We start from the raw sequence: 121,896 nt of genomic DNA on the forward strand, positions 1-121,896 counted from the left end.
ATCGTTGGAGAAATTAAGCGCCTCCATTACGGGCCTATACCCCATTTTGTCCTCGAAGAAGAAGAGACTGTCCGCTTGGTGCATCTTGTTTTGCCCTTGGGATTTCCATATCGACCTCACCTCGTAACTCCTCATCCACATTCGCGCCAATACCTGCCTAATGATTTGCCGTTCTGCACGACCGATCTTCAACCAGCGTGGAGCCTGTGCACAGATTTTGGGGAATGCTCACGCGCTTGGAAACATCTCACTCACGTTTGGCGTATCGTGAATTTATTGCTTTGAGAGCATTGGGGAATTATGGTGCCATCATATGTATTGTTCATTTGATGCAAGTGACATTTTCATTGTACTTTCTTTAATAGGGTTATGATTGTGTATGTGAGAGTTGTTAATACTGTTATGAATTTTGGGTAGGGCATATATAGATCCAGGTAGATCTGCATTAGTATTGTGCTCCAGCTGTCGTGATAGGGTACCTCACCTGTAATAAGTTTGTTTAGGTGGTTTGTCGGATTAAGTGTATATCTGTGATCATACAAGGATGATCGTGTGATAGGTAGAGTAGGGATTATGCTAATTCCCCGGTGCGTCAATCCTGTGATCATTCCGGTGTCCCTTATGGCAACACACCCATAGACATAGCTCGGCCCATGAGTGCACCACACCCTACTTAACTTCCCCCTCCGCCACAATAACCGTACGACTCACAGGAAGCCAGTTCGGGGCACCGCCAATGGAGCCACAGCCAGCCGCATCGCCAGCTGGCATGGCAACACACATCGAGCAGGCAGGCAATGGACACGCTCAGAGGGGCAGCAATTGGTCAAGGCAAAAGGGCGAGTAAGAAGCAGGCCGCCGATTGGTAGAGACGGTAGAAGACAGCGAGATACTGATTGGCCACCAACCGATGGGATGACACCAAAGGACGAAGCACCCGGCCAATGGGAAGGGGCGGACACAAGCAGAAGATTCGAGAAGGCAAGAAGCGACGCACTGGTTGGAGAGGAAGAGGGCTGACGTCACGAGACGGCCAGTAAAACCACGCGCTGGCTGACATTTCCCTCTCTCGTCTTTGGATTCCTTCCTGCCCGGACCTCTCTTCCCTTCTTGCCTTCTCTTCCGTTGGATCTCGTTCCGTTTGGACCCTTGCTTGTTGGGCATTGACGAACGGCGGAGAGACGGTGGAACGCCGATGATCATCCTCCCCTGTTGTTCACGTATGGATCTCGCATGCAAGTGACGACCGTGCAAGCGAGGCCTGCCGTGGCGGCGTACGTCGGCCTGGTGGAGTACGAACGAGGGCGCATCGAGGCCTAATTCCCGCCAACCGGAGCCGCGTCGACTGCTCGCTTGGGGCCCGGACAACGTGCTCGGACCTGACAATCCCGGACACACTGCAGACAGAGCTACGCCGCACACACAGAACACAACGATTGCTTTAATTTAATTCTTCCTTTGTCCGTTGTTGAAGTGGTGTGTGGGATCCCAACATAGGTTGTAGTATTTATCGTCACGCTCTTTGTTATCGGGTTCCGTTTAATAAATATTATTTTTGTACATTTTACATCCGTCTCGGATTGAATTGATTTGCAGGTGAAGACGCCTGCGTGCGGCAGCCGTCCAGGTGAGTCGGTATTCTTCATTGTCTCGCGTATCATTTGCCATCAATTGGATAACGCCTTCATCAACCCTTTGAGTACGGATGACGTCCAGTGCCGCAACCCGCGAAAAAGTTTTGTGTACAGATGACGTTACTACACGTCATCGACTATACCTATAAATAGATCGTCAGTACGTGGTTGCATTCCGGTACCAAAATGCCAAATTAATCCCATACCGGGGGTAGTTTAATCAAAAAAAATCCCGTACTCAAAGGGTTAAGCTCGATTGCCATCCGTGGCATACTCTCGGTGTTAATTGAGAGCCAGCCACAGGACAATGCAATTACTTGTTTTGTTCTACAATTGCATTTGTGTGGTTTTACCATGGTTTATTAGAAAACGCAAAAGGACAAATTTTTCTGCCGTGTTCCCGCTCCAGACCCTGGAGTGCACCGTAAACTGGGTTTGGGGGGGTAATATGTAACGCACAGACACACACACGTACACACAGACAGACACAGAGACACAGAGAGAGAGAGAGACACACACACACACACACACACACACACACACACACACACACACACACACACACACACACACACACACACACACAGAGACACACACACACACACACACACACACACACACACACAAAAAGACACACACACACACACAAAAAGACACACACACACACACACACACACACACACATTGACACACATAAGCACACAGAGACACACACACACACACACAGAGACTGACTTTTGTGTCCTTTTATTATAAAAGTAAAAAACCAAAGTATTCCAACTCCACTTTACGTATGTCACAACCTCATTTCCAATGCATTTGCACAAAACACCCCCCCTCCGCCACAGCCTCTGTGGAACGCCTGCGTTTTTTTGAAACAAAGCAAGTCCATATTTTAATTGAACGCAAGCCCCATAACTCTTCAAACACAAGAAGGTTCCCCATGTTTACATGATAAGCATTTTCAACCTTTATACGTGCTGACACCATCCCTATGAAACAATAAAGTGCATTTTCATTTTTTCCACTACCTAATCTGCCTTTTCTGGTTTTATAAGTTGCAAGCTTAGCAATTCCAAGCAAAAAATTCAAAAGCAAAATCACAGAGTTTTTCCTAGTATTACATGCAAGTCCGTAAACTAGTATTACTCCCCCCAAGTATCCTAGTATTACTCCCCCCAAGCCCTCTCCCTTCCACACATCTCCCTGCTCTCAAATGTTGTGTTTGTGTGCTTCACCTTCTCTCCCCATCTTGTTTTCCGCTCCCGCTTTTTATATATTTTGTTTGTCTGGTTGATTTGTTTGTGAAGTAAATGTTAGCTCTTTCACGAGCCTCGATTCAGTATACAAAAAAAAAAAAAAAAGAAAAAAAAAAAGATTGTAACAGAAAAAACAATTTTGAATTTACAAAAGATTCGGCTCAGATACAGAAACAGAGATGACAATCTCTTGCACTCAATAAACGCATGATACAAATGTTCAACATTACCACAAAAAGGACATAAATTAGACACAGCAGGGTTAAACTTCTGAACTAACACCTGTGTGGCCAGGGCGTGATGGACCAGTCTCCAATTTAGGTCTCCTGTACGTCCGACAGTAGGACCCCTGTACATTTCATCCCAATTTGGAGTGAGAAATGCTCCTGCAGGTAAAAACTCTTGCCACTTGTTCCTTAAGGGTGCTGCACAGCCCGGTAAGCACACATCCAGACAAATTCTATACATTTTTTTTTTTTTTTTTTTTTTTTTGTATACAAGATCGAGGCTCGTGAAAGAGCGAACATTAATCACACAGAAAGACAAACAAACACACAAAACAAATAACATCGGGAGCGGTAGACAAGATGGGGAGAGAGGGGGAAGGACACAAACACAACATTTGAGAGCAGGGACCGAGAGACATGGAGACATCGAGAGAACTGTGGGAGGGAGAGGGCTTTGGGGGGGAGGCATGGGAAGGGGGGGGGGGGGTGGGAGAGGTATAAAACATATGGACACTGCCAAGACTTCCAGGAAAGAAGTTGGAATTTCAAACAAGGTGGATCTGGGGTGAATTAGTGGGGGTAGAAAAGATCAAGGTTTTGGATGGGGGAAGATAAGAGATGGTGGTGAACAGCTGTTTTGAAGACCTGGAGGGAGGAGTGTGATTGAAGTGAGTGTGGGAGTTTGTTCCAGAGGTGGGAGAAAAGAGGAATGAAAGAGTGAAGGTGAGCAGAGAGCCGAGATTTCGGCAGTTTAACCATCAAGAGGGTGGCTGGCAGATCTTGTGCGACCTGTAGGAATATTTGGGGGACAGAGCACAGAGAGAGCTGGGGGAGCAAGGCCGGAGAGGAGTCGGTAGAAGACAGAAAGACCACCTACCTGCCTGCGGTGAGTGAGTGAAAGGCCCTCAGAGATAGCTTCATCGCGGGAGATTCCAATGATTCTGAAAGCTTTGGATTCAACAGCGTGAAGCCGAGCCAGGTGTGAGGCAGGAGCACCAGCCCATAGGGGAGAACAGTATTCCATTGAGCTGCGGATGAAAGCCTTGTATGTGGTGAGGAGCTCAGGTGTGCCTAGGAAGGACTTCGCACGACGGAGGATGCCCAGTCGGCGACTGGCTTTGGAGGCCAGCTTGGAAATGTGGTTTTCCCAAGAAAGATCATGGCAGATGGTGAGACCCAAAAGCTTGAGCGACAAAACTTCTTGGAGAGGATTGTTGAGAAAGTAGATGGGAGGGTTGTCCAGTCGATCTTTTCGGAGAGACATAGTAAGAGTGTGAGATTTGTCAGGATTGAAAGACATATTCCACATGTTTGACCAGTCTGTGATTTTGTCCAGGTCTTCAGAGAGTGAGGAGGCTGCAGACTGCCGATCTGAGGGAAGAGGAATGGAGCGGCAGAGAGTGGAGTCATCAGCAAAGACATACAGAGGATTTTCCAGAGAGTCGGAGAGATCATTGATAAAGACCAGAAAAAGCACAGGGCCCAGCACACTGCCTTGGGGAACTCCAGCCTGAACGGGAAGGGGAGATGAGAGAAATCCATTCAGGGCCACACGTTGACTACGACCAGAGAGGAAGTCCGCAAGCCATGCATGGAGATTTCCATGGATACCATAGGAGGAGAGTTTGGTGAGCAGAGCTGGGTGCCAGACCGTATCGAAGGCACGTGATATGTCAAGGGAGACAGCTCTGATTTCCTGTTTGGCATTGAGGACCTCCATCCATTGTTGAGACAGCAGAAGCAGCATGTCCAGAGTAGAGTGACCTGGTCTGAAACCAAATTGATGATCAGAGATCAAGCCATTGGAGAAGAGGAAAGATTTCATATCCGAAGCAATGATGGATTCCATGACTTTGCTGATAATTGGGAGCAGGCTGATTGGTCTGTAGTTGCAAGGATCTGTTTTTGCACCTTTTTTGTGTAAAGCGGTAAATGTTTGCTGATTTCCAGGATGCTGGCAGATGACCTTGAGCAAAAGATAGGGTGAAAAGAACAGAGAGAGGGTGAGATAGAGCGGCAGAGCAGGATTTTAGGACCCGTGGGCTGATGCCATCTGGTCCAGTTGCAGAATCAGAGTCGAGGTTTGACAAAAACTCCCCCACCTTGTCAGGAGAGAAGGTCACAGAGTCCAGGAGCAGTTTGGTTCGACTGGGAAAGGTGGTAACAGAGAGAGATGGGTTTGGGACTAAGGATTTTGAGGCAAACACAGAGTTGAGGCATTCGGCTTTGTCACGTGCGATGTCAACTGTGTGGCCATTTGAGGTAAGGGAGGGGATGGAGGGGGAACAAACATCAGAAACGGATTTGACCAGACGCGACCAGGATTTGGAGGAAGGAGACAGGTTTGAGAGTTCATTCTTGAGTGAGGAGAGATAGTGCTTCCTGGCACTCCTGAGGGTAGACACACACTTGTTCCGAGCTTGGTGGAAGGAACTGAGATTTCCTTCAGTTGGATTAGCCTTCCAAGAGGCAAAGGCAAGTTGTTTCAGGGCAACTGCCTCACCACAAGATTCAGTGTACCATGGACGGGAGGAAGGGTAAGACAACTGAAGGCGAGATGGGATAAATCTGTGCATGAGAGAGATCAGTTTGCTTTGGAAGAATTCCCAGGAAGAATTGATGTCAGAGGCAGTGGAGATGGGAGACCAATCCAGACGATTGATGGCTGCTTGAAGACCGTCCCAGTCGGCCTGAGTGAAATGCCAGACTCGTCGACGCTGAGGAGGCTCTCTGAGAATGGCCAGAGAGATGTCCACTTTGACAAGCACATGATCAGAAGAACCGATTGGAGCAGAAGAAGAGCAGCAGACATTAGCAGGGAAGTTAGTCATAACCAAGTCTAGAAGAGAAGATACTCCATTGGCTGAGATCCGGGTCGGGAAATTGACAGATTGTGTCAATCCCAGTGAGTCACAGAAGTCCTTTGCTGAGGTGCCATGACTGGTGAGAGAGGAACCCACACCCAACCAGGTGGCATGATGACAATTGAAGTCACCACATATGAGGAAGAGAGAGTTGGGATGAGTGGATAGAAGTTGGTCCATGTTGTCAGACAGTGAAATGTAGATGGAGTCATCACTGTTTGGGGGACGGTACAGAACACATATGAACAAAAGGTGGGAGCGGAGAGGAAGCCGTAGCCAGAGGTACTCCTGGGGGTGAGGAGGAGAGAGGGCAGTGCAAGGAGAGTGAGGAAGAGAGTTTTTGATAAAGATAGCCACCCCACCACCAGGCCGAGGCTCAGGTCTATCATACCGGAGGAGGGAGTAACCAGGAAGAGATATTAAGGAATCAGAGACATCTTGAAGGAGGAAAGTCTCTGTTAAGCAGATCAAGTCTGGATTGTCAGAAGCAACCTGTATGGAGAGATCAGTCAGGTTTGAGCGAAGGCCCTGGATGTTTGAGGTCCATACCGTTAATGAAGAGAGAGGGGGAGCATCGGGTACAGGACAGGGGAGGGGAGGAGTAGGATAAGATGAAGGATGAGAGGGGGAGGTAGGGAGAGCAGTTGTTAGTGTGTCAGCGATTGCAGAAGAGTTCCAAGAAAAGGAAGGATGAGGAGGATGAAAGGTTTGAAGGTGAAGGGATGAGGCACAGAGAGGGGTTGTTTGAGGGGGGGCAGAGGAAAGAAGAAGGTTGGGGAGGGTGGAGGTATGAGATAGAAGGGAGACGAAGTGGGGAGGAGGCAGCTTTGAGGAGGAGGGGGGAGGAGGGAGAATTGGAGAGGAATGGTATGGGGGGAGATTTGAATGGGAGGGGTTGGGGGGGAGTTTTGAAGGGGAGGAGTGAGGGGGAATTTAGGAGGGGAAGGGCAAGGGGGGAGTTCAGGAGTGGAAGGGCAAGGGGGGAGTTCAGGAGTGGAGGGGTAGGGGGGGAGTTTAAGAGTGGCGGGGCAAGGGGGGAGTTTAGGAGTGTAGGTGCAAGGGGAGGGATTTGGATGGGAGGGGCAAGAGGGGAGTTTAGAAAGTGGATGATTAATGAAAGACGAACATAGAAAACAAATTGGGTTTGTTGTGATTTTCAAGTTAGCAATCGGGTTCAGAATGATGGAGGAGGGATGGAATGAATGTGAATTTAGACCATGTAGTGAGGGAGACGTATAAGATATTGAATTTCTTTTTTTTGAGGTGGAATGAGTTGGAGAGGAAATTGAGAAAAGCCTTTTAAATAGGAAGAAAAACAGCGTGTTGTAAAATACCACTGAGTAAAACACTGAAGGGGAAAGGTTATACATATTTAAATAATATTTAAACAGAACCGTGAACAATCTTATGTGCACAAAAATACCAATGGGGGGAGAGCCGAGAGGGACCATTGCCCTTTTTCCCATGATGTGGAACACACCGGATTCTTCGCTGTTAGAGGAAAACACACCATGTTGTTCCTGGGCAGTGACTGAGAGTTCAGGGAAGGTTAAACGAAAATTTACTTCTTCATTTACCCCATTCTACCCAATATTTAAATCTAAAAAAGTCTGGGATACAATCTTTATGACCCTGCTCACTATTCTAATTGAACGCAAGCCAATTTTTCCAGAAACAGCGCTGGCAGACAACCATCGCTTCAATGATAGCTCCATAAGGTCTCGCACTTTATTAATCCCATTGTTCGTAAAATGTTCCATAAAAGCTCGGCTGGTAGATATTTCAGCGAATAGTGAGTTTTGGAACAATGGCTCATGCACAAACCTCCTGGGATCATAAGAGATCTCCAACCGCTGCACTCCTAGAGCTTGCCAGGCATTCAGGAGAGACTGATGAAATGCAGGGAGCCGAGCTCTGTCGACCTGCTTCAAGTCCATAAGGAAAAGTTCCCGGTCATAGTCCATTCCACCTACTTGCCTGAGCAAGGTATTCGTGAGAGGACACCAGGGCACAACCTCGCTGTACAGCAGACGTTTTATTGTCATTAGCCGAAAAGCCATTATTCGACTAGGGATGTGCACCAGGTTTTGACCACCTGAATTACGTGGTCTGCACAACACATCTGGCTTAAGCCAGTGGTGGCCTCCCCAGAAGAAGTCAACTAGACCCCTCTGAATGTTGTTGATCAGAGCTTGAGGAGGCTGGAGTGCTATGATCTTATGCCATACGATTGGAAGCACCAGGTTGTTTATTATCGTTACCCGTGCCTTAAGTGCCAAGATATGGAGCATCCCTTTCCACTTTGATAGTTTCTGCTTAATGTTATCTAGGAAACCATCCCAGTTTTTCTTCATATAGCTTGTAGTTCCCAAATGGATGCCTAAGTATTTAAACCCATCCGTTTTCCATAACATTCCTCCTGGAAGAGTTGGGGGAACCATATGTGAAGCCTGTGACCCAGATATGGTATCGGTACAGAGAAAGAGCTACACTCTTGTTCCAATTTACTCTTGCTGATGAAGCAAGTTCAAATTTGGCAAAACACCCGGATAGCTCAAAAACATCTTCCTGGTTTTTAACCACAACACACAGGTCGTCTGCATATGCTGACATAACAATTTTGGAATTGTTTGACAAGGTCAAACCAGATAAGGTGGTACGAAGGAGAGCCAGTAAGGGTTTGATGGACAGTGTGTACAACATTCCTGACAGTGGACAGCCCTGACGGATGCCACGCTGAAAGGGGAAAGGACGACACAGACTGTTATTTACTTTTAACAGGCATGATACATTGTTGTATAAAAGTTTTATGCAAGAAATGAATTTTTCTCCAAATCCTGCTTTAGTAAGAACTGCAAACAAAAATGAGTGATCCACAGTCAAAAGCTTTCTCCTGATCAAGGAGTAATAACCCAAAAGCGTGCGACGCAGTTTGACCGATAGTAATCAAGTCTCGAACCAAGAAAATACTGTCATACATGGATCGTTCAGGTATGCAATACGTTTGGTCATTCCCAGCTAAGAACGAGATGACCTTTTTAAGACGCATTGCAAGCATTTTTGACACAATCTTATAGTCAGTATTTAACAATGACACAGGCCGCCAGTTTGTAATCTGCTGCAAATCCCCTTTCTTGGGAAGAAGACATGACAGCTCTTCTGCAGCTCAGGGGCAATTCCCCCTGATTTAGGCTCTCGTGAAACATCTCAATTAAAGCAGGGCCCAGCACATTCCAAAAAACTTTGTAAAATTCAGCAGGAAGTCCGTCAATTCCGGGGGCCTTGCCGTCTTCGAGTTGTTTCACTGCTGTTGTGAGCTCCTCCAGAGAAATGTCACATTCCAGTTGGAGTTGCTGCTCTTCAGAAAGAGATGGGAGAAGTTCAATCATCTCATTTGCCGTCGTTTTATCCACCGTTCTTGGAGTAAACAAGTTTGAGTAAAACTCTTGCAGTGAATGTTTAATGTCATTCTGGCGAGTCAGAACACCGTCGGAAGAGCGTAGACTCTGAATCTGCCGAGAAGTGTTGGCAGCCTTCTGCATTTTGAAGAAATCTTTGTTTGGAGTCGAGGTGTATTATGCTCATCCGCAGGTGAATCGTTGCTCCCGCCGCACGCTCTTTGACCAGTTCGGCCAGCAGGGTCTTTTTTCTATCAGCTGCTGATATTGGTCACTTCCCCACGATGTTCCAGCTTCTTGTTCATATTTAAGTACATCTGCTTTTAGAGCACTTATCAACCCAGACGTATTACTAGTGGCATACGAGCAATATTCTTGGCAGAAAATCCGAATTTGTGACTTGGTACAGTCCCACCACTGTCGCATATTGACATAGGAACACTTTTTCTTTTCTAATCCTTCCCATACCAGTCTGAAGGCATTTTTAAAATGTTCATCTTGTAACAATTTCACATTGAAATTCCAGTGTACACTCTTACAGCAATGATAGGGTAACATACAATCCATTGCAATCATATGGTGATCAGAAAAGCCAGATGGAGTTATGCATGTTCTCTTAACCAGATTCACCATTCCTTGGTTCACGTACAATCTGTCCAGTCGACCCATGGTTAACTGGTTTTTTGCACAGCACACCCATGTCTATTGACGGGTGTTTGGATTTTGTAATCGCCATACATCTCTAAGTTTGTATTTTTTCACAAGTTGTGCCAAGGACTTTGCACTGGGTGGATGTGGCTCAGGGGTGTTCCTGTCCAGTCGAGGGTTCAGTGTGCAATTATAGTCTCCCCCCCCCCCCCCCCCATACAGATTAAACAAGTCAAATCAACAGTGCTTAAACAATCCGCTACTTTTGGAAGAAATAGAGCCCTTTCAGCGCTGTCACTGGGGCAATACACATTAATAATGCTAACCTTTTGATTGCTGCTAATAAAATCCACCACCATCAAGAAACCCTTACAAATCTCTCTATAGTGAATCTCGGATGGTTGAAGGCGAGGATGCAAGATTATTGCCACCCCCGCTTTAGCTTCTTCAACCGCACTGGAGAAAACATGGCACCCTTTAAACATTCTGCGCCACTCGTCTTCACAAGATTGGTTGATGTGTGTCTCTTGTAACATGAAAATATCAATCTTTTCTTTCTCAAATAGTTGTAACACCTCCAGACGCCGCATACAGCTGCGGCCTCCGTTTATGTTGAGACGTTACCTTCATTTATTCTTTATTAATTTTCCTCCTCTTGGAGTTCTTTTCCTGCCTTAGTGGCACACTTCCTCAACCGCTGAAATTGAGGTTCTGAGATCCCAACTTGCTGGGGTTCACGATTCATATTTCTAGTAGTTTTTAGAAAAGCATGTAGGTTTGGGAAATAATCCTGAATTCTGACATTCCTTTTCCTGAAGGATTCATTGAGGAATTTTTAAACTTCATCTTCTGTAACTACAGTGTCCCCATCCTCATCCTCTTGGGCACAAAACCCACTACCTGATGGGGTAGAATAGGGTTCATCAAAATCAAATGCATCATCTTTGTCATTCTCTTCCTGATGCAAACTTATTTCTGAGGCACAAACCTCCCCAGGATCAGAAACATGGGTATCTTTTTCATTCATGTTTGGCTGCTCATCGTCATATGCAGCTTCCTTCTTATCATCCCCTTTATTTTGTTCGAAACGTGTAGGCTTACAGGTTTCCTCTGAGGGGCTGTCTGACTTATCTGTTTTATCATTACACCTGGTCATCCCTGCGCCCACCTTTGTGACCATTACATTAATGTCATGTACGACATCAGGGTTATCAATATCACCACTTGTGTCCACCTGAGATGCACGAGGATTCTCGATGTCTATATCACACTCAGAACCCTCAAACAGTTCGGCAAGTGGTGCAAACGAATTGCTTAGATTTAAACCCGGTGCCGGTTCAGTTTGCAATCCCAAACAGGGATTCTCGACACGAGCTCCATCTTGCAAACTCGGCGACACATTTGACAAAACCAGTACCTTACTTTGCACTGTGCTTGCATCCTTCACGACGGGACATGAACGTTTATGTCCTTTTTTACGAGCCACTGTTACGAACCCTTCCATATTGTCATCCGTACAGTCCTGTACAGTAGGAGAGGGATCAACCACTTTTGTCACACCAGCAGGTAGGGAGGCGTGGTCTACTGTTTCCTGTTCACCCATTGGTTGTGGGGAGGAGTCTACCATTCCACGTATCTCAGTTGGTGAGGGGGAGGAGTCAACTGTTTCCCGATCTCCATTAGGTCGTGGGGAGGAGTCTACAATATAATCCGCCCCATTAGGTGGGGAGGGAGGAGAATCTGCAATCACCTGGTCTCGATTTTCTCATGGTCTCACCAAACCGGGACAGGAACTCTTTACGTGTCTGTAAGCTCCACACCCATAGCTCGTCATGACGTCCGTGGAGGCATTCATTCTATAAGTATGGCCCTTAATCTTTGCATGCAAAACTACATTGAGCTTTTGCACATTTTCGGGCAATATCATGTAAACGACTCTTTTAAAAGTCATCAGTCATCACGTATCGAAGTTCACCCCTTGCCGAGTGTATCGGCACCATTGTCACTTTTGATACGATCGTACCGAACTTGCTCAATTGAGCACACAAGTCCTCACCTTTAACAAAGGGAGGGGCATTAGACACATTGACCCTCACCGCAGGTGTATCTAATGGGGAAACCATGAGAAACAGGTCGGGTTATATGAGAAGGCCTTGCTCCACAACGGAGTTCACCATGTGCACCTTCGATACAAACACAACAACCTTCTTGTTCATTCGAGAGGCTGCACGGATATTATGCGAGCCGACGCCTTTTCCGATTGCTAGAAGCACTTGCTCCATCTTTACCTCTCAGAGGGTCGCACACCAGCCCATGCTTGCGAGTGAGCGACTCGTACATGCTATTCCTCAAACAATCGTTTTCCATAGCGAACGTAAATTAAATAAATAAAAGGTGAGAAATCAACAAAACGATACCAACCACAAGCAACACAGGCAAGTAGAGGTAAAACCAAAACTAATGGACTAGGTCCAAGAACCGTTTAGAGCAGCGAAACACCGCTGCCTGGACTAGGAAAACACGGCAAAATGGAGGCCAGGCCTCAAAACCTGAGGTTCGAAAAAAAGGCAACCGAACACCACCTACCGTGTGCGCTCTCTCCCTCTCTCTTGTCTCAACAATGAAAGGACCCACAGGGGAGACTTTACAAGCGTAAACAAGGACACAAGGGAGGGAAATGGGGGATAGGAGAACCAACCAACATGACAGAGAACTCACAGCTCAACATGCACAGCCACCATGATGCCACACCCACGCACATCCAGCAGGGGGGGGGGGGGAGAGAGAGAGAGAGAGAGAGAGAGAGAGAGAGAGAGAGAGAGAGAGAGAGAGAGAGACACACAGAGACAGAGAGAGAGACTTTGACTTTTTATTACAAAAATATAAAAATACATGCCAGCCGGTGAAGATACTATTCAATACAGGCACAATAATCAAAAACACAGAAAAAAAAAGGAAAAGATAATGACAGGAAGGAAAGGAATTCAAAACAGTACAATGAACTAGAAAAGAAAAACAACAACAGAAAAACCGACCACACACTGATTCAATCCAAACAAACCTATAAATATATCATTAATTCATTCTCCTACACCATGCAGATCCCATCAAAACACCAAATGTTCATAAACTCATCAATACATTTCTTTCTTTCAGAAACACAAAATTCAAGTTTGAGTCTTGCAGATATCAAGGCATTAAAAAAGAACAAGACATCAGATTGCCCAATCGGCTTTCCTTTGAGTTTTTCCTTCCTCGATAAATAAATTGCCATTTTCGCCGTGGCCACTAAAAACAAAAACAACGTATGTACATGTTCTTTCATATCATTGAAACCAAAAATAAATGATCGCAGAGAAAGAAGTGATCTTCATTTTTCCAGCCATGTAGTTCAGCCATTGAAATAAAGGCACAAGCCTTGCACAATCAACGTACGCATGGAACACATCCTCTGTGCAAACACAGAATGGGAAACACGTAGATGTGGGCGCGAAATGACTCACTAATTTATTAGACGGAATGATCCAGTGTATCATTCGCCACTGGAGATCACCTGTCCTTTTGCTTACCAGCTTACTGTATATTGATTCCCATGCAGGCTCAGATGGGAGTCCTTCCGGCATTAGCCCTTTCCACCTGGCCACTCCATTTAACGGTGAGTTCCCAAGCAGAACTGCAGTACATAAACGATACAGGTCTTTCCTACTGCATTTTTGAAAAATGTTTTATCCCTCACTAATTGGGGGCAAGTCTCTGTGACTAGGCTGTATCAATAAACCAGGAAATTGCCAGTCATTGGATGTCACCAAAACTTCCTGGGTCCATCTTAGTCCAAGTTGGAAGCTTTTCTTTACTATTTCCTTTAGGACTCTTCCGATTATTCTGTTTGACCATATTCCAGTCATATCAGCTATCTCTTGCACCGACTTCCACCCCCAACCAGAATCATGGTGGAGGTCCAACACTTTGATTATGCCTGCTGTAATAAAGTGTTGATAAAAGTCTCGGCCTCTTGGAATTGCAGGAAAAAGCGGGTTGTAAAAAAGGGGTTCTTCCACAAACATGTTTGTAGCATAGGTTTCTTGCTGGCGACTAGTCGAAAGGCTTTGCCAGGCATTCAGAAGGCTCTGATAGAATGATGGTAGATGAGATGTGTCGACATGTTGGAGTTGGACTAAGAAAAGTTCAAGGCCGTATCCATGTCCACTTGCTTTTCGCAGCACGTGATAGGCCAGAAGTCGGCTTGGCAGTCGTTCCTTGTACAGCAACTGCTGTATGGTACACAGCCGAAAAGCCATGATATGACTTTTTATGTCGATCAGTCCCTGGCCACCTTCAGACATGGGGCTACATATGACATTTGGTAGTAACCAATGGTGACCACTCCAAAAATAAATCCACCAGTAGCCTCTGCACTGCCTTTAGTAGTGCCTCCGGCGGCTGAAGGCAGATAAACCTATGCCACAGGGAAGAAGCCACCAAATTATTAACCACTAGAACCCTGCCTTTGTAGGAAAGGTGGGGCAGAGCTCATTTCCACAGTCCCAGTCTTTTTTTGACATGTCCCCTATGCAAATACAATTATTGAGATCTATCGACTGCATGTGTCGAATTAAAGATGAAAAGAAAGCTCTTCGTTCCACACTCTCACATGGTGCATAAACGTTGAATAGTGAAAACCGAAAATTATTAATGACCAGTTCCAATGAAATAAACTGGCCTTTAATCACCTCCTGGAAGAGGCATGACTCAGGTACTAGGCCTGGTCTGAGTAAAAAGGCTACACCAGCACAAGAAGACATGTTACTAAAAAAACATTGTCCCTTAAAGAGGCAACACCAGTCATACTCCACATTTTGAATTATATGGGTTTCCTGGAGTAAGAGTACATCAATTTTCTTGCGCTCAAATAAACATTTCACCTGAACCTGACGGTTTTGGCTTGCACCTCCGCCGTTCATATTTAAGGTTCCAAAGGTGATTTTTTTCATGGATTATCAAAAGGCTTGAGCACTTTTTGGGAAATCTCGCTCCCTGCTTTTGTAACAGCCTTTCTAAGCCGATGAAACAGCGACCTTGTTACATGAAATTCATCCGGCCTCCTAATTATGTCCTTTGCAGCCTGGATGAATGAAATTAAATCAGGAAAATGATCTTTTACAATCACATTTCGCTGTCGGTAGGTGTCATTCAGAAAAGAAATAATAAGTTGAGGGGCTATGGATGACTGATCTGATGAAGATTGAGACAACTCAGTCATCTCAACTTCATCCTCCGATTCTGACAGATCAGAAATAGCTCCGCCCGCGTCACATATATCAGTCTGCGCCGTCCCCATTTTGATTCCAGCCAAGTCCGAAGATTTGCTGGAATGTTCTATGGTAGAGTCATCTTCACTCTGGTACCTGGGACATTCAGCAGGAGCTGAAATCTCGGCTTCACACTCCTGTGCGGAGATGTTCACTGGCTCAGTTGACGAACCAGTATCATGATTTAGATCTTGCATTGGTAAAAAGGAGCTTGGGGCTGAAACATACCCATTCCGCTCGGTTTCAGCAGGTAGTGAAGGTGGCGGCTCACTAATGAGCTCACCATCATCTTTAGTCTCACCATCTACTTTTTCTCCCAAGTTTTCGTTGCTGCCCGATAATGTTTCAGAATTAATTAATTCAGGTTCCTTCTCCCTGGTGTCAATACAGCTTGTGGACACCTGAGAAAGACGTTTCATGGCGTCTTCACCCACACTCTCTTTATCCAACACTACCTTTTTCAAAGTGATGTTGGAGTTACAAGCACCGGGTGCTCTTCGTTTTTTTGTCACCACAATGGGATCTTCTTCCATCTCCTCACAGCACGTAGCATCTGCCACAACAGGTGGGTTATCTGGGATTATTTCATTATTTACCGAATCAGCGGTGTTGTCGTTTTCACCAACACGAACAGGAGTATTATCCCTACCCCTCATGTGCGAGGGAGCGGCGGGAGGAACCGTTCGGGTATTTCGGTTTACCTTGTTCCGTACCTTAGAGACCGGGGTGTTATCTCTTTTACAATCAGCGTCACTATGACCTGCTTCACCACACCTTACACACGATACCTTCGGACAAAACCTTTTCACATGGCCAAAAGCTCCGCAATGGAAACATGTTAATGAGGCCGATGACGCATACATCTGGTACTCATGGTTGTTCACCTTTACCTTGAACGTGATGTTTAACCCCGTGTCATCGCCTCGATCCGGAAGCACCATCTACACCTGCCGTCTAAAGCTCATCACGTGTTTAACACGTTCATCGTGAGACCGGAGCGGAATCATTGTGATTTTCGACACCACTGTTCCGTATCGGGACATCAGCTGATCGCAGGTTATAAATGGGGGTACATTAGATATGACGACCCTCATCGACGGAGTGTCCATAGGCGACGCCAAGACAAAGAGACCTGTCTCTGTGGTTAATCCCGCACTAACAACATCGTGAACGAATTTTTCATCGGACACAAATACAACAACTTTTTGATTCATTCTCGACCCTGCTCGTACATTCTCACAACCGACTATTTTCCCCACCGACAAAACAATGTCCTCAGTGGAAGTTCCTTTGGGTGGAACACACACAAATGCATGCTTCCTTGTTAAATTGTCGAACGCCTCTAACCGAGAGCGTGTATTCGCCATCCCAGCGAATTAACACCCCCCCCCCCCCCCCCACCCCACTTGTCCGAATCGGACAAGTAGGTACCAAACCGAAATAAATCAAACTAAAGTAAGTAATAAACGCGCATTATAAGCACAAAAAGGCTTACAAAGCGTCGTCGAAGCCGGTAGGCCGCACCCAAAATGGTTCCGCCCTCAATCCTCTCTCTCTCTCGAAGACAAAGGTGTAGAAAGGATGAAAACAAAACACCAAAGCACACAGGATGGAAAAGGAGAGGGAGGGGGGCAGGAGAGGAAGAAATCTCACAATGGACTCACTACAACACAGAGCAGTTGCTCACAGCCGCCATGACGCTACACCCAACACAAACGGCCTGCAGGGGGCGGGAGAGAGGGAGAGAAAGAAAGACACACACACACACACACACACACACACACACACACACACACACACACACACACACACACACACACACACACACACACACACACACACACACACACACACACACACATACACACACACACACACACACACACACACACAGACACAGACACAGACACACACCATCCCATAATATCAAGTGTTTGTTCGTACTGTATAACATTTCATGTCCTTGAACTGGTGGTAGACAAACCAAGGTAACCGATCCCACTGGTAATGGATGTACTGAAGAGGTGAGTGAGTACAACAACAACAACAACAACAACAACAGGCATTTTAAGGCCATTTTCCCTGCTAGAGCGGGGGTTAGCCTTGCGGTCCCCATGACAATCTTCTCCATTTTGCCCTATTTTCTGCATCTCTCCTTGTTAACCCCCTTGCCCGCATTTCTTCTTCCCCCACCTTTAGCCAAGTCTTTCTCGGTCTTCCCCGTCCTCTGCTTCCTTCTACATTCATTTCCATCACTCTTTTCAACCAGTCACTTTCATCCTTCCTCAACACATGACCAAACCATCTCAACCTGTTCCTCTTCACAGCATCAATCACAATCACAGGCTCAATCAGCATCAATCACAATCATCCATCACAGGCTCTATTCCCATCATCTTTCGCAATTCATCATTTGTCTTCCTCTCTCTCAACGATACTCCGCACATCCGTCGAACCATTCGCATTTCCACCCTTTCCAACCTTCGTTGCTGCTCTACGTTCATTACCCATGTCTCGCTCCCATAAATCATAACACTTCTCACACATGCAGCATACACATGCAGCATACACATGCAGCATACACAGCATATACATACATGCAGCATACATGAGTACAATGAATGAATTAATGAAATCCCCCATTCTTAATCTTTCTTACCACCATTAACGAACAAACACAACCCTCTCATTTACAGATTGTAATGTTTCCTTTTCCACCTCTCCCTCATCTTTCATATTTGTTCTGTCCGGGGGTTACCATGTGCTACTTACCCTCTTTCTCTTTTCCTCTCTCGCACATTGCTGTATCTCTCACCTACAACACCTGTGACGCGTTCAGGTGACGTCTCAGGTGACGTCCAGGTAACGTATGACAAGTCAAGAAAACAGGAGAAACATCTATTTATTCTTCTTTTGGAGAAATGTGTTCTGTTCGCGTTTCCTTTTGTGAGATGTTTCCTAGCGCACTGGATATTTGACACGTTTCCAATAAAACGGGAGGAGATGATAATGGATTCCGGGAAAGGGATATATTGATGTAACCAAATGTGTGTCTGTGCATCATCGTTAAATCTGAACTTCCTCAATTGCCGGACGATGTGCAAAAGTTCACCTAGAAAACTCTATTTGGACATCGCATCCTGCTCTCAGGTCAGAGTACCGACACGTTTGACCATCTTGATCCTAGAAGGGAGAAGGTATGGGAGAAGCATTAATGGACTCACTAAGTCGTTAGCATGACAGACTGGATCTTTTTAGGGGATTGGACCCACACAGCCCCATTCAATCCCACAATACATTTTAGTTGGGGGAGAAGGTATTCAAACTAACATTAGCAATGGAAACTAGAATGGTACGACATGGAGAGCGTCCCTCCGCCATGATGAACTCTTTACATTTTGTATCCACTGATGGCGCGGATCTGGATTCGGACCTTCACCAGAATCTAATCGGCTTGTTCTTGTCGCCTGACCAATTCATTTACCAAGTTTTGTCATAAATAATCCACAACATTTTGAAATATCATGATATACTTACTTTTTTGCCCTATCGAGAACAGTACAGGGAGAACAGCCCTCTCCCTCCCACAGATCTCCGGATGTCCCTGCTCTCCATCTTGTTATTCCGCTCCCTTTATCATATGTTTTATGTGTCAGTTTGTTTTTTGTGATCAGTTAGCTCTTACACGAGCCTCGATCTTGTATACAAAAAAAAAATAAAACAATGGTGGAGAATCACTTGGAAAAATGTAAAAATTCTCAGATCCAGATCCGGACCTTCATCAAAATCGAATAAATTCTTCCGTATCCCATACCCAACGTATCCAACAAATTTCGTCGGAATCCGTCCATAGCTTTTTGAGATATCGTGCGATATATCATTTTAGCCAAGTCTCAGTCAGGGCTCATGTATGACCTAACATATAGAACATATAATAAAGGGAGCAGGAGACAAGAGGTGGAGAGAGAGGGAAGCACAACACCAGTAGAGAACAGGGACATCGCGAGATCTCTGGAAGGGAGAGGGCTGGGGCAGGATACATGGGATAAACAAGATGGACACTACAAGGACTTCCAGGAAAGAAAACGGAATCTGAAGGAGGTCGGTTTAGGGTGGATTAATGGGGGTAGAAAAGATCAAGGTTTTGGATGGGGGAAGATAAGAGATGGTGGTGAACAGCTGTTTTGAAGACCGGGAGGGAGAATTGGGATTGAAGAGAGTGAGGGAGTTTGTTCCAGAGGCGAGAGAAAAGAGGAATGAAAGGGTGAAGGTAAGCAGAGAGTCTTGATTTTGGCAGTTTCACCAGAAGGTGGTTGCTGGAAGACCTTGTGGTCCTGCAGCAATGTTTGGGGGACAGAGCATGGACAAAGCAGGGGGTGAAAGGCCGGAGAGGAGTCGGTAGAAGACCGAAAGACCACCAACCTGCCTGCGGTGAGAGAGAGAAAGCAGGAGATTCCAATGATTCGGAAAGCTTTGGTTTCAACAGCGTGAAGCCGTGTTAGGTGTGAGGCAGGAGCACCAGCCCAGAAGGGAGAGCAGTATTCCATTGAGCTGCGGATGAAAGCCTTGTATGTGGTGAGGAGCTCAGGTGTGCCAAGGAAGGACTTCACATGACAGAGAATGTCCAGTCGGCGACTGGCTTTGGAGGCCAGATTTGAAATGTGGTTTTTCCAGGAAAGGTGATGGCAGATAGTGAGACCCAAAAGCTTGAGCGACAGAATTTCTTGGATAGGATTGTTCAGAAATTAGATGGGAGGGTTGTCCAGTCGGTGTTTTCTGAGACATAGTAAGAGTGAGAGATTTGTCAGGATTGAAAGACATGTTCCACTTGTTTGATGATATTTATTATGAATAATGTTGGGAGGGTGTGGATTGTGGAAGCTACGGGAGCTGTGATGGCCTTTATAAATATATGGTTTGTTTGGTTCTGGAGCCACAAGATAAATTATCGTATATTTTTGCATCTGTTGCTAAAAGGAGATACGTTTGTCTGTTTTTTTTATAATCACTGCGACCGCGAATTGTATTAACAGGAAATGATAGGAAATCAACACCTCTGTGTCATCCACAGGAATTTCTTGTATTTCCATGAGTCCAATTTTCATTCAGGAACATAATAATAGTTAACCATTTGGAAATTTCCACTCTTTCATCGACAGTTGTGGCCAAAAATATTGGCACCCTTGCACTTTTTTCAAATAATGCACCAGTTCTTCCAGAAAATTGTTGCAATTAAAAATTATTCTGGTAACCACAAATGTATTTCTTTGGTTTGCAGTGGAACAAAACAAAAAAAGCTGAAAAAAAATTACTAAATCTTCGCTTATTCCACAAAGAAATCCTAAAAAAGCCCCGACAATATTATTGGCACATTTTAGAAGTTGTTAGAAATAATTAATTTCAAGCAGTTGATTCTCCTTTACTTTGGCATTGAACTCACCTGTGGTGAGTTGCAGGTGCCTGCAATATAAAAATCACTCATTCAACCAGTTTGAATCGAGAAAAGGAGTCATTCTGCTGTTTTGTGTCACTGTGTGTACCACAATGAGCATGGAGAAAAGAAAGAAAACCAGAGAATTGTCTGAGATGGTCAGACACACGATTGTAGCCAAGCATGGATAATCTCAAGGCTACAAGTCCATCTCTCGAGACATTGATGTTCCTGTGTCCACCGTACGTGAGGTTATCAGGAGGTTTAAGGCCCATGCCACTGTTGCCAACCTCCCTGGACGTGGCCGCAAGAGAAAACTTCATTGAGGATTGCAGTGAAGGATTGTTCGAGTGGTGGAGAAAGCACCTCGATCAACTGCCAAACAGATTCAAACTGACCTTTAGACACAAGGTACGACAGTTTCAACTCTCACCATCCGTCACCAACTCAATGAAAGGGGGTTCTATGGTAGGAGACCCAGGAGGACCCCACTGCTGAAAAAGCCCAACTGGAGTTTTCCAAACACACCTGAACAAGCCAAAATCCTTCTGGGAGAATGTCCTGTGGACAGATGAGACCAAATTAGAGCTTTTTGGTAAAGCGCTATGTTTACAGAAATCTCTATGTTAACAGAAAACAAAATGAAGCCTTCAAAGAAAAGAACACCTTCCCTACAGTCAATCATGGAGGAGGTTCAGTGATGTTTAGTGGTTGTTGTTCTGCCTCTGGCACTGGGTGCCTTGAATGTGTGCATGGCATCATGAAATCAGGAGATTACCAAGGCATTTTGGAGCACAATGTTCAATCCAGTGTCAGAAAGCTGGGTCTCCGTCGAAGGTCATGGGTCTTGCAGCAGGACAATGACCCCAAATACATTTCAAAAAGCACCCAGGAATGGTTCAAGACAAAATGCTGGAATGTTCTGAAGTCGCCAACAATGAGCCCAGATCTAAATCCCTTTGAACACCTGTGGGGAGATCTGAAAACAGCAGTTGGGAGAAGGCACCCTTCAAATCTGGGAGAACTGGAGCAGGTTGCACAAGAAGAGTGGGTTAAACTTCCAGTAGAGAGGTGGAGGAAGCTCATTCATGGCTAAAGGAAGCGCTTGACTGCAGTTATTTTGTCCAAAGGACATGCTACCAAATATTGAGTCTCGGGTGTCAATAATTTTGTCAATGCCATTTCTTTTTATTTTCTGATTTAACAGGGTATATTAAGTTCTAAATTAAAAGCAAAGATTCTGTCATATTAACAGTAAAATAGAGAATTGTGGAGACCAAATACTTTTGTTAATTTCAACATATCTTTCGTAAAATTGTGAGTTATTTGAAAAACGTGCAAGGGTGCCAATATTTTTGGCCACAACTGTAAATGCTGAAAATTGTGTTTAAAGGATTATATATATCACAGATTTCCCGCTAGTAACGGCAGGTTAAAAGTGATGTTGAGCCGAATTGAGTCGATGTAAACACCCACAGCGCATGCGCAGGAGGCCTCATTTAGCATTTTGAAAGTCCCGTATTGGCGCATTTTGGAATGATTTGTACAACTTCTGGGAGTTTTATGTTTTTGTGACAAGTTGGAGGTGTCCATCTCAGCTTAGTAGAACATTCCCCTGCACACCCTGAGTACAACAACCAAGCTTAAATGTAGTTCGTCCCACAAACAAACAGGCATGTATGCTACTAGTGAATAAAAACATCTACTGTGTACACATATCGATGTGATTATACACATATTATCTGGAAGCCCGTGGTAAAAACATTTTATTGTTGTGCTGGTTGAAAGAGCCAAATTGAGGCAGCATTATAATTTCCCCGTTGGTTTGGAATAATTTGAAGCAATGTTGCATAATTCTTTGCCTCCGAGGAGCATTTCCATGTTTCAGGGGGAGGAACAGACTATTAAACAGCATTAGCCTATTCAATATACTGTATGGAGTGTTGTGAAATTACAACTAGAGCTTCCAGGGAAGCAGAACTCAACTGAACTGACTGGACAACTTTAAAGTAGGTCAGTTGTCTGTACTAGATTTGACTTAAATGAAAAGCCAACAACCTTGTGTAATAATTTTAAGGTCCTTGTATCCTTATACTTGTCCTTGTTTTACAATTGATACAATGCTACACTTTGCAACAATGTTGCAGAAATATAGTTGTGTAGGACATGCGATAGCAACCTACCTTGTGTGGCAAGAGTCTCACACACCAAGTTTGATCAAAATCTGTTAATATTCGTGGACGCTAGTGTTAACGTCGTTTTCATGACCAAAAACAAAATGGTCGCCTAAGTCCGCCATTTTTCAACGGATCGCGCTGAAATGTAATACCAACCTGGTCCTTGGGGTAAGGATGCTGCTTGTCAAGTTTGATCAGAATCAGTTGATATTTGTGGACGCTCGAGTGTTAACGTCGTTTTCATGACCAAAAACAAAATGGTCGTCTAAGTCCGCCATTTTTCAACGGATCGGGCTGAAATGTAATACCAACCTGGTCCTTGGGGTACGGATGCTGCATGTCAAGTTTGATCAGAATCAGTTGATATTTGTGGACGCTGGAGTGTTAACGTCGAAAAGTTAACGGACGACAGACGACAGACGACGACGACGGCAGACGACGGACGCCGGAGGGTTCAGTATGTGATGTAAAAATCAGTTCATTGCATTTCACATTTCACATTTCCAGTGCGTTCAGTAAAAATCATTGCATTTCTTAACAGCAAAAATAAATAAATCAGCCCCGATTGAAGCAGCGATCTGTTGCCTTATACACCACCCATGTTCAATTATTTGTCCAATTGAAAAAAATATAATTTTCCTGTATGTTTGGATTAATTTGAAGCAACCTTTGCTGAATTTTTTTTTTCTCTTCGAGGAGCATTTCTGTGTTTCAGGTTGGATATACCGACAGACAGACGGCATTAGCCTATCAGTATGACATAATATAGAGACTAGCAAAAGTACCCGATGTTTACGGGCAATGCAGTCACTTTGTGACAGAAATATTAAGAGGGGGGAGAGAGGAGGGGGAGCGGAGGAGGTGAGTGGAAGGCAAGAGGGGGGAAGATAAGGCGGGGGGGGGGGGGGGAGGGAGTGGAGAAGAGAGGGGAAAGAGGAGGGGAAACGGTGGGGAAAACGGAAAGGGAGGGGAAAGTGCTGGGGGAGAAACAGGGGTGGGGAGAGAGAGGGATGGGGAAGAGAGAGAGAGGGATGGGGGGAGAGCAAGAGAAAGGGGTGGGGGAAAGACAGATGGGAGGGGGAGGAGGCAGAGAGGGGTGGGGAGAGAGAGAGGGGTGGGGTTGAGTCAAAGAGGAGTGAGGGAGAGACAGAGGGGTGAGGGAGAGACAGAGGGGTGAGGGAGACAGAGAGGGTGGGGGAGAGACAGAGAGGGAGGAGGAGAGAGAGAGAGAGAGAGGGGTGGGGGAGAGACAAAGGGGACAGAGAGACAAAGGGGACAGGGGAGGGGAGATAATTAAAAAAAGAGAAAGTGAGGGGAGGAGGGGGTTAGCAAAGAGAATGATATGTTGTGCTTAATGACTGTGGCTGTGCACACACACACACACACACACACACACACACACACACACACACACACACACACACACACACACACACACACACACACACACACACACACACACTCTGTTCCATCTCCTGACACCCACCCACATGTGGAGATAGCAGCCAACAACAACTTGCGCGCGCGCGCGCACACACACACACACACACACACACACACACACACACACACACACACACACACACACACACACACACACACACACACACACACTATAGAGCTAGTGTTTATGGTGATTTATGGACCATCCTCATCTCCATCGCGTCTGCTCCATCATTTGAACACCTGGCTTTTAAACTCTCTGGTCACACACAGTCAGTCATGGCTGTTGTCTACCACCCTCCCAAACCACACCCATCATTCCTGTCTGACTTCTCCTACTTTCTGACCCAGCTATGTTCCCTCTCCCCCTCAATCCTCCTCCTTGGTGATTTCAATATCCACATGGACTCCACTGACTCCACAATAACCACTGACTTCACTGATTTACTCACCTGCTTTAACCTCACTCAACATGTCAACTTTCCTACCCATAACCGTGGTCACATTTTGGACCTTGTCTGCTCTACTGGATTAATCTTGCACCATCTCTCTGGCTCCGACCTCACCCTCTCTGACCACTTAGCCATCACTATGACCATTAACATCCCCGCCCCAACACCAAGGCATATCGCACTATCAACTTCCGTAAGCTAAACGCTCTTTCACCGACCTCATTCTCATCCACCCTCTCTGAAAAAATGTCCACTTCTCCCTTCGTTGACCTCCACAACCCTTCTGATCTCACTGACTACTACAACCACACTCTCTCCTCCTGCCTTGACCAACTTGCGCCAAAAAAACCAAAACAGTTTCTTTCACCCATTCTGCTCCCTGGTTTACCCCTGAACTCCGCCTGATGAAAACTCGTCCTTGCCAACTTGAAAGACTCCGCAATAAAACAGGTCTCACAATTCACTCCCAAGCCTACAAGGACCACCTACAACACTACAAAGATGCCCTCTCCCGCGCCCGCTCCGCCTACTACTCTCAAATTATCCACTCTGGCTCCGGAAACCCAAAAGCACTCTTCTCTACAATAAACAAACTCCTCAGCCCCCCGAACACCACCACCGAGTCATTCACAGTAGACAACTGCATCTCCTTCCTTTCGTTCTTCCAACGCAAAGTTGAAAACATCTACAACAGCTTGACCACCGCCGCACCCGCTCCCCCTCAAACCACCTGCCCCCCCTTATCCTGCCATCCCCTGTCTCAATTCTCCCCAATCTCCCCTACTGACCTCTCTGAACTCCTCATAGGAATGAAAACTGCCACCTGCACTCTTGACCCCATCCCCTCCAGCTTTGTCAAGGCCTCCCTTCCTGCTCTCTCTCCACTTATCATTGCAACAATAAACTCCTCCCTGTCTACAGGCATCGTCCCACCATCCCTCAAAATTGCTGCTGTTACCCCCATTCTGAAAAAACCTGGACTAAACCCTGACACCCTAAACAACTTCAGACCCATCTCCAACCTACCCTTTCTGTCAAAAGTTTTGGAACGCGCTGTAGCCACTCAACTCAAATATCACCTCTCTGCCAATAACCTGTATGAAACATTCCAATCCGGATTCCGCTCCAACTACAGTACTGAAACTGCTCTCCTCAAAATCACCAACGACCTTCTCCTCTCCTCTGACGCTGGCAACCTCAACATTCTCATCCTCCTCGACCTCAGCGCCGCCTTTGACACCATCGATCACACCATCCTCCTCACCCGACTTGAAACCACCTTTAACGTTACTGGCACTGCCCTCTCTTGGATTAAATCATACCTATCTGACAGCCACCAGTTCATCTCCATCAATAACTGCAAATCCCCCACTGCTCCCCTCCCCCAAGGTGTCCCCCAAGGTTCAGTTCTTGGCCCCCTCCTCTTCATCCTTTACCTGTCCCCCCTCGGTCACTTAATCCACCGTCATGGTCTCCAATTCCACTGCTTCGCCGATGACATCCAGCTTTTCATTTCCACCAAGTCCATCTCCACCGCCACCCACTCTATCCTGACAAACTGCATCACTGAAATAAAATCCTGGCTTCAAATCAACTTCCTCAAACTTAACTATGATAAATCTGAAATAATCATCATTGGCCCAAAAACGCTCATAAAATCCACCAATAACTTTGCCATCAACATCGGCGGTATCCCAGTATCCACCTCCCCTCACATCCGGAATCTTGGCATCATCTTTGACCAAACCCTCTCCTTCGACAAATACACTAAACAGATCACAAAGACAGCCTTCTTTCACCTGAAAAACATCGCCCGTCTCCGTCCATCCCTCTCCTCCATGGCTGCAGAAACCCTCATCCACGCCTTCATCACCTCCCGTCTGGACTACTGCAATAGCCTCCTCTCTGGTTCACCCTCAACAATCACCAATAAACTCCAATACATTCAGAACTCCGCTGCCCGTCTACTCCCCCATTCCCGGACCCGTGACCACATCACCCCCGTCCATGAAAAGCTTCACTGGCTCCCCATCCCCCAGAGAATCCAGTACAAAATCCTCCTCTTGACCTACAAAGCCCTCCATAACCTGGCCCCATCCTACCTGGCTGACCTCCTCTCCAGACACACTCCCAACCGCAAACTCCGCTCTGCTTGTACCAACCTCCTGACCCCCCCATCCGGACCAAATTCAGATCCTGGGGGGACAGGGCCTTCTCCATCGCTGCTCCCACCCTCTGGAACTCACTACCTCACACCATCAGAGACTCCTCCTCACTCACCACATTCAAAACATCACTCAAGACCCACCTGTTCAACACTGCATTCAACATTTAACCCACAGCATTTAACCCATGACTATCTCTTCTCCTTCTCCCTCCTTTTTGCTATGAATATTTCCCTATTGATTCTTGTTTTTTTTTGCAATTGTTTTTATGTTTTGCTATGCATTATGTTTTGCACTCTGTCAAAGCGTCTTTGGGCTCCCTGAAAAGTGCTATATAAAATAAATGCATTATTATTATTATTATTATTATTTTGTGTCATTTGTGGGAATAATCATTTGTCAAGGAGAGATGGAGGCATGGTTCCACATGATAATGTAGTGTGACCTGCATCCCTACCTTGTTTACAGACTTTTTGGCATACCATCGATCCCTATATCCTTTTACATTTTAAAATATGTTTTTTTAATTACTTGTCCCATAATATATATGATTATCTCGGAAATAGTCCCTGGTGAAAGGTCATGCTGCCCATTCATGTATGTATTGTGTGAGTCTCAGCCCATTTTGTGCACACAGTCCAGTCGGGTGACCTTATCCCACTTTGTTTTTCTTCCTTCCACATTGGAAATTGTTATTATCAAGCAACCTTCAAACTGTGATTCTTACTGAAGAAACAAAGAGCGATCAATACACATTGTGAAACTTCACAAAGCCGTTCATACAAAGTCAATTGTTTGTTTGAATATGCTCGGTTTATGAAACCTTCTGCTGCTCTCCTGTATTATTTTCATGTCTGGGGGAGAGAGATGGGGAGAGACAGGGAAGCACGCAAGCACAACAACAGTAGAGAAACAGGGACGTCAGTAGATCTGTGGAAGGGAGAGGGCTGGGGAAGGGGGGGGTCAGGGGGGGTACACGGTATAAAACAAATGGACACTACAAGGAATTTAAAAAAGGTGGATTTGGGGTGTATTAACGGGGTTAGAAAAGATCAAGGTTTTGGATGGGGGAAGATAAAAGATGGTGGTGAACAGCTACTTTAAAGACCTGGAGGGAGGAGAGGGATTGAAGAGAGTGAGGGAGTTTGTTCCAGAGACGAGAGTGAGGGAGTTTGTTCCAGAGACGAGAGTGCGGGAGTTTGTTCAAAAACAATAACATAGTATAAACTATAACAGCATTCAAAGAGTGTAGAGTCTTGCTTTGCACATTCATACTCAACAAAAATACCATCATTATCTGAACACGCTACTATTACGGCGCACTGCTATTATAACCCATATACCCGTATCAGCCTTGCACCCTATTATGTCACATAGTTTCTTGGCATGGGTTATGTACGTCATACATTTAATTCTTCACTCAGATCAGGTTATAGATCAGATATGTATATTAAGTTTCAGATATTTAGATGAGGATTTCAATTCAACCAATTTAAGGCTGGAATACCACTTCACCGATGACATCATCGTTATCACCCTGTATGCTCCATGGTGAGTTGAAGACATATGGCAAGTTTCAATTTTTTTCGTTGAGTGGCTTTGGAGAAAATGATGTCCAAATTTTTCCTTTTAATCCAATATGGTTGCCATATCATGCGACCTATGACATCAGAGTTAACAATAAAATATTCTCCATGGGGAATATCCCTCCTATGTTTAAAGTTTCGCATCGATTGGAGAAGCGGTTTCATAAGGCAATTTTAAAGTTAAAATATTTAGACGTGGACACACACACAGACACACACACACACACACGCGCGCGCGAATCTACCTAGAAAGGCACTCGGTAGATTGCATGCGTCCGCCATGTTGAAGAGTTTACGTTTTGTACCCACTGATAGGGCAGACCTAACCTAACCTAAACTAACCTAAAGAAAATCTAATCGCTTGTTCTCGTCAACGAACCAACTCATCCACCAAGTTTTTGATATATCGTGCTATATATCATTTTTGACCCTAAAACTCAATGGTGAAGGATCACTATTTAAAAAATATATAATTCTCATATCTGGATTCGGATCTTCACAAAAATCGCATTTTTATTTATTTATTTATTTCTTTATTTGTATACAAGGTCGAGGCTCGTGTAAGAGCTAAAATTAATTGATTTGTCCTTTTCTTGCACGATGCAACCTCTCGAACAAATTTCGTCCGAATCCATCCATAATCTTTTGAGATATTACGCCATATATAGTTTTTGACCATATCACTCAATGGTGAAGAATCAATTAAAAATTATATTAGCCATATCCGGATCTTCACCAAAATATAATCAATACTTCCTTGTCACACATCTAACCTGTCGAGCATATCGTCCAAACCCATCCACAACTTTTTTTTCGATATCCAGCTCACAGCCAAACTAGAGGTTCCAGGGAACCTGAACTCAACTGGTCTATATCAATATGGTTAGAATATGCATAATAGAACCACAAACTATATAGTTTATATGTGCTAAAAATATATGACAAAAATTGATTTTCAATATGGCCGCCCTGCCGCGCCTATTTTTGGGCGTACAACGCCCAAATGCAATCCCAAACCAGTTTATGTCTTAAAGATGCTGCATAACAAGTTTCATCGAATTTAATCAATATTTGTGACTTTTAGAGCGTAGACGTCAAATTGTTTACAGACGACAGATAGACAGACAGACAGACAGACAAACAGACGACAGACGGACGACGGACACTGGGTGTCGACAAAAACTCAGCTGGACATAGTCCAGTTGAGTTAACAAACAGACAGACATGGGTGAAAACAACCTCTCACCACCTTCGTTGACTGAAGTAATTAATTACAAAACAGAAAAAAGCAGGTGCATGGGCCACAAAGATGGACATTTGGCTCACCAAGGCTGTGCCTCACTCCATACCCCAACTACTAAAAGAACCCTTAAACAAAAAGTACATGAAAAAGTTTATTAAAGCAAAAGTCAAATACAAAAACTCAATCTCAAATACTTCCTGTTCCAAAAGGTTCAGGTGTACATTAAAAGCTAGAAGTAAAGCTGGTTTAGCTCTGAGGAGCACGTGAGCTATTTGACATATAATTAAAAGTACAAAATATTTTTTATCAATAGCAAAGTCTCTGATGTACTTTTTATCTGATGACGTCACCATGAAGGTGAAGAATTTTCAATGGGAAGCATCTCCGAAGGTAGAGATTAGCAAAAGCCTCGCGAGCGGACGACCCGGAATCTGGAGCGGAAGATAAATATAAAGGTAGGAAAAGGTGAATCTTATGGAAGCTTTGGTGTACAAATAAAATGTTCATCACGTCAAGGTATGTGGTTGGAGTTTTGTTCATTCTTCAGACGTGCAGAACATGGCTGTTCGTTAGATGTGAAACTATTTCTGGTGTCTGTACTTTCATGACCTCTGGAATGACGACGTCTTCTTCACCTGTGGACAACAGAGACGTAAATAAATCAGAGCTTTCCGCGCGGAATATCCAATAGGAATGAGCTTCAAAGGGCACTGAGGCCTAATCTTCCAAAGGTCTCATTACTTTGTGTGAATAAAATAGTGGGAAAGTTGATAAAATCCGGACCCTGTCCAAACATTGCATTTGTCGATAGCGATGATGTCTTTGTGGCCTAAACTAACAAGTGAATTGAATACCGGCAAGGATGGTTGACATTTTTAAAGGTCATCTGCTCAATAAACTCTTAGCTCTTACATGAGCCTTGACTTAATGTCCAAAAAAAACTCGACAATTTAACAAGTTTGCGTGTTGAGTAAATCATTTTCTCTGTTTGTACATCAAATCTATTCATCCGCAGCATCATATCAGACATAGAACTAGAACGGAAATCGGTAGAGAGCACACCTCCACCAGGCTGAACAGTTTGTTTTGTATCCCAATGATAAGCTGAATCTGGATTCAGACCTGAACCCAAATCTAATTGGCTTGTTCTTGTCACCTAACCAGCTCGTCCACCTACTTTAGTCATAACTCGACCATAACTTTTTTTAATATCATGTTATATATTGCTTTTCACCCGATCTCTCAATGGTGCAGAATCACCTAAATATTAAATAATTCTCGTATCCGAATCCATATCCAGATCTTCACCGAAATATAATCGATTCGTCCTTGTCACTCCCAACCGGCCCATCAAGATTTGTCCAAATCTGTCCATAACTTTTTAAGATATCCTGCTATATAAAGGTTTTAGCCCTATTACTCAATGGCGAAGAATTACTTAAAATTAAATAATTATCGTATCCGAATCCATATTCAGATCTTCACCAAAATCGAATATATTTGTCCTTGTCACCCCCAACCGGCCCATCAAGATTTGTCCAAATCCGTCCATAACATTTTAAGATATCCTGCTATATAAAGGTTTTAGCCCAATCACTCAATGGTGAAGAATCAATTAAATTAAATAATTCTCGTATCCGAATCCATATTCAGATCTTCACCAAAATCGAATATATTTGTCCTTGTCACCCCCAACCGGCCCATCAAGATTTGTCCAAATCCGTCCATAACTTTTTGAGATATCCTGCTATATAAAGGTTTTAGCCCTATTACTCAATGGTGAAGAATTACTTAAAATTAAATAATTATCGTATCCGAATCCATATTCAGATCTTCACCAAAATTGAACCAATTCTTCCCTGTCACACACCCTACGTCTCCACCAAGTTTTGCCCAAATCCATCCATAACATCTTAAGATATCCTGCTATATAAAGGTTTTAGTCCAATCACTCAATGGTGAAGAATCAATTAAATTAAATAATTCTCGTATCCGAATCCACATTCAGATCTTCACCAAAATCGAATATATTTGTCCTTGTCACACACCCAACCGGCCCATCAAGATTTATCCAAATTCGTCCATAACTTTTTGAGATATCCTGCTATATAAAGGTTTTATCCCTATTACTCAATGGTGAAGAATTACTTAAAATTAAATAATTCACGTATCCCAATCCATATTCAGATCTTCACCAAAATTGAACCAATTCTTCCCTGTCACACACCCAACGTCTCCACCAAGTTTTGCCCAAATCCATCCATAACTTTTTAAGATATCCTGCTATATAAAGGTTTTAGCCCTATTACTCAATGGTGAAGAATTAATGAAAATTAAATAATTCTCGTATCCGAATCCATATTCAGATCTTCACCAAAATCGAATATATTTGTCCTTGTCACACACCCAACGTCTCCACCAAGTTTTGCCCAAATCCATCCATAACTTTTTAAGATATCCTGCTATATAAAGGTTTTAGCCCTATTACTCAATGGTGAAGAATTAATGAAAATTAAATAATTCTCGTATCCGAATCCATATTCAGATCTTCACCAAAATCGAATATATTTGTCCTTGTCACACACCCAACCGGCCCATCAAGATTTGTCCAAATCCGTCCATAACTTTTTGAGATATCCTGCTATATAAAGGTTTTAGCCCTATTACTCAATGGTGAAGAATCAATTAAATTAAATAATTCTCGTATCCGAATCCATATTCAGATCTTCACCAAAATCGAATATATTTGTCCTTGTCACACACCCAACCGGCCCATCAAGATTTGTCCAAATCCGTGCATAACTTTTTGAGATATCCTGCTATATATCGGTTTTAGCCCGATCACTCAATGGTGAAGAATCCCAAATATTAAATAATTCTCGTATCCGAATCTATATTCAGATCTTCACCAAAATCGAATATATTTGTCCTTGTCACACACCCAACCGGCCCATCAAGATTTGTCCAAATCCGTGCATAACTTTTTGAGATATCCTGCTATATATCGGTTTTAGCCCAATCACTCAATGGTGAAGAATCCCAAATATTAAATAATTCTCGTATCCGAATCCATATTCAGATCTTCACCAAAATCGAATATATTTGTCCTTGTCACACACCCAACCGGCCCATCAAGATTTGTCCAAATCCGTCCATAACTTTTTGAGATATCCTGCTATATAAAGGTTTTATCCCTATCACTCAATGGTGAAGAATCACTTATATTAAATAATTCTCGTATCCGAATCCATATTCAGATCTTCACCAAAATTGAACCAATTCTTCCCTGTCACACACGCAACGTCTCCAACAAGGTTCGTCCGAATTCGTCCACAACCTTTTGAGATATCTTGTTCACAGACAGACAAACAAACAGACAGGGGTGAAAACATAACCTCCATCCATCTTCGGTGGCGGAGGACGGAGGTAATGAGCGTCGTCGCATCACGGAATGGGGAAAAAGGTGGAATGATTATGGAATTTTAATATGCATGGATACAAAAGGAATTGAATAACTAAAATGTAATAATTTTGATTTAAAAATTCTTAAAATGCATTACAATATGCAAATTTACAAGGCCCAAATTGCTAACTACACAGAGTAAGCAGGAATGAAATGGAGAGGGCTGGGATGGTAAAACGTTAATGATCCATCTCTTCAAATCAGGAAAATCAGCAATCAGCAAATTTTGAGGTGAAAAGGTGCGACACCTTTCCACTTGGTGTATGTGTCGCGCTCCAGGAATAATCATGGCGAAAATAGCTCCGAGTTGCACCTTAAATCACTGTAACGTATCTTTCAGCACTAAGCACCGATGAGAGTGCGGGTGTGTGGAGTGCACGGCCTCCCTCATTGTAACAATCACAGGGCAGGTGGATCCATCGAGTAACACACATCGTATTTATGCGCAATGGCACCGACAGCAAAACACCAAACTATATGAGAAATCTCAAACATACCGAGACCAGAAGAAGAGGAGATGCTACCGGTGGTGGAATCTGTCTCGGTGCATTCTGCCGATGGGTGGCATAGCTCAGGTGAGTTGGTAACTTGGTATTCGGTCGATTGGGAGCCTGCATCGTAAATCCCAGAGTCTCGAAGAAGAGCTTGAGGGAAGGATGAAGCTATTTCCATATGGGGCCAAAGCAATGGCTGTGAGGCTGAGGCTTCTTCTTTGGAAACATTTCTGGCTCCTTCATCTCCGCTCTCGTCATCGATGCCAGGCACCGCACCCGATACGTCGCCCGGCATGTGCCGCACGACTGGCACGACGAACATGCTGCCGCCAGACGTCGTGCGGGGTCTGATGTCCCGTGTCCGTTGCTGCTCGAACCAGTCGTCTCCTGCGGCTCCACGTCTCGCTCCGCGACGGCCGCACTGCCGCCTCAGCCAATCGGGGTTCTGCTGGATGTAGTTCCGTGTATCTGCTATAGCAGAACTCAGGGCAAGTCCTGACGGTGAGACCAAGGCCTCGGCCACTTCCGGTTCGGACCATCGGGCCGTTCCGCCGTTGCTTGGAGCTCTAAGGTGAGTCAAAAGACGACGCAGGTCCCCCAGGAGGCTGAAATGTGGTGCGGCATGGATTTCCGAAGGCACCGCTTCTTCAGTTGTGTAGTCGAAGCGTGATGTGACAACATGGTTACCACTTTTCTCAAGCTTCTCGGCCACAAGCGGAACGGCAATGAGGAAAAGCTCACCCAGGCCGCAGCGCGAGCGACTACGTGATGGCACAGGTGCCGTCGCCCCTTCCGCCTCGTGCCTTCGTCGGCGATCCAGATAAACTTTCATGGCCTCTGAACAAATAACGATGACCGAGTCTGCCTCGTCGAGCAACCGTCTCAACCATCCTGCACGTCCCTCAGTGCTAATCATAAGTTGTTCCCATAAGTCAATGCTCACCTGAAAGGACAAGAGCAGCAAAGTGAGGCGTTTATTGTACAGTAGGTAGATATAAAGTTAACACACACTGAGTACACCTTCACTTTGCTAAGTCGCCTCTACCAAACATCTATCTATAATTCCAGCAATCTCTGTGTGTCTGTCTGTGTGTCTGTGTGTCTGTGACCGCTGTTTCTCGACAACCACGGGTCCGATATACTTGAAACTTGCCAGGTATATTGCTGGGGACCCGAGGATGTGCCTTTTCAAGGTTTGTAATTAATCGGACAAGTACCTACCGAGCTATGTCCAAAAAACGCTTCAACCAATCAGAGAGCAGCGAGCTATCACGTGTGCCGAACCGTTAATGCAATGCAAGCGTTAATGCGTTAATGCAAGGCTTTTCTTTTTTTCCCTCTTCTCTTTCTACTTTTCCTTGCGATTAAATTGCAAACAGCCAAAATACGTTGGCGCTAATTGAATAATTGGCCATTAACACTAAAATAATCGTAACTGCGATATGCCAACTTCCGGACAGTGCAGCCTTCCATGTTGTTGTTGTTTGCAGCAGCTGTTTGCAGCAAGGCAAGGCTTTTCTTTTTTTCCCTCTTCTCTTTCTACTTTTCCTTGCGATTAAATTGCAAAAAGCCAAAATACGTTGGCGATAATTGAATAATTGGGCATTAATAGATAGATAGATAGATATGCGATATGCGAACTTCCGGACAGTGTGCGCGTTACGAGCTGACCGCCATTACGGTACGTAATTCGATTTCTTATGCGCATTATTTCTCCCAATTCAGTCAGAGCGAAGGGCGGAAGCGAAGAGCGTTGTTATTTTTTGTTTACGGGCGTACGGGCGGGGTAGAGCGTACGGGTAGCGTTTTTTTTTTTTTTGGGCAAGGAACGGGCACCCACGTACGGGCAATGCCCTAGTATTTACAAATCAGATCATGCGACTAGTCACCTGACGTGACAATCACCTGATGTCTTTTATCATAATAATGAGCGAGAAACAGTTAATAGTTGTGACGTCAACGAAGGGGTCGAGAAAACTTTGATAACATTTCAACTATTTTGGCGGTGTAGTTGACTTCCATAATGTGTTAGGCCCGAGCAGGTGGACTACAACTATACGAGGCCACACACCTTACAACCACCGACGTCCTGCAGGAATCGAGCGAAACAGAGAACGGCGTTCGTGTGTTTTGGGCCATCGCGACCCGAGTAGCACACAAAAACTTTCGGTCTTAGGCGGGTCGATGCTGCACCCGCAAACTGTGAACATCCTTCGGAAGCTTCTTCATCTGTAAACTCCAGGTAACCGCCCTCCACTAGGCCAGGATGAGGCAAACAGCACCACGGTTAGTCATTGGGTTTCTCCACCAACCACTTCCATAACCACCCGCTCCACTTGTTCCTGTATAGAAAGTAGCAGTGGCCGTGACGTTAAGCTGCAGAATGGAAAACGTAATGTGCAGACACACCTGGTTGTCCAGTCCGGCACATAAGAGTCACGATAGTAGCTACAGCTGCCGCAGCAACGATCGGTACCGTGATGGCAATTGCTCGCAGGGGGCCGCTCCATTGGGACAGGACTGTGGAGAGGCAAGGAGAGGGAGAGGCATGTCTGTTTCAATTGGAAGTGATCTTATGGCCTCTATTTTCAGTTGGATCAACACACACTGTGTGAAATCAAGTGCAATGGTAGATGCACACTTAAAGGGCCTTACATGGCGCCACTGTGTAGATTATTCTTTTTCTCTGGGCGTCCACATTGTTCAGACTCACCTGCAAGATAGAGAACATACAGAATCAGGACATTAAATCAAACGTGCATTACGTGCTCACAAAGTCCTCTCAACTTTTGGTCAAGCGCTTGTGTGGGGAAGGCAACACACAAGGATACACAAGGAACCTTTGCACAGGAGGAGGCCATTCGGCCCACCATGCCTGTTGTGCACCAACTGCAGTATCATCACCCATCCACATACAAGCTACCTATCATACACACAAGCCAATATCCCAATACCCATATATCTCCAATGCATCCAGGTACCTATCTAAATCCCATTTAAACCTGTCCACCCTCTCCGCTGTGACTGCCTTTTCAGGAAGACCAATCCATGCATTAACCATTATATATATAGAGAGAAAGAGAGAAAAGACCCCTACCTTACAACCCTCTTAACCTTCTAGCTATGGCCCCTGGTCCTAAACACCATCCACTCTGCTGAAAAAGTCCACTTCATCTATCTTGTCCACACCCTTTATTATCTTAAACATCTCAATCAGACCCACTCACAATCACCTCTGTTCTAGTGTATAAAGCGCTGCCTCTTTCAACCATTCCTCATAGCTTAGACTAGCTAGGCCCCGGAATCAATATAGTAGCGTGATGCTGTACCCTCTCTATGTGTCCTTCCTCAGAAGTGGTGACTAAAATGTATTTGTATACAAGGTGAAGGCTCATGAAAGAGCGAGAACACTGAACGGATCAGGATGCAAAAGGAACAGAAGAAAGAGGATGGAAACACTAACAGCAGAGTTGGAGGATAGAATAGAGAGAAAGAGAAAGAGAAAGAGAAAGAGAAAGAGGAAGAGAAAGAGAAAGAGAGAGAGAGAGAGAGAGAGAGAGAGAGACAGAGAGAGAGACTTGGACAAATAAGGGATGGGGGAAGAAGGAGGGGTATGGGAGGACACATGGGGTGGACAAGATGGATAGAGAAGCAAACTCTCAGGAAGAAAAAACTGGAAATTTGGAAGTAGATGGTCTTGGGGGTAAGGGTGGCAGGGTAAATGAGGTAGAAAAGATCATTGTTTTGGATTGGGGACGATCTGAGATGGTGGGGAACAGCTGTCTTAAAGACCCGGAGGGAAGAATGAGATTGAAGAGAATGAAGAAGAGAATCTCAAACTGAACACAATATTCTAGATGAGGCCTCACTAAATTCCTGTACAGTGTTATATATTTAATAATCCTGCCATCTCACCCTCATCATCCACCAATTCTCCTGTGATATTCCTTGTGGGCCCACACTCCTCTCAACCCTTTCTTACTCCTTATATACATTAAGAATGTCTTGCTGTTGTGTTTAATATTATTGGCTATGTCCCCTACATATGCCCTTTCAACCTGCTGAATTATTTTCTTAACTAGATAGTATTCATAGAATACTTACCCTGCACAGTCAACTTGGTGTGAGCCAACTCTTCTGTTTTTGAACGTTTTTTTTCTTTGATCCAATATGGCTGCCAGACCACGTGAGCGATGACATCATAAGTTTATATTCACTAATATAATTGTTGTATAAATCATACTCAATAAATTTCAAACTGATCAGACTAAGCATTGTCCCTGTCGAATTATGACGTCATAATTATGGCACTAATGACGTCATCATTAATAACACCTATTCCCCATATGGAGTTGTTTACAATGAGCCACGTTTCAAATTTTTCCCACAGAGCGGGTATAGAGATATAGAGGTGAAACGTTTTTCGGTTTTTCCAATATGGTGCCTGTACCACATGACCTATGACATCATGATTATCATTAAAATATACTACAGGAGGAGGTGCTCCTATTGTCAAAATTTCGTGTCCATCAGACCAACAGTTTCTGAGAAAAAAAAATCATAATGATCAGATCAAGCGTTGTACTTGTCGAATTATGACATCATAATGAAGGCACCGACGACATCATCATCAACATATCTTATTCCTGAAGGGGAGTACTTGACAATGAATTCCTCATGGGGAGTTTAAATTTTTTCCATTGAGCGGTTTGGGAGATATGGTGTAACATTTTTCCAAGATGGCGTCCGTACCACGTGACATATGACGTAATAATTATGAATAAAAAATTCTGCAGGCGGAGGCACTCCTATGGTAAAATTTTGGGCCAATTGGACCAATGGTTGCCGAGAAAATGAATTTAAAAAACTAGCAACAGTACCCGCCCTGTGGGCGGGCTTCAATTGGGAGGCCCAAATGAAAAGGCAAAATATCAGAAATTGAAGGGTTTTTTATTTTAAACGATTCACATAAACATCCGTTGAATCATATCACATGCAAATCATCAAAATCTAAACAGTACATGGCGCCCATTTTGAAAAAAGATTGAATTCTGCAAAACGGAAGCAGCTGCTGCACATCTTTCTCAGTCGCACGTTTATGTGTGAAGACTAAGCATTGTGTGAAGCCGAATCTGTAACACGGAAGCGGCCGCTACACCTGTTTCTCAGTCGCTTTGCACACGCTGCCGTGTTACTTCGGAGCCGCACATTTATATAGGAAGAGTTCCTCAGGAGTCTATCTACTCTCTCTTGGTACGTAGAATAAACAGTATCTATCTATAATGCCAGTAATCTCTGTGTGTCTGTCTGTGTGTCTGTGTGTTTGTCTGTGACCGCTGTTTCTCGACAACCACGGGTCCGATATACTTGAAACTTGCCAGGTATATTGCTGGGGACCCGAGGATGTGCCTTTTCAAGGTTTGTAATTAATCGGACAAGTACCTACCGAGCTATGTCCAAAAAACGCTTCAACCAATCAGAGAGCAGCGAGCTATCACGTGTGCCGAACCGTTAATGCAATGCAAGCGTTAATGCGTTAATGCAAGGCTTTTCTTTTTTTCCCTCTTCTCTTTCTACTTTTCCTTGCGATTAAATTGCAAACAGCCAAAATACGTTGGCGCTAATTGAATAATTGGCCATTAACACTAAAATAATCGTAACTGCGATATGCCAACTTCCGGACAGTGCAGCCTTCCATGTTGTTGTTGTTTGCAGCAGCTGTTTGCAGCAAGGCAAGGCTTTTCTTTTTTTCCCTCTTCTCTTTCTACTTTTCCTTGCGATTAAATTGCAAAAAGCCAAAATACGTTGGCGATAATTGAATAAATGGGCATTAATAGATAGATAGATAGATATGCGATATGCGAACTTCCGGACAGTGTGCGCGTTACGAGCTGACCGCCATTACGGTACGTAATTCGATTTCTTATGCGCATTATTTCTCCCAATTCAGTCAGAGCGAAGGGCGGAAGCGAAGAGCGTTGTTATTTTTTGTTTACGGGCGTACGGGCGGGGTAGAGCGTACGGGTAGCGTTTTTTTTTTTTTTTGGCAAGGAACGGGCACCCACGTACGGGCAATGCCCTAGTTTGTAGAATTTCAACAAAAGCCACATCACTGTTCATATCGGTAAATATTATTCCATCGTGTTTGGAAAAACTGGAAAATTGGAAAACTTGGAAAAACAATATAGCCTATTTTACTCCCAGGGTTCCCAGGAATACCCACCCAAAATATCGTTGCGATCGGTTGAGCCGTTTTTGCGGTACCTTCGAATGGACGGACGGACATTTGGTGAATTATAGTAAGATGCAGACACGTATGCACGCACGTACCGCCACACGTACTCAACCAAATGCTTAACCCTGCTTTTCGCTTTGCGAGCGCAGGGTAACTAGTCTCTGCTTCTATATATATGTATGTATATATATATATATATATATATATATATATATATATATATATATATATATATATATATATACATATATATATATATATATATATATATATATATATATATATATATATATATATATATATATATGGCGCGGGATGGCAGCTAAAGGACCTCTGATGCTGCTGTAGTAACCACAGTCACGTGTCTATTTTCCTATTTGGACATCATGTTGGGATTATACCTTTTGCTTACATGCTCCATGCGTTTTTCCATGCACTCCATGACTCTCAACCAGTTTCCCCTAATTTCAGAAATGTTCCCTCCATGCAGAACGCCCAATGTGTCCATGTGATTTTGCAAGTAAAGCTCAATTGGCGTTGTTCATGGAGCTCACTGAACTGGGTGCTGAAGTTTCCTGTTATTTTTGTTGCTGTTCTTTATACTGGTTCTCGTGCTGCACCTACTCTCTTTATTAGTAGCCTAGACCAGTGGGCTCCATGATATAGTCACAGCTTTGGTGTATGTGTGTGTATGTGAGTAATTTCTGGGCTGGTCATAGGCCTACTGGTTACGTTCATTGAAGGACATGGCGGAACCGTTGTAGTATACGGTGCATTACAGTAGGTACCACTTCCCACACGGTAGGTTGCCATTAATACATATCGTTAACCCATGATACATATTGTTACATCACCATGTGATGTCATGCGTGCAACTGCCCTTCCTGGTCTTGCATGAAGTCTAAAACTGTACTGTTTCTTGCATGGAAATAAAAACGACTCCCCGAGCCCTTCCATCAATCATGGAGGTTTGATGTCATTGAGTCAACTCTGTTCACAACACAGAGGTGAAGACACAGCTGTTCCATATTATAATCCACATAATCCACCGCAGGGTTCTCCAGCCTTTGGAGTGATTGTCGATGGTCTTTCAGATCCAATCACGCTCTCACTGTTGGCTGTAATTTTCCACTTCCCGATGACCTTCCCGATGGTCGATTTGGAAATGGCTAAAAAAGATACAAATGGTCCCAATGGAGGTGCACACTCTCTGACAACCAATTTATCAGTCTTCATTGAAACTCCATCGCTTCCTTGCACAAAGACAAAATGTCCTGAAATTGAGCAGCGAAACTGTTCAATGGCTATTTATGTTCTGTTTATGATGTATACAATATGTATACAATATTGTGGCGGACACGAAAGCCCACTGGCGTGGTGACATCATTCCGTGCACCAAGTGGGCGGCGGCCACGCCCGAGAGAGAGGCGTGGCCTCAAGATATACATGGGGCGCGCAGCCCGGAGCAGCTGAGTGCTGCAGTTTGAGTACTTTCAATAAAGACTCTTTTATGAAACGCGTTGTCCGCTTGCTCCTTGCGTAAGCATTAGCGCGCAGCATCGCGCTTCATATGGTGACCTCGACGTTGGATCTGCCGTAGCGATCCTTCCGAACACGACGCCATTGCAATGGCAAACAACAACGCAATGTCGATTAAACTTCCCGAATTTTGGGAGGCCCAGGCCGAAGTCTGGTTCGTCCAAGCCGAAGCCCAATTTCAGCTTCGGCGCCTCACCGGCGATGACACACGCTACTGCCACGTCGTCGCCTCCCTCGGGCCCGGCACGACCGCTCGAGTTGTGTCCGTCCTTCGCCACCCACCGGACGGCCACAAGTACGAGGCACTCAAGCGGCTACTCCTAGCCACGTTCGGCCTCACGGACGACGCACGGGCCGACCGCCTCCTGGATCTCCCCGAGCTCGGCGACACGCGCCCGTCGGTCCGAATGGACCATATGCTGTCACTGTTGGGCGACGAAGCCCCCGGTTCTCTATTCCGGGCGCTTTTCCGTCGCAAACTTCCAGCGCAGGTTCGCCTCGCGTTGGCCGGGTCCGTGCTATCGGAACCCCGAGCATTGGCAGCCGAGGCGGACAGGTACTTCGCGGCTTCGGATACGCGGGCGAGAGTCGGCGCGGCCGTCACGGACCTCGAGGCTGATGCTGCTGATGATGCTGATCCACAGCATCAGCTTACACAGCATACGCAGCATGCTGATATGCACCTCGTGACCGCCGCCACGCCCCGCCCACCGCCGTGGCAAAAACCGCCACCGCGGGGAAAACCGCCAACTCCACCGGCCTGGCGGAGCCAGCCGCACTCCTCCAGCTCCACCACCTGGTGCTGGTTCCACGCCAAGTTCGGCCACGAGGCTCGGCAGTGTCATCCGCCATGCTCCTTCGACAGGTCGGGAAACGCCCGGGCCGGCGCTCAATCGTGGCGATGAGCGCCGGCCATTCGAGTAGCCTGCTGTTCATAACGGACACCTTATCCGGGCGCCGTTACCTGTGCGACACGGGAGCGCAGGTGAGTGTCGTTCCCGCCGGTACGTCAGACAAGCACGCTGCGGGCGGGGGCCCCGCGCTGCTTGCCGCGAACAGGACGCCCATCCGTACGTACGGAAAACGCTGCCTCTCTCTGCGGTTCGGAGGGCAGGTTTTCCGATGGACGTTCGTCACCGCCGACGTGCCCATGGCACTGCTTGGCGCGGACTTCCTGTGCGCTAATGGGCTCCTGGTCGACGTAAAGCGCAGACGTCTTGTCCAGGCCGAGATGTTCAGCTCGCTCGCTTGTGCGCTGCCCAGCTCGTCGAGCAGCTCAACGAGCGGCTCACCGAGCGGCTTGCTAAGCGGCTTGCCGAACGGTTCGGTTCTGGCCACGTTGATCTGTACGCTTCCGGCAGCGGACGAATTCACCCGCCTCCTCGCCGGCTTCCCGGCCCTCACGCGGCCCACCTTCTCGGCGGGGGCTGTCAAGCACGGGGTGGCCCATCACATCCCCACCGTCGGGCGGGTGAATGGTGGGTCTAGACCGGTGGGTCTACGCCCGGGCACGCCGCCTCGAGCCGACGAAGCTGGCGGTGGCAAAAGCGGTGTTCGCTACCCTGGAGCGACTCGGCATCGTTCGGCGCTCGGAGTGCGCTTGGGCGTCGCCGCTGCACATCGTGCCGAAGCCCGGCGGGGGATGGCGACCGTGCGGGGACTATTGCCGTCTCAATGACGCCACCACTCCCGACCGCTACCCCGTCCCCCACATTCAGGACTTTTCCGCCCGTTTGGCGGGCATGTCCTTCTTCTCGAAGGTGGACCTCATACGCGGCTACCATCAGGTCCCCGTCAGGCCGGAGGACGTCCTGAAGACGGCGGTCATCACGCCTTTTGGACTCTTCGAGTTCCTGCGGATGCCCTTCGGTCTGAAGAATGCGGCTCAGGCGTTCCAGCGACTGATGGACAGCGTCCTGCGCGACTTGGATTTTGTCTACGTCTACCTGGACGATATCCTCGTCGCCAGCACGTCCCGCGAAGAGCACCTACGCCACCTCCGCACGCTCTTCGAACGCCTGGGCCAACATGGCCTGATTGTGAACCCCACAAAGTGCCGGTTCGGCGTCGCCATAATCGATTTTCTGGGGCACCGTGTCACCAGGCACGGAGCCGTTCCCCTGCCAGCCAAGGTGGAGGCGGTGAAGGGGTTTCCGCGCTCCCGCACGATCAGAGGGCTGCAGGAGTTCCTGGGCATGGTGAACTTTTACCATCGGTTCCTGCCCCGTATCGCCCAGCTCCTGCTCCCCCTGCACGAAGCTCTCCGAGGTAAGCCGGGCAAAGGCGACGTTACCTGGACCGAGCAGATGGACATGGCGTTCACGGGCGCAAAGCTTGCCTTGGCTAATGCCACCATGCTCGTGCACCCGGCGCCCGATGCACCGATCGCCCTCACCACCGACGCCTCGGACTACGCGGTGGGCGCGGTGCACGAGCAATGGGTGCGTGGAGCTTGGCAACCGCTGGCGTTCTTTAGCCGGCAGCTTCGCCCGCCCGAACGCCGTTACAGTACCTTCGACCGCGAGTTGCTCGGTCTTCACTTGGCGGTCAGGCACTTCCGCCATCTGCTCGAGGGCCGTGCGTTCACGGCCTTCGTCGACCACAAGCCGCTGATCTTCGCGATGGGCAAGGTCACCGAGCCGTGGTCGGCCCGGCAGCAGTGTCACCTCTCGGCCGTGTCCGAGTACACGACGGACATCCGGCACGTCGCGGGGAAGGACAACCTGGTGGCGGATTGCCTTTCCCCGGCCGTCGCCCACGCAGTCCACCTCGGCATCGACTATGCCCGGATGGCAGCGGACCAGGCCGCTGACCCCGACGTCCAGACCTTGCGGACCGCCGTCACAGGCCTCCGCGTCACCGAGGTGCCATTCGACAGCGCGGGCGCGGCCCTCTTGTGCGACGTCTCCCTCGGGCAGCCTCGCTCCATCGTGCCCGCGGGCTGGCAGCGCGAGGTGTTTGACGCCATCCACGGCCTGTCCCACCCAGGCGCGAGGGCCTCTCAAAGGTTGATCGCCAACAAGTTCGTCTGGCATGGCCTCCGGAAGGCCGTCCGCGGCTGGGCCAGGACGTGCCTCGTGTGCCAGCGCGCCAAGGTGCACCGGCACACCCAGGCCCCGTTGGCCCCGTTCACGGTGCCGGAACGCCGGTTTGACCACGTCCACATGGACCTGGTGGGACCTCTGCCTCCCTCGCGGGGTTTCACCCACATCCTCACCATGGTGGACCGCACCACCCGGTGGCCGGAGGCCGTGCCCTTGGCGTCGACGACGGCGGCGGACATCGCGCAGGCTTTCATCGCCACCTGGGTCGCCCGGTTCGGCGCCCCCTCAGACATCTCGTCCGACCGCGGCCCCCAGTTCACCTCGGAGCTCTGGGGGGTGGTCGCACAGGGGCTCGGGGTCCGGCTGCACCGAACCACGGCCTACCACCCCCAGGCTAACGGCCTGTGTGAGCGATTTCACCGCTCATTGAAGGCCGCGCTCTGGGCCACCCTCCGCGACGGCGGCTGGGTCGACAGGCTCCCCTGGGTCCTCCTGGGCCTCCGGATGGCGCCCAAGGAGGACCTGCGCGCATCCGCGGCGGAGTTGGTCTTCGGGCAACCGCTGCGGGTGCCGGGCGAGTTCCTCCCCGACTCCACGGCACCATGGTCCGCGGCACAGCAGCGCTCCGCTCTGCAAGAGACCGCCCAGAGGTTCGCCCCGGTGCCAACGGCATGCCACGGGCACCCACCGACGCACGTCGCCCCGGAGCTTCGCACGGCGGAGTACGTCTTCGTCCGCCACGATGCCCACCGGACACCACTGCGGCCCCCATACGACGGGCCTTTCCGCGTGCTGGAGACCAGGGCGAAGCACTTCACCCTGGACATTGGCGGTACTCCTGACCGCGTTTCTGTAGACCGCCTCAAGCCGGCCCACCTCGACGTGGACCATCCACCGCCAGTGGCCCGACCCCCACGTCGGGGCCGCCCCCCTGCGGGCGGACCCCCGGCACCGCCCAGCCCCGCCGCCACGCCGCCCCCCGGTCCTGCACCCATCCCAGGGGCAGCCAGAGGCATCCCACCTGGCATCCCTGCACCCCGGACGCCGCCGATCGCCATGGGGCGCTTCGGCCGGGTCATCCGTTTGCCCCGCAAACTGGCCCTCCAGGTGCGCGGGAATTCTGGGGGGGCGCGTGTGGCGGACACGAAAGCCCACTGGCGTGGTGACATCATTCCGCGCACCAAGTGGGCGGCGGCCACGCCCCAGAGAGAGGCGTGGCCTCAAGATATACACGGGGCGCGCAGCCCGGAGCAGCCGAGTGCTGCAGTTTGAGTACTTTCAATAAAGACTCTTTTATGAACCGCGTTGTCCGCTTGCTCCTTGCATAAGCATTAGCGCGCGCAGCATCGCGCTTCAATATGATGTATGCAATACAATGGTATGTTTATGATGACTGTTCATGACATCACAATTATGCAAGTCAGATAGGCGTGAGGGAAATTCTTAAAACTGGAAAGGCCCTGTCCCATGAGTTATGGTAGGAACATGTATGTCCTGGTAATGTGCATGTGAGTCTAATTCAGACGAGCCATCAGACATTGTAAGCAATCGGACACGGATTTGCATCCTTACGTAAGCACAAATCGGAATGCCATTGCATGAGCGGCGAACATCAGGTTGAGCTTACATCGATGACGTAGGTGGCACCGGGTTGCATGCCATGCAGGCTGATCCAGCCATGCGTCAAGTTATTGTTCGGCTGCTGGAAAGAAAAGAAAAGGATATAATAAAGTGAATCAATATCAACAAATGCCGGGTCAATCAGCTTTGATTAAAAGGCCGAGATAATCTCATTTCCCTAAATGTTTAATGATGATGTTCATCACCCGCAAGTGCAACTTGTCAACACTATCGATGTTCACATCTTCGCGAGACAAAACCATGGAAGAGAAACAGGAAGTGAGAAGAAAAGCATATATTTCCTGGAGAAGCCAATTGAGGGCGCATTACATGGGGAAGTTTTGAGTAAGACAATTACAGTATATTGTAGAATATTAAACTAGAGCGAAGTCCATCCAAAATCCCCACGCTTCACACCGAAAGCAAAAGTTGAAAGATGGAAAAAAAAGTTGAACCAGGAATGACCCAATATCAAATTTGGAGTTATATATTTTTTATTTCCGTTTTGATCCTTGTAACCATAAGTCCACACCCCCTCTGGCATGAGCCGGGGGTCAAATCCAAAACATCGTTCCATATTTCATGTGTCCTCAATGTTGATTGCATACATACAAGTGAGATCGTTTCAGCTTTAAAATGTTTTTAGTTAATTAAAAAATTTAATGCATTTCAGTTAATTAAAATGCATGAATTTAGTTAATTAAATTAAATTGTTTTATTAAATTAATTTACATTAATTTACATTAATTATTTATTTATTTTACATTTATTTATTTAGTTATTTTAATTATAAATTATTTATTTAATTTATTTATTTAATTTACATTTATTTATCATTATCATTTAATATATTTACATTTATATGTTAATTAAATTAATTTAGTTAATTAAAATGCATTTTTAAAATGATAGTCAGGTTCATTTTAAAATGTTTAAAATGTACCCGTTATTGTATTTTTTGGCATTTGACCTTTTGACCCCACCCCAGGGAGCTGGGTCAAAACTTATACTGCTCTTGCATTGTCATACCATGTGGGGATCATAACTACCAGGTTTGGTGAACTTATGCACAACTGTTTAAGAGGTAGCGTGGCGGACGGACAGACAGACAACCGGACAGACGGAGCTTCCAAAATCCCTCCGTTTTTTTGAAAAGGCGTGGGATAATCAACTTGGCGAACCCAAATCCATTCTTCAGTGGAGTAGAATGAGACATTTCCAACATTGGCTCGTGATTTGGACTTGACAGTTGTCATCGGTCACGGATGAGCCGCGGAAGTTCCATTCCAAAATGAAGAGTTACATGAGGGGGAGTCAAAAAGTATTTTCCCTCTAAAAGTGTATTTTTTCCCTATTACTCTGAAGATGAAGTGAAAGTCCGCACAGATTTTAGTTCTTTTCCACATAGTTCCCAGCGAGTGTCACCCATTTTACCATCTGTGGGTGAGATTCCAGATGCCAACAGAAGAGTCGTGTTTTTAGATCTGAAACATTTTCCATGGGGGGAAAAAACATCCTCGATTCTCCATTATACTCCAAGAAGTGAAGAAATGAATGCCTTGGGAACGATGAATCGATGATTGCAGCGAAAGAATAACTTTGACCCAAATAATGAATGCCACATACAAGTAAGGCAGTTTTAAAATATGGATAATCAGATAAAAGTCAGGAAAGATGTCTCCAGTCGATTACAGAAAAACTTCCTTTGAGAACAGAGAGAGAAAGAGAGAAACGAGGTTTTTAAGAAAAATCTTCATTGAAGCAAATGGGAAGAATTTTTCATTTTGGATGAAAATAATGAGGTGCAAGACCATTTTTAACTGTTGAAAGAAGCAAAAGAACGCTTACCTTTTCTCAAGATACACAAAGAGGAAATAAGGATAACGTCGCAAAAAGAATAACAACAGACATTTCCGAAGATCTTCGTCTTGATATAATTGGGGCACACGCAAGAATACCAGATATGGAGACTCAAAACAATTTATACTCATAGTAAGGGCATTTTATGAGATATTTCACAAATCTGTTAACTAAATTGTTACCAAAAAATTTCTTCACCAATATGTTTGTAAAGGTGTGTAATAACATGTGTTAAAATGTTGAAGGTCAACTCCCGTGGGAAACCCAGAAAAACAGCTGTTGAATTCGGGTACCGAAAAATTATTTTCGAGAATTTTTATTTTTTTAAATCGGCCCTTAAGTAACTTATGAGGGGTCAAATAAGGGTTTTTCATGATTCTGAGTTGATTGTCAACATTTATATTTTCACTTTTACATTTACACACAAAGTAGCTTTTATTTCACATACATATATAATACTCAAGAGTTATTTCTCATTCACAATGGTGTCAAGAGTGCCAGAAGTATCTGGAACATCATCTCCACTCCTACTATTAAGGAAGAAGTATTTGTAGTTTTGTGTCTCCGTGTAAGACTCAGTGTATCCCAGCCGGTGGAACTTGTTGAGCATCCATTTTGACCCAAATCTATGATCAAGTTGTATGGCAAGCCCCATTTGGTGTGGCAATACTGCAGACCGAGGTCGACAGGCCTTAATAAAATTCTGCCCCCAAACGGTAACTCTTTCGTCTGTCTTGACAATCGGTCTCAAGAACATCTGAAGGCTTGCAGGAACAAGTGTCAGCTGACTATCGATGTCAGTCATACTGTGTGTGGTGGGGTATGACTTTGGACCTAAATCAATCAAGGCAATATCATTGGATATGAACTTGAGTGCCGTCTTTATGATCTGAGTCTTCTCATCTCCATGGTCAAGATTAGCATGATGCCCTCGCAGAATATTGTCGGTGCCATCTTTGAGACAGAGTACATCTGCCCTTCTTTCCTGTGTTGTGAAATACAAGGTGTCTTCGTATTTCTCTAGAAGTTTTATCTTTAGCCAATGCTTTGAATAAGAAAGGCTCTTCTCTGGTGACTGATCAAACTCCTGCAGCTTTTCATGGACTTGGTCCATGTTCATTACCCCATGCTCTAATTCTGAGTCTAACCATTCGCAGAATTCAATAAAAACTGCCTCTCGCTCCTCATCAATACTCCTCTGTCCTCTCTTCCTTTTTCCTTCCTCATCAGTCTTGGACAAACTGTCACCTCTCGCAAACATAAGTTTGCATCGCAAATGGTACAGTGTTTCTTCTGCTACCAAGTCGTTGATCCCTTCCAGGCGTCCAGTGACTTCAGTGCCCCAGTCATCCCCGCGACTCCGTGCTGTCTTCAGCAAGCTTGCCTTCAGTGTATCTGCAGTCAAATTATCTGGCACTCTGTATTTCTTTCTAGCTTGTGCTGGATTATTTTTGTAGAGCTGGGCTGGTTGGTTGCAAAGAATGCATACATCCTTATACAGGAGGTCAACTGACTGTGATCTTCTAGAACTGCAGCCAGTTGATGAACTGAACTCACAAGTAGTGTGTCTTCTCTTCAACTTTGATGACTCTTTCTCTGCCTTTGATGCTTGAGCTGACTTCTTGGTGGTTGCAACAAAGTTGTTGTACAGATCATTTTTACACTTCTGGTGGTACCTCAGTTTTCCTTCCTTTTGAGCCTCCTTCATACGTTCCACAACAGTAACATTTTCGACAGTTTCTGCTTGTTTCAATAAAGTTGAGTATCCCTTTGGAGTTGCCTGTATGAGCCTTTCAGCTGGTGTATCCGAGCGTGCACAGATGAAGCAATTGAGCACAGGTGGAGTAACGTCTTCATCCATATTGCTAGACTCCATGTCCTGCAAAGTAGAAAATGAGATATATTTAGAAATTGTTTTTCCACAAAGGAGTGTCTGTGGTGAAATATAAATGTTAACAATCAACTCAGAATCATGAAAAACCCTTATTTGACTCCTCATAAGTTACTTAAGGGCCGATTAAAAAAAATAAAAATTCTCGAAAATAATTTTTCGGTACCCGAATTCAACAGCTTTTTTTCTGGGTTTCCCACGGGAGTTGACCTTCAACATTTTAACACATGTTATTACACACCTTTACAAACATATTGGTGAAGAATTTTTTTGGTAACAATTTAGTTAACAGATTTTCATATGTTTCCCTTACTATCAGACCTAGTTCCCGATTGGCTATTATGACTGCTGCTGACGTCAATATACGAAGTGAAGTATTTGCACAACCCCATTTTGTTTGCAAGGAACAGGAGCTTATGCATGTATAAATCTGGTTTCAAGAATGTGTAAATAAAGAAAATATTTTTCTTTTGAGATAAGCTGTGAGCACCGCGGCGAATTGCATGGAATTGTCGATAAATCGAACAACAGGTTCCCATTGGGATGGAGGATAGGTCGGCTATGGTTTTCACATCTGAGATGTCTGGGTCCAAGTCCCCTTCGGCGTGGAACTCAACCTGACCTTGGGTTCCATCGGATGTAGTCACAGCAGGCACCATTGCATTGGAGAGAATGGATATCCGGTCTGCAATGTGTACATATAATAATATGGAAAAAGCAGGCCTTTTGTTTCAGTAACCTAGTCAAATCCCAAATTGTATTTCTTTGGGATTTGACAAGGATATTTTGGATATTTATGCCTCAGAAGTCAAACAAAGGGTTAACTTATCTGTGTCATTCAGACTCTTCCCAAACAATAACTTCCATTTGAGATTGATAACGCTCTGGCTCTCAGTGGTACAACGGATAAAATCCAGATTAACAACGGATAAAATCCAGATTAACAACGGATAAAATCCAGATTAACAACGGATAAAATCCAGATTGACAACGGATAAAATCCAGATTAACAACGGATAAAATCCAGATTAACAACGGATAAAATCCAGATTAACAACGGATAAAATCCAGATTAACAACGGATAAAATCCAGATTAACAACGGATAAAATCCAGATTAACAACGGATAAAATCCAGATTAACAACGGATAAAATCCAGATTAACAACGGATAAAATCCAGATTAACAACGGATAAAATCCAGATTAACAACGGATAAAATCCAGATTGACAACGGATAAAATCCAGATTAACAACGGATAAAATCCAGATTAACAACGGATAAAATCCAGATTAACAACGGATAAAATCCAGATTAACAACGGATAAAATCCAGATTAACGGATAAAATCCAGATTAACAACGGATAAAATCCAGATTAACAACGGATAAAATCCAGATTGACAACGGATAAAATCCAATGTCCTCATTGTGCAGCGAGGACAGAATTCTTTAATCATTATTTTACAAACATCGGGGTTAATATAAGAGCAGAAAAATATGGGAGAAGCGGATAAACAGATAAAATGGGGATAAAGGGAAAACAGTGGGACAGCAAAAAATGAATGCATCACAACATGGTGGGAATGTGAAAGGTGGGAAAAGGGTCTCAGCAGGTGCAGTAAAGCCCAGTAGTAAAAATGGAATAGACCACGAGATGGCGGTGGGCAGCAGACGACCCCCTGTGGGGAAGAACTCAAAGACGATGGATTCAAGAAGACAGTTACACCGGTGATAAAATAAATAATGGGGGTGAGTACTGAGTTTAGACTTAGGAGGATAACAAGGAAAGTGTTTCTGGCAGAACATGCGTGACCTGGGGGGATAGACGTTGGGCAGACGGGTGGAGAGGGCAAGAGGAGCAAGACCAGAACTGAGCCAGTAAGAAAAAGCTGCAAGGCCACCAATCTGGAAACATAAAGCAAGGAGCCTAATCAAAAATTCAGCTTTTGATGCGAGATACTGATGACCCAGAGGGCCTTAGGCTTCAGGGCCACAACGAAGGGGGATAGGGAGGGGGGGGGGGGGCAAGATATTGCCATTTATGGTTCATGGTCGAAAAAGACCGCTCTGAGCAACGTCACCAAAAACAGGAAGAATACTTTGTTGATTATAACGAAGTTTCCTTCATCATCGACCTCTTGCTTTGTCAAATGAGGTGCATAACCATTTTGTTTAATTGTTCCGGAAAAATGACAATATTCAGTTACTCCCAGTTGGTTGAGCAGATGATTCAGACGCATTAAATGAAAACAAAGAGCCTTTGATGTGAGGGAGTGTTCGGTTGCATCTTACCATGTGCACTGCGGTCTTGTTTTCCGAAATTGGAGTGCAAAAGCCGATTGGGCCACATGCCTCAGGCCTCAGTCCCACGTACACAGCATAAGAGTCAACCTGATAGCTGGGTGGTGCCAGATCAAAGGTCACGTTGAGGTCCAAACCTGACTGTGTCACATTCACAGTCTTAGGGAACCAATCTATAACAACAAGAAAAACATCAGTCATGTTATTTCAATTCATTGGCGCAGTATACATTTTATTTGTATAAACACAAAATGGTGGTATCTACGACCTTCTACTCCCATAAACGAATGGCCCATAAACTCTGCTTCCCTCAAACTCCTGAACTCCTTTCCTTTTAGTCTCCTTTCTTTCACAACTCCCTCATACTCTTATCTCGATGTCCTCCGCTAATGTCACCCTTCCATTGTTTACCTGTGTATTACCTCCACGACCAAAGGTGGACGGAAGTTATGTTTTCACCCGTTTGTTTGTCTGTGAGCAGGGTATCTCAAAAAGTTATGGACCGATTCGGACGAAACTTGGTGGACAGGTTGGGTGTGAGACAAGGAAGAATTGATTACATTTCGGTGAAGATCCGGATCCGGATCCGAATACTAGAATTTATCAAGTGATTCTTCACCATTGAGAGATGGGGCCAAAATCGATATATAACCCTGGTTATGCCAAAACATGGTGGATTTGTTGGGAAGTTGACAAGAACAAGGCAATTCGATTTTTGTTCATGTTCGGAACCAGATCTGGCCTATCAGAGGGATACAACCAGATCCGCTCTTCCCACCCCTCACCCAGCAATACATAATATATCAACCCTAACTGGAATTTTGCATCTCAAATGATATATCTTGAGGTGCGAAAGAAAAATTTCGAGCATGACCAAATAAAGTTTCAGATAGACCAAATTTGCAGGTCTATCTCTGGCACAAGAGCTGTTCGTTCAGTTATTGGACAAGGCTGTAGTGATACAATGGGCTGATAGGTGGCAGCAATGTTACATAAAGTAACATCATGCTATCCTTCATTCCACATGTACATGGCGTCAAAGTGCTGTTGTGTGAAACAGAGATCGATTTCAATGAATTTCACCAGATCAGGTGAGAATCTCACAACAGATATACCAATTCACGAGGACGAAGAAAAATACGAGATGAAGAAGAAGACGAACTTAACGACCTGCAGGATAGATTGATTGCGTCAGAGTTCTACAGTCAAATCTAACCAATAAATAAACAAGCAAACAAATCGATAAATAAAATAAAAATAAATATATAAATCTGCCATTCTTCTTCGCGAAGAGTAGGCGAGCTATCACCGGCACCATGACCAAATTCCAATGTCCTGCCCTAACATTAGTCGAATGTCAGGCCTCGCCATCCGGTTCATGAAAGACCTAGGCCAAGCTTAGCCAAACACACAAGAACGTGGGAAAAATTGTGCAGTTAAAGAAGAAGATGAAGCTAACTCCAAGGGCCTCTCACTCACTCACCGCAGGCAGGTTGGTGGTCTTTCCGTCTTCTACCGACTCCTCTCTGGCCTTGCTCCCCCAGCTCTCTCTGGGCTCTGGCCCCCAAATATTCCTACAGGTCGCACAAGATCTGCCTGCAACCCTCTTATGGTTAAACTGCCAAAATCAAGACTCTCTGCTCTCCTTCACTCCTTCATTCCTCTTTTCTCCCACCTCTGGAACAAACTCCCTCACTCTCTTCAATCCCACTCCACCCTCCAGGTCTTTAAAACAGCTGTTCACCACCATCTCTTATCTTCCCCCATCCAAAACCTTGATCTTTTCTACCCCCGCTAATTTCACCCCAATTCCACTTTTTTGAAATACCAACTTCTGTCCTGGAAGTCCTTGGTGTTCTTGTGTTTTATACTTCTCCCTCCCCCCCCCCCTTCCCACGCCTCCTCCCCCCCCCCCTTCCCACGCCTCCTCCCCCCAAGCCCTCTCCTTTCCACATATCTCCCTGCTCTCAAATGTTGTGTTTGTGTGCTTCCCCTTCTCTCCCCATCTTGTCTTCCGCTCCCTCTTTTTGTATATTTTGTTTGTCTGGTTGATTTGTATGTGAAGTAAATGTCAGCTCTTTCACGAGCCTCAATTCAGTATACAAAAAAAAAAAAAAAAGAGAAGAAGAAGAAGAAGATATAAATCTGCCAATCTGGTGCATTCCCAACAGAGGGCGCTGCACCTCAGAGTACTTCTAACAGTTCAAACAAGTCAAGCAGATTAAACACAAACCTATTACTTAAAAAAATAAAAGGTTTCATACTTTTTTTGAGGTTGTACATAATCTACGTGAGTAGAGACAGAGCACACTCACCGTACTTGCATTCACCATTCCCCATCCCCAGAACCTCTTCACAAGCTGGAAATCACAAACATACAAAACGGAAATGAACATTCTTATACGCCATTTGTGTGAAGTTGTGGAACTCATGGCAACTACGAACGAGAATATGGCCATTTGGCCTGACCTTTGGCAAATACGAGTTCAAAGGCCTAGTCCGCAGATCCCATAAACACATCGGTGTGACCAACAGGCACAGCTAGACCAACAATGCATCAGCCACAAACAGGCTCTAATGAAGGAGCCACAGGAAGTGCATTCAGGTAGTTGTGTTTTTTTTAAAATAAGCACATAGTTGATTCCAAACGTGGGCACAAACAACTAGAGACATCAGCCAATCACAACAAGCAAACAGGAATTACCTGCATTTTGTACCTGCACGCTCAGGTGCATGTCTGGTTACTACTACCATAATTACTCTCTATTAAAAGAATACCGTTCCCACAAGTTCCATTGTCCGCAAGCACACAATGTTGCGTACGAACGAGGTATGGCGTCGAGGCCACAACCGCCTCGTTGGGACTGTGGAAGGACTGGAGCGGAACCCCAAACGGAACATGGAAAGGTGGCCTGGGGAGCCTTTAAAATCCGCTGAATGGTCTCTTTGCTCGGAAAGCACAAAAGAGCTGGATGGTAAAAAAAAACTCCCTTAATCTCACAAGGTATGCAGACGCCAGCCCACGACGCGGCGCGGTAATTGCAGCCATTTGAGCCTCTCAACAGGCATCCGGGCCTAGTCGTGAGACTTCAGACGTTATTTCCATTTTCCTACTAACAGTTGAGGCCAACTTCTCAATCGATATAGAATATTGTGGCCAACAAACGATCAGGCATATCAATTCAAACAGGAAGTGCGATTGAACAGTCAGTGTACTTACTATTATTATTATGTTTACCTCCGCAACGTGCATGGAGGTTGTTTTCAGCCCTGTCTGTTTTTATTTCTGTCTGTCTGTCTGTCTGTCTGTCTGTCTGTCTGTCTGTGAACAGGATATCTCAAAATGTTTTGGACGCATTCAGACGAAATGTGATGCACTTTTTCAAGGTTGGGTGTGTGACAAGGATAAATCGATTCAATTTTGGTGAAGACCCGGATCCAGATCTGGATCTGAGAATTTTTAAAGCGATTCTTCACCGTTGAGAGATTGGGCAAAAACGATATATAGCACAATATCCAAAAAAGTTGTGGACGGATTTGGACGAAATGTGGTGGAGAAGTTGCGTATGTGACAAGGATAAATCGCTTCGATTTTGGTGAAGATCCGAGTCTAGATCTAGATCTGAGAATTTTAAAGCGATTCTTCACCGTTGAGAGACAGTGCAAAAACGATATATAGCACAATATCCAAAAAAGTTGTGGACGGATTTGGACGAAATGTGGTGGAGAAGTTGCGTATGTGACAACGACAAATCGCTTCGATTTTGATGAAGATCCGAATCTAGATCTAGATCTGAGAATTTTTAAAAGTGATTCTTCACCGTTGAGAGATTGGGCAAAAACAATATATAGCACGATATCCCAAAACGTTGTGGACGGATTTGGACGAAATGTGGTGGACAAGTTGCGTATGTAACAACGACAAATCGCTTCGATTTTGATGAAGATCCGAATCTAGATCTAGATCTGAGAATTTTTAAGTGATTCTTCACCGTTGAGAGATAGGGCAAAAACAATATATAGCACGATATCCAAAAAAGTTGTGGACGGATTTGGACGAAATGTGGTGGAGAAGTTGCGTATGTGACAACGACAAATCGCTTCGATTTTGATGAAGATCCGAATCTACATCTAGATCTGAGAATTTTAAAGCGATTCTTCACCGTTGAGAGACAGTGCAAAAACGATATATAGCACAATATCCAAAAAAGTTGTGGACGGATTTGGACGAAACGTGGTGGAGAAGTTGCGTATGTGACAACGACAAATCGCTTCGATTTTGATGAAGATCCGAATCTAGATCTAGATCTGAGAATTTTTAAAAGTGATTCTTCACCGTTGAGAGATTGGGCAAAAACAATATATAGCACAATATATAGCACAATATCCAAAAACGTTGTGGACGGATTTGGACGAAATATGGCAGAGAAGTTGCGTGTGTGACAAGGACAAATCCCTTCGATTTTGGTGAATATCCAATTCTAGATCTAGATCTGAGAATTTTTAAAGCGATTCTTCACCGTTGAGAGATTGGGCAAAAACGATATATAGCACAATATCCAAAAAAGTTGTGGACGGATTTGGACGAAATGTGGTGGAGAAGTTGCGTATGTGACAAGGATAAATCGCTTCGATTTTGGTGAAGATCCGAGTCTAGATCTAGATCTGAGAATTTTAAAGCGATTCTTCACCGTTGAGAGACAGTGCAAAAACGATATATAGCACAATATCCAAAAAAGTTGTGGACGGATTTGGACGAAATGTGGTGGAGAAGTTGCGTATGTGACAACGACAAATCGCTTCGATTTTGATGAAGATCCGAATCTAGATCTAGATCTGAGAATTTTTAAAAGTGATTCTTCACCGTTGAGAGATTGGGCAAAAACAATATATAGCACGATATCCCAAAACGTTGTGGACGGATTTGGACGAAATGTGGTGGACAAGTTGCGTATGTAACAACGACAAATCGCTTCGATTTTGATGAAGATCCGAATCTAGATCTAGATCTGAGAATTTTTAAGTGATTCTTCACCGTTGAGAGATAGGGCAAAAACAATATATAGCACGATATCCAAAAAAGTTGTGGACGGATTTGGACGAAATGTGGTGGAGAAGTTGCGTATGTGACAACGACAAATCGCTTCGATTTTGATGAAGATCCGAATCTAGATCTAGATCTGAGAATTTTAAAGCGATTCTTCACCGTTGAGAGACAGTGCAAAAACGATAAATAGCACAATATCCAAAAAAGTTGTGGACGGATTTGGACGAAACGTGGTGGAGAAGTTGCGTATGTGACAACGACAAATCGCTTCGATTTTGATGAAGATCCGAATCTAGATCTAGATCTGAGAATTTTTAAAAGTGATTCTTCACCGTTGAGAGATTGGGCAAAAACAATATATAGCACAATATCCAAAAACGTTGTGGACGGATTTGGACGAAATATGGCAGAGAAGTTGCGTGTGTGACAAGGACAAATCCCTTCGATTTTGGTGAATATCCAATTCTAGATCTAGATCTGAGAATTTTTAAAGTGATTCTTCACCATTGAGAGATTGGGCAAAAACGATATATAGAACCATATCCCAAAAAGTTGTGGATGGATTCGGACGAAATTTGGCAGAGAAGTTGTGTATGTGATAAGGACCAATCGCTTCGATTTTGGTGTTGGAAATGTTGAGTTGGATCTTGGAGACGGTGTGAAGCTGGAAGGTGTGAAAACATTTTGCTACCTCGGAGACATGCTGAATGGAGAAGGTGGATCAGACTCGGCAACGGTTGCTCGAGTGAGATGTGCATGGAAGAAGTTTCGGGAGCTGAGTGGCGTGCTGATGAGGAGGAGAGTGTCGTTGAAGCTGAAGGGAAAGGTGTATGCTGCATGTGTGAGAAGTGTTATGATTTATGGGAGCGAGACATGGGTAATGAACGTAGAGCAGCAACGAAGGCTGGAAAGGGTGGAAATGCGAATGGTTCGGTGGATGTGCGGAGTATCGTTGAGAGAGAGGAAGACAAATGATGAATTGCGAAAGATGATGGGAATAGAGCCTGTGATTGATGCTGTGAAGAGCAACAGGTTGAGATGGTTTGGTCATGTGTTGAGGAAGGATGAAAGTGACTGGTTGAGAAGAGTGATGGAAATGAATGTAGAAGGAAGTAGAGGACGGGGAAGACTGAGAAAGACTTGGCTGAAGGTGGTGGAAGAAGAAATGCGAGCAAGGGGGTTAACAAGGGGAGATGCATAAAATAGGGCAAAATGGAGAAGATTGTCATGGGGACCGCAAGGCTAACCCCCGCTCTGGCAGGGAAAATGGCCTTAAAATGCCTGTTGTTGTTTGTCTTCACCATTGATAGATAGGGCAAAAACGATATATATCATGATATTTCAAAAAGTTGTGGATGGATTCGGACGAAATTTGGCGGAGAAGTTGCGTATGTGATAAGGACCAATCGTTTCGATTTTGGTGAAGATCCGAATCTAGATCTAGATCTGAGAATTTGTTCAGTGATTCTTCACCATTGAGAGATTGGGCAAAAACGATAGATAGCACGATATCCCAAAAAGTTGTGGATGGATTCGGACGAAATTTGGCGGAGAAGTTGCGTTTGTGACAAGGACAAATCGCTTCGATTTTGGTGAAGATCTGAATCTGGATCTGGATATGAGAATTTTTTTATTCTCTCAAGTGATTCTTCGCCATTGAGATATCGGGCGAAAAACGATATACATCATGATATTTCAAAAAGTTGTGGATGGATTATAACAAAACTTGGTGGGTGAGTTGGTAAGTGACAAGAACAAGCGGATTACAATTTGGTTCATGTCGGATCCAGATATGACCCATCGATGAGATCCAAAAGGAAAACTGTTCAGCCTGGCGGAGGTATACACTCTACCGAGTGCCTTTCTCGTTACTGTTGTTATTGCAATATTGATAGCATTCTCACCACTAAAGTGTCTGATATTGGGTTATATTGGGGATGGAATCAAATCAGATTAAAGCAACCTGTGGAGTCCCAGCAGCATAAGAGATATCTTTAATCAATGTTGTTAAGCTGGTTGTCCTGTCCACAATCTGGAAGTTAAAAGGTACCATAGTGAATGTTGTAGGCCTTGGTTTGTACCCTTGCAAACTTGCAAAGCTCCCTTAGTCGGTCAATCGTAAGGTTGACTTGAAGTAGAATGAAAAACTAGTTTTGCTTGTGAAGGCCTATGTCGATCTGCCTACGCTGACAGGTAGATCAATGCATGGAATCAACAGAACTATTGATTAAGGTGTGCTAATTGCTATGCAGGAAGCAAGGAGAATGACATTTCAGGTGTTAAACCTCCGTCGCAAAACAAAACAGAAAAGTTTTTTTTTTTGCTTCGATGAAGGGATAATGTCGGAAACGTCAATTTCTCCTTGCTTCCCACGGCAGTTAGCATAGCTCGACCAACAGAACTCATCATGGGTGACTCGGCCTCAACGAGGGGATGTAATCAGGCAGTAGGCAAGCCGAGATGATTGACAGCAGTCACTTCACTTGGTCCGAAGGTTAAAAACAAAACAAAACAAAGAAGAGCTGAGAAAGAGAACCTTTCACACCGAGGAGGGCAACGCCAGAACATTTGGAGACAATTTGCTGAGACAGCTCTTTGTCTGCAGATACACAAATGGCAGCCCATCGATCACTGTCCCGCCTGCACCGTTATCGACTTCCCGGGCATCGAACTCACCGTCTTCCCTTTTGTTCCCCGAAACTTTACTCCAGTAGCTCGAGTGGGATGGGCAGTCACGAGTGGGATGGGCAGTCAGAGCCGAGCGACTTTCTCTGCCCACTAAATGTGTGGATTAACCATTGAGGATTCCCCTCAAATCGTCCAACCCCAACCCCCAACCCCAACCCCCCCAATCTCCAGGGCACATCTTCTTCATCACGAGTTTGTTGCTTTATTTTGAGATAAAAATCGAAAATGTGACGGAAACCCGCAACAGATGGCTTCCTGCCAAACAATCCGAGGATCCCGGGGGACATTCCCACGCAGGTCTCAGGAACACGGCTCGAAAGTCTAGAAAAGGAGACGGGAAAAGGCGCATTTCAAATTAGAAAGCGAATATTCCATCAGAAATGATTGCATTCTCTCCAGTGCATCCTGAGTGCCGCGGGTGATCCAAGGTGGGACTTCCAAAGGTCAAGGAAAGTTGTTTTTTTCTTCCTGAACCCAGCACGATTAGCACCGCCAGATCAAGCGCACACCTGCAGGCAATGGAACGGCTTTGTTCTCCACTCGGTGGGGAGTGCGGAGACATTCGAATGCGCGACGAAAAAGCGTTTGTTGTCTGCACAGTGGGGGAGTTGAATCACCCTGTGGATACGATCCGGGACGCGACATGTTCGGGCTCGGGAATTCTTCTTTTTCTCCCCCTGGAGAGGATGGGATTTGCCTTCGGGGGGCGAGGATACCACGAGTAGTTTTTGAAGTTCTCAAGCTGTAGGAATGCAGCGATTAATTGAACGGTCCTGGTTGGATCGCCAATGTTAACTTACATTCCCAACGAGAACGCCACTCAGTGGAGCGCATACTCCCGCCGTGGGTCAAGTTGGAATAGTACGATTTCACAAAAGTTTGAGGGAGTAGTTCAGTGACAACACAAGACAGACACTGCACAGATATATATGTAGAATATATAGAAGATAATGTTAAAAACAAGTACAAAAAGTTTTAATTAAAACAAAAGCCGCGTCGATGTTACACAATGCCTAGATGCAGCTGTGCCTATAACGTCAATGTTATAGGCACAGGACATTCCTATTGATTCGATTACTTGATGTTATTTTTGTGCAAAGTGAAAATATATCTCGGCAATTTCCCGTGTGTGGCGACGAATTTTTAATATATCTCGGCATTTTCCCGTCTGTTATTTCAGGCGGTGTATGACTGACCATGTCGCGATTTAAAAATATATATCTCGGGAATTTCCCGTGTGTGGCGACACGTGAACGAAGCTATGCTCCTCTCTCCACATTATTGTGACGACGTATAAATTAAATATTTCATCGTGACCATTGTCATCAAATGGACGAATTTTTAATATATCTCGGCATTTTCCCGTGTTATTTCAGGCGGTGTATGACTGACCATGCCACGATTTAAAAAATATATATCTCGGCAATTTCCCGTATGTGGCGACACGTGAACGAAGCTATGCTCCTCTCTCCACATTATTGTGACGACGTATAAATTAAATATTTCATCGTGACGATTGTCATCAAATGGACGAATTTTTAATATATCTCAGCATTTTCCCGTCTGTTATTTCGGGCGGTGTATGACTGACCATGCCGCGATTTAAAAAAAAAAAATCTCAATGGACTTGAAGTTACAGGCCTTTGAGAATTCATTTCGTTCTATAAACGGCAACTTTCATCGGATTTTCTTCCCGTTTTTTTTCAACCGAGTCTAAAACTATGTTAGCGACTGTGAAAAATGAAATGATATATCGAATTTGATTTGAAATAAAACTGTGTGAGAGAGGAAGACACCACGGGCCTACAAAACAGGCCTCAAAGCTATGCGAGTTAATAAAATGGTGGATATTTGTTTATATGAAGCCTCTCCAAGAATGGGTGGAGCTATGGTTCCCTGAATGGGTGGAGCTTTGAGGTTTTGTCTTCTCAACAAGAACAAGAAGAACAACAACAGCAGAGGGCACTCTATGACCAGCGTCTGCGACGCGGCTAAAAAGAAAGCAATTTCACTTACATTTTCGGATTCAGCGTTCAATTCTATATAAGTGAGTGTATTTTGAGGTATGTGTGACTTCAAATAAAATTGTAACCCAGGAAAACGTTCGTTTCATTCCTTAGGGATACAACATGTAAAACTGGCACAAACGTCAAAACAAAACTCGCTCATTTTAAGCCGTACAAGCTAATGCGACCACTCATTCTTCTGGGAAGAATCCCGTGCACATGCTTTCACACTTATAAGTCACCTAAGTCTTTATAAGTTCATCAAATACTGACACCACGATTGACATACACAAAATCTCTTCTGAGGTAACAAAAAAAAAAAAAAAAAAAAAACAGTTTTAAAGCATTATGCGTATCAAACGATACATTTTATGAAACGGGGAAATCGAATACACACTTTGGTTGTTTTAAAATGACAGAATATGTCTTTATTAGAAAAAAAAAAAAAGAACCTTGAAGACGACGCTGCTAACAAAAAATACACCGCTCTAACACATAACCACGATTTTAAACTACATTTACAACAAATATGAAAACTATTTTCATATCACAATGTTAAATATAGAATATATAGAAGATAATGTTAAAAAAAAAAAAATGAGCCCTATCTTCCAATGGTAAACAATCCTTCAAAAAATTCCTGGATCCGGAATAATATCCTGAGCTTCACCAAAAACTAATCAATTCTTCCTTATCCAAAGGGCAATCATCCCACCAACTTTCATCCAAATCCGTTCAGAACTTTTCCAGATATCTTGTTCACGAACACACACACACACACACACACACACACACACACACGATCGAATGCATTACTCCCTAGCGGGAGTAACAAGAATCGATCCCGCAGCGACAGAAACATGCCCCCATCAAAGGAAACCCGCATCTTGCTTGTATAAGCGGATACACATGGCTCACAGGCTTTGCGGGGGAAAAAAACAACCCAAAAGAAGAACATTTCAGCCTCCGCCAAAGTTCCTTCAATCCCCACATGGCGTCCATTAGGCCCAATCAGGCATTATTAAGTCTCGAGCTGGAAACTCGTGCAGCTGCGGCTTCCGAGCCACAAAGTAAAGAAGTCCAGATCCAGGATCGTGTCCAAAGAAAGATTTAATTGAAGACACCCATGTGTGCACATTTGAGGTGCTTTCCCGAGTCGTTGCCGACATTTAATGCCGTCCGTAAAGTAGGCCCGGGACTTTGCTTGTCTTAACCTTTTCAAACGCGGAATCGCCTCGAGGCGAAGTCAAGGCCCAAATGGCGGGTTTCCTGCCATTTGCTTCCCATCTCCTGCCAAGTGCCATTTCTCTGTGAACCGCAGGGGAATCCGGTCAACGAACCCAGTCCCAAAAATGTTCTGCCAGTTCGACTGATGCGATGTGTGAATTGACGAGGAAGTAAATGGAGATTCAAATGCTCGTCGTCTTTTAATCAATCATCGACCACGTCTAAAAATGTTTAAAATTGCACATTGTGCCTCATGTCCAGCAAGAACCTTTGGGAAGAAAAACTTTTGGAGACATCAACGTTGGAATGAGAGAGGACACAAACCAAGTATCTGGGTATGAGCCAATTTTTACGGTGACACTAATCTAGGACAGGCCTATGCAAGACCCTCATTCTGAAATCCCGACAGTGCCGATAGATGATCCACCCCCGGAAATAGTGAAATGAAAGATTGCTGCAATGATCGATGTCTGTGCTCGATGCAAATCGACGGAGATTTTAATACCAAGAAGCAACAGGGACAGTAAGGCTTAATCTCTCAAGAATGTCATCTCTTTACCATGAATGAAGGCACTGTGCAGTTATCCTATAGATTAATATGGCCTCATGTCCGATAATTACTTTAGTGTGTGGTGACGTCATAGGTCACCATAACTCTTGTTAGCTTCGTAAGCAAGCTGGCATTTTGCTCTTCTTGCAAATTCTCAAAATAAACTTGTGTAACAAGCTTCTGGTGAATCTAAAAAGCATTCAGACCAAAGGCTGGTAGTATGGCCGCGAGGTGTGCACTCTCGCCTCTGACCTGTCCAGCTAAGATTCAAATGCCGACCAAGGTATAAACTGTCATCCTGGTGTTGCACAGGTACTGCGATTCATCAGTGTGTGTGCTGTCCCTCAGATTGACGTTAAACTGTGGGTCCCACGGCGTCCTTTGTGAAGATTATGTGAGCTATCGCCGGCACCCTGAACAAATTGCAAATTCCTGCCCTAACTACTGCTGGGAGAGAGATGACAAAGCGCCCAGCATGATCCTTGCCAAGAAACTGCTCCAGCAGCACCAACATTCTGCAACAAAGAATGGACGTCGGATCGGATATATACGACTACATACATACATATACTGTATATACAGTGCATTCATAAAGTATTCAGAACCCTTCACTTTTGTCACATTTTGTTATGTTGCAGCCTTATGCTGAAATCGTTTAAATTCATTTTTTCCCTCATCAATCTACACTCAATACCCCATAATGACACAGAGAAAACAGGATTTTAGAAAGTTTTGAAAATTTATTGAAAAGAAAAAACTGAAATATCACATTTACATAAGTATTCATACCCTTTGCTATGACACTTGAAATTTAGCTCAGGTGCCTCCCCTTTCTCTTGATCATCTTTGAGATGTTTCTACACCTTGATTGGAGTCCACCTGTTGTAAATTCAATTGATTGGACATGATTTGGAAAGGCACACACCTGTCTATATAAGGTCTCACAGCTGACAATGCAAATCAGAGCAAAAACCAAGCCATGAGGTCGAAGGAACTGCCTGCAGAGCTCAGAGACAGGATTGTGTCGAGGCACAGATCTGGGGAAGCCTACAAAAAAATCTCTGCTGCATTGAAGGTTCCCAAGAGCACAGTGGCCTCCATAATTCTTCAATGGAAGAAGTTTGGAACAACCATGACTCTTCCTAGAGCTGGCCGCCCGGCCAAACTGAGCAATCGGGGGAGAAGGGCCTTGGTAAGAGAGGTGATCAAGAACCCGATGGTCACTTTGGCTGAGCTCCAGAGATCCTGTGTGGAGATGGGTGAAACTTCCAGAAGGAGAACCATCACTGCAACACTCCACCGATCTGGGCTTTATGGCCAGACGGAAGCCAAACAGTTCAATCTTGGTTTCATCAGACCACAGAATCTTGTTTCTCACAGTCTGAGAGTCCTTTAGGTGCTTTTTTGCAAACTCCAAGCGGGCTTTCATGTGTCTTTCACTGAGGAGAGGCTTCCGTGTTGCACAGGTAATGCATATAGAGGTAAATTCATTCAAAAATAATTTAAAATGTCGGGACGGGCCCCGGGAAGGTTATAAGCTAGGTGGCGAGGCCGGTCGAGGCTGCCTCGGCCGGGCTGGACCCATTTCGCAATTAAAAGCTGAGCTGAATTATGGAAGTTAATCTTCTATGGCCGCGAGTAAAAGCTGAATTATCTATCTATAATTCCAGTAATCTCTGTGTGTTTGTTTGTTTGTCTGTGACCGCTGTTTCTCGACAACCACGGGTCCGATATACTTTTAACTTGCCAGGTATATTGCTGGGGACCCGAGGATGTGCCTTTTCAAGGTTTCATATTAATCGGACAATTACTTACCGAGCTATGTCCAAAAAACGATTCAACCAATCAGAGAGCAGCGAGCTATCGCGTGTGCCGAACGTGGCGAACACACTCTGCCTCGGATGGCACATTTGAGAGCGTATTCATTTATTTCCCGTCGGCAAACTATGTTGGCGCTATGTTGGCGTTAAACGATGTTTTAAAACTAATTAAAACCCCGGGGGGATTGTCACTGTACTCGCAAGCCGTTCGCCGTTCGCTTTGGCGTTGCGAATGGACCAACACATTTCATGGACCAAACCATTTCATGTAAAGCGTTCGCCATTCGCTTTGTCGTTGCGAATGGACCAAAACATTTCATGGACCAAACCATTTCATGTAAATAGAGGGGGGGATATAATTTTAGATATAGATATAGTACGGGCATGCCCTAATAGTAGTAAATTCATTAAAAAAGAACCCGGGCAACGCCGTGTGCTTTCGGCTGGTATATATATATATATATTATTTTATTTATTTTTCCTCTGCAAACATCGAGACCATCACATCCCGAATCAACAGTTACAAATCGGCTGATTGAGGATTCGAGCAAGTTAAATCCCAGTAAAGGAAGACAATGGCTTTCTTGGCCAGGTATATGTCTACATCTGGCCAGGACACCAGCAAGGGATCTGCCCAGGAAATAACATTACAATGAATTGTCGATTTGTCCGGGTGCTTTCGGCTAGTATGTGTGTATGTATATATATATATATATATATCCGTGGGGTGGCAATCATTGCACCGGCTTGATGGGCACTTATTGACCCTTTCCTGCGTTGAACCTCCTTCTAAGGGAAGTTATATTGTTATAATCGTTCCTGAATGTTCGTTCTTCATTCTGTTGCATCCTGACTCCATCCCACACCCTCTCCAAGCAACCCCTGTTCTGATTTACCAAGGGTTGGCGTCAGCATTGGATTTATTATCTCGACAAGGAATGCCTGTGGAGTGATACCAAGGTACAGTGCACAACCAAAAGTTGTTCCCGATGGCATATAACTTGCTTTATACCCATAATGTATTCTCTCGAGTTGGAGAAGTATGTGAAAAATGTAACTATGCATGGAAGAAGCCGGAATCGGATGTATACAAGATTGCTTCTGATTGCCATGTGAGCGAAGTCTGGAGCATATTTAAAGAAATCCCCTGATTAATGCCTCGGGCCTAAATTACGGTCGGTTAATTGCCGGAAGGGCCATCATGCAGCCCAACTTCAGGACAAGCATCAACTTGCTTAGGCCTCATCCAGAAAGCAGGAAACATCTCTTAGTTCCCAGAAAGTGCTGTTTCGAGATCCTATCTTCATGTGATTAAATGATCCATCCTCAGAAAAAGTTTTCCCTTTTGTATAACGAGCACAAAGGAACTCGTTGCCCAGACGGATATCTGCTGTCTGACTGTGCAAGCTATTCTACAAACATTGTGGACCCAGTAGGATGTACATAATATATAACAAACCAGGGAGGAATAAAAAAAAAAAAGCACAACAGGTAACCAGGAAATGGATGAATAATTTGCGACAATATCTTCATCCGGTAAGTTGCAAATGTCATGAATGCTTCTGGTTTGAATGTAATTCCTCACCCATGCGTGCTACGTTTTGTGTAAGCAACATGTTACGACACATTATATGTATACCTCGTATTGCACTGGCAGGACAGCTTGGTGCTAAGGAAACTCGCTTCTCAGTTATTAACCTGCGCGTGAAGCGCAATGCGGGGATGAGCAATTGCTTCACTCTGTCTGTCTGTCTGTCTGTCTGTCTGTCTGTCGACAGACATCAGTTTATGATCGAGGAACAACTTAATTTCAATTGAATGTCAGATTTTTAATGCTACATTAAACAAATCGGAACATGAACTTGCAGTTTAGCAGCACTTTGGCTATGAATTTAGCAAATTCTTCGGAATATTGTCCAGAGCGCACATTTTTTTTACTCTCTCTGCCTGTCTGGAAGTGAAACAAAATTGAAAATCACTCCAAACATTAAACCTACTGTTTTTAGGGACGTCATAAAGGACACAAACAATAGGCACAAATAACTAATGTAACGTGTTGGATAAGGTGGTGTAAAAGATGCTGCATCAATGGTGGTAAACTTCTGAAAAAAGTTTTTTTTTTTTTAACCTTTAAAACCTTTATTTTATTTCAATTGAATTATATACTTGAGCACCAAACACAAATAACCTTCTTGCCTCTTCCAAAAACCTCCAGTTTTGCAGTGCTTGGACAAAATATTTACACCATTTTATGCCATCTTGACCAATAAACATGACCGCTCATGCTCATAACTTTGGGGAATTCGAGATTCAGATAAAATTATGCCTCAAGGAAATTTAGATCATGCTCAGTAATGTAAAGCAAGAATTCAAAAGACCCTTCATATGTTCTTTTTCTCAAGACTGCACGGGGTAATGTGTTCTATGAACACTTTAGTTACCTCCGCCACCGAAGGTGGATGGACGTTATCTTTTCACCCCTGTATGTTTGTCTTTTTGTTTGTTACCTCTGCCACCGAAGGTGGATGGAGGTTATGTTTTCGCTGTTTGTTTGTTTGTCGGTCACTTGCCTACAGGTCACAATTCCAAACCGTAATCATCACAATTGAGAAGCCTATTGATTTTGAGGTCAAAGGTCAAAGGTCACCTGGAGGTCACATTTCTAACATCACCATTTTTATCCGATCGACTTGAAAATTGAACAGCATTTGTATATAGTCACTAAATTGGAAAACCAACTATTTTTGAGGTCAAAAAGTCAAAGGTCAACTCAAGGTCAAACTTCCAAAATCCTCAATTTCCATCTGAAAAATCATAAATTTTCATCCTATTGACTTGAAAATAGAATAGCATTTGCACATTGAGTCATTAAATAGGGAAACGAACTATATTTGAGGTCAAAAGGTCAAAGGTGAAAGGTCAACTCGACGTCAAACTTCTAAAATCATCAATGTTCATCTGAAAAATCGTCACTTTTCATCCTATTGATCCGAGCTTTGATCAAGATCATCAATTTAAATCTTGATGAAATGGACAATTTGATGGATCAATGGCAACCTTTTGGGGGGGAGGGGGTGGTGGTGGTTGATTTTGCAAGTATTGTGCTCTGCATGACGTCTTATTGTTTGTCTGTTTGGTTGTGAACACGATATCTCAAAATGTTGTGGACAGATTCGGATGAAATTTGGACAGGTTGGGTTTGTGAAAAGGAAGAGTTGATTCAATTTTGGTGAAGATTGGAATCTGGATCCGGATCAGATCATTTATTAAGCGATTCTTCACCATTGAGAGATATGGCGAGAAACGATATACATCACAATATCTCAAAAAGGTTGCGGACGGATTATAACAAAACTTAGTGAATGAGTTGGTGAGGTGAGTTGGCTATCATGATTGCCTATCAGTAGGATACAAAAGGTAAGCTGTTCAGACTGGTGGAGGTATGCGTTCTACCGAGCGCTGTTCTAGTTTAGTATAGATTTGATTTTTGAAGAAATCCAGCCAGATGGTGCAAAAGTAACACACTTACCTTTGTGCTATCTAACCTGGTTTTGATCCCCTTCCTGATTACAACCTGTTGGATTGGTGTTTTGACCTCAGGGCATTGAATCACAAAGTGTGCCATCCTCCGAATGGTGTAAGCCGGGTGTCCCTACTGTGATCATTAGCTGGTGGGAGTTAAATATCTTACGGAGTCTTTGGCGAAGACTGGGTGAGTTATTGCCGGCACCCTTGCACTGAAGCTCACTCCCGCGATGAAGCTAACTCCCAAGGCCTTTCACTCACTCACCGCAGGCAGGTTTGGTGGTCTTTCCGTCTTCTACCGACTCCTCTCCGGCCTTGCCCCCCCAGCTCTCTCTGGGCTCTGTCCCCCAAATATTCCTACAGGTCGCACAAGATCTGCCTGCAACCCTCTTATGGTTAAACTGCCAAAATCAAGACTCTCTGCTCACCTTCACTCCATCATTCCTCTTTTCTCCCACCTCTGGAACAAACTCCCTCACTCTCTTCAATCCCACTCCACCCTCCAGGTCTTTAAAACAGCTGTTCACCACCATCTCTTATCTTCCCCCATCCAAAACCTTGATCTTTTCTACCCCCGCTAATTTCGGTCCCCTTGTGTTTTATACTTCTCCCCCCCCCCCCCCCTTCCCATACCTCCTCCTCCCCCCAAGCCCTCTCCCTCCCACACTTGTCCCTGCTCTCAAATGTTGTGTTTGTGTGCTTCCCCTTCTCTCCCCATCTTGTCTTCCGCTCCCTCTTTTTATACGTTTTGTTTGTCTGGTTGATTTGTTTGCGAAATAAATGTTAGCTCTTTCACGAGCCTCGATTCAGTATACAAAAAAAAGAACAACAAAAAACAACAACCCTGTACCCACATAATCTCTCGTGGAGACTCGGACTAACCATCCCAGCAAATTTCTAGTTGGTGAAAGACTTAGGGCAAAAACTTTCCCCGTCGACCCCACAAGAAGGTGAGAATAATTGGGGGGTCATTGGAGAAGTATTAGAGTTGATTAACGAAGAAATGCAATTCGACTATAAACTGCCACCATGCTGTTGCAGCCCAAGATTGTGGTCGGTCATTTTAGGGAGGTCATTTCCTGCTGGCACAATTACTTTACAAATTCCCACATACAGGCCTGAATTATGAATCATCCCTCATGGTCGTTGCTGTTTTGGTGGTATCTGGGTACACCCAGAGTAAATGATTCAGCAGCCATTGACATTGTGCTTCCTTACACTTGCATGTCATTCCAATTTGGTGATTCCATCAACAACGTGAAAAGAAGAAGTTAAATATTGAAGCTGGAAAACATTCCACGCTGCTTACAACATTTATAAACACAAGCTCAGCACATGTCCAAATAAAACCGTAAGTCATTGAATGTTTTTCGCTCCCGAAGGAGCGAAGCCGTCACTGGATTCCGCTTTGCTGCCAAGCCTAAAAGTTATTATGCGGCGCAGTGTTTATGGATGTGACCGGGAAAGCAACCCACCTCGAGCTGTGAAGTTGACGACGGCTTGTTTCCGACTCCCGACGGGAGGCCATGGCAGGGATTCCACAGACACTGTATAATCGGCACCAAACTGCAGGTAATCAAAGCCATCGTAAACAAACACCTGGGAATGGCAAAGGGTGTGGAGCGATAAAATAAAATAAAATTCGAAACAACACTTTTTCAAAGTTATCAGTTCCACAAGAGCATACATTCTTTGCACGATTGCGTGCATCCATCAGGCAGTCGTGTGTGACAAGATTGGCCGAGATTAATGTTTACACGCTATCGTCACGAACATTAGCTCGTCCTGGACAGGTATTTTGACTGGAAGCTCTCAAGAGCAAGGAATAATTGTTGTTGTTTTTTTTGTTTGTTTTTTTTTGTCGAAATAAAGGGAGCGGGAGACAAGATGGGGAGAGAGTGGGAAGCACACGGGTACAACATTCAAGAGCAGGGACATCGGGAGATCTGTGGGAGGGAGAGGGCTTGGGGGGGAGGAGGTATGGGAAGAGGGGTCGGGGGTGTGAGAGGTAAAAAAAAAAACACATGGACACCGCTAGGACTTCCAGGAAAGAAGTCGGCATTAAAAAAGTGGATCTGGGGTGAATTAACGGGGGCAGAAAAGATCAAGGTTTTGGATGGGGGAAGATAAGAGATGGTTAATATAAATATAATATGATCATGTCCAAAAGCAAACCTAAAGCCTTCAGACTCGGCCCTTGACCTTAGAAATACATGCGGTGAGATTGTAAAAAGTACAATGAAGTTCCAGATGATACGTTATATTGATTGGGCAGCCACAGGATGTACTCTTCGTGGTTCAACCCTCGGTCCAAACCATCCAAAGACCGCACCATACATAAACATAATTCACGTGGGTTGTGACGTCATGGAAAATGTCCTTTAAAAACAAGTATCACATCACAAAGCATGAAAGGACAAAGACGGACGGTCGCACGCACATGCGCACGCGTGAGTGAAGGAAAATGAATGAATGAAACAAATAACGAACCAAAGTAGTCCAAAGCAGGTGAATGTAGCAATGAAGGAAACAAAATAAGAATTACCCTATTTACATCTTCTTCACTTAAGGAGTGGTTCAGCAGTATCTGCTCACACTTGGAATAGCCGAAGTCACCACGTAGGCCTTGAAGCCTTATCTGGTAGCCTTGCACGAGCTCGATACCTGCAACAAGCGGAAATGACAAAATATGTATTTTTTTATGAAAGAGTTAGATATTCCTGAAAGTTCCAACTTGATTTTGGTAGGAAACGAGTCAGGTGATCGATCACGTGATTGTCTAAATTTTGGTGGCAAAAGCAATGGATAAACTGAAGGTAGCAGAATAGAAACTCACTGCAGCAATTTCATTGGATATTCATAATGAGAGTGATAGCTCGAACGACACCAGGTAGAGTGCATACCCCGCCAGGGTGAACAGTTTACGTTTTGTATCCAATGATAGGCCGGATCTGGATCCGGACCTCAACCAAACTCATTCACCAGGTTTTGTCATATCATCCTGTATGTCTCTCAATGGTGAAGAATCACTTTATAAAATCAAAATTTTTTTTGTATCTGGAGCCGGATCTTCACCAAAATCGACACATTTCGTCCTTATCACACGTTCAACCTGTACGCCCAATTTTGTCCGAATCCGTTCACAATTTTTCGACATATCTTGTTCACAGACAAAGAAGCACAAATAAACGGACAAACAGACGAGGATGAAAACATAACCTCAGCCCACCTTTGTTGGTGGAGGTAATTTACAGGATCTGATCATAGGCCTAGTTTGACTTTTCTATTGAGGGGGGGGGGGGTGGAGGGGGGGGGGGTTGCAGGAGGCTTAATATTAATAATGGGTACCTAGGTTTGACTTCGAAAATTACCGTTTATTAGTGTAGTTACGGTGTACGTGGAATTACAAATACAGTTTATGTTCATTATTTATTTCATCACCTTTTTTTGTTTTAGTCTAATTGTTTAACATGTTTACCAGCTACCACCAATATTAACATAACAATAACTTCTTGAAAAAAAAAAAATCGACCACTTTGTGAACAGTCACCCCTGTGTTACACTTACACATACATAAACATTGTATTCTACTATAAATGGATGAGGTGTGTGTGTGTGTGTGTGTGTGTGTGTGTGTGTGTGTGTGTGTGTGTGTCTGTATATGTGTATGTGTGTCATACTTTTTGTGTCTATTAATTACGTATGTCTATTAATTAATTACGTAATATTGAAATGTACTCTTTAACTCTTTGGACTGCTGAGACCCCTTCGACCTTTGAAAACCCTTTAAAACCCCTAAGATAGTTAAAGACCCTTAAATACCCAGATGAACCAAAAGTCCCGAGGACCCAAAAGAGCCAAACGTTCCAGGGCACCCAAAAGTCCCAAAGTACCTAAAAGACCTAGATGGCCCAAAAGTCCCTGAGGATCTAAAAAGACCCAGATGACCCAAATGTCCCCGAGGCCCCATGAGTGGAGTGGATGTGGATGAAAGCGATTCGTGTGACATCTTAACACTCGGTCAAATGCTTTCACAATTTCCATTGATTATTTTGAGAATCCTCTCTCGAACTCTGCAGTTACGGTATCCAAAACAGGAATGTACACCTGCTGATGACACCTGTTTGTTTGAGGTTGGGTTGCAGTTGCGGGTGTTTCATGTGCATTTGTTACCTCTTCTACTTTCTCTCTTTGACCCAAAGTTGTTAATCTGATTTGAAAAAGGATGCAGCCAATCACATCACTCGATGCAAATACCGCGATATCTGCTGTGGCTGGGGGAAGAAATCCACGCACTTGGGTTCCGTTTCGCTTTATTACTCACGTTTAAATATGGGATGTTTTTTTATCTTAATTGCAAACTAATTGCAAACAAATTGCAAAAACTTAATTTCGGTCCCCTTGTGTTTTATACTTCTCCCACCCCCCCCCCCCCCTTCCCACGCCTCCTGCCCCCAAGCCCTCTCCCTCCCACACTTCTCCCTGCTCTCAAATGTTGTGGTTGTGTGCTTCCCCTTCTCTCCCCATCTTGTCTTCCGCTCCCTCTTTTTGTATATTTTGTTTGTCTGGTTGATTTGTTTGTGAAATAAATGTTAGCTCTTTCACGAGCCTCGATTCAGTATACAAAAAAAACACAAAAACAAAAAAAAAAAACTACTGAAAAAATAAAGGAGGGGCCATTGCCCCCCTGAACCCCCAGCCAAAATCTGCCGGTGGATCTCATCGAAGATGCAGTATTTGTACATTACCATGATGTAGAAATACCTACAAGGATCATTCCAAAAGTTCTGTCAACCCACCTATCCAAAAGAGTAACAATGACGAGCGTTATTCCCATCACATTATTCTACATAATAATCTATATCAATATTTTCAAGTGTTTGTGTGTTTGTGCGTTATTCGTTCACGGCCGAACTGTAGAACCTAGAGGCCCAAAATGTGGGTGTAGGAACTTCAGAATCTCGACAAAGTTTTAAGTTCTTGAAAGGCTACCAGATAAGTTACCCCCAGATACCAGAGAAGTTACCCCCAGATACCAGAGAAGTTACCCCCCGATACCAAATAAGTTACCCCCAGATACCAGATAAGTTACCCCCAGATACCATATAAGTTACCTCATGCAAGGCTACCAGATAAGTTACCCCTAGATACCAGATAAGTTACCTCATGCAAGGCTACCAGAGAATTTACCTCCAGATACCAGATAAGTTACCTCATGCAAGGCTACCAGATAATTTACCCCCAGATACCAGACAGGTTACCCCCAGATACCAGATAAGTTACCTCATGCAAGGCTACCAGATAAGTTACCCCCAGATACTAGATAAGTTACCCCCTAACTAGATACTAGATAAGCTACCCCTACCAAAGAAGTTACCTCATGCAAGCCTACCAGATAAGTTACCTCATGCAAGCCTACCAGATAAGTTACCCCCAGATACCAGATAAGTTACCTCATGCAAGGCTACCAGATAATTTACCCCCAGATACCAGATAAGTTACCTCATGCAAGGCTACCAGATAAGTTACCTCATGCAAGGCTACCAGATAAGTTACCCCCACTAAAAAAAATCCCCCCATCAAGTAAATGCTCTGGATGTACTGTGTGTATGTCTGAAAATCACAGAAAAAGGAAAAGGCTGGCCCAATCTCCACCAACGTTTGCAAATGTTCTGGGAGTACCCAGTGGCAGGTCATGAGTTCAAACTCCCCTCCCTCTCCCATAATGCACTGCACATGGAAATGAAAAACTACATAGAGGTTCTGCAACATGTGAATTGAGGATACTGAAACCTCATAAAATAATTTTGTTTCCGTGTTTTTTTGTGCGTTTGTTTGTTACTCTTTCACGGCCAAAACCACCGCCAGGAAAAGTTCACCCAACCTGGGCAGCACCGGGTAGTCCATGCTTGTAATATAATAATATGAGTTCCCTTACAAGGAAAACTGATGCAGGAGAAAGGCCATTAGGCCCAGCAAAGCCTGCGCTATTACCAACGTATTTTTGTTGGCCCGTGCTCTTTTCATTTTAAAATGCTGAACATCAAGCAAGGAAGCAGCACGTACCATTTTGTAAAGTCATTGGTGTGGCTCGACCAGGATTCGAATTGCTGACAGCCCAGACTCGGAGCGAACACTCCAACCATAACGCCACCGAAGCCAGTGAAATAAAACACATCATCTCCATAAGCTTCAATGGACTTTGTCCAACGGTCAAAGAACCTTCCGATCCCGGCACAGCAGCCGTTCCTTCTGAAGTTTCCTCGACAGTGGATGTGGCTATTTTAACCTCTTCACCAGACGCAAAGACTTCCTGTAAACTCATTCTTCATTTAGGTCAATGAATGGAAGTTGCCTGGGCTTATATCCGACGGATATGGGGAGTGAGGCAAAACGTATCGTTCCCAGAACTCCAACATGCCACAGACAATGTGTTTTACATGCGGTGCAGCAGTGTCATGTCGGAGGATGGCGTCGTTCAGAAGAGCTGGAACCCTTCTTTGCACACAGCGGGTCTCCAATGATCACACAAAACCATATGGTAGCATTCTCCATTCTCTGTTATGCCCTGTGGGACCACCCAGTTTAGCAAAATTCCAATGTGGCTGGAGAAAAAAAATAATGTGAAACACCTTGATGCTCCCTCGTTGGCCTTTGGCCTTTTCTTGGACTCGACGAAGTTGGCCCTTTCTGCACTGCTGATTGACGCTTCGGTTCTGGCTCACAGTTGTGACATGAGGATTTGTTTGCAGCAGTGATGTGTTCCAAGACAGCGTCGCCTTCCCGGCGAAATCCCTGAATACGATGTTGACAAAAGGAAAACCGAATTGGCACCGATTTTGTCATCGCGTTTCCATTCCCCAGATCCTTAGTGACAATGTGATGCACTGTTCACTTGGGTATTCCCCACTCTGTCACAAGTCCTTGAATTGTGAGACATGATCTCGAAGCAAAAGTGTGGTTGCGGTATGGTCTTCGGATGGTCAGGAAGAAGAAGGCCAGCCCCAGAAAGGGTGGTACCTATCACTGATAGGTCCTCAAGTTCAGACAAGCGTTCAGGGATTGCATAAATTACTTGGTGGACTCCATGCGTATTTTCTCTTCTCCGTCACCTTGAACGTAACACGAGTTCAGGATTCTTGTTCGCTGAAGCTTTGCACATGGCCCCGCGCTTGATACTAGATGCCATTATTTGAGTTCCTGAGACGAACCAAACAGTGTGAGAAACTTGATATTCACCAGAAACATCAGTAAATAATGGGATGGTTTACATGTAATTTTTTGATCACATACACCAATCACTTAAAAAGTGATGAAAAGAGGCGGCATTTTGGGACGACCCTCACAGAATCATATTTCACTAATTTCTCATATCAAAGTAGTCATGATGTGATGTGTCAATTTGTAAACAGCATTTTTTGTTTCTGTTCGTCGGATGTTCACGCAAAGTATCAATACGAGTTGGGCAACGGAGTTTTGAAACAGCGAGAAGACTGAAACCAGAGCACTGATCATGTGACCCCGTTATAAAGGGTCGACCCCAAAGTAAATCCATGAGGAAGTGGTGACAACACTGCAGTGGAATGATGCCCCCTTCATAAAATGGGACGCTGAGTTTGTATAAGGGAAAAGCTGCACTGAGGATGAGCCAATGGCAGGCCACTCAAAGGAGGTCACTGCGTCAGAGAATATTGATACAGTTTACAAGATTTGGATCAAGGACAGAAGATCAATAGTCAGCCGGATCGCCGAGACATTCGGCATCAAAAAACGGTTACTGAACGAGCTCGATCCTTACTGAAACATTAGCCATGAAAACGGTTTCAGCAAGATCGGTTTCCAGAATGTTGACTGCTGTCACAAAAGATAACTCAGCTTGACATTTCCAGGTAACTTCTTTAGCGGTTTCAAGCGGCCTCAACATCATCATCATCATGCACCGTGCCAATGCTGAACGTTGATGTTGCCGAAGCAGTTACTGGGCTACAATCCTGGTCGGGTCGCCACTCCGAATCAGGAAGTCAGGGCAGGAATTTAGAATTTGTTCATGGTGCCGGCAATAGCTCGCCTTTTCTTTGCGATAATGCGATATCAAAGTCACCACTTTGATAATGAGACCAACAAGCAGAGCATGAAGTGGAAGGATAAACATTTAACATTTCTCCAGAAATTCAAGAAAAAAGCAACAGCTGCAAAGGTCATGGTTACTGCTTTCTGGGACAGTGATAGTGTGATCATGACCGACTCCATCCCAAAAAACAAGACCATCAACAGGGAGTACTCTGCTGATGAATCGTGGTGGTTGCAAGAGACCGTCAAAGTGCTGTTTTTCTAGGATGATTCATAACCCCAAACAGCCCAAGTTGCAGTGACAACAGCAACCAACTGCGGCTTTGAACTGCTTCCTCATCGAGCTTGTGCAGATTTGGCTAACCTCAGATTTCTACTAAGAGCAAAATCCACAAATTGAGTAAAGAGATTTGTGGGAAAAGTTTTGATGGTGATGAGAAGTTTCTGGAAAAGCATGACAATGACTTCTACAAGATGGAAATAGCCAACCTGCTATGGTGCTGCACCACGTACAATGAACTCAAAGGAGACAATGTTGTAAAATAAATAATTAAAAGCATATCACATATTTGGAAATCTATAATTACCTCCGCCACTGAAGGTGGATGGAGGTTATGTTTTCACCTGACTGTCTGTTTGTCTCTTTGTTTGTTTGTATCTTTTGTCTGTGAACATGATATCTCAAAAAGTTGAAGACACATTCGGGCGAAATTTGGTGGACAGTTAATGTATGTGACAAGGAAGACTTGATTCAATTTTGGTGAAGATTGGAATCCGGATCCGACTCGTAGAATGTTTGAAGTGATTCTTCATCATTGGAAGATAGGGCCAAAAACAATATATAGCAGGATATTTCAAAAAGTTGTGGACAGATTCGGACGCAGCCTGGTGGACCTGTTGGGTGTGTGACAAGGACTACTCGATTCGATTTTGGTGAAGATCTGAATATGGATTCGGATATGAGAATTATTTAATTTTTAAGTGATTCTTCACCATTGAGAGATCAGGTGAAAAGCGATATATAACATGATATTTAAAAAAGTTATGAACGAGTTATGACTAAACTTGGTGGATGAGCTTGTTATGTGACAAGAACAAGCGATTAGATTTTGGTTCAGGTCCGAATCCAGTATGCGCTCTACCAAGTGCCGCTCCAGTTCCTACAGGAGATATATTTTGACCTTTGACCTATACAACAACAACAACAACAACATGCATTTTAAGGCCATTTTCCCTGCTAGAGCGGGGGTTAGCCTTGCGGTCCCCATGACAATCTTCTCCATCTTGCCCTATTTTCTGCATTTATCTTTGTTAACCCGCCCCTTGCCCGCATTTATTATTCCACCATCTTTAGCCAAGTCTTTCTCGGTCTTCCCCATCCTCTACTTCCTTCTACATTCATTTCCATCACTCTTCTCAACCAGTCACTTTCATCCTTCCTCAACACATGACCAAACCATCTCAACCTGTTCCTCATCACTGCATCAATCACAGGCTCTATTCCCATCATCTTTCGCAATTCATCATTTGTCTTCCTCTCTCTCTCAACGATACTTCGCACATCCATCGAACCATTCGCATTTCCACCCTTTCCAGCCTTCGTTGCTGCTCTACGTTCATTACCCATGTCTCGCTCCCATAAATCATAACACTTCTCACACATGCAGCATACACCTTTCCCTTCAGCTTCAACGACACTCCCCTCCTCATCAGCATGCCACTTAGTTCCCGAAACGTCTTCCATGCACATCTCACTCCAGCAACCGTTGCCGAGTCTGATCCACCTTCTCCATTCAGCATGTCTCCGAGGTAACAAAATGTTTTCACACCTTCCAGCTTCACGCCGTCTCCAAGATTCAACTCAACATTTCCTCCATCTGCAGCTCCCTCTGTGCACACCTTACATTTGAATGTAGCTGCCACACTGGTTAATGACCCTCTCAGACCACTACATTTTTGATGAACCCACTCAGCGCACATTGTACATTGAAGGGAGTTCACTCCAACACCCTTCCTGCACACAGCACAGGGCCACTTCCCAGTGACCTTTGACCTATGTAAAATCTAAACTGCCCTCCTGTAATGCTTGTAAACCAGAACTGAACAAAATTCACGAAAACAAATATTACAGTACCTTCAGGAAGTTCACCTTCAGAAATCTCACTTTTTTCACATTTTGTTGTTTTCAGCCTGAATATAAAATGGATTAAATTGAGATTTTTTTTGTCACTGATCTGCACATAAGTCCCCATAATGACAAAGTGGATTTGTTTTTTTAGAAATTGGGCAAATATGGAATAATTTCCTCCAACCCATGGAGTTTGTCCATGCTCTATCTTCGAAATGCTGACATTTCCATGAAATGCTGACATGCCCCCCCCCCCTCCCCTCCGACAAAATAAGTACATTCGTCTTCAAACAACCTTCATGTTGAGGTCACGGTTTAACAAAAAGCCTGGAAAAATTATTCATGCAAATAATTCAACCGATTGTGCTCGTGCGAAGGAAACAATGCTGCAGTACTAATGCACCATTTCAATCTCACTGTGCCGCTGAAAGAAATATTTGAAACTCCACACTGCCGGCCAATTCGCGATAAGACTTGCTGAAAGGAAGAAGGGCTCGAAGATGGCTTACATCGACACCAAAGCTGCACAGGCCTGGTGTTGAAAGAATTAATGGACAAATAGGAAAGTAAATGATGCGGCACTGATCTTTATCCGATTTTAACCCTTTCACCCCCACGGTCCCTTATATAAGGAAACAGAATCATATATAGTTTGGCTTTAATAGAGGCTTCATAAAGCAGCATGAAAAGTCTTACACCGCATGGAATAATCTTTAGTGTTTCACATGGAATGATTGTCCTTTAAGCTTAGGAAGGAAAATGTTTGACAAAGGAAAATGTTCCAACAAGTCACAATTACCGTATTAATACGGACTTCATAGATTTATATTCCATAGGAGAATAAATCCTCAATGAGTCTACCAAACCAATAGCCCAAGGTGGTGAAAGATGGAGAAGGGCCTCAATGACAAAAAGGGATCAAGAGGCACGGATTTGGAAATTGGCCGCAATATTGCAGTCCAAAGGCCTATCCTTTAAAAGACTCGAATAACAGAATGGACAGCAATTAATTATATTGCATAATGCATTATTATACGATACATAACTATAGATCCTTCATGCTACCAGTGCTGCATTCAATGGATGCAGTGCATGAAGGGTAACAAACTCGCCCTTATGTGATGCATCAGGCTCAAGCACGGAGCCTTCACTGGCATGGAAGACAAAGAACCGGAGGCAGCTACGGGGCTGCGGAGAACAGTCTGCTAAAGCATTTCCTGAAACCAGAGTGGGGATCAGAGGCGAGAACCCCCTCAAGCCGCCTGGCATATCCATCATCGTCAGTGCGTGCCTCGAGAGGACCAAGACTCAACCTCGCTGAATTACGCACCCCTGCGCCGCGCGTTGTCTCTTCGCTTCTCATGCATCGCAACATGCTTGCACCGCAGCCTGTGGTACGGTTGTCATGGTAAAACCCACACAAGCCTGCAGCTTAGCGAAGAAGGTATTCATAATCCTCCCACCATCACTCCCCGTCAAAACACAATCCGCAACCCCCATCGCCTCCCTCCTCGGCTGAACCGCACGGACAAGAAGCAGTCTGCCCTAAGAGATTGTGCGAGGATGTACGAGTGTGTCTGCATTAGGTCATGTGGTCCTGTGACTGGAAGATTTCAAAACTCATCGACAACCTTTCACCACGTTTCTCAATTTGACAAAAAATTTCAAGGACGATAGGTCAAAAGCTTGGTCTCCATCATAACATTTACTTAAAAACACTTAGTAGAATAATCAACAAGCGTAGCTATTCAAATTTCACAAGCTGTTGCAACCACGCAGGTACTTAAAGTGAAAGAAAGTAAAACAACGGAGGTATAAACCAATATGGGGGCACACGGTAATGACAGGAAACTGTGGATCCAGTTTCAATTCCATAAGGTATCAAAGCAGTGGCAGACCGACCAAAATCAACGGCACCTGCTTCACCAGAGACTTGGGTGTGCTTTGCCTCAATAGGTGTGTGCTTCATGATGTGGTAAGCCTCTTATCCACCAGTTTATCACCAGAGGTTTGTCATGGAGGGGTGGCGATCGGAAGGGGCGTATATCCCATCCCCACCCACCATTGGTGCTCTGTAGTCACTGGGTCAGCATTGGTGCTCTGTGGTCCCTGGGCCACCATTGGTGCTCTGTGGTCCCTGGGCCACCATTGGTGCTCTGTGGTCCCTGGGCCACCATTGGTGCTCTGTGGTCCCTGGGCCACCATTGGTGCTCTGTGGTCCCTGGGCCACCATTGGTGCTCTGTGGTCCCTGGGCCACCATTGGTGCTCTGTGCTCCCAGGGCCACCATTGGTGCTCTGTAGTCACTGTGTCAGCATTGGTGCTCTGTGGTCCCTGGGCCACCATTGGTGCTCTGTGCTCCCAGGGCCACCATTGGTGCTCTGTAGTCACTGGGTCAGCATTGGTGCTCTGTGGTCCCTGGGCCACCATTGGTGCTCTGTGCTCCCAGGGCCACCATTGGTGCTCTGTAGTCACTGGGTCAGCATTGGTGCTCTGTGGTCCCTGGGCCACCATAGGTGCTCTGTGGTCCCTGGGCCACCATTGGTGCTCTGTGGTCCCTGGGCCACTGACATCAATGGTTAAACTGTTATTAATGGCACAGTTGATGTTAAATATTTTCAGATCAAACTTAAGTTTTGATAATTTGCATTTACTATAAAACTAGTTCTCAGGCTCTGATCTCGCCACCACAGAAATAATCACGGTAATGCGAATTTATTATTTTTAAAATTCAAATATATTTTTAATGCTTTTCTTTATTATGGGAAAAAGAAAAAGTATGAATTGTAAATATCATATTATATTGAAATATTCTTATTTGTGTATAAAGTCGAGGCTCATGGAAGGGTGAGGTCACCATACAGTGTAATCTTAAATAATCAAAATTCAGGTGTAGAAATGTGTGTTATTTATTGATTTACAGTATGTACTTACTTGTTTGTTTATTTCTTGCCATGGGTTAGCACAAACCAGATCTGGTTGAGTCTCAACGGTTAAATCTTGAGTATCATGGACTGAGTCGAAGCACAGGTCACCCTGCGTTACAGGTTGCATCTCCTGCAATTATGATTCACCTCTTCTTATCTCTCAATTTGAGGGGAGATTTTATTTAATATGCACAACTAAATTGTTGACTGAAGTAAATGTATAAAATGTGCAGCTTCATTAAAATTTTGCATTTATTACATACGAGCAAAGGTATCTGGCATTGCCGGGCAATGCCAGGTCATTCCTCCCACCTTCACCCCTTCCCCACCCACCTTCACCCCTTCCCCACCCACCTTCTCACACCACCTACCACCCCAAACCCCTCTCTCCAGACTCCCACCCACCCCTATCCCACCCTCCTCCCACCTCCTCCGACCCCTTACCTCTGGGCTGCCACTCCACCCTTTCCCCTCACTCCTCCCACCACCTCCCATCCCACATCCCTCCCTCTGGACTCCCACTCCACCCCTTCCCTTCCCTCCTTCCACCTTCCCTCCCCCCCCAGAGTCTTACCCCACCCCTTACTCTCCATCCAAACTCCCACCTCATCCCTTGCCCTATCCCTGAATTCCCACCCCACTCATTCCCTTCCCTCCTACCCCAACTCTCATTCCTCCCAACCCCACTTCATGCAAATAATTAAACTGACCATGCTAGTGCAAAGGAAACAATGCTGCAGTACTAATGCACCATAAACTCTCCCTCCCTCCTTACTTCCACCTCGTCCCACCCTCCACAATACCACCCCATCCCTGCCCCTCCCTCTTTCCACCCCTCTGGACTCTCACGCCACCACGCCTTCCCCTCCCACCGAACTCCCTCCCCACTCCTTCCCCACCCCACTCCTTCCCCTCCCTCCTATCCCACTCCTCACTCGTAGGTAGAGCAAATACCTCCGTCCGCCAGACTGAATGGTTTAGATTTTATGTCCCACTGATAGGTTGGATCTGGATCCAACATGAGCCAAAATCTAATCAGATTGTTATTGTCACCTACCCAACTCATCCACCAAGTTTTGTCATCATCTATGTATACCTTTTTGAGATATCCTGCTCAAACACAAACAGATAGACAGACAGATAAACAGACAGAGGTTAAAACATAACCTCGGTCCACCTTTGGTGGTGGTGGCAAAAAAAATCCCCATATCCAAAAACTGCAGTTTTGGAATAAGCGTTTGTGGCACCAATAATTGTGTATCTACTTCGTTGAAAAATAATAATCATCGTTACATAGTCACGTGAAAAAGTAAGTACACCCCATGTAAAGTTTTGACTTTTTCAACATATTTCAACATACAGCTATTTGATCTTCATTTCAACAATATTGATAGATAAAGGTGGTATAATCTATCTATAATTCCAGTAATCTCTGTGTATATGTATGTATGTATGTATGTATGTATGTCTGTATGTCTGTGACCGCTGTTTCTCGACAACCACGGGTCCGATATACTTTAAACTTGCCAGGTATATTGCTGGGGACCCGAGGATGTGCCTTTTCAAGGTTTCATATTAATCGGACAAGTAGTTAGCGAGCTATGTCCAAAAAACGATTCAACCAATCAGAGAGCAGCGAGCTATCACGTGTGCCGAACGTGGCGAACAGACTCTGCCTCGGACGGCACATTTGAGAGCGTATTCATTTATTTCACGTTGGCAAACTATGTTGGCGTTAAACTATGTTTTAAAACTAATTAAAACTACTTTGCGATTCTTTCGCTTTCCTGCGCGTTTGTGCACGCAATGGCGATTTCTTTACCAAACTCAGCAAGCCGTTCGCTTTGGACCAAACCATTTCATGTAAATAGAGGGGGGGGATTGTCACCGTACTCGCAAGCCGTTCGCTTTGGACCAAACCATTTCATGTAAATAGAGGGGGGGGGGGGGGGGATATAATTTTAGATATATATATATAGTACGGGCATGCCCTAGTATAACAAATATCATGAAACATTTACATTTTGTAGTCCATTGTATAATTTAAATAAACATAAATGCAAATTTCGCATGTGGAAAAAGTAAGTACACCCCTACATTTATCACTACTTCAAATACCTAAAATGAGAATCAGGTGCACCAGCTCAGGTGCAAATGATTAGAAGATCGTTCGAGAAGATCTTGGAGGAACCTGTCTTATTTAAACCTCAGACATAACATTTAGTTTGGTTTGCTCTTTGTTGTTGAAGTGTGCGGCGTCACCATGCCTAGATCAAAACAACTCTCTGAGGCCTTCAGAAAGAAGGTTATAGATGCCTACGAGTCTGGGAAGGGATTTAAAAAGATCTCCAATCAATTTGAAACCAATTATTCGACTGTCCGGAAGATCATCGACAAGTGGAGAAGATTCCAAACAACTGCCAACTTGTTCAAGCCAGGCCACCCCAGCAAGTTCAGCCCGAGAGCAGACCGCAGGATGCTGAAAGAAGTCTCAAAGAACCCCAGAATGTCATCACAGGACCTACAGGTAGATCTTGACACTGATGATGTCAAAGTGCACGAGTCCACCATTAGAAAGAGGCTGCACAAATTTGATCTACATGGGAGGTGTGCCAGGAGGAAACCTTTGCTGTCCAGAAAGAACATCAGGGCAAGACGAAAGTTTGCCAATGAACACCAAGGCAAAGACCAGCACTTCTGGAACAATGTGCTCTGGACAGATGAGTCAAAGGTGGAGCTATTTGGCCACAGTACCAGAAGACATGTTTGGCGAAAACTAAAGACAGCATTTGACCACAAGAACCTGATACCAACTGTAAAGCATGGTGGTGGAAATATTATGGTTTGGGGCAGCTTTGCTGCATCAGGGCCTGGGCAGCTCACCATCGTATAATCCACTATGAATTCTTCATTGTACCAGAGGGTGCTTGAGGATAATGTGAGGCCATCTGTCGGAAAGTTGAAGGTCAACCGAAGGTGGACCTTGCAACATGACAATGACCCAAAACATACCAGTAAATCTACCAAAGGAATGGCTGAAAAGAAAGAAATGGAGGGTTCTGGAATGGCCAAGTCAAAGCCTGGATCTAAATCCCATCGAGATGTTGTGGGGGGATTTGAAACGAGCTGCGCATGCAAGAATCCCCTCAAACATCGCACAGTTGAAAGAATTCTGCATGGAGGAGTGGGCAAAAATTTCTCCCAGTCGATGTCAGAGACTGGTAGACAGTTATAAGAAACGCCTACTTGAGGTTGTTTCTGCCAAAGGGGGCAATACCACCTATTAGAGCCAAGGGTGTACTTACTTTTTCCACATGTGAAATTTGCATTTATGTTTATTTAAATTATACAATGGACTACAAAATGTAAATGTTTCATGATATTTGTTATATTATATCACCTTTATCTCTCAATATTGTTGAAATGAGGATCAAATAGCTGTATGTTGAAATATGTTGAAATGAAGATCAAATAGCTGTATGTTGAAATATGTTGAAAAAATCCAAACTTTACATGGGGTGTACTTACTTTTTCACGTGACTGTACGTATATTTGTCTAGGAAATTGAAAAGGCAAAAATGGATGAAGAAGGTTCGCTCATCCTCCAAGATCTTCAATGGTAACTGTTGGTGTGAATGGACAGGAGGACATCAGCCAAAATATCTCTGTACGTTGAGCTGGAACTTTTAGAGCAGACGCTGACGTTTCATAACGAGTGGCCAAAAGATGTCAAGAAGAAGATCGAATGAAATGGCTCTCTCGTCATAGGAAAGAGCCAGGGCCCACCCAGATCGGTTCCAGCTGTCTAATTAGCCAAAGGTTGAAAAGTTTTGCCATGCCTTCCAGCGTCCACCCATGATTTCCGCACATCATTTCCCCCACATGCAATTGCTTGGAAAAGTACAGAAGGATCAAATCTTGGCAGAGATCTAATGCAGGAAAGCAACCAAGAGAAACGACAACATGTTCATAAACAGCTTCGATGTCTGCATGTACAAAGTGTACGTTTATGTGAACATAATAGGGGATGACAGGATAGCTTATAGGGTTGCGCATTCACCCTCGAGCTAAATAACCTGGGTTCAAATCCCGACCCGGCTAACAAACGTCGACCTGGTGTTTCGCATGCAGGGCTTGGTGCTTGACCGAAGTCGAAGATGCCATGGTGTGTTTTTCATGAAGAGTAGGTGAGTTATCATCCGCAACTTGAGCAAGTTACATATATTCCTGCCCAAATCACCATCCGTCAAGCATTAGGCCTGACCAAGCGGTTCATGAGACTTGAATCAAAATCCTTCCCGGCCAACCCAACAGAGAGGTGGGAATAATTGCAGCAATTAAAATTATTAGTTAAAGAAGAAGAAGAAGAAGAGGAAGAAGAAGCTTCGGCCAAAATAATTGTTAATCAATACACAGACATCTTGACATCATTCTTTACCTTTCCATAAATACCACATCTTGACACATCATTCTTTACCTTTCCATAAATACCAAGGACATCACACAATTAAGGGGTCAACAAACTATATGGGATTAGAGCCTGAGGTCACGAGGCAGGTCCTCAGAGGGGAACAGCAAACAGCCACGCGGAACCGCACTGTTGCCAAAGTATTTTCATGTTAAAGTTCATTTTTCTTTCTCATTAAAACTGACCCTCTGAGAATTAGACTGGCCTATCCAACATCCTGATCCAAGTAGAGCTCAGTGTCAGCAGTCCTTCTGTATTAGCAGCAGTTCTGAACATTATTTTTGAAGTTGATACTGATCTTTGTTCACTGAGACCTGAATGGGATTTTTCCAAATGAAAAGCCAAATTTTGAATGCATGATTTACTTCTCAGGGGCTCTAATTTCCCCCAGCAAATTGTTTTTCTTCTTCTTTAAAATGAGTAAATACCGATCACGAATGACGAAATAGCATCAGCAGTTAAAACCACAAATAAGGAAATGCAATAATTATTCAAAAATAGGTGCAGATGTTTCGAACTCACCGAGCGGGTCCGGCTTCCAGGAGACGAGGACGGCATCCGAAGCGATGTCGACAAGCTGCCTCCGGTCCACCGGTGAGATCCGAAGGTCAATCGGGCTCCATAGGCCGATTTTGCAGGTGCGGCCTGATGTGTGGCTGCAACTCCACACTGAGCAAGCTGTGGTCGGATTAGGTAAATGACAACGGCTCTGAAGGTCTTGACAATTAAATTAATTAAGAAAACATTTTGATCACTGCAGCCAACAGATGCAACGGCTATCCTATTGCAGGAGTCAAATTACTCATATTATCTTTCTGTGAAGCAAAACAGACCGTCTAAAGTATAGCCGTGTGACTCAATTATAGACCTCAACAAGGCCTACTGATACTGGTGGTAAATTTTCAAATTGGAAAAAAGAATATTTTTTAATGACATGTAACCAAGGATGGCTTTTGGAAAAAGTTCTCCCATCCCAAATGCACAATGAGAAGACATTCAATCTTTAGGCCTATGTAGCACGTAACCCATGTAGCACGTAACCCCATCTCTATTCTGCGATATGAGGCACACAGACATCACCAAGACCCCTTGTGGATTAATTTAAAGATCTTTTGCGCAGAATGAAGTAAGCCGACATTGTGCTCTTCTTAGTACCACTCAACCACATTCTAGTTTCATTGTTAAGGAGACCGGAAGTGGCAACCTGCTGCTATGTGGAGGAACATGAATTGGTATTAAACAGTCTCTTTGGGGTCTTCAACTTAGATTACAATATGTTTTTAAAATAGAGAATTAGGGGGTTAAGTTCTAATGAAACTCTTACCCTCCATGAATCCCACCACCCTTTCCTCGGACCATGCTCATCCCTATTTCTTGCCCTTCTACCCTTTCCCCCTACATCTAAGGGTCTTCAGGTAGGAAAATCCGCTGCGAATGCACAGGAACACACCTCGAGTGGTGTTGTAAATTGAAGGGATGGTGGTTAACGGCAACTCCACACTGCGACGGGTCCGTTCCAGGCAGCGTGCCAGGCAGACAGCCCTCGGACTCTGCGATAGAGACATCCGGGCATAAAGCAATAAACGGCCTTGTGAGTAGAGACCCAGCAGTATTTACAAACAACGAAGTCCAAATAAGGAAACACATAAGGAAACATAGATAGGTACGAGCCAAACAGATTATTCGTTTCACTTTTAAAAAATACCATTTGCACATCAGGTGTGCATGGGGGTCAAATGTTTCACAACCTGCCCAGAATGGGAAATATGTCGTGCTTTTCGCTCAACTCTGGTACAACTCACAAGGAATTCTGGGAGGTTCTCGGAGTGTCGAAAACAAAGGAAGTTCTCTCAATGACATCAGGAATGTTTTCCCCAAAATGGCTCTACTTCCAATTGGACAGCAGCCCAGAAAGAACATGAACCTTGGCACCTAACTTACTCCAGCTTGTTCAACAATGCCAGAACATTAGAACGAGAAAAAAAAAAACTTTCATTGCATTCCAAAGCACTTTGGAAATGAGGAAAATACACCAAAGCAAACACCGTCGGCCTGGATATCCAAACTCATTGTCCTAACATCAGGTCAGCAATTCATTTAAGGGCATTTCATTTCGGTTGGTTTCGGTATGGGTTACGTATAATCTATAATAGACACAATCTCATGGCTTTCACCAAGTTGCCCTGGAGAATTTGAGTCTCCGACGAATTGAACTGGCGAGAGTCGCCCATGAATTGATAGTCAACCATTCGCTAGGGTGTCCCCAATGACCCCACGACCACCGCACAGATATTGCTCACACAGTAAAGGTGTGCCAGCTGATTAACCATGTGATTTTATATGTACAGTCCATTTTGATGAAGACAAGATGCAAAAACCCCCCAAAACATTTCACTTGTAAAAAAGTTTGTTCATCACAAAAAAAAGAAAAGAGGAAGAAGATCCTGCATTGGTCATACAACATCCCAGAACTTACAACGGCATGCAGACATTTTAAAGTTGAGCAGAGAAATAAATCAGTTGGAAGATTTATGCTGATACTCGGAAATAAAAGGAAACTTGGACACAAGAGGAGGTCATTTGGCCCAACATGCTTGTGTCGTATCCGTAGCCGAGAACTCCCACCTCCTGCAGGTAGTACGAATTATACAACAAACTTCAATCAGGGAAGTCGCTTAGGGTACCGGCCCACAATTGGATACCTTTTTCGACAGATTATGTGGGATCTTTATTGTGCACAAAATGAATGCAGATGGGACAGCTGGCTTTGGAGCTCCATTCGAATGACGGTGCGGCCAGGTTGAAGTGCCCTCCCTCTCCGGGCACTGCACCACAAGTTCAACACCTTTATGGGATTAAAGCCTGGCTCATACAGTTCAATGGAAAGCGTGTTACCAGCTCGGCTAACTTATTCTCCGATTAACCGTCTTTCTGTTCTTTGATTTATATTTACCCGCTGCCACCACAAAAACCATCCTTCTGAAGCATTCTCAGCACATTGGATGTGGCCGAGTTGACTTCAAAATGCAAAACACATTTCCTGATGATGAAACCTGATACAATATTCAAGAGGGATGCCTAAGAAAAGGCCAAAAGCCAGAAATGTTCAATAAAGATGATTCACATCCCTCTTATGACCATGTTGAAGCTTTGTTGGACTGGAGAATAATCTTAACAGATGACAACGAGAGACTATTTCACCACTGCACAACTAATTGCATGGCACTGATTGGCCAGTATGGATGTTCATCCGCAGACATTTCCCCAAATGGAGAATGTGGTGACATCATTGACACTGCAAAGCCTGGTGTTGGCTTAACGGTTAACGTGGTCGCCTTAAGATCTTAGGGTCTTGAGTTTGTGCCGCTGTCATCAACACTGCAGATTGGAACTCATCTGAGCTCATGTGCCCACAGGACTGCTGGTGGTTAATGAAAAGGTGTTGTTAGGAACATGAATGGAATTTAAAGGTGTTCGATGACAAAGCCTCGTTCCATCTGTGTTGAAACAATGAACAGATGTAACAAAAGCTCATGTGAACATTATGGTGTCCCTGGTTACGGTAGAAAATAGTTTCGTTCTCATGCTCTTACTGAAAACTTTGTGCGTTTTATATTTGGTTTGCAAGCTGGTCATGAATGTCATATGACATCAGAAAACTGCGTCATGTTAATGACTCGATGCATATATGACGAGCATACCATCGCAATGCAACGGTGGATCACCTAAACCCCAGCGAGCATCTGTTGAATAGATTCTGGAACAGAGCAGACTCTTTATCGAGTCAAGACCTGGTCGGGACATGCGTCTTGTTGAGAAATCCCTCAAGCTGGTTCACTTTCATGGGCAGACGAAGACGGACTGCGGGAGACATGAGTGAAAGGCCTTTAATGCTTGGAAAAATACGACAGTGGCCTCTTCGGCCAAAGGGCATGTTGATCACAAAGTGAATTGTCTGAAGCTCAAAGTGAAGAGACAGGGCATTTAACCTCTCAGCTTAACCTCCCTGAGCACTAGTATCCCTTGTGTGACAGCCCAGTCCGGCTGGCGGCCTTGCGCCTCTGTTGAACTCTGACCCCAGGATCAGTGCCGAACACTGGACACGACCGGGGAACGGGGCAACTCCTCTGAGGAGGATCTGACTTGTGGAATTTGAGAAATTTCCGGAAGCTTGTGACAGAGGTTGCGTGACATATGAAGTTCTTTAACGAAGATTAGAAAGGTGATAATAATTCCAAACACTCTCTGCGGTCCTGTTGATTTTTTGGAGCGATTGCTCAGCCATTGGCATGCCAAGGGTTAATAATGACAGGGAATGGAAAGGAGCAAGTCATGCTCAGATGTTTTGGTATACTTGCCACCCTTGCCAGTGCAAGTTGGTGAGGGACCTCTCGGAGTCTGCCACAAAGACTTTGGTCTTCCCATCATGGGTGACCCTGCTGGGTTTTCACGCAAAGTGACCTTACCGCTGGTATAGCCCAAGGAGTCATTGGAACATGCAAATTACAGCACCACAGTAAGGTTTTGTTCAGTTGCACTATGGAAACTGCCAGGTGTGAAAAAAATAAAGTTTAAAATCAATATGCGTAATAATGGAAATGATGAATACCAGTGAAATATTTTTGCGGATGGCTCCACACTGTCGTACCTACTGTGTCCCTGTCAGGCAAAAAGCAGCTGTATCAGTCTTTGTTGATCAGAAAATGATTATAATCTCGACTGATAAATGGAACATATACTTCAAAATGAAAATGAACCCACCTATCTATTTCCATGGGCAGTCACTGAAAGAGGTGAAGTCTCTTGAACTTCTCAGTCTCACCATCAAGTATAACCTTTTTGGAGGTGCACATGTTGCAAAGTTGGCCTCAAAAATCAGCTGTAGACCAAGCATCCACCATCGTTCCAAGTCTTTCCTTGAAAAATCAAAACTACTCAGTCTACAAGGCCTTTGTCCATAGCTCCATGGAGTATTGCTCTCTCTTATGGACCAGCACCCCAGCATCACATCTGACTCTTCTGGATTCTTTGTAACCTAAAGCTCTCAAAATTATTGCAATTTCCATGATGATGCCGACGCACGATGTCTGCTGTTCTCGCATCGCAGTAAGTCAGTGTGTCCGTATTTTTTTAACCACCTCGCCTCTGGTTGAGCTCCCTCTGGTGTCTTAGCCCACTGACCTTCCCTACCGACTCCAGGTTGTATGTACGCATTCTGTCAATAACCCTTTCCCGTTTAAACCTTCATTATCGAGGTTGACTGAACACTTCAACTCTTTTTTTCTTCCTCGCTCCCCCATGTGTGGAATTGCCTTGTAACGACTTGCTATCCCACTCTACCTTCCAGGGCTTCAAGCAGGCAGTGCACTGCCATCTTATATCATCCCTTATCGTTACCCACAATCTTTATTACCTCCATTAACCCTTCCTAACCCAACCCTCTTAGTTGCAGGCTGCAGTGTTTCCTCCCTGCTAACCTCTCTTTCTCCTCTTTCCCCATTTCATTCATTCCCCTGCTAATTACATCCAGGACTTACATCACTGTCCTACCATCATTACATACACGGCATCACCTCGCTCTTTTATGAGCCTCAATCTGATAAAAATTGAATTGAATACGTAGCAAGAAGAATGGACCACCAATGGAAAACAATAATTATAAACTGACAACCAACACAAGGCCCTGGTTGAAACAGCAGAAGAGCACAGATTGGATATAGAGAGGAAATAGAAAATGTAACTGCCAGAGTACAATGGCCCGAAATTTCAGAGAATAGAAAAGAACTGACCATGTTGAGGAAGGCCTCCATCCTGCAGTGGACCTATATAGCCCAGTCAAGTCAAATCAATGGAAAGGAAGCTTAATAAAGAGATGAGATCTACTGTGAATGCTGTTTCATGAAGGGGAGCAGGAAAACATTACCTTGGATACCATTCAGTAAATACAAAGCAAAGCCTTCTCCTCCTAAGGATGGCATGTGACCTAAACTGGCCAACCAGTGGCATGGAAATTATTCCATAGTTGTGGAATATGTCATTATCAATGACGAGAGTTATTCTAGGTAGCTGGCCATTGCCTTCCCTGCAGTCAGGTGGAGTAGAAATTTGTAATGTATTCAGGGTCCCGGCAATAAATTGCACACTCTTCCTGAACGACAATTTGGGATCTTTAACGTCCACCAATGATGGGTCTTCTGGCTTAATGTCCTTCCATTGGACAGTGCACATATTATGTATCATGTTGCAGGTGAAACATCAGGATGAAAATGTATAGCCGAGTCCAGATTCCCAAACCCAAGCTGGCAGCTCAAAAACGAGTGCGCATACCTCTAAGCTATCCTTCCAGCCCTGAAATATACATCATGAAAGATAAAAACCCACTTCTGCAATGTGTGATGTTCTGAAAATGTGCACCAAGTGCAAGATCTGTCTTGGACCCATTGATTTCAACATTGCTCCACTGTTTCATACACCCAACTGAACGCCACAGAACACCCTGCCTCCCAGAACCGAATGATCATGCTTTGTTCAGACTCACTGAACTGTTGATAAACAAGTGGTGCACAAACATTTAGGCTGATCTATTTCATAAATCAACAAGAGGAACATCCTATTTCAAACAACGATCACAAACACGATCCTGCTGGTTTGCGTTACAAAGACACCTGATCAAACCACATGCATGAAAGATATAATCATTGTAAATATAATCCAATATATTCACAGTTTGCATGGAATCAAAACAGATTATTGGTTTTATATGGAAGACATCGACCTTCTGCACTATATTTCACCAAAGCAAGGTGCTTGCTCTAAAATAGGGAAACTTCATTGTCTGAGAGTATATTTCAGTGCAGAGTTCACATCCGAGAGTCCAGAGTATATGTCCTATAGTCTCGAGTATAATATATATATATACAGTCATGTCCAAAAATATTGGCACCCTTGCCCTTTTTTCAAATAATGCACCATTTCTTCCAGAAAATTGCTGAAATTAAAAAAATCTTTTGATATCCACATTTGTATTTCTTTGGTTTGCAGTAGAACAAACAAAAAAAGCTAAAAAAAAAAAATCCTAAAACTCAGCTTGTTCCACACAGAAACCTGAAAATGGCCCGGACAATATTATTGGCACCAATTAGAAGTTGTTTAGAAATAATTAGATTTCAAGCAGGTGATTCTCCTTTACTTTGGAATTGAACTCGCCTGTGGTGAAATGCAGGTGCCTGCAATATAAAAATCACTCATTCAACCAGTTTGAATAGAGAAAATGGGTCATTCTGCTGTTTTGTTTCACTGTGTGCACCGCAATGAGCATGGAGAAAAGAAAGAAAACCAGAGAATTGTCTGAGGAGGTCAGACACAAGATTGTAGCCAAGCATGGACAATCTCAAGGCTACAAGTCCATCCCCAGAGACCTTCATGTTCCTGTGTCGACCGTACGCAATGTTATCAGGAAGATGAAGGCCCATTGCACTGTAGCCAACCTCTCTGGACGTGGCCATAAGAGAAAACTTGATCGAAGATTGCAGCGAAGGATTGTCCAAACGGTGGAGAAAGCACCTCGATCAACTGCCAAACAGATTCAAGCTCACCTTCAGACACAAGGTGCAACAGTTTCAACTCTCACCATCCATTGCCAACTCAATGAAATGGAGTTCTATGGTAGGAGACCCAGGAAGACCCCATTGCTGAGAGAGAGACATAAGAAAGCCCGACTGAAGTTTTCCAAAATACACCTGAACAAGCTAAAATTATTCTGGGAGGATGTCCTGTGGACTGATGAGACCAAATTAGAGCTTTTTGGTACAGCACATCATCTCTATGTTTACAGAAAACAAAATGAAGCCTTCAAAGAAAAGAACATTTTCCATACAGTCAAACATGGAAGAGGTTCAGTGATGTTTTGGGGTTGCTGTGCTGCCTCGGGCACTGTGTGCCTTGAATGTCTGCATGGCATCATGAAATCAGGAGATTACCAAGGCATTTTGGAGCGCAATATTCAACCCAGTGTCAGAAAGCTGGGTCTCCATCGAAGGCCATGGGTCTTGCAGCAGGGCAATGACCCCAAATACACTACAAAAAGCACCCAGGAATGGTTCAAGACAAAGTGCTGGACTGTTCTGAAGTGGCCATCAATTAGTCCAGATCTAAATCCCATTGAACACCTGTGGGGAGATCTGAAAACAGCAGTTGGGAAAACAACCCTTCAAATCTGGGAGAACTGGAGTAGTTTGAACAAGAAGAGTGTGTCAACCTGCCAGAAGAGAGGTGTACGAAGCTCATTCATGGCTATAGGAAGCACTTGATTGCAGTTATTTTGTCCAAAGGCTGTGCTACTAAATATTAAGTCGAGGGTGACAATAATTTTGTCAATGCCATTTCTTATTATTTTCTGGTTTAAAAGGATTAAGTTCTGAATAAAAAACAACGGTTCTGTAATATTAACAGTGAAATAAAGATCTGTGGAGACAAAATACTTTTGTCAGTTTCAACTTATTTTTAGAGAAAATTGTGAGTTATTTGGAAAAAGTGCAAGGTTGCCAATATTTTTGGCCACAATTGTATACAGTCACGTGAAAAAGTAAGTACACCCCAAGTAAAGTTTTGACTTTTTCAACATATTTCAACATACAGCTATTTGATTTTCATTTTTTTTTTTTTTTTTTTTTTTTTTTGTATACAAGATCGAGGCTCGTGAAAGAGCTAACATTAATCACACAAAAAGACAAACCGACACACAAAACACAAAAAAGAAGGGGAGCGGCAGACAAGATGGGGAGAGAGGGGGAAGGACACAAAAGAGAGGGGGAAGAGGGGGAAGGACACAAACACAACATTTGAGAGCAGGGACATCAGGAGGACTTGGGGGGAGGTGGGAGAGGATTAAAACATATGAACACTGCAAGGACTCTGGGGTGAATTACCGGGGGTAGAAAAGATCAAGGTTTTCGATGGGGGACGATAAGAGATGGTGGTGAACAGCTGTTTTAAAGACCTGGAGGGAGGAGTGGGATTGAAGGGAGTGGGGGAGTTTGTTCCAGAGGCGGGAGAAAAGGGGAATGAAAGAGTGAAGGTGAGCAGAGAGCCTAGACTTTGGCAGTTTAACCATAAGAGGGTTGCAGGCAGATCTTGTGCGACCTGAAGGAATATTGGGGGGACAGAGCACAGAGAGAGCTGGGGGAGCAAGGCCGGAGAGGAGTCGGTAGAAGACAGAAAGACCACCAACCTGCCTGCGGTGAGTGAGTGAAAGGCCCTCGGCGTTGACTACATCGCAGGAGATTCCAATGATTCTGAAAGCTTTGGCCTCAACAGCGTGAAGCCGAGCAAGGTGTGAGGCAGGAGCACCAGCCCAGAGGGGGGAACAGTATTCCATTGAGCTGCGGATGAAAGCCTTGTATGTGGTGAGGAGCTCAGGTTCTGTAATACTTCGATAAATATTTCAACACTGATATGTAATATGTAATAATACAATATTTCAACAATATTGATAGATAAAGGTGATATAATATAACAAATATCATGAAACATTTACATTTTGTAGTCCATTGTATTATTTAAATAAACAATGCAAATTTCGCATGTGGAAAAAGTAAGTACACCCCTACATTTATCACTACTTCAAATACCTAAAATTAGAATCAGGTGCACCAGCTCAGGTGCAAATGATTATAACATCGTTAGAGAGGATCTTGGAGGAACCTGTCTTATTTAAACCTCAGACATTTAGTTTGGTTGCTCTTTGTTGTTGAAGTGTGCGGCGTCACCATGCCTAGATCAAAAGAGCTCTCTGAGGCCTTCAGAATGAAGGTTATAGATGCCTACGAGTCTGGGAAGGGATTTAAAAAGATCTCCAATCAATTTGAAATCAATCATTCGACTGTTCGGAAGATCAGCTACAAATGGAGAAAATTCCAAACAACTGCCAACTTGTTCAGGCCAGGCCGCCCCAGCAAGTGCAGCCCGAGAGCAGACCGCAAGATGCTGAAAGAAGTCTTTAAGAACCCCAGAATGTCATCACGGGACCTACAGCTAGCAATTGCCACTGTTGATGTCAAAGTGCACGAGTCTACCATTAGAAAGAGGCTGCACAAATTTGATCTACATGGGAGGTGTGCCAGGAGGAAACCGTTGCTGTCCAGAAAGAACATCAGGGCAAGACTAAAGTTTGCCAATGAACACCCAGGCCAAGACCAGCATTTCTGGAACAATGTGCTCTGGACAGATGAGTCAAAGGTAGAGCTATTTGGCCACAGTACCAGAAGACATGTTTGGCGAAAACCAAAGACAGCATTTGACTACAAGAACCTGATACCAACTGCTAAGCATGGTGGTGGAAATATTATGGTTTGGGGCAGCTTTGCTGCATCAGGGCCTGGGCAGCTTTGCTGCATCAGGGCCGGGGCAGCTCACCATCACATAATCCACTATTAATTCTTCATTGTACCAGAGGGTGCTTGAGGATAATGTGAGCCCATCTGTCGGAAAGTTGAAGCTCAACCGAAGGTGGACGTTGCAACATGACAATGACCTGAAACATACCAGTAAATCCACCAAGGAATGGCTGACAAGAAAGAAATAGAGGGTTCTGGAATGGCCAAGTCAAAGCCCGGATCTAAATCCCATCAAGATGTTGTGGGGGGGAGGGGGGGGCGGTTGAAACGAGCTGTGCATGCAAGAAACCCCTCAAACATCGCACAGCTGAAAGAATTCTGCATGGAGGAGTGGGCAAAAATTTCTCCCAGTCGATGTCGGAGACTGGTAGACAGTTATAATAAACGCCTACTTGAGGTTGTTTCTGCCAAAGGGAGCAATACCACCTATTAGAGCCAAGGGTGTACTTACTTTTTCCACATGCGAAATTTGCATTTATGTTTAATTAAATTATACAATGGACTACAAAATGTAAATGTTTCATGATATTTGTTATATTATATCACCTTTATCTATCAATATTGTTGAAATGAAGATCAAATACCTGTATGTTGAAATATGTTGAAAAAGTCAAAACTTTACATGGGGTGTACTTACCTTTTCACGTGACTGTATGTATATACAGAGTATACGCATCAGTCTAGACTCTAGAGTATGCATCGGTTTGTTTGTAGTATTGATCTGGAGTTTGCATCGGTCTGGAGTGTGCATCAGCTTACATTCCCGAGTGTGCATGAGTCTACATTCTAGAGTGTGCATGAGTCTACATTCTAGAGTGTGTGTGAGTCTACATTCTCGAGTGTGCATGAGTCTACATTCTAGAGTGTGCATGAGTCTACATTGTAGATTGTGCGTCAGTCTACATTCTAGAGTGTGTGTGAGCCTACATTCTAGAGTGTGTGTGAGTCTTCATTCTAGAGTGTGCATGAGTCTACATTCTAGATTGTGCATCAGACTACATTCGACAGTGTGTGTGAGTCTACATTCTAGAGGGTGCGTGAGTCTACATTCTAGAGTGTGCGTGAGTCTACATTCTACAGTGTGTGTGAGTCTACATTCTAGAGTGTGCGTGAGTCTACATTCTAGAGGGTGTGTGAGTCTACATTCTCGAGGGTGCGTGAGTCTACGTTCTAGAGTGTGCGTGAGTCTACAATCCAGAGTGTGCATGAGTCTACATTCTAGGGTGTGCGTGCGTCTACATTCTGGGGTGTGCATGAGTATACATTCTAGAGTGTGTGTGTCTTCATTCTAGAGTGTGCATGAGTCTACAATCTAGAGTGTGCATGAGTCTACATTATAGGGTGTGCATGAGTCTACATTCTAAAGTGTGCTTGAGTCTACATTCTAGAGTGTGCATGAGTCTACATTCTAGAGTGTGCATGAGTCTACATTGTAGATTGTGCGTCAGTCTACATTCTAGAGTGTGTGTGAGCCTACATTCTAGAGTGTGTGTGAGTCTTCATTCTAGAGTGTGCATGAGTCTACATTCTAGAGTGTGTGTGAGTCTACATTCTCGAGTGTGCATGAGTCTACATTCTAGAGTGTGCATGAGTCTACATTGTAGATTGTGCGTGAGTCTACATTCTACAGTGTGTGTGCGAGTCTACATTCTAGAGTGTGCGTGAGTCTACATTCTAGAGGGTGTGTGAGTCTACATTCTAGAGGGTGCGTGAGTCTACGTTCTAGAGTGTGCGTGAGTCTACAATCCAGAGTGTGCATGAGTCTACATTCTAGGGTGTGCATGCGTCTACATTCTGGGGTGTGCATGAGTATACATTCTAGAGTGTGTGTGAGTCTTCATTCTAGAGTGTGCATGAGTCTACAATCTAGAGTGTGCATGAGTCTACATTCTAGGGTGTGCATGAGTCTACATTCTAAAGTGTGCTTGAGTCTACATTCTAGATTGTGCATCAGTCTACATTCTGGAGTGTGCATGAGTCTACATTCTAGAGTGTGCATGAGTCTACATTCTAGAGTGTGTGTGAGTCTACATTCTAGAGTGTGTGTGAGTCTTCATTCTAGAGTGTGCATGAGTCTACATTCTAGAGTGTGCATGAGTCTACATTGTAGATTGTGCGTCAGTCTACATTCTAGAGTGTGTGTGAGCCTACATTCTAGAGTGTGTGTGAGTCTTCATTCTAGAGTGTGCATGAGTCTACATTATAGGGTGTGCATGAGTCTACATTCTAAAGTGTGCTTGAGTCTACATTCTAGAGTGTGCATGAGTCTACATTCTAGAGTGTGCATGAGTCTACATTGTAGATTGTGCGTCAGTCTACATTCTAGAGTGTGTGTGAGCCTACATTCTAGAGTGTGTGTGAGTCTTCATTCTAGAGTGTGCATGAGTCTACATTCTAGAGTGTGTGTGAGTCTACATTCTCGAGTGTGCATGAGTCTACATTCTAGAGTGTGCATGAGTCTACATTGTAGATTGTGCATGAGTCTACATTCTACAGTGTGTGTGTCTACATTCTAGAGTGTGCGTGAGTCTACATTCTAGAGGGTGCGTGAGTCTACGTTCTAGAGTGTGCGTGAGTCTACAATCCAGAGTGTGCATGAGTCTACATTCTAGGGTGTGCGTGCGTCTACATTCTGGGGTGTGCATGAGTATACATTCTAGAGTGTGTGTGAGTCTTCATTCTAGAGTGTGCATGAGTCTACAATCTAGAGTGTGCATGAGTCTACATTCTAGGGTGTGCATGAGTCTACATTCTAAAGTGTGCTTGAGTCTACATTCTAGATTGTGCATCAGTCTACATTCTGGAGTGTGCATGAGTCTACATTCTAGAGTGTGTGTGAGTCTTCATTCTAGAGTGTGCATGAGTCTACATTGTAGGGTGTCCATCAGTCTACATTCTAGAGGGTCCATCAGTCTACACTTTAGAGTGTGCATGAGTTTACATTCCAGAATTTGCATCAGTCTAAATTCTAGAGTGTGCATGAGTCTACATTCTAGAGTGTGCATCAGTCTAGACCAAGAGGATACATCAGCCGATAGCGTATTTTTAAGAGAAATTCACAGAAACCGAGCTTGCATCATCTGTTCAAAACTGCTGTAGCTGGTTTTAAATAACACACTTTGAAGTGCACATTAAACTTCGATTCAAAGTTGTAGACATCAGCAACAAGATGCAATACAAGCTTTTTAAAATCCCCATGTGTGACCATGTCAGTTACAAAGAAGAAATCGTGACGTTCAAACAAATAACATGGAACACTTGGAAATGCAATCCAAGCTGCAGGGGAAGCTTTGCTTTGTGTAAGACTCCAACCTGTTTCCCATCCGCTCATTTCCTGCAGAGTAGATAACAGAGTAGCCCTGTGCAAAGCAATTAGGGCTTGAGGAACAAATGCTTGCAAATGGGAAAACCGTAGACATCTGAGAGCCTGCAGCACATGTTTTTAGGGTGCCACTGGGTGGTAAGCATTAATGGAAACCCCGGGCCCGAAAAGAAAGAGCAAGAGGCTATAACCAAATGGCTGTTAAACGTAGTTAAAAATGTTTAAAGGATGCCAGTAAGTTCTGTACAGCAAGATTGGATCTGAATTTTAAAAGAGACTGTGGTCACGACACTCGACCTGACTCATAACCGCTATCCAAGTACGTACCATGGGAAGCATCAAAACATATGATAATCATGCATTTTGCGGTTTTATTTCAGATAACATCCACAAAAAGTGAGGGTAAAACAACCACCTGACATTAACTGCATTCCAGAGTTGCAGGCCATAAAACTGGAGACGGAGGTGGTTGCCTCTCGTAAAACCAGCAGTCGTAAATTCAATGGCATCACAAAGCTGCGTTGCTCTGCAATTTCCATCAAGATAGGCTAGGATATTGCCCGAGTTATTTCCGGATGCTTTAACAATACTTGGCAATGTTTTGGAATTTGCGAGAAAAATTGCCAAATTCTTATCGAAGAATGAAGACGGAGGCGGTTCGATGGATCTACCATGAATACTGTTGGGAAGGGAAATGAAACAAAAAGGGCCCCATCACTTAGAAAAATGATAAATTTGGAGCAGCTGGGCACGCGTCTCAGCAGAAGGCGTTGCAACTGCACACACTGGTGACCTCCAGCCCTGCTCGATGAAACTGCCCAACAGAAACAGTCCAGAGGACAATGGTGACGCAGTGGCCTGGAACGGACAATGGCGCTCGCTCAATGGCTTTGCCTGTCACTCAGCGTGCTTCACATGGGCTGCCTTTATGGCTTCAGAACAACTGCTGGCAACGTGTATCCCACTGGGATCGCTCGTCTTGGGGCTGCCTATTTGCGATAAGTTACATAAAAAGTTAGGATAAATTTCTAGGCAACTTTCTGATGATCTTGGAATTCAGCAGAAAACTGGTGTGGAGGCCTCTGCATATCCGCTTCCTTGTGAATTTTAAACACGGGAAAGCAATAGTAAGCGGACACGGTAGGGGGGACATGAATAGGCGGACGACGAGGCAAAGCAATTGGGATGGAGGAGGGAAAGGTTAGTGTTAGGAGAGGGAGGAATGAAGGGTTGTGGAGGGTTGCTCTACAGCTAGTTCGGCGTTGCTTGGATACCATAAGAAAACCAGAGCGTGAGGAATGAAACTTCGGAAGTACCGTTCCACCGTCATAATGACATGCTCTGGAAGAGTTGGAATGGAAGTGGGCTGATGGCGTCACCTGTGCATGGGTGCGCTCGTGTCGGATTGTGATAGGGAGGTCGAATGTGGAACCCTTACATTGACAATACACTGAAATCCATTTGGAAAAGTTGTTTTTACGATATGGTTGAGCTAGGGTATTCCTTTTGTTTAAGGTCCTCAAACATTCCCCTTACACGATTCCCACTCATATACCCCACTCCTTACCCCATGCAAAACCCAGACTCATCCCTGTGGTACCTGTTTACTGGGATAACGGTTTTTGGTGGAAAGTTTGGAAACTTTTTGAAGACAGGCCAACATGGTCGTCATGTGATTAGTCCATGGCGTGTACCATGTTAGTTTGTGGTGAGTGACCCTGGATAAAAAAGGCGAACATGTCCTTCCATACAAAACATCCATGTTAACCGGACAACGACTATAGTTGGTGCAATTGATAAATTCACTGTTGATGGAATTAATGTCCCGATTCTGGTACTTTGACAACGACGACAGTTATGGTGACGAGGATATGATGACAATACACACAATAAATAATAAATAATTTATAAAGCTTAATAAAGATGTTAGTAAAACAGGATTTTGCGTTGGGAGGAATGTGTCCACCTAATTGGCAGAAAGAGGCGGTTATAGACTAGGAGATGATGATGATGATGATGATAAAGCAGGAAACTTTCAACGGAAGCAAAACAAAGCCGAAGTCGCGTACCGTCTGCAGGCATGTTCGCAGGCAGGACGCCCTCCTCGCTGAAGCACGATCTCTGGACAGAAGAAGCAAAAGGACGAAGGACGAGGTGAGCAGGACAGGCGGCATGGCAGCGAGAGTGCGTCCGGACATAGCGCGTGGAGATGCGCGGAACTTCAGGGGCTGGGCGGGATCTGGGAGGAGGAGCAATCAAGGAAAGGAGGCGGGGACACGCGAGTAGGGGTGTGGCTACGTAACAGAGCGTGATGGGCGGGCCATTGTAATGGGGAACGAAAGGAGGGAATGCCTGCGGAGAAAGGAAGGGGGTTGGGTAAACGTGAAGATGACAGTTATGGGAAGGAGAAAAGCGATGGTTAAGATGGCACAGGTAGTCAGGTAGGATACATGGTCGCCACAATCTGTGTAACCTGCCCTAATTAATCGGAGACGAAATTGTTGATATATCGGAGGACGCATCATGGCACACCTTGCAGGTGAAGGTGCAATTTAAACGTTTCGTTTGGTTAAAGTAACTTTCACCCACTGTGCTTCCGATTTGTCGTTCACAGATATTAAAAAATAAACTATAAACAGATTTATTCCACAACTATAAACAGGTACACTCAGCCAACTGTTGTAAAACATACCGTGGGATTTTTAACGTCCAACAGTGGGCCCAAAAGTCCTCTCCGGAGAGCGTTCCTTCCTTACGACACAGCGCTCTCTGCTGGTATGGGAGAGCCCCAGAATCTAGAGCTATAGCTTTCACTAAATATTAACACTGGGGGGAGGGCGGGGGTAACTTACCCAACCAAAATATTCTAGATTTGGATTTTTAACTAATTTCCTGAAATTTCCAAGCTAGGAGGAATCCGCGAGGTGCTAGAAATTGTTTTTCATTTGGAAGTTGTGGTTTACGATGTGTAAATAAAGGTGGAACAAGAACGGCACCCAGGAGAGAGCATACCTCCACCTGGTTGGCCATATCACTCAATGGTGAAGAATCATTTAAAAAATTCTACGAGTTGAATCCGGATCTTCACCAAAATTGAATCGATTCTTCCTTGTCAGACACACAACCTGTCCAACAACTTTCGTCCAAATCCATCCATAACTTTTTGAGATATTCTGCTATGTATCTTTTTTGGCCCTATTCCCCAATGGTGAAGAATCACTTAAAAATTCTAGTAGCCGGATCCGGATCCGGATCTTCACCAAAATCTAATCATTTCGTCGTGTCACATACACTACCTCTCTGCCAAAATTTGTCAGAATCCGTCCACAACGTTATGGGATATTTTGTTCACAAACAAACGGACAGACAAACAGACAGGGGTGAAAACATAACCTCCTTCCACCTTTGGTGACGGAGGTATTCAGTCTGTTTTAATGCAATTTAATTGCAGGCTATACAGAAGGTTAAAATTTCTAAAGTGGGTGTAGACTTTATATATATATTGTTGCGGATCTCGACGCCGGCCTTCTCCCCTTACCAAGGGGGGATTAGTCCCCTTGTCTTTGACTGGCCTGGCGGGACCCGGGACCTATGACGTCCCTTCCGGACAGCGCGAAATAGGGTATTAGGACTAGAATTCGCTACTACCTAATTACTCGCGCTGCCCTGAAACGAGGAAATAAGCCCCGCACGAACCACGCGTGTTGAGACGCCGAGCGGTGCGTACACGCGATCCGTGCCGTTTAGATGGTGAACCCGGTTCAAGCGATCTTATTCGTGCCACGCTTAGTCAATGGCGAAATCACAGAGGCGATCGAATTGGAAAAAGGAATAACAGGTTTATTTACACTATACAATGTTTCCAGAAAAAGGGACAGTGCAGCCTTATACAGTCTTAATTACTACCCAGGACAAACGGGCCCGTCACACACACACTCACACAGGGCTTGCAGCTGCAGGATGATGGTCCGCGTCCAGGGATGGCTCCCGTGCAGCTCCCTCCGGTCTCCGGCTCGTCCCGTGCAGATGGTAAGAGGAGAAGGCAGGAGCTCTCCGCGTGTCGTTTGGACGCACAAGGTTATTACGGGGCGAACGGTAGGGTGTGGGCGCTGGTGCGGTTGGCGGTTATCACTGGCGGCTATTATCCGCGTCTACTCGCGTGGCTGAAGTAGGCGCTATTCGCCACCAGCGCATCTGGCTGCAGCCGTGCACTCGTATTGCCAATGCCTCTTCTTCTTCTTCTCCTCTGGCGCGTCGTACTATGGCGAGTTTACAGTTCAAAGCCTCAAAACGCTTATCGCACGAAGTTCTCTACACACAAGTCCTCGGGTAGCAAGTCCTCTCTCTCTCTCCTCTGCGAGTCCTTTCACCAAGCCCTCTCCCAACGAGTCCTCCCGACCAAGTCCTCGTATCACGCTGAAGTTCTCTTCAAGGGCTTTGTGCAGCGACTTATATAGGCACGCCCCGCGAACCTTCTAGAACTCACCAGACGCGCCTCTCCACGCCCTCTCATGCCATGCCGTTAGAGCCCTGATTGGCTGGTGGCTCTTACCGTCATCGCCTCTGACGCTCCGATCTCAACGCCGCCCCTACCCCGACCTCGCGCTCCTCCTTCTCAGGCCTACCTCGTGTTACTCGACTAGTGAGTGAGCAAAGGGCAGCAAATGCTGCGGGCAGCCAAAGCGTAACAACTGAGCGGGCAGCCAAATGGGGCACGGGATCAATTACGCCCATTGAGGTGGAATTGGAGGGTGGATGCAAAATGAACCGGACCTAATCTCATGTCTTTACACAACGCAGATATTACTAGGGGAAATGGCCTATACTAACACATACTATGACATAACTAATACTACAAGTGGGCCTACGTGTTGCTCGTGGAACTAACTATGGGGGGCAACCCTTTAACCTCTAATGATCAATATGTGCAAATCTAAAAACCATAGCAATATATATATATATATATATATATATATATATATATATATATATATATATATATATATATATATATATATATATATATATATATATATACATACAGTCATGTGAAAAAGTAAGTACACCCCATGTAAAGTTTTGACTTTTTCAACATATTTCCTCATACAGCTATTTGATCTTCATTTCAACAATATTGACAGATAAAGGTGATATAATATAACAAATATCATGAAACATTTACATTTTGTAGTCCATTGTATAATTTAAATAAACATAAATGCAAATTTCGCATGTGGAAAAAGTAAGTACACCCTTGGCTCTAATAGGTGGTATTGCCCCCGATGGCAGAAACAACCTGAAGTAGGCGTTTCTTATAACTGTCCACCAGTCTTTGACATCGACTGGGAGAAATTTTTGCCCACTCCTCCATGCAGAATTCTTTCAGCTGTGCGATGTTTGAGGGGTTTCCTGCATGCACAGCTCGTTTCAAATCCCCCCACATCTCGATGGGATTTAGATCCAGGCTTTGACATTGCCATTCCAGAACCAGCCTTTTCTTTCTTTTCAGCCATTCCTTGGTGGATTTACCGGTATGTTTATGGTCATTGTCATGTTGCAAGGTCCACCTTCGGTTGAGCTTCAACTTTACGACAGATGGCCTCCCATTATCCTCAAGCACCCTCTGGTCCAATGAAGAATTCATTATGGATTCTACGATGGTGAGCTGCCCAGGCCCTGATGCAGCAAAGCTGCCCCAAACCATAATATTTCCACCACCATGCTTTACAGTTGGTATCAGGTTCTTGTGGTCAAATGCTGTCTTTGGTTTTCACCAAACATGTCTTCTGGTACTGTAGCCAAATAGCTCTACCTTTGACTCATTTGTCCAGAGCACATTGTTCCAGAAGTGCTGGTCTTTGCCAAGGTGTTCATTGGCAAACTTAAACTTGCCCTGATGTTCTTTCTGGACAGCAAAGGTTTCCTCCTGGCACACCTCCCATGTAGATCAAATTTGTGCAGCCTCTTTCTAATGGTAGACTCGTGCACTTTGACATCAACAGTGGCAAGAGCTACCCGTAGGTCCCGTGATGACATTCTGGTATTCTTAGAGACTTCTTTCAGCATCTTGCGGTCTGCTTTCGGGCTGAACTTGCTGGGGCGTCCTGGCCTGAACAAGTTGGCAGTTGTTTGGAATCTTCTCCACTTGTAGATGATCTTCCGGACAGTCGAATGATTGATTTCAAATTGTTTGGAGATCTTTTTAAATCCCTTCCCAGACTCGAAAGCATCTATAACCTTCTTTCTGAAGGCCTCTGAGAGCTCTTTTGATCGAGGCATGGTGACGCCACACACTTCAACAACAAAGAGCAAACCAAACGAAATGTCTGATGTTTAAATAAGACAGGTTCCTCCAAAATCTTCTCTAACGATGTTCTAATCATTTGCACCTGAGCTGGTGCACCTGATTCTAATTTTAGGTATTTGAAGTAGTGATATATGTAGGGGTGTACTTACTTTTTCCACATGCGAAATTTGCATTTATGTTTATTTAAATTATACAATGGACGACAAAATGTAAATGTTTCATGATATTTGTTATATTATATCACCTTTATCTGTCAATATTGTTGAAATGAAGATCAAATAGCTGTATGTGGAAATATGTTGAAAAAGTCAAAACTTTACATGGGGTGTACTTACTTTTCACGTGACTGTATATATATATATAATTTAAGAAACAGGAAGTAAATTCCTGCATGGGGCTGGTGTGAAATAATTCTGACAACCCAGGACTCGAATCCAGGAATCGAACCCGGGAACCTCATCACTTACGCAGTGACAGCCTACTGAGATATTGAATCCCCAGGATATCCTCAGAGATTTCTCACACTAACACTGCGAGCTTTATAATGGCCGATGTCTTACGTGCCTGCTAGGCAGACTAGTACAGGCATTTTACGAAGAAATAGCTGTGCATCCTCACACAAATTGCAACAAAAACAAACTCAACGAATTTTGATTCCTGGATATGTCTTCTATCACATGAAAAAAAGTCTTAAGGAATCGTCTGGGGGGAAAATTATGAAAATCATCAATGTTTAACCCTATCAAAAACGGATTTTTTTTTTGCCACAAATCAGTGTTCTTGCATGGTTGTTCAAATGACTTATTAGTATATACCATGCTTAATGTTTGGTGAAGAGGATTTAAATCAATGAAGAATTCAAGTTTATAAAGAAATTCAGAACTTGACATTGTCGTCGTCATCATCATCATCATAATCATCATCATCATCATCATCATCATCATCACATGGCATCTGTAGCGAGTTCGTGCAGCCAGATCCCCTGCAGTTTCCACAAGCTAGAGTACACTCAATGTTATTTTTCTTGCATGTGCATCTCAGGGTGCTGCAGTCAGCCTGACAGTTGCACCTGATCACCTGCAGCAGTTTTTCAGGAGCAGGAGCTAGGGCTGTCTGGAATGGCACAAGCCCCTCGTCACACTCCTGCCACCCCCACTCAGTCGGACGAAGTCCATCTGCCGATCCCTTCCATTCTTGAACTTGCAGGTACACACGCAGGCTGTGGTACATTGCTGCTTCTGCTGTTGGTGGCAACATCTGTGGTTGAACGGGAGATGAGCTTGAAGCCACCTTCTCACAGAAGCGCTGATGATGGAGGAAGTCCAAGGTGTCAGTGGGTTTTCCATTGTAGAGGATCACCAATGCTTTTGCTCCTGCATCTGCAACATCTTGCTTGGAAGCAAAAGGTGTGTCAAACACCTTGGCCTGGTCACGGAATGCGCTGCTTGCTTTGAATCGCTTGAGAGACGCTCCCTTTCCTATTCCATGGAGGCGAGATGTTGTGTCGCATCCAAGAACTGCATGTATAAAGAGCACGTGCTTGCATATGTCTGGACCAAGTAGTTGTTTTGTAGCTTTGATGTTCCAAATGTGAGGCTTCTTTCTGTTCTTTTTTGGCGCAGGACAAAAGAAGATGTCATGGGATTCCAGACTTGCATGGTAGATGAGGCGGATGAGGAGGTCTGTGTCATCACCAACTAGCTCAGTGTTGGTGGCAGCAGCAGACTGCATGGCCTTCTGCACAATCAGGAGGTCAGCATCCCCTGAAGCATGGTGCGTCTCACAGGTTTTTTTTCTGCAGCTCTTCACTCAGCATGAAAATGAATCGCTGCTTATTCTGTTTGTTTGCAAGGAACTACTCCTTCTTCATTGTAAGAGGCATGTCACCTGCAAATGTCACAGTTGCGCCAGCATTTCCTTTCGATCGTCTCTGGTGAGTCATGTCCTTTGTGTTGGTGCTCTCATAACCATCGAACACGACAATGGCATTTCCATACCTCTTCGTCACATATTCTGTGTACTGGTGACAGATGTCTTTGTATGTTGCTCCGCGAGAACATGGGATGCGTTGAAGAAGTGCCCCTCCATCCAAGACATACTGGGTGTCATCATCTGGGATAATTGCAGGAACATCAGATCCGAGGAGATCCCTGATGGCACCAGCAAGGGCTGGCTTGTGTGCTTCTCTGAGAAAAAGAGAGGAATCAAAGAGCACTGGTGGATAGCTGCATAGTTCATGCTTGAAGGCTGACTCTAGTTCATCAGCTTTTTGCGCAACTGTAATTAGTCTCTGGAAGAGAAGCTGTGGGTCAACCTGGACTTGATCACTATCAATCTTGATAGATGACTTCATGCCGAATGTGACTGCTTGGTCTTTCTTCTTGAAGGTGTACTCAGCTGTTGTTCTTTCATCCATTGACCTTAATATCGATTCCCCAGCCGACTGAGCTGAATCGAGGTTAACAGTTGGGTGGGCATGGACTCCAGTGGCAATGCTCCGCAGACTTGAGTCATTGCTGAATGGATTTCGCTCTTGTAGATACTCGAGAACTGACAGAGTGTCCTTCCAGTCACGGGCTTGTCTTGCTGTGGTCATGTCCTTGTTTTGTTCGCCGGTGTTGTAGTTCACCCCTGTGAGCTCCTGTATTGCCTGGTTTACTTCTGCACAGGCAGGCATCGAAAGCAGCCACAGCAGGCGTTGTTGCTCCGTCATTCCTCGACCACGTGTGAGCCCTCCGCTGGTCTTCAGACTTCTCATCAAGACCTGCTCAATGATCAGGTCGGAAGTAAGACCTTTTTGACTCCAATAAAGAATGAGCATGACCTCAAATCATCAAAATAAGATCAGAAGCAGATTCCCCACTGCTAAAAAAAACAAAAAAAAACTACATAGATGCATTATGCATTATTCTTATCTTGTTGTCCCAAAATGACCTTGATGGTGACCTCGTAGAGTTTCTGTGACCTTGTATCACCAAAATAAGATCAGAATGTGGAGCTATGCTCGCACGATAAAGCCGGACAAAATGGACGACACCAGGAACGAAGTTTCACTGAGCTATTTATTCTAGCTCAACTCAAAAGAACTCAAAAGCCACGCCTCTCAGGCGGGGCATGGTATGCAAATAGGTAAGCCACGCCTCTCAATGGGGCGTGGTATGCATGTCAAGTGTTCGCCCGGGAAAGGCAAGTCTGGACACGTCCGGGCGAGTCCGGACAAGTAACCGCTCGCCGGTTGCGTCATCGGCCGGTGCAAGGTGATTGTGTATGCTTCCGGTAACCGCTACATGCGCCCCCCCAGAATTAACTTGCACCGGGAGTCAGTTTGAGCGGGGTCTTGATGACCCGGCCGAAACGACCCCTGGTGATTCGTGTGGGGGTGGTAGGTGGCGTGGCGGCGGATGGTCGGGTGGGGGGCTTGGTTGACGGGGGACGGCCCCGCCGTGGAGGAAGGGCCAACCGTGGAGGTTGGTCGAGGTCCAAATGGGCCGGTTTGAGGCGGTCCACGGAGATGTGGTCTGGTTTGCCGCCGATGTGCACGATGAACGACTTGTCGTCCCTCTTCAGGACCCGGAAAGGTCCATCGTATGGCGGCCGGAGCGGTCCCCAGTGTGCGTCATTGCGGATAAAAACGTACTCCGCAGTGCGAAATGCTGGGGGGACGTGGGGTTGGGGGCAGCCGTGATGGGACGTGAGCACGGGGGTGAATCTCCTGGCGGCCTCTTGGAGGACCGAGCATTGGCGAGCCATGGACCAGGGGCCGGTGGCGTCAGGGATGAACTCGCCCGGCACGTGCAGTGGCTGGCCGTAGACCAGCTCGGCGGTGGAAGCCTGGAGGTCCTCTTTAGGGGTCGTTCGTAGGCCCAATAGGACCCACGGCAGCCTGCCGGCCCAACCGTCATCCTGGAGGCTGGCTCTGAGAGTGGCCTTCATCGAGCGGTGGAACCGCTCGCACAAGCCGTTGGCTTGGGGGTGGTAGGCCGTGGTGCGGTGAAGCTTGACCCCCAAGGCCTGGGCGACCGCACCCCAAAGCTCGGAGGTAAATTGCGGGCCTCTGTCGGAGATGTCCGAGGGGGCGCCGAAACGGGCAATCCAGGTGCCAATGAAGGCCTGCGCCACGTCGGCGGATGTTGTTGATGCCAGCGGGATGGCCTCCGGCCACCTGGTGGTCCTGTCCACCATCGTGAGGAGGTGGGTGAAGCCCCGCGAGGAGGGAAGGGGTCCCACCAGGTCCACATTGACGTGGTCGAAGCGCCGCGTGGGCACGTCGAATGGTGCCAACGGGACCTGGGTGTGCCGGTGGACCTTCGCGCGCTGGCAGGCGACACAGGCATTGGCCCAGTCGCGGACGTCTTTACGGAGCCCGTGCCAGACGAACTTTATTTGGAGGGTCGGGTCGGGACCGAATGAGGGCGGCAGAGAAGCTGACGGTAAGCACGAGTCGCCAATCAGGGCTCACAGGGTGTGGCGGCAGCACTGCGCCACAGGGCATGGTTGGAAGGTTCGAGAAGGTTTGAGAAGGTTCGGGGCGTGTAGATATAAGCCGTTGCGCAAAGCCCCCAGGAGCGAGAGTGCGGTGAGTTACGAGTGTGCGGTGAGCAGTGGAGTTCGACAAGCAATTGAGGTACGAGGACTGAGTTGGCATTGAGTGGAGAAAGACGCGCATGAACCAGGATACGAGCTCATATGAAAGTGACGCTCGGTTGAGCTTGAAGCCGAGCCGCATATAGTGCATCGAGTTACGTGAGTGATAACGCGCTGTGTAACCGCCAGCCGCGCTGAGAGTCGCGTACTTTTCCTTCCTACCTCATCGGCTGCCTTTTGTTTGGGAGACGCGCTACGAGGATCCTTCCACCGCCTGCTTGTCTTCCTCGCGGGACGTGCTGTGACCGAGGAGAGCCGGAAGGGGCCGTTCCTGGACGACCAAGTCGGTGCGTTGGGCCTGAACAGCATCCTGCCTGCAATTCCCTGTGCGAGTGTGACGGGCCCGAGTCTGGGAGTTAAGAATAAGACTGTTTAAGTTCTGCTCTGTATCTCTGCTTCTACCGATCATTGTACATACTTGTGGGAATAATAATTAAAACTGTGTTCTTCCTTCCATTCGATCGTTCTTATGATTTCCTCATAGACTAAGCGTGGTACGAATAGAACCGCTCGAATCGGGGTCCAATATTAACGGTGACTGCACGGACCACGTTGTACGCAATCCGCTCGGTGTACTCAAATTACACGTGGCTCGTGCGAGGCTTGCTTCCCCACTTCCGTGGCGGCGCAGGGATTTAGGTACGAGCGAGACTTGGTCCCCGAAACCCTCCCTTGCGTTTGCCCGGAAGAGGCGTTTCAAGTCTCTCGGTTCCACCCAGCCCAGAAAGAACAAGGGGCTTAATCCCCCCTTGGTAAGGGTAAGAAGGGCAGTGGAGAACCGTAACAATTGGTGTCAGGAGTGGGATTTGGAACCCTAACAAAAAAATTTGGGACGAATTGGCCCCAAAATTGCGAGCGATCGAAATTTAGTTTTTAAAAGCAAAATTTATATTCGTACCATGGCTAGCCAAGACGGTCGAATGCCGGTGGGGGTAGATGATGAGGAGGAATTAATGACCCAGGACCCACAGGAAGAGCTGGTAGAAGAGGAGGAAATTGATGAGGGGCCGGCAGCAGGGGTAGAAAATGGCGGCGCCTCGCACATGGCGGTGGCAGCCGGCCCGCTGTGCGACCCGGGTTCGACATCGAATTATACCTAATCCAAATGTCTGCAAAGCTAAGTGCAAAAATGGACACCCAAAGTGACAAGTCCACCCGGGAATTGGAAGAAGTGAAAAATGGGTTGGAAAACAAAATGGACATCCAAAATAACCAATTGAAAGAAATGGGGGACAAATCCACCCGGGAATTGGAAGAGGTGAAAAAGGGGTTGGAAAACAAAATGGAGGCCCAAAATAATCAATTGGAAAAAATGAGAGTGGCGTCGAAGAGAGATATGAAAAAAGCGGGGAAGGACATTGGGCGCAGGTTGGGCGAGGAGGTCGCATTGGTACGCGACGAGGTGACGTGGTGTGAGGAATGCGTAGAGAGCGAAGTAGAGCGGAGCGCAGCTAAGTTGACCGAGGGTATAGAAATCGCGACACGGGGTGTAAAAAAGCCGACGGTCGCCGAATTGGAAAAGAAAATTTTATTGGCGCCGGCCATCGTCGAAGAAAAAGAAATAATGGAGATTAAAGAAACAATTGGGGCCGAAGAGACGGCAGAAACAGAAAATCAATCGCGGAAGAAAGAGATGGGATTTGTACAAAGTCTGTATTTGCATCGTGATGTCGTGCTTGCTAACAAAATCAAAAGTTTGCAGGTGTTGCCGGGAAAAGAGGTCCCCAAGGTGAGAATTAATGGCGGGAATATGTTTGGCGCGAATAGGGTTTTGGCACGCTTGGGAAAGAGAGGAAACCCTGGCGGTCGTGGAAGGTCCATTGTGCGGTGTACGAGGGCGACTGGTGCGCGTGTGAGAGAAAAGTGTGCACCGGAGCACGAGTGTGTGCAAGAAAGGTGTGTTACAGAGTGTGAGGGAGAATGCACACCGGACTGTGTGTGGGAAGAGTGTGTAACAGGAGAGTGTGTTACAGAGAGTGTGCAGGAGTGCACACCAGAGCATGTTGTAGAGTGTGTGCAGGAGTGCACACCCGGGGGTGTTACAGAGTGTGCGGTAGAAGAGTGCATAGAAGAAGAGTGCGTACTGAAGTGTGTGAGGGGTGTGAGTGCGCCTAGGTGTGCAGGTGCGAGTACGGCGTGCGAGGGAGAATGCACACCAGCGGAGAGTGTGGAAGGAGAGTGTGCGGTAACAGAATGTATGGGAGGCACAGGGACGCCTAGGTGTGCGAGTGCGGAGTGGGTCGTGAGTGGTGAGAACGCGGCTCAAGCATCGACACCGACACCGACCGGGGTAGCGTTTGGCGCGACGAATAGCCGACGTGAGCTCTCGGTAAGTTGTCTGCGGCAGAGACCGGCGGGGATCGATGCCACGGCCGTGTCACCAGGACCGACGTGCACGATTCGTGTCGGCCCCCGCCCTGTATGATTGGTGCCGCGCCATGGCGGCAAAGGCAATCGGCAAGGTTCAAGGGGAGGTAGGAGATTTCGGAGCCGCGCACCTTTGCGGGTGCGATGCTCCGACCATGGGCGGTTGTCCCATCATGCGTGGGACCGCGAGGCCCCGCGCAGAGATGGGCCCCTGAACCTTGGTCCGTCCATGCCTCCTCCCCTGGATCGAAAATGCCGGACTGACCCAACCTACAGGAGACTAACCACCCACATGGATCGCTCGGCCTTTCGAAGCCGAGCTGCGACGATGTATTCCCACTTGGAGAGGCTCAGGTGTAGAGGACGGATGAGAGGAGTGTACCCTGCGTGGAGGAATGGCATTTTAACCATTCCTCACACGATCAGGGCTCATGAGCATTAGATTAGGGGGATGGCAGTGTTAGGCACATGGGGGGGGGGGGGCAGCCATGGTTACCTCCATGGGGCACCGAAGCTAGCCGAGGGAGGGCTAGGATAATTGATAGGGAATTAGCAGACTGTAGAAGACATGAGAGTTAAGTAGTGACATTTGTACTGTAGAGGGGACGTAGAGAGATTAGATGGTTGTTAATGATGAAGGGAGTGCTTAGTTTAACTTAGCTTATGAGCTTAGTGTAAAGGGATGATGGGGAAGCACGAGGTTTAGGGGAAAAGCAGTTCGATAGATGATGCTGTATGTGTGAGGAATTGTGTTAAGTAAAAGGAATTCTGTTGAGGTGTATGGAAAAAGGTGTGCAAGATAATTGGTGTGTGAATACGTGGTGTGGAATGCTTGGTGTGGGAATAAAAGGTGTGAAATGCATGGTGCAAAGGAGTGAATGGGGGGAGATAGAACCCATTCATGGAAGCCCGGGGGGTTAGTGTAAACCCAGGTAGAGGGCATAGGCAAAATTTGTATAGATATTGACACCTGTGGTGCAGGTAGTGGCAAGTTGTGCTTTGTAGGGTGCATGAGTCAGTGAAATGGCTGGGCATGTGGTTTAATTGGTGCGTATGGTTATTGGGGCACTCCGCCACTGGTAGTTTGTCGGCCAAGTAAGGCCGCAGGTAGGCTCTGGGAGCCAGTTGAGTAGTTGTGAGTTTTCAGTGGGGCCCGAGGATCCAAAGGAAGGACCCGGGTTGCCCAATGCCAATGTGGGCATCAGGGGGTAAAGAGCCAGGAGGGCCTTCCCCAGTTTAGGTAGTCGCAGGAGCAGGTAAGCTCGGGTGGCGACTTCAGTGGCGGAGGTGCGCAGGTAGGTAGACCTGCTAGTGGAGCCACACGACCCAGCCCCGAAATTGTGCAAGGGCACAGTATGAAAATTTGTGGGAGTGAGACCCAAATTCAGGGGCACCGCAGAGTGGGCAATGGGAATTCGGTTTTTAGAACGACATAGTTTAAAGATGGCCGATTGGCAGGGTACGACCCCAGGCAGGTTAAAAGTAAATGTCATTAGTGTAGATAGGATGAGAGAAATCCCTTCCCGCCATCCACAGCCATGCACCGAGGAGGACGAAGCTCCACACCAAGACCAAGTGAACTGTTTGAGTGTAAAGACGCATCATGACGTAATGGGACATTGTGTTTGCTCCATTCCTTCCTTCCTGGGAGGGATTGGGAGACGAATTTGGATTAGAGGGGGATATGGGAGACAAGACGGAGAGACGAATTTGTAAATACACGGAAGGGCGAGGGTAGTGTAAGCCGACGTTTGGGGATACGGACGGTTAGGGACGAGCTTGCTCTGCTCGCTCTTCCGCACCCCTCATGCTGCATTACCTTGTTTTGCTGTGTGCCTTTGCGCCCTTTCCACTTTGCTGGTCGTGCTTTGTCTCTCTCCCCCCACCCCAGGACCATTTTGGAGGTGGAACTGCGTGGCACCAGCGACCTGTGCAGCACCGCTGCTGCACTTTGCTACATCTGTGCAGCCAAACTGTGCGGCACTTTGCTGCTGTATCCTTTGTATAACTTTGCTGCACTTTGCTGCCAAAAACACTTTGCTGCACATTATACACATTATGGACCACAAGTTTTGTGGCCTTGCATCGCTGCTCTACAGTACCTTGCTGCAGCATCACCTTGCATCTTCAGACCACTGGTTTTGAGTGGCATTAATGTCACACATATAATAAACGCATTTGTTGTGCATTTTTTATGATGGTGTGCTAGGGACGAGAAGATTTGTAAGTTTAATTAGCCCTGAAGAGCAGGAATGGCCTGTATGCCGGTCCGGGGGCTAGCCGGTTTGATATATGCACGCAGAAGATGCAAGAAGCAAGATGCAAGAAGCAAGCAGCAAATGTGAATTTTTGAGTGTGTTTGTGTACTTTGCTGTGCTTTCTCTCCCCTCCAATCTTCTTTCCAAAAAGGACAGGTCCTGGGTCATAGAACTGTAAATAAGTAAGTTTTTCTGTGCTTGTATAATGCTGCCCACCGGCTATAATATATTGTTGCGGATATGGGATTTACATCCATCCATATCCGCTTGTAAATATTCCCCTATTTCCCCAATACTTCCCAACTATCCCCAATCCCCCATTCCCTAGTCCCATTTTCTGTAAACAACACTCTGTAGCCCCGACCTTCCCCTATTTCCCCCATTAAATGTCGCATCCAGGTCCACCGCCTCTCACGTAGACAACTATAGGACATCTTGCTAGTTATTCTTAGTCTATGTCAGTTAAGGACTCGTTTCCATTAATTCTGACTCTTCGTTGCACCAGAATGTGATTGTATGGCACCGTTAGAAAGTTTAGGACCTCCCAATACCTCCCCGCAGCTCTTCCTCATGGTACAACAACAACAACAACAACAGCGGCGGCGGCGCGGGGAGTGTGCGTCCTCACTCCGGTTTGGTTAGCCGCCATTGAACATGTGCTCCGACGGGGTTACCACGCAGGGGCTCGCTGTCAGCTCCTCGTCAAGGGCGGAGCCCGGTAACCCCCCGCACCCAATAGAAGCGGCGGACCGATTCCATCTGGGGCGGAGCTAACGAGCCGAGGGCGTGTCACTCCCCGCTGGGCATGCGCAGGAAGAGGGAGGTGACGTCAGATGCGCGCTGGACTTGAAGGAAGAGAGACGCCACCAACCGAGCGCTGAAATACCTCCCCGCATCTCTGGACCGGACCGTGTTGATTCTGCCCCTGAGCCAAGGTGCACCTTGAGCTATCGACTGCCTGTCCTTCCCTGCCATCAATCCCCGTGTAAGTCAGTCTTGTCCCGTTTGTCTGTGGTCTGTCGGGGATAGATAAGACTGTGTTTAAGTGCCCATCTTTCTGTGCTTTACCTCTTACCGTGTAATCTACCCGTTTCTGCATCACCAATTATATCCTCCTCCGGAGGTCTTGAGAACTGTACCCCTTGTGTCGTTGCATTTATCCCAGCCGTTGTGTCCTTTCCTTCATTGATTTAGCATAGCGCGACTTAGTCAACGTCGAGTGGAATCGGGCGGGATAGGGTTCTAATCGGGGAGTAACTGTGCGGACGCGGTAATACCAAACCGCTCGGTAAACTAACATCTAAAACCGCGTCTGTAACAATTGGTTGTCAGGAGTTGGATTCGGACCTGGGACTAAATTTGGTAGGCCCAAATTTTGGAACACCAATTGTACTATTAGAGTAACAATTGGTGTCGAGGAGTGAGATCGGACCCGAAGCGCGCTTCACGCGCTCGAAATTATTAACGGCGAAATTTGATTTTGTTTTACAAAAATAAAAACCCGAATTTTGAAAGTCGCGCTATGGCGAATCAAGACGGTTGGGTTCCGGTAGAGGAGAGTGAGGCAGGGTCGATCCAGGACCAAATTGAGGGACATGAGGAGAGCGAAGCAGTGAGGGCGGCAGGTTCGCAAAATGGCGCCTCGCACATGGCCACGGCGACCGCGCCCGCGACCGTAGCAGCGCCGTTGGTGGATTCGAACCTTTTTTTCCTGCAAATGAGGGCCCTTATGGGACAAATGGGAGACCAAATTGGAGGTTTGAAAAACAGTATAGAGGCTCAGGGTGAGCGATTGGAGGGCCAAATGGGGGTAATGGGGAACCGGATGGATGCTCAGGGTGAGCGATTGGAGGGCCAAATGGGGGTAATGAGGGACGAAGCGAGGGGTACCGGTGAGGGGTTAGACAAGAAATTTGGGAGATTAGACAATACATTAGGGGAAATACAGGAGGGGTTAACGGGGGTAGAAAATAGAATGGCTGCCCAGGAGAATCAGATAGAGGGAGTGAAAAATGGGTTAGAGGGGTTAGAAAACAGTATGGAAGGCAAATTGAGGGACATGAGGGACCAAGCGGAAAGGGAAGTTAAACAAATGGGGCAGCAGATAGAGGGGGTCAGAATGGGGGTAGAAACTAAATTGGATGCTCATAGGGAGGAAATGGAGCAGATGAGGGTGGCATCTGGGCAGGAGATGCAAGTGATGGGAGAAGAGATCAGAAGAGGTGTGAGTGAGGAGGTCGGAGGAGTGCGCGAGGAGGTGAGGCACTGTAAGGAGCACATGGAAAAGGAGGTGAGAAAGGGGACTGTAAAATTGCAAGGGGGTATAGAGGAGTTGACGCTGGGAGTAGAACAGCTGACGGAGGGACAAAAAGAACTAACGGAGCAGGTTCAAAGGAACACAGCGGTAATAGGAGGGTTAAAAGCGACACAAAATGACCTAAACAATGACTTGATAGCGACACAGAGGCAATGTCAGATGGTACGTGAGGGACTGACAACGAGGTTGGACGAGGTGACAGAGGTAATGGAGACGAAGGACCGGCAGGTGAGGACGCACATGGAAACGGTCAAGGTAGCCTTAGAGGAAGAGCTTGAGGAGACGTACCGGGAAATAAAAGAGGTGAAGCAGAAATTAGAAGAAGTGGAAGAAGGGGTGAGCGAAATTAAGAAGCGACGGAGAGGGGATAAGAAAGAGATAAAGGAGGAAGTAAAAGAATTGGTCCAAAGTCTGTGTTCGGATCGTGATGATGTGCTCATTAACCGGATGAGGGATTCGCAGGTGATGGAGGAGAAGCGAAGAGGAAGAGGACCCGGTGTAAGTGGTGACCAATATGGTCGTGCGTATGATGCGCCAGGTGATTTACTAAGCTTGGGGGTCGAGATGGACCCGGGTGTTCGTGAGAGGCCGTTGGTGAAGTGTGCGACAGGTCTGGTGTGCGAAAAAGGAGGTGTGCGAGAAAGTCCGACTCTGGGGTGTGTGAGGAAAAAGTGCGTGCCAAGGAGTGAGGGTGCTGTCGAGAGTGAGTCGGTCGTAGCGCGTGTGCGAGGGAGCACATGGAAGCGCGTAGTGAGGAGTGTTACGGAGGGTGTAAAGGGAGAATGCACGCCTGTGGTGAGTGTTACAGAGGATGTAACGGGAGAGGGTGTGCGAGAAAGATGTGTAACGGACGGGTGCATGAGGAAAGAGTGCGCTGTCGAGAGTAAGGGTGAGTGCGCTGTCAAGAGTGGAGGTGAGAGTTGTGAGAGTGACACGGAGCGTGAGTTGGTTATGACAGGTGAGCGAGGATGTACACCTGGAATGGAAGGATGCACACCTGGAATGGTAGAGCGTGTGTGGGAATGCACGCTGGAATTGGTCGTGAGGCACGTGGTTGGGTGTGCGAGTGAGGGCACACCTGTGATTGTCACAGAGGAGGTGACCGAGGAGGGGGCGCGAAGAGGTGTGTTGGTGAGGTGTGCGACCAACGAATGTGTGCCAAAGTGTTCGGTGGTCAGGTGTGTGACCAAGGTAGGGAGTGGAATGAGTGTACCTGGGTGTGTTAGAGAAGGTACGACGAGGAGCATGGAAACGGCTGGATGTATGAGCAAGAAAGGGGTAGCGTATGCTTGCAAGCATCCAGGTGAGGCATCGACGGTAACCGGATTAGAGGTTAGAACGACTTATAGCCGAATCGGGCCCTCGGTGCATGCCGGGCTTCGCGTGCCGCGAGGACCAGCGGGGATCCGAACCACGGCGGTTTCGAAAGAACCGCCGTACGCGATCCACGCTGTGCCTCGCTTGGAACGGCCGCGTCCGGGCTCCACTAGGCGGAGCGGGCAGGCCGATAGGAAGGGTCGTCATGGCGACCACTTTCTATTGAGACGTGCCGGCAGGTCGAGATCGGGACATTGGATGGCTCCACGCCGAGGTGGTGCGTGGGATCTCGGCCCGGGTAAGCCCCCATCCCTGCACCGAGTGCCGGACGCATCCAGCCGCCGGCACAAAAGAACCCGCATTCATGGCTCGGCTGTACGAAGCCGAGCTTTAGAAGGGAATTGGCGCACCGAGAGGATGTAATAAGTAGACGGGTGATGAGGATAGTGTTTTGACCCCGAAATTAGAAAAAAGCAAAATTTGATGATTGGCAGTAATGATTGGCAGATGATGGGTAGTGAGTGGCAAATTTTTGATTTGTTGAAATTTGATGTGCAAAATTGGTAGTGGGAGATGCCCGATGTGGTGGGATGGCAACTCTGTCATCCCTCACAAAAGTGGGGCAAATGCGCTATAGATTAGGGGGTTTATGGCAGTGAAAACTAGCCCGGGTGGGTTAGCATATTGCGTGTAGGGCCCTAGAAGATGACATTAGGTAACGATAAGGTTAGGTAGTGACTGATACCTGTAGTGGGGGACGCAGGTAGATTAGTGTGGATTATAATGACGTGGGAGCGCAATAGTTTAAAGGGACGACTGGGAAGCACAAGTTTCAGAGGGGAGTAGTTAGATGAGATGATGCTGTGTGAGAACTGGACAGGTGTGTGGAGCAGTGTATGAGTAGTGAGTGTTGTGGATCAGCGCGAATGCGCTTGGGGAGAGAAGGGTGCAGGCGGCACCAAGTATGAGAGCACAGGTGTGCAAGTACAGGTGTGTGGAATACATGGAGTAAGTGGTACGGAGTGGTGTGCATGGTGCGAAGGTGTGGATGGGGGAAGAGTGGACCCTCTTTCACGAGTACCCGGGGCGGGTAGTGTAAGTGTTAGGTAGAGGGTATAGGTAAATTGTGGTTGGAGATTGGCATTTGTGGTGCGGTTGCAGAATGGTATTGTGGATGGGTGCATTAGTGTTGTGGAAATGGCTGGGCGTGTAGCCTGTTAGTGTGTGTAGTTGGTTTGGGCACTCCACCACTGTGAGGATGTCGGCCAGGTGAGGCCGCAGGTGGGCTCTGGGAGCCGTTAGTGTCAGTGGGTGCCTGAGGATCCCGGGTGTGGATCGGGCAGCCCATGCCAGAGAGGGCACTGAGGGGGTGAGAGTGCGAGAGGGCCTTCCCCAGTTAGTTAGGTTAGGGTGAGGAGCAGGTAAGCTCGGGTGGCAACTACAGTGGTGGAGGTGTGCAGGTGGGTCGACCTGCTGGGAGAGCTACACGTCACAGCCCAGAAATTGTGCGAGGGCACCGGGAGATGAATCGGGGGAGTGAGACCCCAAATTGAGGAGCACCACGGTTTGGTCAATGGGAATTGGTTTTTAGAACCCATAGTGTAAGTTGGCCAATGAATTGGCAGGGAAAGACCCCGGGTAATGTAAAGTTGTTAAAGTCATTTAGGAAATAGTTAGGATTGATGAACCTGTCGCACCATACGCAGCCACTTACCTGTGGTGATGATGACTCCACACCTGTGTTCCTTTGTTCTGTGTTGCAGGAAGGGAGAATTGCTGGTTGGATTGGTGAGGCGCATCACGACGTGGATGAGACATTGGGGTGATTCCATCTCTCCCTCCCTAGGAGGGACTGATGATGAATTGATGATGGCAAATTTTGATGAGAGTTGGAAATGGCAAATTTGATTGGTTAGGAGGGAGAGAAGACGAATTTGGTTTATGGGAGGAACGGGGAAGACAGTAGGGACGTTTGTTGATGTGTAAAGTAGATGTTTATGGGTAGTGTTGTGTTTTGTGGATACAGTAAGGGGTAAGGGAGGGGCAATGTAGGTTACCTGGTGGGGGGGGGGGGGGGCGTACGGTAGGAACGTACCTGTCTCACCTGGTTCCCATGTGCCCCCAGTGTGCATTACCTTGTATTGCGTGCACTTTTGCGCCCTTACCACCTTACTCACTTGTTTTATTTTTGTCTCCCACCTCCGAGGATCTGGCTTTGGGGCAGAGAGAG

The 121,896-nt window shown here is 45.5% G+C and overlaps 1 protein-coding gene across 2 annotated transcripts; it reads right to left on the reverse strand.

Moving 5' to 3' along the window:
- Positions 1 to 29,974: 29,974 nt before the first annotated feature.
- IL17RD (interleukin 17 receptor D) lies at positions 29,975 to 102,686 on the reverse strand. Of its 2 annotated transcripts, none has more exons than XM_078776856.1 (13): positions 102,526 to 102,686; positions 88,191 to 88,290; positions 87,263 to 87,418; positions 71,694 to 71,812; positions 70,624 to 70,747; positions 54,601 to 54,645; positions 52,277 to 52,458; positions 46,239 to 46,310; positions 36,449 to 36,506; positions 36,203 to 36,313; positions 35,865 to 36,049; positions 33,797 to 34,736; positions 29,975 to 30,471 (listed from the first exon to the last, which is right to left on the reverse strand). In XM_078776856.1, exons 1-13 carry the CDS (start codon positions 102,652 to 102,654, stop codon positions 30,380 to 30,382), a joined length of 2,313 nt encoding a protein of 770 aa, XP_078632982.1. In that variant the 5' UTR covers positions 102,655 to 102,686; the 3' UTR covers positions 29,975 to 30,379. The 2 variants fall into 2 exon arrangements, with proteins under 2 accessions (XP_078632982.1, XP_067970325.2); XM_068114224.2 differs by having other exon boundaries at positions 46,239 to 46,313.
- Between the last annotated feature and the right edge of the window lie 19,210 nt (positions 102,687 to 121,896).

Source organism: Myxine glutinosa, chromosome 4, assembly GCF_964187855.1.
Source record: "Myxine glutinosa chromosome 4, kmMyxGlut1.1, whole genome shotgun sequence".
NCBI lineage: Eukaryota > Metazoa > Chordata > Myxini > Myxiniformes > Myxinidae > Myxine > Myxine glutinosa.

Excerpts from the sequence above, each read along its gene's own strand:
- IL17RD (XM_068114224.2), bottom strand. The coding sequence starts at position 102,654 with ATGTCCGGACGCACTCTCGCTGCCATGCCGCCTGTCCTGCTCACCTCG. Across the intron at positions 36,507-46,238 it reads GTGCCACCTACGTCATCGAT|GTGAGTCTGAACAATGTGGA; the intron begins GTAAGCTCAACC and ends TCTATCTTGCAG. Across the intron at positions 30,472-33,796 it reads CTCCTCTTCTTCTGGTCTCG|GTGAAGAAGACGTCGTCATT; the intron begins GTATGTTTGAGA and ends TGTTGTCCACAG.